Source organism: Lepidochelys olivacea (assembly GCF_965140295.1).
Source record: "Lepidochelys olivacea isolate rLepOli2 genome assembly, chromosome: 4".
Taxonomy (NCBI): domain Eukaryota; kingdom Metazoa; phylum Chordata; order Testudines; family Cheloniidae; genus Lepidochelys; species Lepidochelys olivacea.
This window is the reverse complement of record NC_140414.1, coordinates 140,812,482-140,934,377: the sequence shown is the minus strand read 5'-3', so window position 1 is coordinate 140,934,377 and position 121,896 is coordinate 140,812,482. Positions and strand designations below refer to the sequence as shown.

At 46.6% G+C, this 121,896-nt stretch overlaps 1 protein-coding gene across 1 annotated transcript; it reads right to left on the bottom strand.

The window, feature by feature from the left end:
• Nucleotides 1–3,727: 3,727 nt before the first annotated feature.
• ADRA1D (adrenoceptor alpha 1D) lies at nt 3,728–77,997 on the bottom strand. Its single transcript, XM_084625603.1, has 2 exons — nt 77,026–77,997; nt 3,728–4,349 (listed from the first exon to the last, which is right to left on the bottom strand). The coding sequence occupies exons 1-2, from the start codon at nt 77,987–77,989 to the stop codon at nt 3,781–3,783; spliced, it is 1,533 nt and encodes a 510-aa protein (XP_084481729.1). The 5' UTR covers nt 77,990–77,997; the 3' UTR covers nt 3,728–3,780.
• Between the last annotated feature and the right edge of the window lie 43,899 nt (nt 77,998–121,896).

The following is a 121,896-nucleotide window of genomic DNA, read 5'->3' as shown; positions in this document are numbered from 1 at the left end:
TGTGGGGTTTGTTTGCTTGTTTAAGCCTAGTTTTATCTCCTCTGTTCCCCTGCAGCCCTGAATAGAACCCGGAGGGAGAATCGGTGAAACACCCAGCAATTAGGCATTGCTTTGCTGAATGCTTTCAAGTGATCAGAGGTTATACATTCAGGTATATGAAATCATAAAAATGAAACAGAAGAAGCTAATTTAAAAGGTCAGGCAGAAGTGTTAGCAGCAGCCTCAGCAACTTGGGAGGAATATTTGATAAAATGCTTGCCAGGAACAGCTAGACAGCCCTGGAAAATCTTCAGTTTATGAGAAAATATCTGTGATTTGGGAAATGACAGTATGTTGGTGTATATATATGTGTGTGTGTGTATCTGTATACAGCATATAAATCTACACACACAGAGACACATGGATGGATGTATTCTCATCTCACTGAATGGGAAGTTACCCGCATAAATCCATTAATATTATATGAAATTCCCATTTAAGATCAAATTTCCATCCTGCCCTTAACTAGGCCTCCATTTTGGTGGGTGCAGTTAACATCACTTGTACAACTCACAGCCTGATTGCACCTGGAGGTCAGGTATTTAGATGGTTAAATGTCCGCAAATTACCACAGCTACAAACGTGGGCCCATGATTATAAGCACCTTTTGCCCCCAATGTGCTTTCTTTCCCCTGCAGTCAGCAGATCTGGAATAGCTACCTGTTTCCATACAGCACCTTACCTGTCCAATGGATTAGTTCTATTGTCAGTGCAGATCTCCCCTTAATATCAATGGAATACATGCCCATGTGTCTGGAGTAGGGGGACGAGGGCAGGGTGAATGGACTCTTCTCCTTCCAGAACTCCTGACAAACCACCTGCTCTGGGCTAGATTCCAGCACCAATGACCACACACCGCTCTGGCTTTGCCTACCTGGCGCTGTCTCATAGTGCTATGGGCCCAACAGTGCCTTTAAGCTGCAAGCTCCTCAGCTTGGGGGCTCCCACCTTTGCATGGCTGTACTGTCCCAGGCATGGCTACTCAATGCTTAGAAGGGCCTGCTCCTACTCATCGGAAGTCTTTCCACTAACTTTAATGGCCACAGGATTGGGCTCCAAACAATTAGCAGTAAATAAACAATAACTGCAAATTGAACAGCGCCCATCAACTGCAGTGGGAATTTGGAGGGGGCAGGGTTGGGCCCTGTGTCATGCTTTGTATGTTAACCATTTGCAGGCACTGTTCTTATACCGCTAAAGGGCTATTTGGTTATTCTCAGCTCACCCTTTATTTACGGTCACTGCAGGGCTCCTACAAACCCAAAAAGAAATACGCTTTTCCCACTGAGAAGGCCCAATTGGGTTCCCCTTGGGACTTTTGGCAGGATTGGGCCGACTGGGATTTCTGAGCGCTATTTGGCAAGCCTCTTAGCAATCTCTGAACACACACTGTAATGAACCAGACGTGGTTCACAGCGAGTGCACCATTGGCCAGTGCTGCTTGATATTGTTGGCTTCCTGCAGGGAATAGTTTGACACACACCAGACTTGCTTGTGCAATAATTCATTTTGTTCAGTGTCAGCTTGACAAGGGTATTGCAGAGTTCAGCTACGACCCACTCCATACACTGCATCTCGGTATCCAATATATTAGTCTTTCTTTCTTTCTTTCTTTCTTTCTTTCTTTCTTTCTTTCTTTCTTTCTTTCTTTCTTTCTTTCTACACTTTCTACACTTTCTACACTTTCTGTATTGCGTTTCCATTTAAAAACAAAGAGCAAGGAGGACAAAACATAACACCCAGTTTTTCTAACACTGTGAGCCTGGCAGCTGGGTTTCTCTTCTTGCAAAAGCTTAGTCAGAGAGGCTGGATAAACATACACCAGGCCCCAGTAATGAAAGCCATGTTAGTCTTAATGGGCCAAATTTGCCCCAGGTGGGACTGCACTGACCTGGGTGGGATTACACCTGGGATGAATTTGACAGCATGTCTCCACTATGGAGCATGGTTTCCTATATTTTAATTTGCACCAGAGAATGGACCTGAGATAAGACTTTTAGACTCAGACCCGCGCTCTGCCCAAGTCCCCAGGGCATTTGAATTCAGGGATTGTGGGCTGAGCCTATTTCTAAACTTAACGTAGGTTCTTTGTGGAGCCTCCTGGGCTCATCAGTGGCCCAAAAATGCAACAAAATAGACACATGAAATACGCAGCTCGGTGGAGTGTGACCAACTAATTGGCTGAGTGCAAATATACAACAAAGCATAACACACCACACTGTGCCTGGTCATACTAGGTTGGTGCTATCGATGGTGCCCTTTTTTTTGCGGGGGGGCCACACATCTTCTTTCTCCACATAGTCTAGGGCACTGGAGACCACTACATCCTCTCGGATGAGGGCTCACTCTGGATCTGTGCATGGTGGGCAAAAAAATGATCGCTACCCTTTTTGGCCCTAGCAAGAGCAAACAAAACCGACAATTACTGAGGGCCACTGAACGGTTCAGCTTGGGTAGCTCCGCCGTCTCGGCAAGGAATTGTGTCAGAACGGCACAAGAGCGATGACTATCATCGTGGACTGACTCAGCTCAAGAACCTGGCGCATTACAAGGGGGAACTCCAACCTCTATGGAGAGATGTTTGACTTTAGCTCTGACACACTAACCTCAGAGATGGGCCTACATGGAAACATCCATCCGAAACTATGGAGAAGTTTGAGTCTTGAGCTGAACTTTGCTGCCCACCGTTTCTCTCTTATTGTTTGAGAGGGAGAGCGAGAGAGAGAGAGGAAGAGGTGGGGGCTGAAGAGCCAGACACGTCCAATATCCAAAAGCACTCCTGGCAGTGTTTCCTCGCTGCTGACACAGAGCAACGTGCACTCGCGCTGGTGCTGGCAGTGGGTGCTGTGCAAGGCTCAGGGCGCTTTTCAAACTCAAAGTAAAATGAGAAGTATATCTCAGATTTGGATTAGAAACAAGACCCGCTTCCCTTTGCTTCAGCTTGTAAGGGAGGATGACTGTTCAGCCATAAACCCATCTTACGCATATGTAGTAACCTGTGGCCAGATATACCTGTGGCATGGGAAGGATAGCTCAGTGGTTTGAACATTGGCCTGCTAAGCCCAGGGTTGTGAGTTCAATCCTTGAGGGGGCCATTTAGGGATCTGGGGTGAAAATTGGGGATTGGCCCTGTTTTGAGCAGGGGGTTGGACTAGGTGACCTCCTGAGGTCCCTTCCAACCCTGATATTCTATGATTCTATGATCAGAGACCCCCACAGGCGACAGCAGGAATCAAACCCTGGGACGTTCACCAGAAGCCCTTACCTTGCTGGGAACAGCCTCTGGAAGGAGCTGTGGTCACGTGCACTATGACAGGAGAATTACACCCAGCTTTGGTTCCTTCATGGTGTTGACCTTTCTATTTTTTTTGGAATCTTGAAGGATGCATTCTAGTTTCCCCTGAATTGCACAGCAGCTATGAAACACCATCGCCCGACCAGAAGAACCAGATCATTTCCCCACAGGCCCCACAGGCCCCACAGTCCCACTGCTTCCTTCACTTGGCAATACAGCGGATAAGACTCTGGCATTGCATTAGAGCATTAGTATTTCCCTTATACTAAGCCCTTAGCACCCTGTAACCTTAGTGGGCGGTGATCACAGAACCTTCCGGTGGCTCATTTGACACCTGATCGCTTTTTCCAGTCTGCCTGACAAACATATCGATTGCATCCCATTTTCGTCCCCTCTAACCACATATAATGCACATTTTAAAACAAACAAATAGTTGTCCCGGGGCTTTAAATATCCGTTTCTCTGAGCCCACAGCAGTCTGGTAAATCGTACACTTGGTAGTCAATAGCCTCCGTGAAGTCATTAGGGATCCCTATAGAAACGGACTCCACCTCCATTTTGTAAGCTGCGGTCATGCCCCCTTTGCAGGAGCCACCCCTTATTTTGTTGGAGAGGCTGTTCATCTTTTCTTTCAGCTGGGTGGAGGATGGTTTTTGGAAAGCGGTGACCATTTTCCACCCTTTGAAGCTTAGCGTTCGCCTCTTAGGGGTTCTTTCCTGGGGGATGGAGTTCAATATGAAAGAGCTGTTGAGGGCGGTGATTCTGGGCCCCATGTCCCTGTCGCAATCCCGCTCCGAGCTGCTCATGGAGGTGGCATGCCAGTGGTTGTCATACACCCTCCAGATGGGCCGCCGGTGCCGGTGGCCCTGACACTTGAGCAGCCGGACGAAAGCTCTCCTGAACTCTTTGCTGGAGCAGGGGTAGATGATGGGGTTCACGCAGCTGTTGAAGTACCCCAGCCAGAAGATGATCTTGAAGACCATGTCGGAGGGCTTCAGGGAAGGAAAGAAGGAACCTTGGAGGAAATTGGGACAAACACGGTTAGAGGGAGGCCACGGGGACCTTGAACGGCAGCTCAGAATATACAACTCTGCAAGGAAGGGCGAAACTGATTGTAACCCTGCATAAAATCAACATGCACCATAGACCAAGATTTGAGGGTCTCACTCTCTGTTTCAATGCCCCAGGTTGAGCGGCACCATTTTGCTCAGCGAGGTACTGCTGAGCAGAAGCAAGGCTGGCAGGCCTGGCCCCTAGGTGCTCGTAACAGTGCAGTCAGACTGTGCAGGAGATGGGAACTACAGTACCCCCCGGCCCAGTGGGACAGCCTCAGGGATGAAACAGCTTCACCAGAGCAGTGCTGATGAAGGCACTCAGCATAGGGGAAATATTTCTCTTACCATCCCCCCACATGCCTGCCCAGCGCCCATCCTGGCTGCTTGGGCTGGGCTCTGGGGACAGCCCTGGGGCCTAAACCATTTCCCACGATTCACAGAGAGACAGGCTTAGAAGCCACAAGCCAGACCACAAGGCAATGTTTCCTTTCTTACCTGTAAAGGTATAAAGCCAGCTTCTCATCTGGTGCAAATCAGTACAGTGCAAGTGAAGTCAATGCAGCCATGCCCATTTGTACCAGGGGAGGATCTGGCCCCTGTGATACCGTCTTTGAGTGAACTAGGTGTTTCAGGAAAGTACCTGGTTGATAGGCCTGGAATCCAAGTCTTCTAAACGCAACAGATATGGCAGCACATCAGACCACCCAATTCCTTGATGCCCTCACAGGAAAGAGCCTCCAAAACCTGGCCCAGCTGGAGGCTCCCAGACAGTAGGGTGGGTGGGTTGTGATGAAGGTTTCTATGATAGACACATGTTTACTTGGCAGCAAGCTGAGACCTTCATCACAGCCCAAGCAGGCCACTGGACAGCTGCTTTTTCTCAACGCCGGCACAGGCTGGCACAGGTCTCCTGGGGCTGATCTACCAATCCCTTGAGCCATCCAGTTCCTCATTGCAGAGTCTTTATCTGCATGTCTTAGAGGATATCACTCATTTGGCCCTGGATCCTGAGGTGCAGGTAAACCACGTTAACTGCTGAGCTCTTGTGATCAATGAGAAAAAGGATGCAGGGCTCAGAATGAGTCTTGCAGCACCAGCCTGCTGCGGCGGTGAGTGTGGTATATGAACCCAGACAGACAGACAGCACAGCTGTGTGTGACATTGATGGTTTCCCCAATGCTAGCGCCAGACAAAGAACTAGTCCCCAAGGGACCGCTGATGTCAGTCACTGACAAACACTGCAGTGTGCTTGCAAACTATAGAAGAGAGCAATTGAACAAGCGAGACTGAGGTGCTTGTGGAAGCCACAGAGAAACGAGTGCTGTCAGTTATCAACATGAAGGCAGTTCCTGTTTCAAGGCAGATGAAACACTAATAAATTCTGAGGGAAGACAGTAATCTGTACCCAGGGTGCATGTACAGGATCTCGCTGACTTTTATGGAGAGCTCTGTCCCGAGCTGCCGCTCCTCTCCTGTTTGGAGAGCGGAGGCATGTGGCCAGTTTATACAATCCTCAAGGTCCTTGCAGCTTGGATTCTAGCTAGGGAGAATGGAAAAAACAGTGTAGTGAACTATAAATGTGTATATATGGCAAGGAAGTGGGGGAGGTGTGGTGGGGAGCGGGGGACTCCTGGGTTATTATAGCCGTAGATCTGCTACTGACTCATGAGGCCATTTGGGCACCAGATGAACCATCTGGCTAGTGATGTAAACCTACCTCACAGGGGTTTGATGAGGCTTAGTTCAATAGTGTGTCTAAAGTGCTTTGGGATCCTGAGCTGAATAGTGCTTTACTAGTGCACACTATTTATTACTACTTAAGAAACCTAAAGAAAGACGTAACTAAGTGTCTCGTTCAACTGTACATAGTCAAAGCATGCACATACGCCAAGACCCTTTTTAACTCCCAGGAGAGATTTACAATAGATGGTGTATTGGGATAATAATTTTGTCCTTCTGTGGGGAGCAGCAGAACCCTACCCATAACTCAAGGAGCCAGGGATACATAACTAAATTAGATTTGCCTTCAAAATGTGTATCGGTTCTGTAAACCAAAGAATGGACTGAAAAAGAAGAGGCAGCCCCTACCAGCTTGGACATTTATCAGGGTCTGATATTCAAGGTCATATACATTTTAGAGAATGAAATCTTTTCTATAGAACTTTGAAACCGCCCTGTAGAGCTGAATAGGGAAGAACCTGAAGTGTCTGGTTTCAAAAGTCCACAGAGAGGTAAGTTGTCGCTCTGTTCAATTCTATAGAACTTTTCTGTAATAGGGAGGTGCCAAATGCGACCATTAACCAGGCTATGAGCGGCATTGCATCCTGCAGAACCAAAAGTTACCTTCTGTCTCTGCCCCCCATCACAGGCTGCTGGCTCCCCATTCTGTTGTGGCATCCCAGCATGCACCACACTGGGACATCACTGCTTTTGCATGGAGTTGGCTGTGTGATTAAGTCATTCCCATGATTACCAAGCCCAAAATTTCAAAAATCATGACTCAGGTGCACAAAATCATGAGATTTAAAAAATAAATAAATGTGGGGTTCTTTTCATTTACAATCTGGCCCTGGAGCCTGTAGGGTTCCCTTTTTCAAACTTGTCTCCCCAACCTCGAGGGCTAGAAATGTACTTTTTATTTTAAACGAAAGCTGAGATTTTCACACAATCACGTGACTCCAGAAGCTGGGAGTTAAAGAAAAAAGTGAATAGCATGAGCCCTGGGAACACTGTTTTACTGCTAATTTATACCTTGGATGTGTGTGTCCCCTTCTGGGATAGGAAAAGGAACTGGGGCACAAAGTTACCCTCTAATTATGTCTTCTTTACTTTGCCCATTTTAACAAATGGCTGCTTTTGTAGATATCGTGGGCCTGCTCTTGACAGGGATATACACTGGCTTCTACCCATGTACAGCCTGTATGGTGGCCCTTGAGTGGAGAGTCCACCAAGAGAAGAATGCAATGGCACAGAACAGCCACAACTTCCCTCCCACTGCAGGGACCAAATGAGGGAGTCCAGCCCAGCCTGAAAAGCCTTAGGCGCTGGCTCAGGAGCGGGCAGGACAAGAAGATATGCCGATTCAGCACATGGCAGCAGCAGCCTTGCACAGCACAAACTCTGAGAGAGGGTGAGTGGTGGGATTACAGACCAGGGGTGCAGTCTAAGGGCCAGCATAATTCAGAGAGGTGTAATTCCCTGCAACAGCTGCTGTGATTCTAGGCTTCCATCTTCATAGCACCACTATTGTCTTTTGAACGGGATATTAATTAAACTTATTGGAGTGCTTTTTGGACCTGGAAGCAGAGTGTTCTAATTGATAAGGCACTGGTCCTGGCTTCTATTCTCAGCTCTGGCACTGTCCTTCTGCAACTCAGTTCACCTTTCTGTGCCTCTGTTTCCCCATCTGTCGAAGGGGCAAAATGGTACGGACCTTTCTTTGCAGAGTGTTTGGAGATTTGCAGCTATAAAATTGCAACTTAATCGCTGACTGTTATTCACTCTTGAGCCTTTTAAAAAAAATTTCAAACAAAATATAACCTCTCAAATCTTCCCAGTTATATTTTTGCTTGCTCTTTGCTTTATTAACTTTAGAAGAAACACACAAGCAAAAATACAATGCAGTGAGCAAGAGGCTTAAGGATGGGATTGTCACAAGTACCAAAGGGATTTAGGTACATGAGTCCCAGTGACTTTCAATCCCAATTCAGGTAGGCATTTGTGACAACCCCTCTCTGAATTAATGTTATTAAATCAACCAGGAATTTAAAATTAATGAATTTAACATACCATAATAATTAATTTAGCATGATTAAATTAAACGTTATTCCACTGTCACTGCAAAGGAATGCGAACAGATCATTGCTTTGTGCTTTCCACCTCTGTTTTTCTTGACAGAAAAGAACAGGACCTCCCATCATAGCCAGCAGGTGTCACTGTTGCACCTGCAGAGTCTGCTGCTTATTATTACACAGAAAAGCCTGAAATAACTTTCTGACTCAGCCTTAACTGCTTTTAATTTTAGCTCTGGGTGACAAATCACGACACTGTGTGACTGAGGGTTAATTTGTATTTTAGTAAATATCATTAGCTGGGTATCATTATTATTTTATCTGCACACATAACCCTGGTGTCAAAACAGTCGAAAGGGTGTTGAGAGTCTGGCATGAAGCCACAATGATCCAGAAATTCAGCGTTAAGGAGAAAACCTTCCATGGTCCAGTGAGGAGCTTCCAAAATCAGCTGATAGATGAACATATACTCTATAAAACCCAGGGCCCTAATTCAGCAAAGTACTTGAGCACATGCCTAACTTTAAGCGTGTGCTTAAATCCATCCCTGTTCTGCACAGACCTTAAGTGCATGCTGAAACTATAAGCATGTGCTCAGGGCCTATTGAAGCCCAGGGGAGTTAGGCACATGTTTAAGTGATGTCATAAGGAAGGCTGGACTTAAGCATGTTCTTAAAGTTAAGTATGTGCATAAGACCCCATTCAGGAAAGCACTCAAGCCATGTGTTTAAATTTAAGTATGTTTTTAAGTTCCATTGCCCTCAGTGGGACTTAAGCATGTGCTTAAAGTTAATTATATGCTTAAGCAATAGCCTGAATAGTGAGGCTTTCAACTGGGACCAAAACCCCGTGCTGAACCAGGGCTAAGTGGAGATTTACAGCAGCTAACTCTGAACGTTTAGGCTTTTGTTGATCTTTGAAACAGGCAACGCTATTGTCAATAGAGATGTGCAACACCAAAACCACTTGAGCTGTGATTAAGTGGCTGGGTTTTACCCGGGTACAATGATTAGTGATACTGTGGCACATAGGAGCCTTAGTCAAGCTCAGCACCCCACTGTTCGAAGTGCTGTACAAACACCAAACAAAAAAGAGCGTACAATGTAAATATCAGACAAGAGGCATCAGCTGGATACAGACTGATGGGGGAGTACAAGGAAACAGACACAACGCTGGTCAGCATGCCAGGCCGCTGGTGTGCCAAAGCCACCGACTAATTGTTGTCAAGTGTTTTTGTAGGTATCCTGGCAAAGGAGCGTTTTACGGAGGAATGGAAAGGGGCACAATGAAGCAGCTTTGTGGGTGTTTCTGGGGCATGCCCCCCAAGGATGAGGGGCAGCCTCGGAGAAAGCAAGAAGGCGCTGGTTTGAAAATGTGACAAGTGGGTGCTGTAGGCTGGCATCATGGGCCAATCGGAGCGGGAAGTCGACATCTCAGTAGTGAATGTGAGCGGATTGTGACGGGCCTTGAAAGTGAAGAAAAACAGCTTATGTTGGGTATGACCAGAAGGGGGAGCCAGTGGAGGCATGCAAAGAGAGAGGTGCCCTGGTGAAAGTGACAAGCTGGGAAAAGGATCTTTGCAGCTGTTTTCTGAAGGGATGAGAGCGGGGCAAGACTGCATTTGTCAAGGCCAGAGAGAAGGACGTTGCAGCGATCGAGACATGAGATGATGAGAGCCTGGAACAAAGTTTTAGCTGTGCAGATGGATAGGAAAGGCCATGTCATAGACATAGGTTGCAGAGCCGGGGACACCACCTGGACCATGGTCCAACTACTACCTTTTGGCCGTGCCAAAACTGAGTGGCTGGATATGAGTCAACAGTATACTCTTGTTACCAAGAAGGCCAATGGCATTTTGGGATGTATAAGTAGGGGCATTGCCAGCAGATCGATCGTTCCCCTCTATTCGACATTTGTGAGGCCTCATCTGGAGTACTGTGTCCAGTTTTGGGCTCCACACTACAAGAAGGATGTGGAAAAATTGGAAAATGTCCAGCGGAGGGCAAAAAAAATGATTAGGGGACTGGAACACATGACTTATGAGGAGAGGCTGAGGGAACTGGGATTGTTTAGTCTGCAGAAGAGAAGAATGAGGGGGGATTTGATAGCTGCTTTCAACTACCTGAGAGGTGGTTCCAGAGAGGATGGTTCTAGACTATTCTCAGTGGTAGAAGAGGACAGGACAAGGAGTAATGGTCTCAAGTTGCAGTGGGGGAGGTTTAGGTTGGATATTAGGAAATACTTTTTCACTAGGAGGGTGGTGAAGCACTGGAATGCGTTACCTAGGGAGGTGGTGGAATCTCCTTCCTTTGAAGTTTTTAAGGTCAGGCTTGACAAAGCCCTGGCTGGGATGATTTAGTTGGGGATTGGTCCTGCTTCGAGCAGGGGGTCGGACTAGATGACCTCCTGAGGTCCCTCCCAACCCCGATATTCTATGACTCTATGACCCTATGTGCCCAGTTGCAACACCACTCACTCAAATTTGGCCAAGCAGCAACTCACTCTGATCTGGCCCAGCCACCTGCCCCTCCGTCACAAACTTCCTGACCCATGAGTACCTGCACCCACCCACTAAGTCTGAGTGGCATTGCTATGTGGCATGCTGGGTTGCAATGACACTCACTCAGATTTGGAGAGGGTGGGTATAGGGGCTCATGGACCGGGGGACAGGCTGGTAGGGGTGGTGGGGCACCTGAGAGGGGAAGAGGGGGTCAGGAGGCAAGAGGAGAAATTGTGTTTCCTCCCCCACACTTTAACTGGGGCTCAGCGGCCCTGTTAGACATGTTACACAGACAGACTCTGCAAGATGCTTGGATGTGAGGTCCTAGCGAGAGGCCCGAGTTGAAGATCATGCCCAGGTTAGAGCCCTGAGTAAGAGGGAAGACTGTGGTGTTCTCCACATTGACTGAGAAAAGACGTAGTGGTAAGGGTTTAGGGAGAAGATTAAGAAGATTAAGAGCTCTGTTTTAGCCATGTTGAGCTTGAGCTGGTGGCTCTGAGATGTCACAAAGACAGGCCAAGATTGTAGTTTGGACAGAAGGAGACAGGTCTGGAGTAGTGAGGTAGATCGATCAGGCATGGTAGCTGTATTTGTTCTTGTGGATGAGATTACCCAGAGAGGAGGTGTCGAGGGAGAAGAGAAGGGGATCAAGGATGGAGCCCCAGGGAGCCCTCACAGGAAGCTGGAGGGGGAATGAGGAGGATCCTTTGAAGGGCTCATGGAGAGCGCGATTAGAGGTAGGAGGAGAGCACAGAGTCACCGAAGCCCAGGGAAGACAAGGTCTCAAGAAGAAGAGCATGTTCGATGGTGGGGAGAAGGGGGCTGGCAGGTGAAGGAGGAGGAGGGTGGAGTATTGGTTCTGAGCTTAGGCTAGGAACAGGTCATTGGTGAGAGCAGTTTCAGTGGAGTGCAGGGAGTGGAAGCTGGACTGGAGAGGGTCTAGGGTGGGATTGGAGGAGAAGAACTCCAGACCGATTTTAGACAGCACATTCAATGAGCTTAGAGATGGTAAGGCAGAATGGAGATGGGGGGTAGTTGGAGGGAAGTGGGTCAAGGGTGATTTTTCTCAAGATGGGAGAAACTTATGTTATGCCTCTGTTGTGAGGGGACAGAGCCAGAGGAAAGTGCGTGGTTAAAGAGAAGAGAGAGTCAAGGAGCCAGGAGGGGATGCGAGTGGGCATGAGGGACATCAGGAGACGGGAAGGGGTTAAAAGAGGAGAGCAGACGAGAACCTTCTGCGTCTGTGACTGGGGAGGAGACAGTTGCAAGAGGGGAAGGGAAGACAAGCTTTGGGGACGGGGAAGGTCATGTCACCTGTTGTTAATTTTCTCTTGAAAGACATAAGTGATATCCTGTGCCGAGAGAGCAGCGGAGGCAGGAGGGGAGGGTTTGAGGAATGCGTCGAAGATGGCAAAAAGGCAGCTGGGACTGGCGGTGTGAGATGGCTGAGGTCAGCTACTAGAAATAGGCAGGTTCACCTGCACTTAGCCAGTTTATTTTAAATACATCGGTGCTGGTGCTGGAGACTGGACTCCAAACCCAGATCCTGATCTGAATTTCACAACTGCTTCTCATCATTATTGTGCACTGAAACAAACCCCAGATCTGGGTGCCCCTAACCTCTGGAAGGTTCAAATTCTCGAGCCACACCCATATTTTCCAGCTTAGATCCAGTTCTAATTTGAATGTGGTTCTCTAGGTGTGTGTGTGTCTGTCTCTTAAATACAAAGAGTAGGAGGACAGTCCAGTGGTTGGAGCTCAGGCCTGTGCGCTGGATCTGGTGGGGGTCTACTCCTGACTGTGACATTGACTTCTGTCTGACCGTGGGCAGCTCACGGAATAGCTCCGTGCCTCAGTTTCCCTGCAGGCAAAATGAGGATAACAACCTTTTTCTACTTCCCAGCAGTGTAGTGAGGCTTAATTCAGGACTGTTTGTTGAGTGCAGTGAGTTCTGTAGATGAAAGGAGCAGTAGAAGTCCAAAGTGTTCTTATTTAAAAGGAAAAAAAGAGAGGAAAAGAACACAAAGCTACAACAATAAAGAGAAAAGGAGCGGCTCTTTAAAAATGAATCCTGAACCTATGTCTTGAGTCATGCCAGCTAAGAGATCAATTCGTGCTTACAATAGCACATTTTAGGGAAAAAATACATACCCACACACTTATCACCTGTTGGTGTAATGTGAGTGCTGTAGCTGATCCCTTGTTTCTGTAGTGTCGGAAAAGCTGTGTATTCGAAAAGCAGTAGGAGAGTTCACTGAAGTTTAACACTGGTTGTTTTTCTCCCAGCAGAATTTTGTGTACATACCAAACCTAGGGGCTCATTAGCATCGCTATTAGTATGCAAATATGCATGCCCCTTAAAGAGACACATATTAAGTGCATACATAATTCATCCCACCACTTGCAGTGTGATTATACAGCTCATATTTTATGTCCTTGGCTAGTAACATTATATACATTTAAGCATTCATCAGTCTGGTAGACAGGAATAATGCTGAGCCTTCAATAAGCCAGAAAAATCATTAGTAAGAAAGAACGAGCTCTCTCTCTCTCTCTCACGCACATAGCCACATGGAGGGCTTTCAGGATTGGGTCTACGTTATGTAATAGTTACACTGCAGATGCTATCCAGGCATGGTGTAAGAATACTGCATATTGAACACACTAAGGACCCAGGATCAAATTTTCAAAAGCACTTAAGTGAGTTAGGAGCCATAGTCCCCTTTTCAAAACGGATTGAAGCACGTAAAAGCCAAAATCCCAGCAATTTTCAGTGAGATTTAGGCTCCTAAGCAGCTAAAGAACAACTAACTGTCACTGAAATCAATGGCCTATGGTATTTAGGCATTTTTGAAATTTTTGCCCCAAATCTTGCAATCCTTATACAGTCCTTCACTGGAGTTTTGCGTGAGTAAGACCAGCAGGATGGGGAATCCCATTGTAGTGATGCATCATTATCCCATTCTCCAGTAGGACCTGCCATAAATAAAACCACGGTACAGTTTCCATTAAACCCTCTTGTTTTCATGTGCTCCTGACTGTCCAAACCATTCACCTTTGGGCTACGTTTGGATTCGGCCAGCAGGTGACTTTGGAGCAATAGCCGCGTAAGTGTTTTGGGGTCAGGAGAGGGCGAAAAAGCACATTTCTCTGTGTGTGCGTGGCCCGTCCTGTGTATGTGCTCTGGGCAGTCTGAGAATATGTGGGTGCAGAATCTGAAAGTAGTGCATGTTTGAAAATACACTGCGGTGCATAGGCAGCATTCAGTTATAAGGGCTGATCTTACACAATGGATGTGGTGCCCGTGTGTGGGTCAGCTGCATGGTGAGATGCCCAGAGAAAGGAACTTATTTAAATGTGCAATGGCTTTAAAACCTACCTCGGCAGCAACCTTTCTCTCAAAAGTGACAGCTGACCCCAGCTCTTCCCTGTCTCCCAGGTTTGAGGCCTCAGGCATTGGGGCTGCGTGGTACATAGGACTGTAATGGGACAAATGTGCTCTAGAGCAGGGGTGGCCAACCTGAGCCTGAGAAGGAGCCAGGATTGACCAATGTACATTGCCAAAGAGCCACAGTAATACGTCTCAGAGGGTTAGCTGTGTTAGTCTGGATCTGTAAAAGCGGCAAAGAGTCCTGTGGCACCTTATAGACTAACAGACGTATTGGAGCATAAGCTTTCGTGGGTGAATACCCACTTCATCAGATGCATCTGATGAAATGGGTATTCACTTGCATCTGACGAAGTGGATATTCACCCATGAAAGCTAATGCTCCAACTCTTTGCCAGTAATACATCAGCAGCCCTCCATTAGCTCCCGCCCCTGCTTCCAGCGCCTCCTGCCCATCGGAAGCCCCGCCGATCAGCGCCTCCCCCTCTCTCCCTGCACCTCCCAATCAGCTGTCTTGTGGCATGCAGGAGGCACAGGGGGGAGGGGGAGGAGCGAGGGCACGGCAGGCTCAGAGCAGGGGCTGGAAGGGGTGGAGTGGGGGCAGGGCCTGTGGCAGAGCCAGGGGGTGAGCAGTGAGCCCCCCCTGGCACATTGGAAAGTCGGCGCTTGTAGCTCCAGACCCGGAGTCGGTGCCTAGACAAGGAGCCGCATATTAACGTCTGAAGAGCCGCATGTGGCTCCGGAGCCACCCCTGCTCTAGAGAAATGAAGTCACTTGATGGGAGATGCTGCAGTCTCATGGGCTAAAGGTGGAAATATGAACCACTCCTGGCTGCCAGTTTGGCTCACTTTGTGACCTCGGGTAAGTCACTTTCCCCCTCAGTTCTCTGTCAGGATACCGATGTTTTCCTACATCACAGAGGCTTGGCTGAATTATGTTCACAGAGCATCCAGGAAGCCAGTTAATTTTCCTTTTCACCAGCAGCTTTCCTCCTGGCTCATGGGTGAACACCCTCACCTTCTGCTTATCATGGGGTTTTGAGGACACCTCATTCGGTCATTCCCAGCTGGGGCACCCCCTGGCTGTCTCACAGGATGTCTCGTGGGAAGCTCAGTTAGTTATCAACCACAGTTTCCAAACCCTGTATGGGCAGAGCATCACCCACTGACTCACCATGTAGACACGCATGGAGGTCTCCCACCCACACACTGACCTCTCCTATGCTGCCTCCATCCTGTGGCCTTTGCTCATCCCCCAGGCAGCAACTCAGTTTAAGGTGATACCATCGGATTGTTTTGGGAGTTGCCAGTCGTGAAAATGACAAATGCACAAATGAAACTGGACTGACTCCAATTGAATTCTGGCCTCAGCTCCCTGGATGCAGCCAGAATCTCTGAGCAGCTTCCTTCCTGACGCAGTTGGTGCGGGGGGCTGGTCCTTTCACAAGGACACCCGTTACAGCACGCCCTGAATAACTGCGGAAGAGAAATGCCACAGTGTCTCCAGGCGCAGGCAGGTGACAACTGGTATTCAGAAGTGGGTGTTAGTGTCAAGAGGCTGGGGTTCCCTCTCTGAAGTCTTTAGCATCCCTGGGTTTGGGGCTAAGTCACTGTGTGACCTTGGGCAAATCAGCTCTGTCTATCCATCCAGCCCACCCCCTTCACCATGGTATCGAGATGCTCAGATAACACAACCATGGGCACAGAATCTAGACAGGCAGGGTTGAGGACCGGACCTCTCGCTCCATACCTCAGTTTCCCTAGTGGGGATACTGACACTTCGCCACTGCACAGGTGCTTTGTCCCAGGTGGACAGCACTCTGTACACTGACCCAGTACCAGTCTATGTGACCCTGACAGCAGAAAGGTGAGATAATGGCCTGGAGGGACCTTAAAGGGACTCCCTTACCTTCTGATCTCCCCCACACCCTCCTCACAACAGAACAAGGGGGTTCTTACTCAGTGGCATAGCTAGGACAGGAAAACTGGGTGGGCCCCAGCTTTTGGGTGGGTGGGCACTGATGGGGGACAGGGGGGTGGAGGCAGAAGGGATAGGAGACCCTGGGGAGGGGAGCAGAAGGGATGGGGGGGCCCACCTCCCCTCACTTCCCCTTACTGCTCAGTAGGCACCTGGAGCACACAGGCGGTGGGGCGTGCCCATGGGGCAGATGGGTGCCCTACAGGGGCTGGAGCTCCACCCACCTCTCCCAACCCCAGCTCAGTGTCTGTGAGCTCGGATGTGTCCCCCTCCTGCCAGCACCGGGTGCTGTTGACCCCGTCTCCAACCCCAGTGCTAGCCCTGCCCAGATCCGCCCTCCCTGTGCCCCCCCCCGCAGGGCTACGCCCCTGCTCTCACGTCCTTAGTTCTACTAATCCCCCAAACCCAAGGAGCCCTGGCTTTGCCTCTCACTCTCTATCCACCTGCCCTCCCGTCCTGCTGGTCCCTACCGGATGTGAGCTCCAGACCAACCTGCATCCCACCGCCTTGACATTCACGTCAAGAATTGGGTGCAAGGGCTGGGAATCAGTGAGGGTTTCTGGAGGCGTGGATGGGTCAAGATTCCCGACACTCTGCCTCCTGCCTGCTGGGAGACCCTGACTGACCTGCCACTCCAACCCCTAAAAACCACTTCCTCCCAGCCTCTGTGAGAGTGGCAGGATTGATAGGGGCCAATGTTTCGCTGCCCACAGGCATGGCAGCGTAGACTGGGGCGGTTGTGACGGTCACTCCGCTGTCAGGATGGCAGTAGGGAGATGCCTCGTCTAGGGCAGAGAGGCACACGCGAAGCTGCAGCGGACAGCATTTTTCCAGTGATGAGAGCCGCGGCTTGCTGGAGGTCACGGAGCTAGGATCTCAAGTGGCCCAGCACTGGAACTCCTCAAAGACTGTAAATGTCCCAGATGCAGGCTCAGCCCCATAAACAATCCAACAATAACAAACGGCTTCCCTCATGCCACCAAACACCATGGCATTTTCTAGAGGTTTTCAAGAGCTATGTTCCCTGTATTCAGGGCCGTGGTGAGGAGTGAAAGCATGGATCATGGAAATCTTCCCCAGTGACTCTAAGTCCAGAGCTACGGGTGGCTGCTTGTAAATTACCATCAGCAGCGGTGCTCATCAGTTTTGATCTGGGGATCTCAAAGCACTCCGGCAAGGTATGGAGGTGTCTCTAGCCCCTTTTCACAGATGGCACGGAGAGTTCAAACAAATTGCTTACAGTCACACAGCAAGCCAGTGGTAGAGGCCAGAACAGAACTCCAGTCTCCCGATTCCCTGACCTTGTCCCTAATCACTAACCCACCTTACCCCTGAAGGTGATGCTTTGGGATCTGCAGATTTAGAATATGCCTTGGACCTAGGGGCTCAGATTGCAGTTGGGTCACTGGAAAGCCCTTCATTGCCATATGATTTCCAGGCAGCTTAGCAGGTGTGTTGTTTCCAGATGACACCTTAAAGAAAAGAGGCCACGTCTGCTCTGCGTGAACATTAAAAGTCCTGACTCACTGCATGGTACAAGTAGGGGTTTGTCCCCAGGTCCTCAGCCACAATATTCCCTTGCTCTGTCTGTCTTCCACTGGCTGCCCACACTGCTAGTAGAAGAGCCTTCTCCACTGCAGCTTCTGACAGCCAAAGAGCTGGGTTCAAATCTGCTGCAAGGCACAGATAACAGGGGCAGAGCAGTTTTGTTTAGTTCCCTGCTGCTGCCTGTTCACAGCAGAAAATCACCGGATAATTGTCCGTCTCCTGATTTCAATGGGAATGGAAGGGGCAAAACGTCCCCCCAGGAGGCACTCAGTATCTTGCAGGACTGGGCCTCCAGTTGCTCTGCACCTCAGTGTCCTCATCCAAAAATGGGTCTAATAAGACATACCTGCATCACAGGCGGGAGCTGAGGCTAAACTGATGAATGCTTGTAAAGCCTGCTGAGCTCCTCAGCGGGACAGCATTACAGACGTGCATGTGCTATGGGGCACTAGTCACTCCTCCAGCAGAGCAGGACTGTTCCCCGTCTTCCATTTCCTTACACTTCACCCAGCTCATGGGAGATCCTGTTCTTTAATGTGGCATCAACCCAGAACAGTAGCCACAGATCTCTAGAGTCCTTACTCACTGTATGGGCTATCCGTAAAGCTCAGGAGCTCCAGCAAACGGGACCCCTGTGCAATGGACTGCAGTAAGTAGACCATATAGGCCTCTAAGCTGTGATCGATGCACTATGAATGGTAGCGGGAGAACCATTCTCTGTCGGGGCTGTTCCACCAAGGTCTCCAACCACATTGGCACTGTGCTGGTGGGGGTTGGCTGGGTGGAGGACAACTCAGTGGTTAGCCTTGCTCTGAACCCAGTGTTGTGATGGCCTGTGCACTACTGGGAGCATTTGTGTGTGTGTGTGAGATATTACAGAGGTACTAGGGGGACCAAACAGGGTTCAACATGCCAAATTCCTTTGGCCAGACAAGGCCATTGGGATGGAATAGCGCCACCTAGTGATACATCAATTCCCAGGGCAATAGACGCTGCAAGCCAAAGAAACTGGTCCATGAGAACAACGAGCATGAGAGCTCTTATACGGGGACAAAGATCTGAAAGCAGCAGTTGAAGGGGCCCAGAAAGTTACTGCACTAATACCAGGCACTTCCACAGCACGTGCCAGCTGAGGATCTCAAAGCACCATGCTGGCATAACACATTAAGCTTTGTTACACCCCTGTGCCGTGGGGATGTATCATTGCCCTGATTTTAGCAATGGAAAGCCTAATCCACAGAGAAGATGAATGCCTCAGGCAAGGCAACACAGGAAGGGCCAACTTGACCCGCTGCTGTAATGTCATTGACTCCATGGGAGTTACTTCAGTGACGGATATGGCCCTAGGTCTGTATAAAAGCCAGGAACAGAACCAACATTTCTTCGTTTCCAGCCCTGTGGTGTGACCACAAAACCATCCCTTTTCCTATTACACATGCCATTCAGCTGCAAGCTTCACCATTCACAAGCAGAGACATGACAGTCTTTCTCCACATCTTACGATGGGCTAGCAGAGTGCGGTGAGGAGGGCGCACATTAAAAAGAATTGGTTACTTTTGAAACAGTGATTTACGGGGCCAGCATGAAGAACTGTCAGGAACACTTAAAATGAAATGCTAGCTGTCAAAAGCAATTGATGAAGTGAACTGTAGCTTACGAAAGCTTACGCTCAAATAAATTTGTTAGTTTCTAAGGTGCCACAGGTCCTCCTGTTCTAAAAGCAATTGTGTGATTCCTGGTCCTTGTTCTGATTTGTACATGCAATATAGCTACACAGCCAAAAAAAAAAAAAAAAAAACCCAAACTGAAAACCAACAAAAAACAAAACCAAACCTTGTGGCTGTGAGTCTCAGAGTCCAGGTCAACTGACTGAGGCTCACAGGGCTCGGGCTGCAGGGCTAAAAATAGCAGCTCAGACGTTCGGACTCAGGCTGGAGCCCAGGCTCTGAGATGCTCCCTTCCCCCCGCCCCTGCTGGGTTTCAGACCTCAGGCTCCAAGCTTGAATGTCTACATTGCTATTTTTAGCCTTGCAGTGCATGTCCCGCAAGCTTGACTCAGTTACCCTGGGCTCCAATTTGCTACTGTGGGGTTTTTTTTCTTTTTTTTTATTTTATTGCTAGGGAGCCATACCTGAATTCGGTGATTCACAATGCCACTCACTCACACCAGGGGTAGGCTTTTATACTAATTTGCCATGCACCTTACACAGGTGGAAATGACAATAGGCAGCAGAGAATCAGGCCCACAGAATCGCAGATTGTATGCCCTTCAGGGAAGAGACCGTGCCTTGCTGTGTGCACGGGCAACCCTTAGCACATTGTGGTCTGTATCAGAAGACAAATAACATACAATAACAATAACTTTATGGAAGAGTCACAACTGCGTGTTTAGTTGCCCAGCAGTAGTAATGGCCAAGGCCAACTCCAGTATCGCCGATCCCCAAGTACCAAAAATCATATCAGCCCCTTCCCTGCAAAATGATGAGATTGACTGAAAAAGCATGAGTTTTTTTTTTAAATACGTTCTTTTATTTGAGTTCTGATTTTGGAGCATTTTAAGGGTCATATTTTCAAACTTCTCCTCACAACCAGGAGGATTAGAAACTTTCTTTTTAACTGAAAGCTGAGACTCTCAGGAAACAGCCTGAGTCATGGGTCAGAAAAACCCTTGGGTCACTAGACTTGTGAGAATTGGCCACCCTGGAAATCTGTGGAAAGGCCGCAGGGTGACTGTTATTTGTGTAAAAAAACCGGGGACTCCAAACAAAAGACATAATTTGTCTCTTGAGAACAGGGAATGCTCAGGATCTTCTACTGTTTACATCTTGCTAGAGGTCACAGGGCTAGAAGAATGGAAGTCATTGGATGGAACTAATACAAGGTAAATATGCACTAGAGAGATTATTATAAGATCCTTGTTTGGATGGTTTGTATTTCATCTGCTCAAATGACACTGGGTGACGCCAAAGAGCCTTGAGCTTCAAGCACTCAATGGTCTTCAGAAAAATTCCATCTGCAGCGGGCGCTGAATGAACACAAGTGATGCATGACATTCCCAAGAGCCCTTAAGGATGATTCAGAATAAATGATTTGTGCAGGATCTATGCTGTCACAGGTGATAGATCCCAGAAACAAGGGCTCTTGTTTTTCTGTAATATGAGTTAATTCCCTTTGGCAGGGCAAACAGCTGCAAAATGTCCATAGTTCATGCATTTATTACACTGTGTGCCTCTAGCTGGACATGCATTGTCTCTTGGAATATGACTTTGTCCACACCTTGTGCATATAGGCTGGACTTTGTCCCTCTTGCCTGGGAGTTCTCTTTCCTTTCTTAGGAGTTTTACAATTATGACTTCTAATACTCAAGTATCTGTTCATAGCTTCTAAATTAGCTTCAGGTTTTTCATGTTGCTCCTGTCTTTTATTCTGCTGTTTGACTAATTCTGAATGCTTTCTATCTGTATAGGTGTGGCTAAGGTTAAATTTCTCTTCAACTGTAGCTGCTGTGAAAGATTTTTATTTGGTAACCCGGTAGCCAGCCTGTCTCTGATATTTTCATGTTTTGCATTCCCCAAATCATAATTTTCAGCCAATGTATGCAGAGCTCTTATAAGTTAGTCAACACTTTCCCCCAGTTTTTGAATTCCCTGGTGAAAACATGCTGTTTCATCAACCCACATTTCTCCAGGGTATAAAGTATGGGTCAAATATAGCCAGAACCCTTTCGTAGTCATCTTTGTGACTGTCTTCAGTAAAGTTAAAGTATTTAAAGCTATACTCTGCTTGCTTCCCCATAGCATAAATTAGATACCTACATATCTCCAGTTTCTTTGTGGCATTTGTTTGCAAGGTGAAATCTTGCAAAACACTGCTTCCAGCTTGTCCATTCTGAAAGTTTGTCGAAGCTGAAGTTCTCTGGGGGCATTGGCATGTCGATGAGATCATGCAACTTTTGTTGCTTTGTTCCTTCTGTCTGCACCCTTTGTTGCTGTTCTTAGTTTACTCCTGACACCATATCATGTGTATAGACTGGTCACAGAGCTTGCTTATACACACCAGATGTGTTCATCATAAGATCTTTTAATGCTCCACCCGGTAGGGCCGAGGTTCGTTTAAATAAGGTATTTTACACCCAGTCATGGCTGAACAGTATGATACAGCTTAGCATTCCATTACAATGCCTGCAGATTTCCATGATGTGAGCTCTGGAGTTTTTTAAGCATCGGTGCTTAAAGAACTCGCAGCATGTGATCGCAGAATCTGTACACACAAGACTGCCTGAGTCTTTGCAACCACATCCTGGGATGCTGTAGCCAGCTCTAGTGGGACAGGGAGCATATAGTTCAAAGCTGATTGGCAGCAGTGACAGAGTGCAATGGGTGGGATATGAAATGCACTGTGGGGGGAATTCACTCATATGCAAAGGGCTGGCAGAAGGCTTATGAACCACTCAAGTCCCATTTAAGCTCACATGTGATGCAGGTGGTGCCTAGGCCCTGTTCTGGCTCTCTGCATAGGGGTGTATTTCCCTGCTATGAAATGTCAGAACACTGAATAACTTTACCCCTTGACAACTGGATTGTTTGCTGCCATTCCATATAAAGCAACTTCCATTCCATATGTTGCTCTCAGGATGGGTGTGGGGGAGACAGGAGGGGTTAAATTGTCTGCCGGCTAGAGCAGCGTCTGCAAAAATAGCCTTTTCTGGCTACCTGTATCCTACCCCTGCGCTGGGAGATCCTGATGTTTCTATCAGCTCACAGCAGCTGACCTTCCAGACTGCACCAGACCCAGTTCAGCCAAATCGGACACACAATTGTGCAGTGCACTGGCAGCTCTCCCGCCTTCTGTTGTGATCCCCTCCTATTTCTCAAGCTAAACAGCGCTGAGCCAGGGCCAGCAATTTAATCCCCCAAATCCTTACTACCCGAGTAGTCACAGTCAGCAACACTGGCCTCTTCCAGCTGTTACATGCTTGGGAGAGTAGTGGTTTACCAGCATCGAGCCCTCCTACACATCAAGGTCTTGCTGCCAGTGATCTCTCTGCAGAGATCCCCTACAACTGTACAGGGGAGAAGGCCCGTAACCCCTGCTTACAGTCCCTCTTGTGGGCTGCCAACTTGCTTCCCGCACCAATGCAAGACCTTGGACCTGATCTTCAAGGTTGTCAGCTCAGCAACATCCATGACTGCCTCATCTTCATCCGTGACACCCCCTCAGGCAGCCACATTCCTCGGGAAAAGGCCGTCCGCAAAGCCCAGCGTGACGCGTGTGGAAGGCAGAGATGGAGTGTTCTCAGCTGAGGGGGTTTGGCTGTGGAGGAAACTCCCAGAGGAAGGCAGACTAATCCAGAGCCTAACCAGCATTAGGGCGTTTTGCCAGATCCTCCTCTCTGAGAAAACGTTCCCATCACAACAGGAACTATTCAAATTTTTAAAAATAATTGAACAACCAACAATAAATAAAGACCAGGATGGAAGAAAGTGTGTGTATAGGCTGGTGTATAGGGGAACTAGGCTGAATATATATTTAACCGAGCAGAACCTTCCTTAACCTAGGAAGAGAAAAGAACAGAAGACTCCATGAAGTCCACTAGAGGCACACAATGCCATGTAAATTACTTGAGAAACACTTACACACTATTGACAACAGTTGCAACAGAAAGCCCATAGGTAAGTAGACAGAGCTAGGAGATTTCGGCTATGAGCCTGTTACCAGAAGTCCTATATTGTAACGAAGGGGAAATTAGAAAGCTATCAAAGGTTTTTGGAGAGAAGACCATGGCCAGACCGTGTTATAAGAGTGCTCTGTGCCTACATATACATGGATAAGGTGCCAGTAGGTGACATTCAAGACTCTGGCCCAGAGCTCTTGGGTTTTGTAGGACCAATAAAACTTTGTGCAGTGCCCTGCAAATGGCTTCCTTTGTGCAGGTCCTAACACACTCTTCAACCTCCCTCCCCATTTAACTGTTTCTTTTTCTGAGGAGAAGACCAGAAGAAGTCTGGTTTCAACATACCTCCATGATAAAAGGTAACTTGCAATCAAGCTCTCTCCTCAGCTGCTGCTAGAAATAGGGAGAACATTTTTTTTTTTAAAGAGAGAGCTTGGGAAATCCTGGGGAAAAGGAAATAAAAGATTCTCAAGCAAGTCGCAAGATGCTTGGAAAAACCTCTGTGTTTGCTGGGCCCATCCCAAGACGACTCTTTGTTTTTCTAACTCAGAAGTTCTTGTCTCCTCTCTTGGTTTTCTAAGAATGTGAACTTGGAGGAACGTCCCCTCCCCCTGCACTCCCCACTCCTGTTTAAACACTCATAAATATGCAGTTTAGACTTGGCTGCAGGATCAGCTTTGGAGTATCTGAATCCCACTGGGAACACATGCATGTTTATACGCTCTGGGGCCAGATCCTAGCTTCACAAGAAAAGGGTGAGTTCCACCCCGTCCCCTGCCGGAATACCTCTCCTGGATGAAATTCACTCAGTGTATATGACCCCATGACTCACTTCAGCCCTTAACATGGCCTCAAGCATGCTCTCTGCTCTAGGGTGAATGTTTCCAGAGTCCAAGTATAGGTGGAACTACTGAGGCCAGAGAACTGTACACCTGAAAACGATGACTGCGGTTTTCTGCCTTCCTCAGAATTCAACAGCCAGAACGTCACCAGCTGCTGCTCCCGGTGCAGTTCAACTCCTGCACCTTCACCCTGGCTCTGACTGTAAATGCCACAAAGAGCACATAAATTCTCACCCAGGTGGCTTGAAAGAAGCAAGCCCTGGTTATGGGCAGAGGGAATGGGCATTGTGATGTCACAAAGGAAGGGGGGGGCAGGATCTTTGAGGCTTTGCTAAACCCCTTAGCGGATCCCTACTGAGCGTGCCCAAGAGTGGTTATTTAGAACCAGCCAAGCAATTCCTCATGGCCCTGGGTATTCTCCAAACAAGCCAAGATTAAAAGTTCACCCCTTCCTGAGTTAGTCTGTGTGAAAAAACGTAGATCATTTCCCATCATTTTTTGCAGTGGGAAAAGTGTTGGTGGTTTCATCCCCTCCGTCCACCCCCATGGCCCCCCTCCAAGATGGGACGACTATGTCTCAAACTGCCAAAAGATATTAATCTTTTGGCTGATACCAAGACCTGAAACATATACCCCAAAGAGAGGCAAGGTGGGGGAGATAATCTCTTTTATTGGATGAACTTCTGTTGGTGAGAGAGATTGATGGATTTACGGCTTTTTACAACACCCTGTAACCCATTAACCCCCTCTTTTTGTCCTGTGACTGCTGAGGTGTTACCGGGCCACTCTACCTTGAACAGTCCCTTACAGTATTACTTATGCTAAAAAAATCTGCTCCACCTTGCCTTTTGCGATGATGCTGGGAGTTCCTTTCCCAGACCTGAAGAAGAGCCCTGTGTGGCTCCAAAGCTTGTCCAACAGCTTGACCAACATGGCTGCATAGCCCCAAAACAGACGTTTCCAGAAAATGAGGAGCAGGCAAAACACAGGTCACTATAAATGAAGCTGTTCTCTTTGACATTCTCTACCATGCACAAATAAAACAACCACAGCAACAGCACAACCAGGGCTCCTAGGTGAAAGCAATTAAAATGAAGAAGAAGAATCTCCGACCACTTCCTGAGGCCCTGAATAACTTCCTGCTTTGGTTTATATCATCCTCTTGAAGGTATGGAACACGATTTGTACAGCACCTAGCACAATGGCGCCCTGGTCCAGAACTAGGACTCCTAAATACTATTGTAATACAAATAAATAATAATAATAACAATAATTATTATTTAGGGCCTGATCCAATTCTTACTGAAGTCAGTGGAAAGGCTCCCATGGACTTCAATAGGAACAAGCTGTTCAGGCCCAGCTTTGCCATTGCACCTTGTGCAGACATTTACACGAGTGGCGGTATGTTACCGTTCTGATGGGGCAGTGCTTTACCTCCAGGAAAGGCCTTACGGGTGGGTGATGTGGGTAACTGTCTAGGTCAGGGGGGCGTCATGGTCAAGAGGTAAGGCGCGAGGTGGGCCTGCGGTGTGAGGCCGCAGAAGGGAGCTCAGATCAATGGTGGTGGTGGTGGTGGCGGGTGGGGGGCAGCAGAGGCCAGAGGGGAGGGGTGGGTGGCCTGGGGAGGCAGCAGGGGCCAGGAGCATCAAAATAGAAGTTCGCCCAGAGTGCCATTTTCCCTAAGGCCAGGCCTGTTTACATACAGTTATGTTATTATTGATTATTTGTATTACCATAGCACCTAGGAGCCAGACATGCCAAACCTGCAGAAAAAACGCAGAAAGTGAGCTTGTTTTTGGCTTAATTGGCTTGTAAGTTGCTTTCTGGCTAGTTTTTGGCTTGTAGCTTGTTGTTTCTTTTTTTTTTGATCGGCTCCCGGCAAGTAGGGGGAAGGCGGGGAGAGAGTCAGGGGTGCACAGTGGGCTCACCACAGTCCCAGACTGTGCGCCGGAGGGATCTAGTCACACAGAGTGTTGGGGTTCTTAGGAATTGGCTTGCTTTGGCCTTGTTTTGAAATGGGATTAGCTTGGTTTCTGTCTTATTGTGAAAGTCGGGGTGTTTATTTACCGTGTGAAAGTTGGCAACTGTTCTAGGAGCCACAGTCATGGACCAGGATGCCATTGTGGTAGGTGCATCACAAACACAGAACAAAGAGATGGTCCCTGCCCCAACGGGCTTGCAGAGTATCAGACAAGAGACAACAGATTGATACAGAGACGAGAGAACAAGGAAACAATGAGACAATATGGCACAGCATGATCAGTGGTCTCAGTGCCCCAGCAGCCTCACTGTTGCCAAGTTTTTTGTACAGATTTGAAGGAGGATAATGAGGTAGGCTGGAGCTCTGGTGTAAATGGCTCCATGGGGTACAGGGCAACAGGATGCTGTGACAAGGAGAGTGGTGCTCTGTGGCTGCCAGGTTAATGGTGTAGCTAAGTGCCTTGTTATCACGATGAGGTCAGGCTTGAGCCTTCACTGGCACATTAATTCTCAGTCCATGGCCCACTCCTTTTTTACTCTGCGCTCTTGAGGAGAACAGGGTCAAAACTCCATTAATATTTCTTGGCATGGGCCCATCTCCAATTTACGTGCATCCTGTGTGGTAGCTGCCTTCCTCACCGTTGCCTTTCCAGCTGAATAACCAAGACTTCTTGCCTGCTCTGTTCTTTAATTCACTAGCCTAAGGGTTAGCTAAGGCATCCATGTTACACTTTCATGTCACTATGTGTCCTCAATTGTTAATTACTGTTTGAACACTCAAAAGGAACAGTCCCCAGCCTCTTGAATCATCAATATTAAAAGCCAGACGACTGTGACAATTCTCATATTGCAGGTAACAAATTAAACACAATCTCAGATAACTACTATTGCCCTTTCTTCTGAAATTAGTCGCCTGCTTCTTATACCAAGCTTGCCACCCTGCTGAGTGGCAGCAAATTCTGGGGCCTTACAGGTTGGGGGAAGATCCATGACATGGAGATATGCTTTATTTACACACATACATCAGACTCGGAACAGAGGCAGTCACAAATGGCATGCAGGAAACACCCTCTTTGAGAAATCCCAGCCCACACATCAGTACCTGGTTCCCAGAAAGCTTGTCTGTCCCCAGGAATTGTCTCCAGTTATACAGAAGAAAGAAATGAACAAACTCTCTGCTATCTGCTGCAGCTTCTCTCAACTGCAACACCGGGCAAAATAGCACTTCAGGGGAATGTCTTTTAGTGCTGGTTCTGTTGACTGACTGATGCTATGACTATTGTTAACTACCTCAGGGAAGATAGACACTAGATCAGATTTGGAATTTTCTGACAAAACATTTTTTTGTTGGAAAATGCTGATTTGTCAAAACCAGACCTGTTTGTGGGAAAGGGTGGATTCTGTTAAATCTCCCAAGTCAAAAACAATTTGGGAAGCAAAAAAGAGTTCCAAATTGCTGTAATGTGATGTTCTGACATTTTCAAAATGAAGGGTTTCATTTTTTTTTGCTTTGAAATGACATTTTGTTTTGAAATGTTAGTTAATTTATACTTTTAAAAATGATAAAAATATAAAAGGTCCAAAAAAAAATGTTTCGAAATGTTTTGATTGACCCTATCTGATTTTTTCCCAGCTAATTGGTTCACAAAACTTTTTGACATTTGCCCCATTTGGGGATGGGAAAAAATGTGAAATTTCAAAAACTCTTATGGTACGGGAAAAGCCCTCTCTTGTCCAGCTCTTGTGGTGATGTTTAACTAACTACTGTGTATAAAAGCTCTTTGACATCCACATATAAAAGACAGTACAGATATAAGGCAAATAACAACAACCAAAGCACAGAATAATATGTAACAAGTGAAGAATGGGAACAGATGAACAAGACCAATGAAGAGGACAAAATGGAAACCCCACATCTGGAATAGGTGTCCAATTTCAGAGCCCACACTTCAAAAAGGAGGTTAAACAACTGGAATCGATTCAGAAAAGAGCCCTTAAGATTAAGTCATAGTTTGGAAAACCTGCCTTATAGTGGCAGACTAAAGAAGCTTGATCTATTTAGTTTATCCAAGAGAAGATTAAGAGGTAACTTGATCACAGGGTGCGAGTACCTATACGGACAAGGGATTTCTGATAGTAGATGGCTCTTGAACATAGCAGATTATGGTATATTGAGATCCAGAGGCTGGAAGCTAAAGCTAGACAAATTCAGACTGGAAATAAAGCACATATTTTTAACAGTGAGAGTAATTAACCACTGGAGCAACTTATTAAGAGATGTGGTGGATTCACGATCACTTGAAGTCTTTAAGTCAAGCCTGGGTGGATGTTTTCCTAAAGGATATGAAACAACTCACACAGAAGTTATGGGCTTGGTACAGAAATTATTGTGTGAAGCTCTTTGGCCTGTGTTATGCAGAAGGTCAGACTAGATTGGGAATCATTAAGAAAGGGATAGATAATAAAACAGAAAATATCATATTACCTCTATAAAAATCCATGGTATGCCCACATCTTGAATACTTCATGGAGATGTGGTCACCCCATCTCAAAAAAGATATATTGGAATTGGAAAAGTCTCAGAAAAGGGAAACAAAAATGATTAGGGGTATGGAACAGCTTCCGTGTGAGGAGAGATTAATAAGACTGGGACTTTTCAGTTTGGAAAAGAGGCAACTAAGGGAGGATATGATAGAGGTCTATAAAATCATGATTGGTGTGGAGAAAGTAAAAAAGGAAGTGTTATTTATTCCTTCTCATAACACAAGAACTAAGGGCCACCAAATTACATTAATAGGCAGCAGGTTTAAAACAAACAAAATGAAATATTTTTTCACACAACGCACAGTCAACCTGTGGAACTGTTTGCCAGAGGATGTTGTGAAGGCCAAGACTATAACAGGGTTCAAAAAAGAACTAGATAAGTTCATGGAGGACAGGTCCAACAATGGCTATTAGCCAGGATGAGCAGGGATGGTGTCTCAAGCCTCTGCTTGCCAGAAGCTGGGAATGGGAGACAGGGGATGGATCACTTGACGATTACCTGTTCTGTTCATTCCCTCTGGGGCACCTGGCATTGGCCACTGTCAGAAGACAGGATACTGGGCGAGATGGACCTTTGGTCTGACCCAGTATGGCTGCTCTTATGTTCTTATGTTATGTTCTAGATTATCATAATGGTCCCTTCTGGTCTTAAAATACTTGAATCTATGAATCTGGTTTTGGCGAGAGCACTCCTTCTAGTGGTCAGAATTAACAGAACTAGTACAGATAGGACTTCAAAGTTCAAAGAGCTGTAGAAGGTAGTTGCGGCAAACGGCGTTGTGGTACCAATCACTCTAGATCACCACAACTGATGAATTACTGAAACTGCTCTAATTATATATAGCAACGGAGCCTTATCATCCACCACAAGGTCCTTCGCTGTGTTCTCTTCACAGTGCCCACACTAGGGTGTATTCTGTGTGAGCAAGAAATTACAGTGAATCAAGTGTCCCTGTCAAGAGGTTTAGTTGCATAGAATGAATGCTTTGTTCATTGGGGAATCATGTGAAAACTTAGGGTATGTCTATACTACCCGCCAGATTGGCGGGCAGCAATTGTCTAATCTAGACGCGATAAATCAACCTCTGAGCCTCTCCCTTCAACTTCGGTACTTCACCAGGCCGAGAGGCACAGGCAGAGTCAACGGGGGAGGGGCAGGAGTCGACTTACCACAGTGAAGACACCATGGTAAGTGGATCTAAGTAGGTCGACTTCAGCTACATTTTCATGTGGCTGAAGTTGCGTAACTTAGATCGATCCGCCCCCGCCCCCCCCAGCGTAGACCGGGCCTTAGTTAATTAGAATGAGATTCAATGTTGGCTTTTGAAATCATGAACTCACTCTGCACTCTCATGTCGAGAGCAAATATCCTTTGGTTTGCTAGTAAATACAGAGGCAAATTTACAGTGAAACACAGGGTGCCCTGGCACAGGGCCCCCCAGTGACAGGGGCCCAGGGCCAGGGAGCTGTGGGGGCAGAAGCTTGGTCCTGCCGGCTCCTGGGGCTCCTGCTGCAGACTCCGACCCCACTAGTAGCCAAGCTCCCCCTCCTCCACCTCTTCTCCGCCTCCTCCCGCGAGCATGCCGCGTTCCCCCTTCCCCCCCAGGCGCTTCCCCCGCCGCTGAACAGCTGTTTGCTGGCGCTCAGGTCACTCCAGGAGGGAATGGGGGGAAGCGGGGCCTCAGCACGCTAGGAGGAGGAGGCAGAGCAGAAGCAGGGGTGAGGTGGGGCAGGGGGCTGAGAGCACCTCCATGACCCCAGCCCACACCTCCATCTCCCTGTCCTGACTCCTGCAGCCCCCTCACACACTCCCAGCCCCCTGCCCTCCCTGACTCCTGCACCCCCCCACATCTGCACCCCAACCCTGAGCACCAAATGGGAGCTGCCCCAGGTAAGCGCTCCACACCCCAATCTTCTGCCCCAACCCTGAGCCCCCTCCTGCATCCTAACTCCTGGCCAGCCCCTGCACCCCAACCCCCAGCCCTGACTCCTGCACACCCCTCACACACCTTCAGCCACCTGCCCTCCCTGACTCCTGCACCCCCCTCACACACTCTGAGCCCTGACTCCTGCACCCCTCTCACACACACCCTGCCCTCCCTGACTCCGGAAACCCCCACGCCCCCGTCCCCTGCCAGCCCCCTGCCCTCCCTGACTCCTGCACACCCCCCCCACATCCCCACCTGCACCCCTTGCACCAAACAGGAGCTGCCCCAGGTAAGCTCTCCACACCCCAACCAGCACCATAAATCCTGGCCAGACCCCGCACGCAAATGTTTTTTTACATTTTTTTTATAAAGTGCTCTTATCCAAAGAGCTTTACCCTAGTTAGCTAATGGTACAAACAATATTTGGAAAGATCATTAAGTGGTCCGCCGAGACCCTCAGCGATTTTCAAGTGGTCCGTGGAAAAATAAGTTAGACTACAAAAATAATCAAGGTACCTCACTTTATTTTCATGTACTTCCTATTACTTATAGGAGAGGATGAAGAAAAAAACAATGAAAAACAGGGGTGCAGGGGATATAAGAGAGAATGTTCTTTTTCTTGGCTGGGTCCCAAGGAGGGCCCCCCCAAAATGAAGCTGAGTACTGCGTCCCACTAACTCTAAATCCACCACTGAGTAAATACCAGCAGTAAACAAACCAAATTCCGTGGAAAAATGCTCATGTTCTTCCCCACAAAGCCAACTACTGTATGTGTGTCCTCCCCCATCTTACTTATTCACTCCTGTGAATGCCCATGTGCCCTAGATCAAATGGATTAGTACCTTGCCATTGCACTCTAATAATGATCACCAGGGATGTTTGTCTGTGGTCCTTTAAGTACCAGCAATGGGACACTGACCTTCCTGACCACCTCCCCCTGGCACTATAGACCTGATGCCGAATCCATGTTCAGGTAAAATTCACCATCAAAATCGAAGGGAGTTGTGTCTGAATAAGGAATGCAGGACCAGGCTCAATGCAAGAAGTAGGGAAGGTCCTGGGAACGTTAGCGCTGGGCATGGTAAGGTGCAGACAGTAGTAGTGTCAAGGCTGGGTTACAACTTGATGGGCCCCAGTCAAGAGTAAGGCTCATGCTGCTGGAATGGGGGAAACCAGGCCTTGAGTTGCTTCCTCACTCCTGTACTATTGCCGCAGGGGATTATGGGAGCCCGGCTCAGTTTCCTCTCTGCACACTCCTGCGTTGGAGGTAGAAGGAGAGGGCGAGCGTGTGAGCTGAATGGGTTGCAGTCCCTCCATAAAAATGGCCACCCAACCAGTCACTTATTTTACTTGTGCCTTAGGCCTGCCCTGCATCTCTGGGCACTGCAGCCAGGGCCTAGGCTAATGAAATCAGTGGGAGATTTGCCTGAGTTAGGATTACCGAACAGGGCCGTCATGAGTTATGTCCCTCCAGCCCAAATGCTCCCATCTCCTCCCTCATCTGTTCAGACGTGAGCTCTCCCTGCCTGCCCTTACAAACAATAATGGCAACAAGAATAAACAGCTCATAAATATTTTCCTCTCTCCTTTGGGGCTTTCACAACATTTTCTGGACTCTGCCTCAGAGGGGCTGAGCTTGCTCAGGGCTGTGGAATCTGTGCTTGGATCCTGAGGGGAACAGTCTGTTCCCTGCCCTAGCAGGAGACAGCGAGCTCTCTTCATGTGTCCTTCTCAGGCTGCCTCTTCAGACGCCCATCGAGCCTTTGCTGTCGGTTCATTCCTCACTGCTAGTGCTGCTCGCCCACACTAGGGACATGTGGCAAAGGACACACGCTAGCTCCTGGCCATGGCACAATGAGGGAACTCAATCCCAGGATGGCACTGCTGATGCAAGTAGTTGGAAAACACTGCCCTGTGGTCAGCAGAGCCAGAATCCTGAACAGGATTGGCTTTAGGATTTGCAGGGCTTTTCCCACGCCCCGCCTTGCGATTCTTCTGCTGGAGGTGGGGGAATAGGACCGTGAGTGGCCTCCTCCTCCATTCCCACTTCCAGAGCAGGTCCTTTAAGGTCTTCCCATCTGGTCCTCCTTACCAAACATGGCCTCCTACTTCAGGCCTCCAGCCAGAAGTGTGTGTGTGGTGGAGGGTGTATTGGGCCATGTGCTCCTTCCTTCTTGACTCCAGCAGCTAAGGAAGGCTGTCAGTTGCTGAGGCTATGTAAGGGCCGCAGAGAACAGTCACTTGTGCTGAAAGCCAGCCTAGGAATCATATTAACCAATGGCGGATTAGCCACTGGGCCAACTGGGCCTGTTCCCAGGGTCCCCGGCCAATTGGGGGGCCCTGGAAAAATGGGCACCCCATGCCCCAAATCCACTCCCCCCGTCTGCCCAGAGTTCCTGCCAGGGAGCAGAGATGGGGCAGGAGGGCTTGCCCCGCTCACTTGCCCGGCGCTCCTGCCAGTGAGTAGGACAAGCCCCTGTGCCCTGACTCCGCTCCCCAGCAAGAGCACCTGTACAGGGGGACCACAGGTGGTAGGGGTGGGGAGGAGGCCCCACTTGCTCTGGCCCTGAGCCCCACAATACCCTAATCCACCTCTGATATTAACAAAAAAGGGGATGGAGTAAGACTGTGTGCTGCCATAAATAGCTTGGGACAGGGGAGCGTTGTCGAGATAGGGCACAGCCCTTGGTGGAGAAGGAGGTCCTAGCATCGCTGCTGAGGTGCTAGACTTGCCCCCAAGGAGGTGGGACAAAGGGCACTCCTCTTGATATTGGCTGCCAACTAGACATCAAGCAGTTGATCACTACTCATCGAGCCCGATGATCTAGACAGCTTTCTGGAGTTATGCCAGGGGTGCCTTTGGCCCTGTAGGTCACTCAGCCCGCGAAATAGCTATGGCTGATGAATGCTTTAATAAATGCATTCTTTTCCAGGCATCCTGGGCTCGGTGCTTTCTGTACTGTTGAGCTATACAGTGATGTCACACAAAGTGACCTGCTGGCATTTGCATCCGGAAGAAGAGAGACATTTCCCGCTCTCCAAACACAGCCAGTCAGGTGTGGTATCTCTTGCAGCATCATTTGTGCATCACTGGAAGACAATCAGGTAGTTTGATCCTTTCCCTATTTGTGTTTGAATGATAGAGGGCATGACCCGAGGCAGCAGACACAGTGCAGTAATTACACGCTGCAGTCAGATGGTTCTTCTGACTTTGAAAAAATTGTTTTTCTAACTGAAGAATGACCTTATAAAATAACCCAAAGGTCTGAGGGGCTTCAGAAAAACATTGATTGGCCCAAGCCACAGAGGGCACAGGCAAATCTGGATTTTCCTAAAGTGCTAGAGGATATTTGTTTCAGCCTCTTAGAAGTGCTAGAGGATATTTGTTTCAGCCTCTTAGAATCATAGAATCATAGAAGATTAGGGTTGAAGAGACATCAGGAGGTCATCTAGTCCAAACCCCTGCTCAAAGCAGGACCAACACCAACTAAATTATCCCAGCCAAGGCTTTGTCAAGCTGGGCCTCAAAAACCTGTAAGGATGGAGATTCTACCATCTCCCTAGGTAACCCATTCCAGTGCTTCACTACCTTCCTAGTGAAAAAGTTTTTCCTAACATCCAACCTAGACCTCCCCCTCTGCAACTTGAGACCATTGCTTCTTGTTCTGTCATCTGCCACCACTGAGAACAGCCTAGCTGTATTCTCTTGGAACCCCCTTTCAGGTAGTTGAAGGCTGCTGTCAAATGCCCCGCTCACTCTTCTCTTCTGCAGACTAAATAACCCCAGTTCCCTCAGCCTCCCCTCATAATTCATGTGCCCCAACCTCTTAATCATTTTTGTTGCCCTCCGCTGGACTCTCTCCAATTGGTCCACATCCTTTCTGTAGTGGGGGGCCCAAAACTGGACTCAGTACTCCAGATGTGGCCTCACCAGTGCCGAATAGAGGGGAATAATCACTTTCCTCAATCTGCTGGCCATGCTCCTACTAATGGAGCCCAATATGCTGTTAGTCTTCTTGGCAACAAGAGCACACTGTTGACTCATACCCAGCTTCTTGTCCACTGTAATCCCCAGGTCCTTTTCTGCAGAACTGACGCTCAGCCAGTTGGTTCCCAGCCTGTAGCAGTGCATGGGATTCTTCCATCCTAAGTGCAAGACTGTGCACTTGTCCTTGTTGAACCTCATCAGATTTCTTTTGGCTCAATATTCCAATTTGTCTAGGTCACTCTGGATCCTATCCCTTAGAATGCGAGAGGCCAGGCATAAGGCCCCGACCCAGATGTGAAATTCCCAAAGTCTGGGTGTGTTCAGCTCTGAAGGGTTATTTCAGGCTCATTCTCTCAATTTCTTCTGACTTGTTGGCATGATTTAAATACCACCACCCCATGAGGTTCTCTACAGATAGGGAAACTAAGGATGGATGCAGAGACGTTAAGGAACCCACTCAAGTTGATTGAGGTAGTCAACGTTAAGAATTAGAATAAAAATACAGGGGCTTGTAGTTCCCATCCATAAGCACATATCACTAGACCACATCTACCGCCTAGAAAGACCTCTACACTTGTTTGATCATCCCTTATGGAAACCCCAAATCATCCAGTATCATTGTCAGGGTTCCCTCCCCACTCTGAACTCTGGGGTACAGATGTGGGGACCCGCATGAAAGACCCCCTAAGCATATTTCTACCAGTTTAGGTTAAAAACTTCCCCAAGGCACAAATCCTTCCTTGTCCTTGGACGGTACTGCTGCCACCACCAAGTGAGTTAGACAAAGATTCAGGAAAAGGACCACTTGGAGTGCTTATTTTCCCAAAATATCCCCCCAAGCCTCTTCATCCCCTTTCCTGGGGAGGCTTGAGAATAATATACCAACCAAATAGGTAAACAAGGTGAGCACAGATCAGACCCTTGGGTTTTTAGGACACTAAAAAAACCAATTATGGTTCTTAAAAGCAGAACTTTATTATAAAGAAAAAAAAGTTAAAGAATCACCTCTGTAAAATCAGGATGGAAGGTAATTTTACAGGGTAATAAGATTTAAAACACAGAGGATTCCCCTCTAGGCAAAACTTCAAAGTTACAAAAAACAGGACTAAACCTCCCTCTTAGCATAGGGAAAATTCACAAGCTAAAACAAAAGATATTCTAGTACATTTCCTTGCTATTACTTACAATTTGTAATCTTAGATGCTTATTTCAGGTAGGGTTTTAGGAGATGTATTTTCCTGCCCTGATCTCTCTCTGTCCGAGAGAGAACAACAAAGAGAGCACAAAACCAAAACCTTCCCCCACAGATTTGAAAGGATCTTCTTCCCTTATTGGTCCTTTTGGTCAGGTGCCAACGAGGTTATTTGAGCTTCTTAACCCCTTACAGGTAAAGGAAGGATTTTATGCTTCCCTTAGCTGTATGTTTATGACAGTCATCCTTGGGGCTTCTTATTGCATCCTGTCTACTTTGCCATGCTGAGCTCCTTTGACATTTTGACCACATATTTGGGTGCCCAGATGGGAGATGATCTCTTTGGGAAATAGCCTTCCTTCCTCTCATAGAATCAAAGAATATCAGGGTTGGAAGGGAGCTCAGGAGGTCATCTAGTCAACCCCCTGCTCAAAGCAGGACCAAACCCCAACTAAATCATCCCAGCCAGGGCTTTGTCAAGCCTGACCTTAAAAACTTCTAAGGAAGAAGATTCCACCACCTCCCTAGGTTAATGCATTCCAGTGTTTCACCACCCTCTTAGTGAAAAAGTTTTTCCTAATATCCAACCTAAACCTCCCCCATTGCAACTTGAGACCATTACTCCTTGTTCTGTCATCTGCTACCACTGAGAACAGTCTAGAGCCATCCTCTTTGGAACCCCCTTTCAGGTAGTTGAAAGCAGCTATCAAATCCCCCCTCAATCTTCTCTTCCGCAGACTAAACAATCCCAGTTCCCTCAGCCTCTCCTCATAAGTCATGTATTCCAGTCCCCTAATCATTTTTTTTGCCCTCCGCTGGACGTTTTCCAATTTTTCCACATCCTTCTTGTCGTGTGGGGCCCAAAACTGGACACAGTACTCCACATGAGGCCTCACCAATGTTGAATAGAGGGGAACGATCACATCCCTTGATCAGCTGGCAATGCCCCTACTTATGCATCCCAAAATGCCATTGGCCTTCTTGGCAACAATGGCACACTGTTGACTCATATCCAGCTTCTCGTCCACTGTAACCCCTAGGTCCTTTTCTGCAGAACTGCTGCCTAGCCATTCGGTCCCTAGTCTGTAGCGGTGCATGGGATTCTTCTGTCCTAAGTGCAGAACTCTGCACTTATCCTTGTTGAACCTCATCAGATTTCTTTTGGCCCAATCCTCTAATTTGTCTAGGTCCCTCTGTATCCTATCACTATCCTCGAACACATCTACCTCTCCTCCCAGTTTAGTGTCATCTGCAAACTTGCTGAGGGTGTAATCTACACCATCCTCCAGATCATTAATGAAGATACTGAACAAAACCGGCCCCAGGACCGACCCTTGGGGCACTCCACTTAATACTGGCTGCCAACTAGACATGAAGCCATTGATCACTACCCGTTGAGCCTGACAATCTAGCCAGCTTTCTATCCACCTTATAGTCCATTCATCCAGCCCATACTTCTTTAACTTGCTGGCAAGAATACTGTGGGAGACGGTGTCAAAAGCTTTGCTAAAGTCAAGGAACAACACATCCACTGCTTTCCCCTCATCCACAGAGCCAGTTATCTCATCATAGAAGGCAATTAGATTAGTCAGGCATGACTTGCCCTTGGTGAATCCATGCTGACTGTTCCTGATCACTTTCCTCTCCTCTAAGTGCTTCAGAATTGATTCCTTGAGGACCTGCTTCATGATTTTTCCAGGGACTGAGGTGAGGCTGACTGGCCTGTAGTTCCCAGGATCCTCCTTCTTCCCTTTTTTAAAGATGGGCACTACATTAGCCTTTTTCCAGTCGTCCGGGATCTCCCCCGATCGCCATGAGTTTTCAAAGATAATGGCCAATGGCTCTGCAATCACATCCGCCAACTCCTTTAGCACTCTCGGATGCAGTGCATCCGGCCCCATGGACTTGTGCTCATCCAGCTTTTCTAAATAGTCCCGAACCACTTCTTTCTCCACAGAGGGCTGGTCACCTCCTCCCCATGCTGTTCTGCCCTGTGCAGTAGTCTGGGAGCTGACCTTGTTCGTGAAGACAGAAGCAAAAAAAGCATTGAGTACATTAGCTTTTTCCACATCCTCTGTCACTAGGTTGCTTCCCTCATTCAGTAAGGGGCCCACACTTTCCTTGACTTTCTTCTTGTTGCTAACATACCTGAAGAAACCCTTCTTGTTACTCTTAACATCTCTTGCTAGCTGCAACTCCAGGTGTGATTTGGCCTTCCTGATTTCACTCCTGCATGCCCAAGCAATATTTTTATATTCTTCCTTGGTCATTTGTCCAATCTTCCACTTCTTGTAAGCTTCTTTTTTGTGTTTAAGATCAGCAAGGATTTCACTGTTAAGCCAAGCTGGTCGCCTGCCATATTTACTATTCTTTCTACACATCGGGATGGTTTGTCCCTGTAACCTCACTAAGGATTCTTTAAAATACAGCCAGCTCTCCTGGACTCCTTTCCCCCTCATGTTATTCTCCCAGGGGATCCTGCCCTTCAGTTCCCTGAGGTTGTCAAAGTCTGCTTTCCTGAAGTCCAGGGTCCGTATTCTGCTGCTCTCCTTTCTTCCCTGTGTCAGGATCCTGAACTCGACCATCTCATGGTCACTGCCTCCCAGGTTCCCATCCACTTTTGCTTCCCCTACTAATTCTTCCCAGTTTGTGAGCAGCAGGTCAATAAGAGCTCTGCCCCTCTCACTCTTTAGGGTAGGTCTACACTTACTATGGATCGACGTTGCGGCGATTTAGTGGGTCTAGTGAAGACCCACTAAATCGACCGCAGGTCACTCTCCCATCAACTCCGTTACTCCACCAGAACGAGAAGCATAAGGTAAGTCAATGGGAGAGTTTCTCCCATTGACGCAGCACAGTGTAGACACCGCAATAAGTAGACCTAAGCTACGTCGACTCCAGCTACATTATTCATGTAGCTGGAGTTGTGTAACTTAGGTTGACTTAACCCCGTAGGGTAGACCTGCCCTTTGTCTATCTTGTCTATTTTGACTGTTAGCTCTTCAGATAAACCATCTACACAATGGGTCCCTGATCCCATTTGGATTCTCTTGGTGCCACAATAACACATATAATAATAATAATAATAATAAAATGTGAGGATAGAATATGGCCCTATATTGGAAGGCAAAATGAATTCAATGACCTTAATTATAATGTTCCTACTGCACATATAAGTAGAACTGGTCAGAAAATGGAATTTCTATTCTGCGGGAAATTCTAACTTTTAAAAATTTGGTTTAGCTCTGAACCAGAATGAAAAGGCAACACTTTTCACAGAACAGAAATTCCAAAATGTTTGATTTGGAAATATCCATCGTTTTGTTTTGATCAGGTAAAAGTGTTTTGCTTGTTTTATAATATAGTGTTGACGTGAAACATTAAATACTATATATATATATATAATATTAAATAGATAAATGTAATATATTATTAAGATCAATAATTTAATATAATATAAAATTCAAATCTAAAATGAATTGAAATGATAAAGTTGAAACAAAATGTTTTGACATTACTGAAATGAGCAAGTCAAAACAATTGGTTTAGTCACTTTCTTGTTGAAAATGTAATCAGAATCGACATGATTCCATGAAATATTTTGATTTTGACAAAACTGTATCTTCCGATGGGAAACTGCTCTCTGGAAAATTTTTCAAGCAGCGCTATATCTCACCAATAGCCTGTGTTTGTGTCCACATGTCCCTCTATCACCCACAGCTCACCAGGCTTACAGCAAGCAGCAGACAGAGTCTCAGGCTCTCAGACTTGCTGCCTCAAAGACTCAGGCTCACGCTATGGCACTAAAACTAGCTGTGTTGACATTTCAGCTCAGGTACTGAAGCCCACCCTTCCCCATCCACTCCACCCCAGACTTCAGAGCCTAAGCTCCAGCCTGAGCCTGAATGTCTACCCAGCTGTTTTCATCACCGGAGTGTCAGCCCCTCAAGCCAGAGTCTGTACAACAGCTTTCCAAAGGGAGCAGTGGGGGCAAAAAAACCTAACTGGTTTCAAGACTGAGCTTGATAAGTTTGTGGAGGGGAATGGTATGACGGGGTTGCCTACAAAGGCATGTGGCCCATCTGTGACTGCTAGTAGCAAATATCCCCAATGGCCAGAAAGGGGACACTAGATGGGGCGGCCTCTGAGTTACTACCGAGAATTCTTTCCCAGGTGACGGGCTGGTGGGTCTTGCCCACATGCTTAGGGTCTAACCGATCACCATATTTGGAGGCTGGAAGGAATTTTCCCTGCAGTCAGACGGGCAGAGACCCTGGGTTTGTTTGCCTTCCTCTGCAGCACGGGTCACTTGCTGGTTTGAACTAGAGTGAATGGTGGATTCTCTGTAACTTGAAGTCTTTAAATCATGATTTGAGGACTTCAGTAACTCAGCCAGAGGTTATGGGTCTGTTACAGGAGTGGGTGGGTGAGGTACTGTTGCCTGTGATGTACAGGTTAGACTAGAGGATCACAGTGGTCCCTTCTGGCCTGAACGCCTATGCGTTCTGAGACTCGCTGATGCTTCTGGGAGGACGTAACTTAAGAGGCTCAGGACTAGAAATTCCAAGTCCGGATGGAGGCACCGCTGCAGTGTCTATCCACATCAGCTTCAGTAAGTGCTATTACTGTCACAAATCGAGAAGGCGGTCGTGGTCCAGCCTTTTGCTAATGACTTTTAATTACAGACACAACCAACAGTATTTGAAATGCTGAAGTGCGGCCACGTGTGCTTCATGAACAAGCCCCCAGGTAACCATGCTACTGGCATCACTCCCCCCAACCAGGAGGAAGGGCACGCTAACTGATCCTTTGTCTGAGGGTGGGAAAAAAGGGGTCTGATTCTCTCCTCTCACAGGGGTGGCTGCTCTGACATCAATGGGGTTACAAGGATGACACATCGGTGTGAGGAGAGACCTGGGCCCAAAGTGTCTAAAGGAGGCTGTCCAGCTAGAAATGAAGGGCCAGACTGCGACCCCTTAGTGACACTGTTGAGCAGCTCCTAGTGCAGGTGACTTCAGTGGGTGTGCTCACCAAGGTTAGAGGGGCCTGCTCGCAAAGGGCTTGTGAACTAGCGATATTGTTCACATGGTCTCTGGGAAAGTCTGAGCAACTCTGTTCACAACCTACTTGCTTTTACTCCAGCATGATGGTGAGACCAGAACCGTTGATCCAAACCCTGTTCTGTTGGGGGGGAGGGTTTGTGGGCCACCACAGCAGCCCCGAAGGGCCAGAACACACTGTATTTCGGGCAAGTCCCCTCCCTCTTCCCCCTCCCCCCTCACATTCCTTGTACGCCACTATGCTGCAGGTTGTGTGTGTGGGGGTGTGTGTCAGGCGACCTTGGCTGGCCCCTGGGATGGCTGCTTAATTCAGGTTTTGCTAATCAGGGACAAATCTGCATGAACAGCTCTAAGCCTTCCTGTTGAAAAGCAAAACTACGAGCTGTACAGAAGAGGCTACAGGGAGATGATTTTTGGATGCCAAACCATCACCACCCACTGCTCATAATCCCACTGCTTTCCCGGCTCGTGTTCTAAATGTATTATTTGCCCATCTAGCACACTAGACACTCATTTTATACAAGCATCAGCTGCATCTATAGCTGCAAAATAAGCTCTCCCTAACCCACCAAGAGGCAGATCCTCCCCTGAGGCCCCACATATATCGCTTTGTTCCACCTTCTCAGGGAAAGCCTGAGATAACAGCCGGGCCCTTCAGCATGCTCTGAAGGTCAAATGATCTAGGCTCTGTCTGGCCAAAGAGGTGGTGGTAGGGGGTGGAGGTGTGAGTTCAGAGTTGAGTGTCTTTCCCTGAGAATGTCCTGCCAATTGAGCAAGGGGCTAGCACTTCAACAGATTGCAACTGCGACTGCATCGGCCCAAGAGAGAGAAGTCTTTCAGGTACTCAAAGAGCAGGGACTCAAAACCTGATAGCTAGACAGTATTCAACAGGCACATGCATGGGAGCTGATCAACTGTGTTGCTGGTGGAATAAACTCAGGTCACAATGCAGCAAGGTTAGGAAAAGGCATTTACACAGTCCTAAATTTTGGAAATCCTCATCAAGAGTCTGAGTAAAATTGTTTCAAGCAGAAATGGGGGGCGGGGTGGAGGGATGGGGAGGGGAAGAGAGAGAGAGAGAGAGAGAGATGGGTTCAGGTTCCTAAGTAACTGAGATTCTTGAACTGCAGCTCAATGGTGAAGTAAGAGACTCTTTGCTTGACTGAATGTGTCTGTGTTGAATGAGTATCCACCCAGTACTAGCTCCCTGTTCACTGGGCCAAATGTACGTCTCTAGAAGGATTGCTTGGGCACTTGTCATGCCTTGGATTGTTCCAAAGTCCTGCTCAGGAATCTGGTGACATTCCCAGGACATTGCATCAGGTAATACAAAAGGCATATCCTGGCTACATGATACATGCTCCCATGAGCACCAGAATACTGCTCAGTCTTGAACGGTCCAAAGGGTTTCCAAACAAGAGACCATATTCATTGCTCTGCACCTTGTGAGGTCATGTCAACAGGGCAATGTGTTACCAAACCAGATAATTTCCAGATGGAAGGAGTCCATAAGGAGGAGGACCAATACAAATTAGCCCAGTTTAGATGTAGAGTCATGGAGTTGAAGGCCAGAAGGACCACCAGATTATCTAGTTTGAGCTCCTGAGATCACAAGCCACCAACACCATCCAGCCACCCCCAGACCTAGCCCAACAACCAGAATTAGATCAAAGTATTACAGCCCTCAGGAAATTACACTACCACAGGTAGAGGAAAGGTCCATCAAGGTCCATTCGCTACAGACTAGGGACCGAATGGCTAGGCAGCAGTTCTGCAGAAAAGGACCTAGGGGTTACAGTGGATGAGAAGCTGGATATGAGTTAACAGTGTGCCGTTGTTGCCAAGAAGGCCAATGGCATTTTGGGATGTATAAGTAGGGGCATTGCCAGCAGATCGAGGGACATGATCGTTCTCCTCTATTCAGCATTGGTGAGGCCTCATCTGGAGTACTGTGTCCAGTTTTGGACCCCACACAACAAGAAGGATGTGGAAAAATTGGGAAACGTCCAGCGGAGGGCAACAAAAATGATTAGGGGACTGGAACACATGACTTATGAGGAGAGGCTGAGGGAACTGGGATTGTTTAGTCTGCAGAAGAGAAGAGTGAGGGGGGATTTGATAGCTGCTTTCAACTACCTGAAAGGGGGTTCCAAAGAGGATGGCTCTAGACTGTTCTCAGTGGTAGCAGATGACAGAATGAGGAGTAATGGTCTCAAGTTGCAGTGGGGGAGGTTTAGGTTGGATATTAGGAAAAACTTTTTCACTAGGAGGGTGGTGAAACACTGGAATGCATTAACCTAGGGAGGTGGTGGAATCTCCTTCCTTTGAGGTTTTTAAGGTCAGGCTTGACAAAGCCCTGGCTGGGATGGAGATTGGTCCTGTTCTGAGCAGGGGGTTGGACTAGATGACCTCCTGAGGTTCCTTCCAACCCTGATATTCTATGATTCTATGAATGCCCACGACCCCTGCAATGACCGGTAACTGATTTAGTGAGATATACCCAGATGATGCTAGCATATAATATAATAGTAATATAAATCTTTCTGGCAATGTGTATATTTTGTCTTTAGAGTGTGCCAAGTTGCACAAAATGGCTTGTTGATTGGACCCCACTTAATAGCTAAACAGCGTAGTTGTCACTTTTAAGTTACCACACGGCTCTTTCTAAGCAAGCACTTTTATTCTAAGGTAAAAGCACTACATAGAAAACATTAAAAACAATAAAAGAACTTAACATGCGTGATAATGAGCTAACCAGCGATCAATCCAGCTCCACCAAGGGCTCAGCAGAACAGCCCTTCAAACCCCACTTCAAGCAGCCCTTCCCACCAGTCAGCTTCCCTGCCCCCACCAGCAAGGTCCCTCACCCCCTCTGACCAGCTCCCCCCAGCTTTTCCCATACTCCATCCATCCCCCCGACCCCAGCCCCTTGCCCCACCCCCTCCTCCTCCATCCAGCCTTCCCAAGAAAAATACCATTGAACTGAGCATGGGACCTCTCTTTGCTCAGTCCGTTACCATTATCTTTCGTGCCCTGCAATGTGCTGGCCACTGTCCTCACACATGGAAAGCCATTCCCTGCCCCAAAGAGCTTGCAGGCTCTCTCTCTTTGCCCCAGGCCATCAGCTGACTGAGGATGCAAGTGGTGACAGGTGGATCAGATTGTGTAAAACCCCGAGGGACTGATTTTGCAAGGGGATGAGCATTCTCAATGCCCACCTGAATTTAACGGGCATTGAGCATCTCAGAGCATTCGTCTAACATAAACCGCTGTCCTGGACCACACACTCTCCTCCACAGGGGATAAGTAGTATCATGATTTATAATGTGGAGAAGTAATGGTACAACCATTAAACTGGTGATGCAAAATCCCTTGGCTGGCATACCATAATGACGGCTTATGTCTGAGTGCCCACAACTGAAATGAATTTATAAGGCACAACATTCAATAGGCCCTTTTCATTACAAAAATAAAAACGCCACCTCCCCTCCCACTCCAAACTGTCAGCGTAACATATGGGCCCAGACTTACACATCTCACATTATGATAGATTCAAACTGAATCACTTCCTCCTATTCCTGGAAAGAAAACAGACCTTCTCTGAAAATGGAAAATCGAATGAAAAGAACACCCCCAAACCTTTCTTTTTACAGTATGAATCCGAGATCATGCCTAATGCACAACCTTAGTTTGTGTTACCTTGAATGGAAAATAAAAAGAAAGGCTCTAAAAGAAGAAATTGTTGTGTCTGATTGAGGAAAACAAGGCTCTTCTGTACAAGGAACAACTCAATTGAGATAAAGTGATATGGAGGTGGGGTGTGTGTGTGTCAAAGCTCTCTGTATAATCCATCCATCCATGGCTTCAAGAAGAAGATGAGAGTTGGTCTCACCCCTTTCGAGGCCAGTCCTGTGCAAGGCCTTGAATTGTCTTGCACCACACAGGGTTAGCCTCCAGGAACACCACACCTGCCATGCTCCTTTTCTGAAAGCCTTTCCCCAATATATCATTGAGACCGAGGGCTAAGCAGGATTCAAAAAGAAATTAGACACACTATGGACAACACGAATATCCTGACCCCCCAGCTGTGGCTTGGGAGTGCTTGTTACAGCTGTGCGTGTAGGGGGGACGATGACACAACTGTCCCTTTCCACCTCCCTGATCCTGAGCTGGCTGGTCATTGGCATAAACTAGAGCAGCCTGAGAGCTGCTCTAATTTATGTCAGCTGCTGCTAGAGGATTCCCCAGGGTATTCCAGCAGCTGGGGATTGGCAGTGTGTCCAGACACCCCAGCTATGACCCTTTCCCTTCTTTCCCCTTAACTCAGCCCCCCCTATACCAATGGCTGAAGGGGGAATGGCAAAGGAGCAGCTTTAGTGGCACTATGAAGGGGGAATTGCCAGTGGCCAGCTAAGACAGTCCTAGGGCTGCGTAAATGTATGTACCTCCATTGATTTCAGCCATGAACCCCAAACTGAGGATCTAGCCCCATCTCTCTCCGTCCAGCACATGTGAGGCTGAGGCAGATTGCTTGGAATCCTGTGAGGCCACAGAACGCAGCTCGCCCCGCGCCTTTGCTGTTCCTGCTACAGAGCTTGCTGCTGCTGCTTTTCTTGGCATTTCTCTTGGCTCTTACAGCCAAGACGGCGGATACATCACAGGCCAAGAATGTCCCATTGACCCCCTCCAGACAGGATGGCGCACGGATTTCACTTTAAAAGCCAAGAGACCCTCTCATGATTGCCTACAACCCTCCTTCAGCGCCTAGGCTTGGATTTGCAGCAGAGCATGCAAATGCGAGATGATGCCTGTCTGGCAGCTTTCTGATGTGGCGTCAGGAGGCAAATACAGATAAGGAACCCCCTCCATCATGAAATGCCACGGCCAATCAGCATGGGATAGGCTCAAACCGCCCGTTCCCCCCGTGATTTCAGAGTCTGGAGATCTCATCAACTTGTCCTCTAGCCCTGAGAGATTATGAGCCCCGGGCTGCTCCCCAGACTGGCCAACAGGAGAGAACTTTTAAAATTTCACAACAATACTGCATCACAGGCTGGTTGTTACTAAGAATAACAGGTATTTGCATCGCACCTTTTACTCAGAAGGGAATATACCGAGAGCTTTACAGACTGGTGTGTACAGCGAGATCACCTCTTCACACAGCTTGGCAGGGACAGAGACTACTCCGGATTACCTACACTGCGTCTACACTTAAATCGCTGCAGTGCTTCAGTGTAGCCACTCACGGCAGTGACGGGAAGGGCTCTTCTGTCAGTGTAGTTACTCCATCTCGCCGAGAGGTGGTAGCTATGTCTAGGGAAGAATTCTTCCATTGCCCAAGTGCTGTCTACGCTGGGGGTTAGGTTGGCTTACCTCAGGGGTTCTCAACCTTTTCCTTTCCGAGCCCTTCCCCCCAAAATGCTATAAAAACTCTGCCACAGGGGGCCTCATGAAGCTAAATTGCTCAGGCTTCATCTTCAGTCCAGGGTGGCAGAGCTCGGGGCTCAGGGCTTCAGCCCTGTGTGGCGGGGCTTCGTCTTTCTGCGCTGGGCCCCAGTGAGTCTAATGTCATCCTTGGTTGGAGGACCCCCTGGAGCTTCCTCGTGGCCTTCTGGGGGGCCCCGGACCCCTGATTGAGAACTGCTGGGTTCTCTATCTATCTCACTCAGGGGTGTGGATTTTTCACACCCCTGAGTGATATAGTTGGGTCAATTTAACTTTTTAGTGTAGACCAGGCCTCAGACTGTGAACTCTTTTAGGCAGGAACTATCTTTCTGTTCTGTTTGTACAGCCCCTTGCACGTCAAGGGGGCTGGTCAATGACTGGGACTCCTGGGAACTACTACCACACTACAAGTAAATAATAACAAGAATAATGATCAGCATTTTCACCGTCTCGGTGTTTTAATAATGGATGATCATTGCTAAATTCCTTTTCCTTCTTTCACCTGCTTAGACCTTTTTTACCTTGGTTTTGCCACCATTCTAGTGCTCAGCTCAAAAGTTGGCTAGGACAAATTGTGCTCTCAGTGACATCAGTGCTAAACGGAGTAATGTTAATGGAGGTTCTCCAGATTTACACTGATAGCAGGATCTGGTAAAATGTGCCAAATCCAAATTCTAAGGTCTGTGCAAAAGCTGCAAAGGGACAGCAACTTGTTCCTCACTAGAAATTAAGTTAAAGAGATGAAATTGAATAATTAGGAAGAAAGTCAGGGAAAAACTTCCTAACTGTGAAATTTTCTAAACCGCAGAATAGTCTCCTGAGTGAAGTACTGTAAGCCTCATTGCTTGGGATGTTTAAAACTGGAAGGAGAATGTACGGTTAAGAACAACCTTATGGCGGCCGGATGCAGTGGCCTAATCGTTTTTTTCCGTCACTGTTTCTGTGATTAGGAGTCCAACATTTACCATTATGTTTAAATGAATGAAAAAGAAATGCCAGTGCTATAAATATGGTATCACTTTAAGCTAGAGATGGGCCCAGATGCCTTCAGAATTCACCTCGACCAGTGAACAAAATCACACCGGCAGGTTCAAATGCAGGGATCTGAAATCAAGCCAACAAACCCTATAAAATGGCATTACACATGCAGGGTTATATATCATGTTACAGTACCTAGAGGACAGTCTGTAACTGAGATCAGGCCCCACTGAGCTAGACATTGCACCCCTATAGGAAGAGACAGTCCCTGCCTCGAGGAGCTTAGTCTAACAAGCCAAGACTGCCCTTTCTTCGTTTTACAGGTGCTTTTGTTTTTTATTTATGGGTTTTCCTAAGAGCCTCCTGGTTGAAGTATGTAAATGGAAACCACTGGTGGTTAGAGGTGCCTGATCTGCAGGGGATATGACTTTGTTACAGTCCCATCTACTGAACCTTGGTGCTTTAACGGCTCATGCTTTTCGCTCTCCACATCCCCAGTCTAATCTGCATTGTGTCAGCCAAGATGGCGGCTGTCACATAAGTGCCTCACAGACATTTATAGATTTTGCCTCATCTCATTCCTGTGAGGGATGGGAGTATTCACATCCCCATTTTACATATTGGGAACCTCTACACACAGAGAGATTGAGTGACTTAATCAAGCTCATACAGGAAATCTGTGGCAGAGTGGAGAATTGGCCCTGTCCCTCCTGAATGCCAAGCCAGCGCCTTAGCCACAAGAGCATCCCTTCCACTCTGCTTTTGGCTCATCACTGTTTTGAAGCTGAAAAAGAGGGGTCCTTTTTTATTAAGGTGCCATCAACAATGGCAGGATGCCCATCAATCTTCAGGGTGTCAGTCCTAAAGCTGCAGGCTGCTGTCTCCTCCATGCACACCATTGGACAAATTGTCTTGGTACATTCTGTGAGCGTGTCTGCTTTTCCTTGATACTTCGGAGCTTGGACAGTGGGAGAGGGAGGATAGGAGAGTAGGTGGATCAACCTAGTGTGGCACATCCTATCTGCAACCTGGCAAATGCATCACAAGTGCGTCAGACCTCTGAGGGCAAAGAAGGACAGAATCTGGGGGAGATGATCTCTCCTGCACTCTCAATTCCTCTGCCACTCTGTCCTTAAGAAGCAAATTGCTTATGATGCTCTCTGGAAGGCAACAGGTGTTGAGAACGTGAGCAGCAGAGAGCAGCTAATCAGCGAGTGCATTTCCAAATGGATTAAACGCACCTCAATCCTTGGTGGGACGGGGCGCTCCCAAGAGGAAGAGAAAGAAAAAGAGACGTGAAAGTGACATTAAATAAACAAATCAGGAGAAAAGAAAATTGACTTTCCCAGCTCAGATTTCCAACCCATTTGACCCAGTCGCCATGGTGATTGTACCCATGAGATTTGGAGACAAGATGACGCCCATCTGGCAGCTTTCTCATGCGGCATCAGGAGGCAGTCACAGAGAAGTATTCCCGCCCCCCCCCCCTGCATCCACCTCCCCCTCATGAACTGCACGTCACAGTTGGCTGCTGTGGAGTTGGAAGGCTTTAAAAAGCCCCCGACGTGTTTTCATTTGTGTGATTTGCAGAGCTATTTTAAATATAGCTTTGGAGGGAGGTAGAATGCTGCTGACCAGACAACCCTCCGCTCCACTAAGCAGATAGACTCCAGGATGGAGAGGCAATCATATGAAATAAACAATCTGCAAGCCCTCCACGCATGTATTTTGGGGGTAGGTGGTGGCATGTTTTTGTGGATGGACTCTACCCTGGGATTTGTAAGTGGCTTTGTGGGTGTGCTGATGACACTCTCAGGAGCCAGAAGCTGGTGTTGGCCAAATATCAAGCTTGAAATACCAGAGTGCCCCTTATATTGAATTGTGGGGAATTGTCCATTCCCCACAGCTGGCTCAATGCCATAATTCACTGTCCTCTTCAGGAGGGCAAGTGTAATCCGTTCTCTAATCATAACAACAAGAGCATAACGGATTGTTCTCCCATGTAGCCCCAGGTTTCAGAGGTCATCAAAATACTTTGGCTGAACAGATTCGTAGAATGTAAGGCTGGAAGGGACCATTAAGGACATCTACTCTGACTTCCAACAGAATGCAAGCCTTACAACCCCACCGCATGAACTGGCCGCCCTTCCTACACAAGTGAGCCCCCAGAATGTGTGGTTGACCGACAGCATTCCTTTTACAAAGGCACCGAGTCTCAAATGAAAGATTTCCAGTGGTATCTGTATGCCAGAGCAGCAACGATCTGCCGATTACTATTTGGAGAAGCAAGGATCAGTGAGGGGCTGGTGGGTTAAGAGGCGAGGACCATGAGAGGCTGGCTCGTAGGAAGTGGTGTGCAGAATGAAAATGAGTGACAACCATGGTGTCAGAGTCAAAAACACAGCTGGTGATGTCTCTATCCACTTTGCTCACTAGAAGGAGGAGATCTTGCATGTTCTTTGGGCCTTTCATTCGCAATGATCCCAAAGCACTCACTCTACCAACAAGTTATAAAGGAATCACGTCATGTAGCACTGGAATGCAGCCACCTCTGGGGTGGAAGAAGGCTGTTTTTTACCAGTGCCCAGTGTAATATATTGCTAGTGTCTACATGTCTCCACTTGCTGTCCTCTACTTGGTGGAATATCAGACCTGACCAAGTGTTTGTGGTTATGTTGGCTGCAAGAGGCTGGCCGTAATACTATTCCCATTTAAAGAGCTTCTCCTTTAGATCAAGAGGCAGATGTCGGTGGTTTTGGAGCTGGATGGTTTTATCATCCATGCTCCAGGTGGGTGGTGTAGCTGGTGATCACAAGGTCTTTAAATATGTGGCCTCGCATGCATTACAACAGCAATACCAACCAACAGTGCAGGAGAGAACAGGAGGGAGCAGACCTTTTCCAGTTGAAAATGCAGGATAATTCTTTAAGTAGTGAATAGCATATTAAATATAGTAGAGAGAGAGTTGAATTAACTCCCCTCCCCTGCCCCAGTCCAAACAGCAGCAAACTTTGGGGAAGCTCTGAGCTGAACACAAACTTTGTCTTTCTCCCCTATGACTACAATGGGCTGAACAAAACCCCTGAATTCCAACACCCCTGAGCTTTGGGGATGTTCAGAATGGGACCTCCCTGATCCCATCTCTACGTAGAGAGACACAAAGTAACCAAGCAGTGTGCAATCCGAGTGATTTGCCTTGTGTGTCGGGAATGCAGTGACACTAAAGGAAGCAGAAAAGCCACCCTCGTGCCCCATTTTGCTGCCTCTGGTTCCTGGCCCAGTTTCCACATCTCAGTGCTTCCAGGTGCAGAGCGCAGCGAAGCAGTAAATGGGGTGAGTTAGTCGGGCTCCCTGGAATACAGTCTCGTTTCAGAGGATGCGCACTTGCTAGTGTTGTGCTCCGGGATCATTTCTCAGCAAAGGAAACAATATTGCGAAACACAGAACCGCAGCTGATGTGACTCAACCCAGCCCCACTAGAACGCCACCAGCTGAGGATCTGACCGACAGAATTCAAGCTCCAGGGAAATTATCATGCATGGTTTTCTCTTCCTTTCTTATTCCCCCACACCCCCTCGACACACACCTGTATCTTCAAGCACAGATTAAAGCATACTGGCATTGCATTGGCGGTCATGCTGCTAAGTACATCAAGACGTTAGTCCTAGTTCTTTTTCCTTTCATAGCAGTACCCGTGTAATGATTTAAGCAGTGCCAGTCTGGCAGGAAAGCAGTCGTAATGCCTTCAGGCTGCCATGTTCATGACTCATCTCCAAAATTAACCCGTGGGACTCATTGTCACAGGATATTATTCAGGTACCAAGATCTCATGCTTTAGGGCACAAACAATATGTAACTAATGGAAGATTTGAAAGAAGCTTTTTCTGTGGGAAAGCTATCCCATAAATGCCTCTTGCAGGGTGTCTGGTCTCACGTGTAATTATCTCGTGGATTTACTCCTGATTTATAGGAGTGCCAGTGAGATAAGGCTCAAGCCTTCTGTTTCCATTGCCTGATTTCCAGACCTGTTTCATTAGATCCCTTGGGAACCTTGCATCATGAGTGGAAGTTGGGATGTGGAAGAACCCAGAGAGGAAAGGCACAGGAGGGGCTCTCAAAAGATTTGGGTCCACATGGTTGGCTCTGGTACAGGCTTCCTGTAGGACCTTGGGCAAGTCACCTAATCTCTTTGTGTATCTGTAAAATGGGGCTAACAATAATACTTCTCTACCTCGCGGGAGAGTGTGAGGATGAAACTTTGAAGTGCTCAGATACTGTGGGGTAACCATGTCAGTAGGTAGCTAGAACTCTTTGCTCCACCCTGAAAATGAAAGCCCGCAAATTGTGAACATTTTCAAAACAATGGGGCAATTTTACATTCATAAAGAAATCTCAATATTATTTTAAAATATGTTCCATCTTGTTGCAAATATTTCACACACTTCTGCTGCTCATGTGCTAGATAGATTATCACCTAAATTCTTTGGGGGGCAGGGCCGTCTCTTACTGTGTGTATGTACAGGGCCTAGAGCAATGGGGCCCCACGTTTGGTTGCATCCTTTAGGTGCTATTGTAATACAAAGCATTAGCAATAATAACTATCATAAATAACTTACCCCACAAACTTGTACTCCTATTAATCTCAATGGGAGCTAGCGCTGCTGAGGGGATCAAAGATGGTTCAATGGTTGGCATGGACAAAGGGGAGCTGGATTCAAGGCCCTGATTTGTTACAGATCTCCTAAGTGACCATGGGTAAATCACTCTGTAGCCCGTTTTACACTGGGGAGAATAGCACTGCCCTGCCTCACAGAGGCATTGTGAGGATACATACACTCAAAAGTGTGTGGCGAACAGAGACTTAGGTCATGGGAGTCCTATAAGTACCTGAGACAGATAGATCAGACTCCGAGGCAGGCAAGGCTACTCACGTAAGGGTGTGTAAGATCTGGGGCTAAAGTCGCCCAGTATATCTTGAAATGAGGCCCTGTGTCTGACTGACTTTTGAACATTCTGGCTTTTGCAGTACAGAGCGGTGGCAGAGAGAAGCCAGCAACAAAGCAGATTTTGACATGACTCATGATGAACTCCGTCCCAGAGCCTTGGCATATTCTAGTCTCAGCGACAAGCACATTGAAGGCAAACCCTGTATCTTAACGGATTTCGTTTCCCAAATCCACCGTCTGATCTTGTTAGCGAAGAAGGCAGGCAAGCCCGTGGCTGTGTGCCAGCCCGACTTCACAACACAGCCTCGCAGCCTTCAAGATAATTCTTACAGAAAGGACCCAGGTACAGAAATAGCAGGAGTTCAGAGAACTTTCCTGGTGCATTTTGTAAATGTGTCTCCTAATTAATTTCACTTTAAAAACATAGATTCCTTAGCAGCTGCCTGCTGGGGTTTGAACCCAGGACCTCCACAGCTATGCTCAGATAGGGCCTCAAAACCAAGCAGCTGACCGTCTTCTTTGTTTCTGACGTGTCTTTTTTTTTCTTTTTTGGTGCCTTGAGCATTCCATAGCACCCTGCTATGTTTCTCTAAGCATAAGTGAGGCACGGAGGCCTAGTGAAACCAGGGATTTAGGGGTCAGGTGTCCTAGATTCAAATCCCAGCTCCGCTGCCGAATTATTGTGTGATTTGGACAAGTCACTTAATCTGTCTCAGCCTGAGTCGTCCCCATGGGGTAGCTATGAGAGAGTGGGGACTGAAAGCTGATGAACCTCTGTTCATTGACTTCAGTGGGTTTAGGATCAGGACCCAGAACCCTGGATGTATAGCTGGGGCTTTAGAGTGGAGGACCCACTGAAGTCAATGAACAGATCTCTCTTGACTCTGAAAAGCTACTGATGAAGGCAGCCAGGGATGAATCAGTGCCTATGTCCGGTGCACTGGTCACAAGCCTTCTCCAGACAGCCCCGCCCACTTTTTGGGCTGCACTGGCTGCTTCTCGACCCGCTAGTAGAGTGGGGGCGGCAGGTGCCCTGTGCCATTGCACTCTCCCTTCCAACAGTCGTACTGCCCCGGGACGCTGCCTCAGACAGCATGGAGGGAAGCGCCTGGTGTCTCAGTTTCCCCATCTTTAAAATAGGGATAGCAATGCACCTGCCTCACAGGGGTGTTATGAGACTCCATCTGGGTGTGTCTGAAGGGGCTAGAGCTTATTAACAGACGCAGAGGGAAGACATCACACATGTACAAAGGACTGTCACTCAGAACGGAGCATCAACTGATTTCAGATGCAAGCCTGCGGAAGTTGCATGGATCTGCCATAGCAAGGTCTCTTTTCCTTTACAGGAAAGCTGATGTTGCCTGCAAATATTGGAAGTCCCGCTGACACAGAATCTCATGCCACAGAACCATGCTGCAGCTTTTTGTTTCTAATCAACCCGCACCAATAGGAGAGTCAAGATCACACAGGAAGTATGTCCAAGTGTCTATAACTATCCATCTATCTAAGGTACTTATATAGACTCATAGATAGATATTAAGGTCAGAAGGGACCATTATGATCATCTAGTCTGACCTCCTGCACAATTCAGGCCACAGAATCTCACCCACTCACTCCTGCAATAAACCTCTCACCTATGTCTGAGCTATTGAAGTCCTCAAATCATGGTTTAAAGACTTCAAGGTGCAGAGAATCCTCCAGTAAGTGACCTGTGCCCCATGCTGCAGAGGAAGGCGAAAAACCCCCAGGGCCTGCCCTGGAGGAAAATTCCTTTCCGACCCCAAATATGGCGATCAGCTGAACCCTGAGCATGTGGGCACGATTCACCATCCAGATACCCAGGAAAGAATTCTCTGTAGTAACTCAGATCCCACCCCATCTAACATCCCATCACAGGCAATTGGGCCTATTTACCATGAATAGTTAAAGATCAATTAATTGCCAAAATCATGTTATAGCCCCTGGCCTGCTGCCCCTGTCTGGACAGACACCCATCTGTTGTGAGTGGACTGGATCTCACATGCTTCTAAGTGCCCTGAGTCTGAGCAGTGACTGGTCACTGTTCCTAGCTTTTGGGTCTCTGAGATGTATTCTCAGGTGCAGATCCTGTATCTGACACCCCCCTTGGGCAGCAAGATTCCACAGTCCAGCTGTCTAGATCCCAAAACCAGTGCCACAGTCCTCCTAAGCCCCCTGTCACTCATACACACTTTCCCAGAGTCCATCTGCCTGGGGGAACTCTGGTTTCTCAAGTAACCCCCTCAGTGACAACATGGCAGGAAAGCAAGGGATACAGGCCTAGCAAAGGAGTTTGTTAGCAACAGACTGTTCACTCGTAACAAAGACTGAGATTGCATCAACCAGGAGCAAATTGCCAGAGGGGAAAGTTAGAATGATCTCATCATTTCCGGGTACTCCCCTGTCAATCTGTCTGTCTCCACATGTGGCCTCTTGCCGTATATTTACATTGTAAGTTCTTTGGGGGCAGGGACCATTTTTTGTTCTGTGTTCATACGGGATCGAGCCCAATGGGGACCTGGTCCATGATTGAGGCTCCTAGGCACTATTACAGTACATATAATAATAATAAAAGAAGACACAATTGAATATTTTTGTTAATGACTTAGATCATGGAGTGGAGAGAATGCTTATAAAATGTGTGGCTCACACCAGTCTGAGAGGGGTTGCTAGTAATTTGCAGGACAGGATAAGATTTCAAAACAACCTTGAAAAATTATTGAATTTCATCTTGTATATTTCAGACCAATTCTCCAAAGACAAGTGCAAAGTACTACACTTAGGAAGGAAAAATCAAAGGCACAGCTACAAAATGGGGATTAACTGGCCAGGTGGTTGTACTGGTGTCAAAGTTCCTTCCCCACTCTGAACTCTAGGGTACACATGTGGGGACCTGCACGAAAACCCCCTAAGCTTATTTTTACCAGCTTAGGTTAAAACTTCCCCAAGGTACAAACTATTTTACCTTTTGCCCTTGGACTTTATTGCTGCCACCACCAAGCGTCTCACAGATATATTACTGGGAAAGAGCCCGCTTGGAAACGTCTTTCCCCCCAAAATCCTCCCCAAGCCCTACACCCCCTTTCCTGGGGAAGGCTTGATAAAAATCCTCACCAATTTGCATCGGTGAACACAGACCCAAACCCTTGGATCTTAAGAACAATGAAAAAGCATTCAGATTCTTAAAAGAAGAATTTTAATTGAAGAAAAAAAGTAAAAGAATCACCTCTGTAAAATCAGGATGGTAAATACCTTACAGGGTAATCAGATTCAAAACATAGAGAATCCCTCTAGGCAAAACCTTAAGTTACAAAAACACACAAAAACAGGAATCTACATTCCATTCAGCACAGCTTATTTTCTCAGCCATTTAAACAAAACAGAATCTAATGCACATCTAACTAGATTACTTACTAAGTTCTAAGACTCCATTCCTTTCTGTTCCCGGCAAAAGCATCACACAGACAGAGAGAGCGAGACTTTGTTTGTCCCCCCCTCCAGCTTTGAAAGTATCTTGTCTCCTCATTGGTCATTTTGGTCAGGTGCCAGCGAGGTTATCCTAGCTTCTTAACCCTTTACAGATGAAAGGGTATTTCCTCTGGCCAGGAGGGATTTTAAAGGTGTTTACCCTTCCCTTTGTATTTATGACAACTGGTGAAAAGGATCAGGAGGTTATTGTAGATCACAAATTGAATATGAGTCAATCATGTGACACAGTTGCAAAAAAGGCTAAAGATGTATTAATGGGAAAATTGTATGTAAGACATGAGAGGTAATTGTTCCACTCTAGTCAGGACAACTGAGGCCACTGGAGTATTGTGTCCAGTTTGGGGAGGCCCGCTTTAATAAAGATGTGGACATATTGGAGAGTGTCCAGAGGAGCAACTAAAAGGATAAAAATCTGAGAGAACCTGACCTATGAGGAAACCTGAAAAACCTGGGCCTATTTAGCCTTGAAAAGAAGATTTTAACATTCTTCAAATATGTTAAGGGCTGTTAGAAAGAGAACTGTGATCAGATGTTCTCTATGTTCACTGAAGGTAGGACAAGAAGTAATGGGCTTAATCTGCAGCCAGGAATCTATAGGTTAGATATTAGGAAAGATTTTCTAACTAAAAGTGTAGTTAAACTCTGGAATAGGCTTCCAAGGCAGGTTGTGGAATCATTAGAGGTTTTTAAGAACAGGTTGGACAAACACCTGTCAGGAATGATCTAGGTTTACTTGATCCTGCCTGAGTGCAGGGGGCTGGACTGGACCTCCCGAGGTCCCTTCCAGCTCTACATTTTGATTCTAAGATTTTAGCTAAATTCCTTTACAGAGCTCACTGCATGTCCTGTGCCATAGTCGCATTCATACTTTATACATTTAAACAATATATGAGGGAAAAAACATTTTTTGTATATTAAAATCAGATGAAAAACATCACTCTGGCTTTGTAATTTTTTGTAATATGTTGTATGCAGCCCATAAGGAAAAATGGAAAGACAGCACAAGTGGATTATTAGATATTTATTCTTCTAATCTGGCGACTAGTCAAGTATTTGGAACTACTTACCAAGGGTCAGGGTTGATTACCCATCACTGGACATTTTTAAATCAAGGTTGAATGTTTTTTCTAAATGATCTGCTCTGGGTCAAGCAGTAATTAATTCAGGGAAGTCCTATGGCCTTTATACAGTGGGTCAGACTGGATGATCACAGTGGTCCCTTCTGGCTGTATACTCTGTGAATCTATAATAGGTGGCAGGCTTGTGACATTTGAGGTAGCTCAACCAGTCACCCTTTAACAATAGCAATACTGAATGTAAGAGCTGCTACTCTGAAACCAGAAATTAAAAGGAACAGTCACAAGAGTAAGATGCCTGCAAGCTTCATGGAAACGAATTAAAAACAACATAATAGAGGCTCAAACTATATACATACCACAAATCAAATAAATAGCAAGAGGACCAAAAAGGTTGCCCAGTTCCTAATAAATTGTTAGTACCCTGATTATGGGAACTGTGCTTGGAACTGTACTTGGCCTTTTTGTTATGATGGAGGACTCACCATCAACTGAGTAGCACTCACTAGGCAAGGGACATGGGTTCCAAAACTCTGTGAATTGAGAGAGACTTGAGACAGGTATTAGTGCCTGGTGGTGTAGGCCCCTTTGTGAGGGCCTGAAGCACCAGTTGCACCTCTGTCTCTCTCCACTGTGGAATGTCAGAGCTAATTTTGGGTCTATTAAGAGTATTGTTACAGGTACTGTGCTGAATTCACTTCAGCCTTATAGTGCACCAGCACTAAGGCTACCACTACTATGAGCTGAAATCACTGAGAGCTGAAATCACTGAGCCCCCTGCAGCTAACTTACCCCTATTCTGCACATCTGAGAGTGAGTCTGAGGAGGAAGACACAACCCTGGTGTATCCTGGGATGGAGACAAGATTTCAGTCTCGACCAGCTGAACCAAATGAGAGTTCTCCCTTTTCCACCCTAAACCCTATGGCGGAATTATTTAGGCCCCTTTCTGACACCCCTGTGCCGCTGATGAGACCCCCGTGTGATGACACACACAGGTTATTGGCCAGTGGAGACACTCAGGTAGAGGATGTCCTGGGCACCTTGGACCCTCCCGCGTTAGAACTAGGAGTGCAGGGGCCTATGCCAGTAGCCAAGAGACCCTCAAAGGAAGCCTCTCCATCCATCAATCAAGAGGACGTTCCCCTTACCTCGGCAACAGAGATTCTCAATAGACGAGACAGGGTGATAAGACCAGTAAAACGGTTAACTTATGATGCACCTGGGGTGACTAGTGAGGAGCCAATACATTTAGCACACAGGATTGTGGAAGCCAAAGTGGGCTTTCTGAGGCCCTTTGGAGGAAATCAATGAGTTGGTATAAAGGGAGTATGATTTGTCGGGACGCCAAATTCTCGACTGGGGGGAGGATGTAAGCAGAGACAGGGTGGGCTCCACCCTGACATCTGGTGGTGAGGTGTGGCAAGTTGTGGAAAAGAACTTCAGGGGCTGATCTCATTTGCATAGGCACACCCACCCCGCCTAGAATGAGGCCATAACTGCCCAAATCGTCACTTTGGCTGCTGTGGGATCCCCAGTGTCTCTGTTATTGGGGCGGGAAGAATAAATTGTTAGTACCCTGATTATGGGAACTGTGCTTGGAACTGTACTTGGCCTTTTTGTTATGATGGAGGACTCACCATCAACTGAGTAGCACTCACTAGGCAAGGGACATGGGTTCCAAAACTCTGTGAATTGAGAGAGACTTGAGACAGGTATTAGTGCCTGGTGGTGTAGGCCCCTTTGTGAGGGCCTGAAGCACCAGTTGCACCTCTGTCTCTCTCCACTGTGGAATGTCAGAGCTAATTTTGGGTCTATTAAGAGTATTGTTACAGGTACTGTGCTGAATTCACTTCAGCCTTATAGTGCACCAGCACTAAGGCTACCACTACTATGAGCTGAAATCACTGAGAGCTGAAATCACTGAGCACTGTGTCAAGTAGTGGGGAGCCGGAAGATCTAGTGTGCAGTGGAGCCGGTCGTGAGACAGCGGTGTGTTCGTGAGACGGCGAGCTGAGCGGAGCCGGTCGTGAGACAGCGGTGTGTTCGTGAGACGGCGAGCTGAGCGGAGCCGGTCGTGAGACAGCGGTGTGTTCGTGAGACAGCGAGCTGAGCGGAGCCGGTCGTGAGACAGCAGTGTGTTCGTGAGACGGCGAGCTGAGCGGAGCCGGTCGTGAGACAGCGGTGTGTTCGTGAGACGGCGAGCTGAGCGGAGCCGGTCGTGAGACGGTGAGCTGTGCAGAGCGGAGCCGGTCGTGGTGGAGCGGAGCAGAGCCCTGTGGGGCAGTCAGCTTCAGGACACATAAGGTGCCCCTTACCTCTTTCCCCCCCACACCCAGGCACATTTTAGCCAGATTGGGGAGTAACACTCTGCAGGTGAACTTTTGAACTCCGGGGCTGGACTTTTTTTGGACTTTGGGTGATTTGTGGATTGCTGGACTCAAGAGACGTTTGGGTTCTGGGACTCAAGAGCCTGAGGGAAAGGATGTGGCCCAATTTTTCTGGGGTGGGTCAGTGTTCATGGTTTGGTCAATGAACACTAGTTGTGGTGTTTCCCCAATTTAATGCTGATGTTGTTTGCCTCATGTTATTAAAGATTCTCTACTACACCAAGACTCTGTGCTTGCAAGAGGGGAAGTATTGCCTCCTTGAGGCGCCCAGGGGGTGTGTAAGATTTTCCCAGGTCACTGGGTGGGGGCTCGAGCCAGTTTTGCATTTGCTTTAATGAGAGGGAACCCCTGTGTACTGAACCCGGCCCTTGCTGCTATCAACTTGGCCTGGCAGAAGGGTTACACAAGAGTAAGATGCCTGCAAGCTTCATGGAAACGAATTAAAAACAACATAATAGAGGCTCAAACTATATACATACCACAAATCAAATAAATAGCAAGAGGACCAAAAAGGTTGCCCAGTTCCTAATAAACCATTCTCTGAACACCATTATCTCATCCACCCATTGAAACCCTGAAGATCTACCTGTCTAACTGGCCCTGCACATGGAACTGGAAGCATTTAAGAGAAGGCTATTATGGACGTCTTGGACTTTAATCTCTCACCTAGCAGTCTAAATTTGGCCTCCGTCCTACCTTTCCCTGTATCATGGGTACCTACATGTACCATGACCACAGGTTCCTCCACAGAACTGCACATAAGCCTGTCTAGCTGTCTTGATTGATACTCAGTCTTCACACCCAGCAGGTAACTGACCATGTGGTTCTCCCAGGTCATCACAAACCCAGCTATCTATGTTTACCAAAATGTAATCTCTCGTTACTATTACTGTCTCTTCCTGATAACAGGAATCCCCTCCGCAGAGGGGTATCCTCAATGTGAGAGGATACCATGACTTCTTCTGGAAGGAGGGTCTCAACTATGTGATCGTTTCCCTCCACTCCAGCTTGATGTTCTCCTTCCTTGAGACTTCCATCCTCCTTAACAGCACAAAGAAAAGGAGGACTTGTGGCACCTAAGAGACTAACCAATTTAACCAATGGGACCACTCTGCTGTGTCCTGGAAAGTCTCATCTACATACTTCTCTGTCTCCCTTAGCTCAGCTCTCCAATTCAGCCACTCTGGTCTCTGAGGGCCATGAGCTCCTGACGTCAAATGCACACACATGCCACCTGCCCACAAGGCAGATAATCGTACACGCTGCCATCAGTGCAATAAACGGCCCGGCCCCCACTCTGCTGCTGGACTTCTGTCTGCATTCGTTTTACTCTTGCAGGATTGTGTGTGTATGTGTGTGTTTCTTTCTTCTTTGTGCGTGTGGGCTTTCGTGTGTGTGGGTAGTTTTGGCCTAAGTGTAGAGAATGTTCATTAGGCGTAGCTGGCTCTCATGTTCCCTTGCAACACGCCCCGGTTTGCTGCTCCTGTTTGCTAGCTCCTCTGGTCTCTTAGGAATTGGCTTTGTAAACTCCTGTTCTCTAAGGTGCCACAAGTACTCCTTTTCTTTTTGTTCTCCCTGAGTTAGTCCTGTGCCCTTGTCAAGGGATCCCAAACGGATCAGGGATCAAAGGTTGGCAGGCTAGAGGCCCGTTAGGAAGCTCTCAGTCTTGCCTCGCCAGCTGCTAGGCTCAGCACACAGTCCCCCTAGCCATAGGCGCTGACTTCGTGGGTGCTCCAGGGCTGGAGCAGCCACGGAAAAAAATCAGTGGTGCTTAGCACCCACCAGCAGCCAGCGATCCCCCATCCCCTCCAGCGCCTCCTGCCTGCCGGCGGCCCCGCTGATCAACTCCTCCCACTCCCTCCCAGCACCTTCTGCGATCAGCTGTTCCACAGCATGCAGGAGGCTCTGGGAGGAAGGGGGAGGAGCGGGGACGGGGCATGCTCATGGGATGGGGCGGAACTGAGTGGGAAGAGGCAGGTAAGAGGTGGGGCGGGGGCTTGGGAGAAGGGGTCAGGTGGGGGTGGAGCCTGGGGCAAAGCAGGGGGTTGACCACCCCCCGGGCCTGGAGGAAGCCAGTGTCTATGCCCCTAGCAGACAACATTATATACTTCAATCAAGCAGGCATAGGGCATGCAAAGAAGCACACAACAACAGACAACAAACTCACCACAAGGGTCACATGGTCGCTTCTCCTTCCTCCAGAGAACTGCCTCGCCAAACTCCCTTATTCACTGCTCCTGTTCACTAGCTGAATCCATAGACCTTACAGCGCTTTACAAAGGCAAGTGTCATTACCTGCACTTTATATAGGGGGAAACTGAGGCACAAGGGGCAAAATGACTTGCTCATCATCATGTGAATGGAAGAGCCGGGACTAGAACCCTTGCTTCTTGATGCCCAGTCTTGTATCCTGCCATTGTTGAGGGGTAGATTTTCAAAGGCAGCGGGAATTGGGTCCCTACCTGCTCATTGTGCTTTTGTAAATCTTCCCCTAAAAGGCTCTAAAAGCAGCTGGGATTTTTCTCACAGTGCGAAAAGGATCAGTTCAAGCCTCTAATGCCTCATCTGTGACAGGCAGCCCATTTCGGACATCACAAGCATCAGAAATGACCTCTCTTCTGTGAGCTGGCAGGGAAATTTTTGCTATGGGAGCCTATGGCTTTCTGGCTTCATACCAAATGCATTAGCAAAGGACTCTATCAACAAAAAGCTATCCGTTAGGATTAGCTAAAGAGCCATATTCTCCAGCCACTCCTATAATTCCATTCTTGCACTAACCATGCCAATGAATATTGGACATGATAAAATACAGCATTCTGCGTCAACAAGACAACTGTTATATGGGAATGTGAGGTTGCTGAGCTGTGGACTAGCCCCAGATCTGTTGCTGACTTTGTCAGTGACCTAATAATCTTGCTGTGCCTCAGTTTCCCCCGCTGCAAACTACATATAGTAAAAGCTGTAATGACCTGGTTGGTTCGCATGTGTATCTCTTCCTTGTGCTGCATGCTTTTAATCATAGAACCGATCCCATTAGCAGAAGTTCTTCTTCAATGCAAACCATAAAGCCCCATTCTTTGTGAGCAGGAAGATTTGAATTCTATCACCCTGAAGTTCAGAACAGCCTGGCAACCTCCCTGGAAGAGAGAGAAGGTGGGTGAGGTAATATTTTTTTATTGGACCAACTTCTGTTGGTGAAAGAGACATGCTTTTGAAGAACTCTGTGCAAGCTCAAAAGCATGTCTCTTTCACCAACAGAAATTGGTCCAATAAAAGATATGACCTTACCCACCTTGTCTCTCTAATACCCTGGGACCAACATCCCTGCTACAACAACATCCCTGCAAGGCAGTTAAATGTTGCAACAAATCCATAATCATCTAAAGACTTCAAGTTGCGAAGTGACAATAGTGAAGTTTCTAGGGATGTCTGAGAAGCTTAATAATTGATTAATATCTGGTAAGGGCTTGGAGACATAGGCACTGACTCTGTGGGTGCTCTGGGGCTGGAGCACCCACAGGGAAAAAAGGGTGGGTGCTGAGCACCCACCGGCAGCCCCCCGATCAACTCCTTCCCTCCGCCCAGCATCTCCCACCCTGCTAGAGAGGTGTTTTGGTATCCTCCTCCCTGTTTTACAGATGTGGACCTGGAGACAGAATGTACCTGATTCTCCACTGCCTTTGTACCTCATGTGATCATCTACATCTACTCAGAGTCAACACAAAACACCACCCAGTGAGAATTCTCCACTCACAAAACACCAGCCCTGTCATGCTGTCGGAAGTGGCTTATGACTGTGATGGCCAACCTGAGGGTAGACTGTCAAAAAGCAGGGCAGAAACCCCCAACTGGCTGTATGTTCTACCATTAGATTTCACCAACCCAGTGACAAGCGTGACCTCCTAAAGCGCTATAACTGCCTTGGAATCACAGACAGTCCCCTTGGGCCTTCCAGTCTATCTTGCCACCAGGGCAAGCTGGACTATGGGATAAATGGTCACTTTACACCAAAAATCACAACAATAGTCAGGTTACTCCCAGTCCCAAAGTACCAGGCACTTTGTACTCAGATTTGAAACCAAAGACAACACTTGTAGCCAATCCTGCAATAAACTAATGAAAGATTTATTAACTAAGAAAAGAAATGAGAGTTATTTACATACACACACAAATGAGTTACAGTGTTAGATTTAAAAACGTAATATAAGCTCCTATAATTAGCAGCTCTATATGTCCTTTAGGGCTGACCCATGCCAAGCAGCAGGGGGATCTCTTGCTTACGTTCAGGAATCTTTACCCCTCAGAATCCAGACAGCATAAAGATCTCAGTTTCTCCTTGTCAGGGATTTTAAATCCCCTTCACCGCAAAATCCAAGATGATGGGATGAGTTCATGAGCAGGTCTCCCCTTCCTGGAGGGAGTTCGGAATGCAATCAACAAAGTCTCTGTCCTTTGATGCTACACAATGCCTCGTTTGCCTTCAATGGGCCATCTTTTTTTTTCATAGATATTTAGGTCAGAAGGGACCATTATGATCATCTAGTCTGACCTCCTGCACAATGCAGGCCACAGAATTTCACCCACCCACTCCTGCAAAAAACCTCTCACCCATGTCTGTGCTATTGAAGTCCTCAAATCGTGGTTTAAAGACTTCAAGGAGCAGAGAATCCTCCAGCAAGTGACCCATGCCCCATGCTACAGAGGAAGGCGAAAAACCTCCAGGGCCTCTTCCAATCTGCCCTGGAGAAAAATTCCTTCCCAACCCCAAATATGGCGATCAGCTAAACCCTGAGTATATGGGCAAGATTCATCAGCCAGATACTACAGAAAATTCTTTCCTGGGTAACTCAGATCCCACCCCATCTAACATCGCATCACAGGCCATCTTGTGTGCAGGACGAGCACTTTACCTTAATCAGTGCTTCTTTTCCTGTTTGGTGAGTTACACAGTTACAGAGGTTTACAATGCAAAAGCTCAACATAACTTTATACCCTGTGATACCATAAGTGAGATTCCTATATGCAGCTTCTTACAAGCACTCCATAAAGTCTAACAACTAAACGCGTCCTTGTAGCACTAATATCCATTTTAACCATTCGAACCAACAGGTGAGCCAGATTGGTTTCCAGCTATGCGTTTGTCAGCGGTCAGCGCGGATGGGCCTTGGCATTAGTTGGCACCTGCTGTGCTAGCAGTGAGAATTCTCCACCCGTTTACAGTGATGGGAGCATTTTATAGGCATGCGGCGACACAAGATGCCAGGCAAGGGGAAGTCAAGCCTGCTTATTTTCTCAGCAGTAGAAATCATATTAATCACAACTCACTCCATCTGGGCCCTGGTTCAGCAAAGTAATTAAGTACTTGCCCAACTTTCAGCATGCCAGTAGCCCCACTGAAGTGAAGACAAGGTTACGTGCCTCGCTGAATTGGGGCCTTTGTCAATTGCTGCAGCTCAGCGAGGTAGTAGGTGACTGAACTTTGCGCGAGAGGGGTGGAGAGGGGAATGCTGGGACATGCTGACTAGGGCTGGTCAAAAACTTCACATTGAAACTTGTATTTCACAGAAAGTTGGGTTTCTGTCAAAAGTGAAATTTTGTCTGAAAAGTGTCCCCTTTCTGTGAACATGTCGATATTTTCCCAAATAGCCTCAATGTTTCAGTTTGGAAATTCTGCCATGGTGCCTCATGAGGGTTGTAGTTTGAGTGCCTCATGCGCCTCATTCTCCTCAATAGAATGGGCTGTCCAATTGGACTACACCTCCCATGATGCACCACAGCCAGAGACTTCCATGATGCACCACTTCCCCTTTCCAAGGTTACTTGGGAAACATTAATTCTGACATGTCCTAACTTTTGAGTGCTTGACTTTGCAACCTTAATAAAGTTCTCTTGGTGTAGCTTTTTGTGTGTGTGATTTCCTAGGTGTTTAAAAAAGCAAAGCCATGCCCACGTGGGTCAACAGCAAGGTTGAAACCTTTAGATCTACCTCACAGACACCTGCCACTTGAGCTTAGGGAGTAGCTGACAGAAGTAGTAAGTTGTTATGCTCTACGTGGACCAGCACTAGAGGGGGATGGGACACACACTTCCAGTAGGTTTCACAGATAATTGCTGACCGGAGAGGAATGATGAGACTCTGGAATCTTGGATTCCATTCTAGGCTCCAGAGGGGAATATTCTCTACTAGGCACAACCTCTTCTGCTCCTTCCCCCAAACTTGTCCCCTTTTGTTGTGTACCCTCCAACCTGCCTATGAGAGTCTCGTGTCTTCCCCACCCATTGCTCCTCATCCAACTCCCATTCTCGTCACCTAGCCAGTCCCATTCCGCACTCCTCAAGTTTCTTAACCCAGTCCCAGTCTCCTTGGCAAGCCAGTCCTAGTTTCCCTCTCTGGACAAGTTGTCCAAGGTTCAATTCGCACCCTGCTATCCCAGACTTCCCCCTTCACGCAGCCAGTCCCAGTCTAGTCCCAGGTTCCCATCTCTCAGCTCCTCATCTCATCTGTCTCTCTGCTTTCCCCTGACCCCCAATTGTGCCCTGTCCATACTCCTCAGTCCCACTGGTTCCCAGTCCCAGTCTGCCTCCCTGGCTTCCTTGTCCAGCCTCAGTGTTCTCCCCACTTCCCTCAGTTCCTTGGCTCAATCTATTTCATCTGCCCCATAAGGCTGTCTCTTGTCCACTCTGCAGTCAAATCAGGCAGCTTCCTCCTCCACGCTGCCGGGGCCCAGCAAGGGAGTCATTGAAAGCAAAGGAGAGAAAGACTCTCTGCCTTCAGTTCTGGACCCAGAGCCTGGACCCAGAGCCAGCACAACCCAAAACATTCCAGATGAGGAATTGCTGGGAAAGTCCTACTCACCCGTGGGAGTATGCTCAGAGCGAAAATCTCTGGAGATTCCATGTGCACTAAGAAGTCTTTACTGAACAAGTGCACAGTGCAATTTTTCAAAGGCTTGTAATCTGGCTACAATTGTAAGTGGATTTTCATGTGGATGGCAAAAGGTACCTCCCTGACATAACAGCCACCCCACTGCAAAATTTCGAGTCCTTGAGCCAAAGCATGGTGACACTGGAGGGTTTTTTTTTAATAAAAAGTTACCAGAATTTAACATGGGCAAAACAATGTAATTTTTTCCTAGCCTCATTCTCAAAAATAGCTGAGCCATGCTAGCTGAAATTTTCCAAAATTACAGCCCTATAGGCAGGATCGCTTGATGCCTTTATAACATGGCTTGTTATCACCACAAAATTGTTAGTAGCTGTAGATAATCCTATTTGTTCTGGCAGAATCAATTCAAAACAAGCTGATAAAAGATGATTAAGTAGCTTCACTGTAATATCATCCAAAACTGCATCTGCACCCATGTTTAACTTTGCATCAAGCTTATATCATGTCTCATTAACCACATTACAAGATGTGATCAGCAAATATTTGCCCAAATTTGGGGTAATGGAAAAGGAACAGGTCATTAAATGCTCCGTTCTAGAACTCTGGCATGGGCAGCAGGAATCGTAGGCAGGAGGAGGCTGTGCCTCCCCAAAGAGCCTATTGTGGCCCCGCTTATGCTCTGCCCCCAGGTCAGGCCCGCTCCTTCTTTCCCAACGCTCTGCCCTGGCTGGGCCAGGTGGGCTGGGGCTGTCTGGCCTGCCTCCCACAGGGACTCAAGGTGGCTGGTTCTGGGACCGCGCTGCCCACCCGGCACTCTGGAGCTGGCCACCCAGAGCCCCGGGACTGGCCACCCAGAGTTCTGGGGCTGGGGGTGCTGCAGCCGTGCTGCCTAGGGGCTGGGGGTGCTGAGGCTGCACTGCCCAGCACACCGGGCGGCCTGGTCACTCTGAACTCGGGGGCAAAAGTCTATGCATTTGAATGCAACAAGGCCATGGGGCCAATTTAAAAAAAAATCTGTTTATTATGCAGTCGAGTTCGGTTTTAATTCATCAGTTTTTCCCTCTTATAAGAAATCCAAAATATTGCGGGTGAAAGATCAGGAACAAAGAAATGTTAAGTGTCAATGCAATTCCCCTGCAAAATGTCAAACTAGCTACCCTGGGCAAAAGTCTCTGTTGCTGTAAACTGTCTCAGCGTCACTATCTGTACGTCAACAGAGAGTCTGGCCCAGTAACAGCAGCCCTTATTTTCAAAGCACATCACAGGCATTAATAAAAATATCCACAAAACACGCCTGGGAGGTTAGCTGAGGTGTCCGAGGCAGAATGAGAATTTGTCACTTCCAATCTTGTGTACAGTTCACTCAGCTGTGGGTCTGATTCTCAGGTCTACTCCAGCTCCCCTGCAACACTCTGCCAGCAAAAAGCAGCCAGAAAGCCAGGTTCAGTGAGTCCCTGAGCAGCCCCCTTCTGGCTGTATGCCACCCTCTTCCAGACTCCTGTACATGGGGATTTCCCAGGAGAAAGGCAGCATTGACAGGCTGTCCATATGGCAGCAGGCCATAAGGCAGCTGGACAAAATTTAGAACAGCCTGATACAGGCTTGAGGCTGCTCTAGATTATGAAGGGACCAGACTCTCCTATCTCCTATCTCAAATGGGCCTTTAATATACACAGCTAAGGCTTCAGCCCCATGTCTTGTTCTTACTTCATATTATTTACAAGTTAGTCCTTGCCCTTGGTATTATGACATATGATACTGTTAATCAATACACTCTGCTGAAACAAATATACTACCTATTGAAACTGTGTGTTGCCTGACATCATGGATTCCAGTGCAGAAATGAATTAAATCAATACATGCCCATATAACCCTGTATACTACAAAACCTCTCTATTGCCACTTGTTGAGTCCAGAGTGCTGCATAACACAGGCTTCAGATCGTTTACTTAACACAGTACATTTTTCCATGGTTTCATAGAGTTTGTCTAGAGGTTTATAGGATTTTGCTCACTGAATCACAATCATTTTAAATCTTTCAGGTTCTATATTTTTTCCTGTTTGTATGACATTTCCCATTATAGAAACTGTATTCAGAGTCAGCGACAACCTAAAACAGCCATTTGGCTTTCACTGTCTCTCTTTGGGACAGTCTGGCAATTGGCTGATGTGGTCTGGTGGCAGAGTGACTCGGGGGGTTCTGTGTCCAGCTCTGTCACTGCCTCAGCACCTCACTTAGAGCAAGACAAAGCAGACCCAGTGTTCAACCTTGGATGCCTAAACTGGATATTTGGGAGAGCGAGACAACCATTTTCCCAGCCCTTCTACTGCTGCTCTTCCAGCCGTGGCCTGCAGTGGAGGATGGGACCCCAGGTCATGCCATCTGATGGAGTTTATGATTCCAACTCTTGTGATTTCCTTACAACTCTAGCAATTTTGTGGTGTTTATTTATCTGCCTCATGAAAATATAATGAAAGGTGCCAATTTATGAATTTTCCCAAATTCAGGATGGCCGCCATCTCCTATTACTGTCAATGGGGCTCGAGCCAGCAAGATGGCTGCCATTTCCCTACAGTCTCTCTGCATGTCGAAGTGAAGCTGCCCTTAATAAAGTTGGCTGCTATCTCCCACTGTTTTCAGTTAGATCAAAGCCATGTCCCCAGGCAAAATGGCTACCACCCTATGGTTCCAGGGACTAGACAGGGCACAGGGGCTATAAATAGTTCATAGTCACTGGAGTCTTGTTATCAGGGTCCCCAGCCCGGTTCCAACTAGAGCTGGGCAAAATTATAAATGTCCATTGTAGGCATCTAAATGCCAAGTCCTTTATGCAGAATCAGAGACCATAAAACACAACAGGACCCTTGCTGTAGCTTTGCTCTCTACACAGGTAGCTCTCAACCTGTGGTCCACAGACCCTATGTCAAAGGGGTCCGCGAAAGACTTAGACTGAAAACTGACTGAACAGAATTCAGCTATCTATTCAGTCAATAGATTTCCAAAAGGGCCCACAGCTCCATTCGAAATTTTGTAGCCGGGGTGGGGGGTGGAGGGGGTCCGCAAATGAAAGAAAGGTTGAGAACTACTGCTCTACACAACATTATGTTTAGGAGGAAAGTACACGGATATCGCTGGTGTACAATATACAATTTTTACGAACCGTACGCAAACATACAAAACCTAACTACATACGTTTACACTACCAATCTGTTAGATTCTGATGGCTTAGGTGACAGAAGACAACGGAGGACCACTGGATGGACCCCAAGCTATTTAAAGAGATGATACTCAATTCTTATGCGCTATATACACCTCCCCTCTAAAAGGAAATAAAAAAAATCCCATTTACCAATGCCTCACTATCAGAACTCCTATAATTAAATATATGACAACCCTTTTGTTTTTTTAATACTACCAGGGAGTTTTCACATGGGAAATGTATTCCAGACTGTTCTAACCCCAGCAAGAACATCTGGTGCTCTTTCTTTCCCAACCTTCAGCCAGGAGATGTGAAATAAGTCTGGTGATTTTCAGTGGGATGGTTCTTTATTTGGGAAGGCACAAATGAGTTAGTAAAAGGACAAAGGGCAATTTGCCATTTCAAAAGTGAAGTCTAAGACATACATGCAGGGCCAATCCTCAGCTTCAGCCTAGGAGAACTCAGTGAAACTGAAGGAAAGAGGGGGATTCTGATCCAGATTTCAAACACCCTAAAGTTTGTCAGAGTTTGGGTGTGGAATTAATAGGTCTATTTGCATCATTCAGTTTAGGTTTCAAGCACTGGGTTGGTATGTTCAGATCCAGGCTTTTAGGGTTTAAGTGTATCTCTTTTAGGAACTGATCCCATAAAGTGTTGAGCCCCCCCAATTAGAGCTAGGTAAAATTTTTCGACCTGTACTTTTTTCCTTGCCAAAAACTGACTATTCCAGGTTTGCTTAAACTTTTTGTGACTTTGTGTTGATTTTGCCAATTTGTTTTGGTTGGAAAAAAACCGAACTTTTAAAACGTTCTGAAAAAATAGTTTCATTTTGACATTTTAAAATAAAACATGTTGTTTAAAATGACTTTATGTTTAGAAATTTCCCTCAATTTTACGTAACCCCCCCAAAAAACGTTAAAAAAAACCCTGCTCAAATCAAAACAGAATGTTTTGTGTCGGGTCAAATAAAACATTTCCTTTGACCCAAAACTATTTTTTAAAACTTTTTCATTTTCCAGAAATTTGAAAAAAAAATTATTGTCATGGTCACCCAAAAAAGACTGTTTTTCAATTTTTCTGAATGGCCAGTGAACTGAACAATCAATGGGAAGTCAATGGGAACCAAGGAGGTTCAACACCTTATACCAGTAGGCCCTTATTGTGGGATGAACCTCCAAGAAGACTGCAAGGTCTTGAGGGGGCTGGTTCAAATCAGACTCCAAAGGTCTAGACTTGAGCCGTACTATCCGAGCCTCCTGCTTCTGAAAAATGGAGCAGGAAAACTCAAGAGAAGGGGATTTCTAATGGGCTTCTCAGCATCTCCTCTTACTCTCCCAGGCAGAAATACCCTGAGACTCAATGGCTGTTCTCATGATCACAGAATATCAGGATTGGAAGGGACCTCAGGAAGTTCTAGTCCAATCCCCTGCTCAAAGCAGGACCAACCCCAACTAAATCATCCCAGCCAGGGCTTTGTCAAGCTGGGCCTTAAAAACCTCTAAGGATGGAGATTCCACCACCTCCCTCGGTAACCCATTCCAGTGCTTCGCCACCCTCCTCGTGAAATAGTTTTTTCTAATATCCAACCTAAACCGCCCCTGCTGCAACTTGAGACCATTGCTCCTTGTTCTGTCATCTGCCACCACTGAGATCAGCCGAGCTCCATCCTCTCTGGAACGTCCCTTCAGGAACAAAATACATAAATAGAAGTCCAAGTGATTTGCTGAAACAAACATCATCTCGATCCTCACCAGGGACTCAACCCCGGGCTAAAGTATGAACTTCAACAGTGTGAGCTAAAGGACTGAGGGTACATCTACATTGCAAAAACCAAAATCCTGCAGCAGAGAGTCCCAGCGGCTGGGTCAACTGATGTGCTTTTGGGGACTCACACTTCGGGGCTAAAAATAGCAGTGTAGTCATTCCCACTTGGACTGGAGCCTGGGCTCTGAGACCAGCCCCATCTTGCCTGAGTGGGAACATCTATACCGTTATTTTTAGCCCCATCATGTGAGACTGAATCACTGGACTGAGACTCGTTGCTGGGGGTCTTTTTTTGCAGTATAGATGTACCCTAAGTCCCTCAGCTGGTAACTCTAGCAGAGTTATGTCCTCCATGGATCAGGCATGGAAAAGGTCATATAGCAGACTTGACTGTAAGTTACAATAGTGCCCATAAAATGGTTTGATTCTAATTTAGACAAAGGATCAGTCCAAATTCTTCCCAGGTATCAACCCAATTCAGCCAGTGGAGTTACACCACTGATGTATTTGGCTCAGTTGATTTACACCAGGGTTCAGCTTAGTGCATTGTGTTTTCCATTCCAGTTCTGACATCTCTCGGACTGATGACCACCTTATCTAAAAGGGAATAAAACTGAAGTAATACTTAATGATACTTACAATACATCCTTTCACACCACCTTCCTAAACCCCATTTAAAGCAAGCCTCCATGTATCCAATATGGATTTACATTCCCCCTTCATGACCGAATTGACTGCAGCTCCTTCTCAGATTAGCTGCAAAACAAATACCCTTTCCCTGCTATGTAATTTACAAATGATGTATTCACTGAAGTCAGACTTGAGACCATTGCTTCTTGTTCTGTCATTGAGACCATTGCTTCTTGTTCTGTCAGGGAACTGACCTCTGCCAGACACCTCTTAGGTTTCCTCATGCTCAGGGTAGGTGGTTGCGAGGTGCCACCCCCCAACCAACCCCCGGTGAGCATCACAACTATACAGCACTACACAGGTGGCCTGAGATCAGATACGGATTATGGACTGGAGTTTTAAAGGTATTTAGGGGCCTATCTGAATCTTTAGATGCCTAAACACCGTTAGAAATCCAGTCCCTAGCCTCAAAAGGCATTCAACTGGATCCCTGCTAATGGGAAAGATGCTATGGCATAGGCAGCAGGGAGTAATTTAACTCCAGTTGTCTGCTTCACAGAGTCCATGCATTCTCTTCTCCATTGGAACGTAGAACTCCTATTACTATCAACAGGAGCTGCACATGCCCAGAAAGGGAAGCATACACTCCAGGTGTGATTAGGGTTTCGTCCCTTGCTAAGCAAACAGCTTCCTAAAGTGCCTTATTAGCCAGACAAACATATTCTTATTAATTGCACCAATACTCCTGATGATTGCATCGTATGCTTGGGGATATGTATCACAATACCAGGAAGGGTGTGGTTTACTCAGCTGATAAAAATCCACGGGAGTACTAGGGAATACATTTAGATTTCAAGCAATATTTTTGCAGATCGTTCTAGGACCGAAAAATGAATAACACCACTGCACTTATATGCAGACTTATCAAAGATCTCACAGTGCTTTTAAAATATTAATTAGTTAAGCTCCCCAACCCCAAGAAATTTGGTAACTATTATCCCTGTTTCACTGGTGGGTAAGCAGCGGGGTCAAGTAGTATGTCGAGGGTCAAGCAGGAAGTTAAGAATAGAACTCCAGAGTCCTAATTGCTCGGTTCCTGCTAATCACTAAGGATGCTCTTTTCCACAGAGGACAGATCCTCAGCTGGTGGGAAATGATGTAGTTGTGCTGATTGCAATGGAGGTCTATTAATTTATATCCACGGAGGAGCTGTATTTATGTCTGTAAAGTCACACCGTATATTTGCAAAAGCTCTCCTGCTAAGCACTGTTTAGGCATTCACACATTTGAAAGGGTGCAACGCAATGAAAAGAAGTCAGAGGCCCCGTGGGTTGGTTTTTTTGAAAGTCAACCACATACAGGAACCTGTACAATTTAGAAAAACATATCTAAAAGCCACCGGGAAGCTGACACCGAAGCCGTTTTTACACTGAAATGTTTTTACACAAACGGAGAAAGGAAAATGTACTTAGGAAATACACTCCACGGAGAAGGGCCAGAATCTCAGTGGGTGTCAATTGGCATCACTCTATTGATTTCAATGGAACGACAATGATTTACACCAGCTGAGGATCTAGTCCAACTTTCCAACTGGAAAAAGAAAACCATGTTTATGAAAAAGAGATATTGTTGGACAATCTTTCCCCTCTGTTTCCTATTTGAAGTAACTCTGTAGTAGAGCTTCCAAACTCCCAGGCTCATTAACAGCATGCAAAAGAGTTGGGGTAGGATTTAACGCTGGAGTTTTGACCATCCGTGCCCTTTTAAGGGGCGTGCATAAGAGTGTGCTATGGAAAAGAAAAGTTTGATTATAGAAACACGAGTGGTATAAATTCAAATCTCTTTTGTCAGCTTTGTATTTGACATATGGTCACACCAAGTACAATGATCTCAAATCTCTTTACAAACTATTAAGCCTCACAATACTTCCCAGGAGGTAGGTCAGTAACATTATTTCCATTTAGCGCAATAGAAAACTGAGTCACAGAGAGGGTTAAGTGGCTGATTTAAAGTCGCACAGTGAATGAGAATCCTGGCTCCCAGTCCCATGCTCTGAGCAACATGCAATATGTGACTAAGGGGAGATATGATAGAAATCTGTCAAATCATGAACTATGCAGAGAAAGTGAATCGGGAAGAGCTATTTGCCCCTTCACATAACACAAGAACTGGTGGCCACCCAATGAAATCAATAGGCAGCAGGTTTAAAACAAACCAAAGGAAGTATTTCTTCACACAACGCACAGTCAACCTGTGGAACTCCTTGCCAGGGGACGTTGTGAAGGACAAAAGTATAACTGGGTTCAAAAAAGAATTAACCATTGACAGACCTATCCTCCATGAACTTAACTATTAGCCAAGGTGGTCAGGGACACAACCCCATGCTAAATCTTTGATTGTCAGAACCTGGGACTGGACGATAGGGGATGGATCTCTCAAATTGCCCTTTTCTGTTTATTCCCTCTGAAGCATCTGGCACTGGCCACTGTTGGAAGACAGGATACTGGGCTAGATGGACCATTGATTGATCTGACTCAATATGGCTGTTCTTATATTCTTCCTCTTTTACTCAGGGTGAGAACTGGCTCTTAAATACAGCTAATTAATCCTTACAACATCCTGATTAGGTAGAGAAAATATCATCATCATCATCATGAAAGAGAAACTGAGGCAAAGCAGACAAGTGACTTGGTCAAGGCCATATGGTCAGTGGCAGGATTAGAACATACAAGTTCTTGGCTCCCTGCTATGACCTTAAACCATGATTTTCTCAGCCCACCTTGATTATCATACATATTGTAAGGAGAGTGGTCACTTTAGATAAGCTATTACCAGCAGGAGAGTGGATTTGTATGTGTGTGTGTGGGGGGGGTGGGGTGGGTGGGTGAGAAAACCTGGATTTGTGCTGGAAATGGCACAACTTGATTATCATACACATTGTAAGGAGAGTGATCACTTTAGATAAGCTATTACCAGCAGGAGAGTGGGGTGAGAGGAGGTATTTTTTCATGCTTTGTGTGTATATAAAAAGATCTTCTACACTTTCCACAGTATGCATCCGATGAAGTGAGCTGTAGCTCACAAAAGCTTATGCTCAAATAAATTGGTTAGTCTCTAAGGTGCCACAAGTACTCCTTTTCTTTTTGTGAATACAGACTAACACGGCTGTTACTCTGAAACCTTAGTTTTTTAAAGTGTTTGTAACGGTAAGTCCAGAAATGATTTTTAAAGGGGACAAACCCACCACAACAAATATCTTTTAAAAGTGTTCAGACAGAGCAGCTGTGTTCCTGAGACCCTGCATGCTTTTTGTAATTGATTTTTCCAGCGGACTAAACAAATCTGACTATTATGCTGCCTACAAAAAGCAATAAGGTGTTTCATGTAATCTGAATCTAAGATACATGGCCTTTGATCACGTGACACCTCCCTGTAGGCTCAGATGACAACAGGATGGGAAAAATGCCTGGCTAGTGTCAAGAAGATGCATTCTGACCTCTCTAGCACCCCCTCAACAATAACTAAGGGCATGAGAAAATCCCATGCAGAATGGCTCTAAGATTTCCTGGACCATAGAACTTCCCGAAAGCTGTTTATTTATTGAGTTGTCTGTGACTGGAGAGGGATGGTTGACAATGCGGCATCAGATCTCAGCTGTTGTAGATGGTCTACACTGACTTCTAGGAGCTATTTTGATTTCTGTCAGCTGAGGATCTGTCCCACTAACTATATTTGGGGGGGTCTGAAAGGGAATGAGGGGTATTTAAACTCCTTTTTCCTTATGAACTAGCTATGCTACTTCAAGGGGAAGATCTGCTGGTATGGGCCTAGACGACTCTGTCCTACCCTGTGAACTAGTACTTGTGTTTCTAACCAAGGGAATGAAACCTGGCTTTGGAAATGGGGGTTGCCAGCTCTTCTTCCCAAAACTACAGAGGCTGCCCTCATGCCAGAGCAATATTGGCTCAACGATTTTAACCCTTAGAATATTGGCTGGGGAAATGCACTCAGCGGGAGAGTGTTCTAATGGCACGGGAAAGATAATCTTAACAGTGCTTTGCATTTATAGCACCTTTCATTGGAGGATCGCAAAGTGCTCCCCAGACACTCAGAACTAAGCCTCACATCTTCCGTGTAAGGTAGGTGGGTCTATACTGTATTCATTTTACAGATGGGCAAACGGAGGCACAGAAAGGTGAAATCGTTTGCCAAATGCACCAGAACCAGCCAGAATCAGACTCAGGAATAGAATCTAGTTCCTACCACTAGGCTAGAGAATGAGGAAATCAATAGCCCCTGATAAATAGTATGGCACATCACAAGGTCTCAGCGAAATGCAGAGAAAACAAGATTTTCATTTCTCAGCAATTAGCAAAGAGACTGGTAGCAGCCACAGGAAATCACCCAGAAAGGTGTTACCATTCTAGAGAAGACTTTGGCTCATGGTCCAAAATACATCCCTGGCATCACATTCCATTGAAGGCAATGGAGTTACACCAGACACAGGTTTAGCCCAAAATTTTTGCAGCCACAGACAAGAGGATGCCTTCTGTTCTGCCCATGTCTGCCCTCTTCATTTGCAAATGTGGTGCCCAATCCAAAGCCCAGCAAAGTGCAGGAGAAGCTTCCCATTGACCTGTGCGGACACTGGTTCAGGGCCTCTAGTCTTTGGCAACTTATTGTGATGAGGGTCAAGGCTGCCAATCAGGAGCCTGACTCATGGGGAACTGAGAAAGGACCAGTATAACCCACACACCTCCTGGGTATGGGGTTCTGTCCCAGCTCCTGGCACCCAGACCACTTAGAGTTAAACGCCTCTGCTCTCCAGCCCTAGCTCAGGGCCATGTGGCTTTTAGCGCACGCAGTAGCGGCTCATGCCTTTAACCTCAGAGGTCCCAGGTTTGATCCCGCCTGCCAACGGGTCTGTAGGCGTTACACCAGGACAACCCAATCCAAGAGCACAGAACCTGGGAGAAATAGACCAAAGTAACCGCTGAGGCTCCTGACCGATCATGTTAAAGAACTTGATTTTTTCCCCAGTGTCTCTTTGCCAGAATGATCCCGGGCTCTGAGGGCAGTTTGGGCAGTTTCAGAGCGGTCACAGCATAAAACGCGTGGTATTCCCCCACCCCACCCCAACCTTGAGTCAATTTCTGACCCAGGCTGCTGATGGACATTCCACCGCGGTGCGGACCAGGGCGCGCAGATCTTGCGAAGTTCTTTGGAGAGAATCATTATTATTCCGCCCTTGAGAAGGACCCCGCCCCCCTTTAATTGCAACCAGCGCTTGAAATGAAGCCTGGAAGTTCACCCATGGCGGAGAGCAACCACCGGGAGCGAGAGGGGTCGCGCTCCTTCACCTAGCTGGGGAGGACAGGACAGCGCAGGGGGTGGTTCACTTACCGAAAGGCAGGACGAAGAAGAAAGGGAACCAGCAGAGAATGAAAACCCCCACGACGATGGCCAGGGTCTTGGCCGCTTTCTTCTCCCGGGAGAACTTCAGGAGGCGCACGGAAAGCGAGCTCCTGAAGGTGTGCCCTTTGCCCCGGGAGCTGGAGAGCGAGTCCTCCGCCACGCTGCGACAGTGGATCCTCAGCACCACTTCCATGGACTTGCCCCTCTCCTTCTTGACCCCCGCCTCCAGGCTCTTGGTGGTCCGCCGGGCCACCACGTAGACCCTGAAGTACATCACCAGGATGACCATGAGAGGCAGGTAGAAGGAGAAGAGGGAGGAGAAGAGGGCATAGCCCGGCTCCTCGGTGATGCTGCAGATGCTCTCGTCCGGGGGAGGCGGCTCCTTCCATCCCAGCAGGGGCCCGATGGAGATGATCATGGAGGAGAGCCAGACCACCCCGAGGATCACCAGCGCCTTCTTCTCGGTCATGATGGCGGGGTACTTGAGGGAGTACTTGACCCCGATGTACCTGTCCACCGAGATGATGCACAGGCTCATGATGGAGGCGGAGCAGCACAAGACATCCACCGCCGCCCAGATGTCGCAGAAGATGCGCCCGAAAGCCCAGGAGCCCAGCACCTCCAGGGTGGCCGAGAAGGGCAGGACGGTGGTGCTGAGCAGCAGGTCCGCGATGGCCAGGTTGACGATGAAGTAGTTGGTGACCGTCTGCAGGTGCCGGTTGCAGGCCACCGAGAGGATCACCAGGATGTTGCCCACGATGGCCGAAAGGATGAAGAGGGCCAGGAAGACCCCTACGCCCACCGCCTGGAGATCCAGGGCCAAAGGCAGGGAGGTGCCATTGGTCTCCGCTTCCTCCCCCGGCAGCCCCCACTCCCTCCAGGACCGGTTCGCGCTGCCCTGTCCCGTCCGGTTCCCATTCAAGCTGGCATTGATCAGATCAGGGAAAGTCATTTTAGAAGGGTCCGGTCTCCATGGAGGATGGCTCCGCCGTGAAAGGGACGCCGGGCATGCTCCCCGCTCCGCCCTCCCTTGCACCGCAAAGAGTTTCTTCCTCCCCCACTCACTGCCCCGCACCCCCAGTCAAGTCCCCAGCCAGGAGGCTGAAGCTCAGCCACCCCCTTTCCAGCCCACCCCACACGGGCAAGCGATGGGTGTGTGTGTGGGGGGGTGGGGGGTGGGGGGAGCAAAAGGAAACGAAGAGCGTGGGGGACCCCTGTGCTCGCCTTCATCCAAGAAGATGCATCGCTTGAGGATGCAGGAGTTGGCCGGACGGATGCAACGAGAGCCCGCTTGTAAATTTCACGCCCATCCTCCCCTCCCTTCCCAGTCCAGGAGGCAGGAAGGAAAATCCAGATCTAAGCGGGAGGGAGGGGCGGAAAGTACCAGCTCCTCGGATGCTCAAACTTTGCATTCAAAGGGTGGCAGGGCTGAGCCAGAGAGAGAGAGAGAGAGCGCGAGGAAGCGGGGACTGTGCCTCGCTTCCCGGGGGTGGTGGCAAGAAGCAGCTCAGTTCTCCAAACCCCTCCTGACGCTCCTGTTGCGTCCCCTTGCTGATCGGGGCGGGGGCGGGATGCTGAAGGAGCAGGAGGAAGAGGAGGGAGTTGTTACTTTGGAAAGAAAAAGGATCCCGGAGCTTGGCGTCAAGAGGATCCGTTCCAGCGCCACGCCAGGAGGATGCAAACGGCGCCTTCTCTGCCGGGCAAGCGCTGGGGCAAGGAGCCACGCCGGGGCACTTTTAAAGAAAGAGGCAACCGCACCGCTAGATATAGCCCGCTACCCCCTGCGGCAGCCGCTCCGAGCCGGCGCTCCGCGAGGCGGCACACAGACCCCCTGTCCGACGCTAGGGGGCAGCAAATGGCTGGAATCCTCTCCCGCCAGAGCCACTGGGCTCAGACTCCAGGGGAGGGAGTCGCAGGATCGAGCCCAGCGCCAGGCTCCTGCCGCGGGTTGGCTCCCGGGGCCTGACCCAGCCTCCTTAGGCAGAGCGGTCCCGAGCCCCTCTGGGGGAACAGCCCCCCCCCCGGGGGGGGGAGAAGGGGGCTGATGACAGGCTGGGAGACGGACCCTGGGCTTGCCAGGCTCCCGCTAGCGGCCCCTGCCCATTAGCCTGCACCCAGGAGCCCCCTCCCTCCGCCCCTTAGCCCCCTGCGCCCGGCAGCCCTCTTTCCTCCCTAACCCCCCTACCTGGCGCTGCCAGCATGGCCACCTCCCCAAACAGCCCCCTGCTTCTCTCAGCTCCTCCCCGTTCTGCCGGGAGCTCCCAGCCCTGCTGCCTCCCATCCACCCCTCCCCTTCTCCCTGTACCCCCAGTTATCGTCCTGCCTTCCTTTTTAGCCAGCTCCCCCCTCCCTCTGCAGCCAGGTGCTGGAGCTCAAGCCTAGGTAGGCAGCACTGCCTTCCAAGATCCAGCCCCCCAAAAGTATAGGGCAGGAGAAAGGCACTTGGGCAGGGCTACTGCGCGACTAGGAAATCACCCCCTATGCTATAAGCTTTTTTGCAAGACTTAGAAACAGCAGTTTGTGGTTAAAATGTCGCGGCATCGCTTGGGGGCTTGTTTATACAGTCGCTTCCCCCACTGATAAACCCAAGTCTCGTTTCCAGTCATAGAATACCAGGGTTGGAAGGGACCTCAAGAGGTCATGTAGACCAACCCCCTGCTCAAAGCAGGACCCATCCCCAATTTTTGCCCCAGATCCCAAATGGCCCCCTCAAGGATTGAACTCACAATCCTGGGTTTAGCAGGCCAATGCTCAAACCACAGAGCTATCCCCCCTAATTTGTTTCTAATGAGTGATTTGTTTCTAATGAGCCTTCCCCTCCTGCCTCCATACGTTATGGTAGGGCAGTGACCTGGAATGGTTCCGAAGCTAGTTCCTACTGTACACAGGAAATATTTGCTTTCCATTATGTTTATCTTGCATTTTAACAACTATTCCCCCCCCCCCCCAAACATTTGCAGCAAAGTGAATTAACTGCAGCCTGAGCAGTGGCTGCTGATTCATGTTTTGAGCAGCAACTGCTCAAAAAAATTGTGTATTTCTCTGAAGGAAATGAAAAAAAAATCCCTTCCATTTGAATTTTGCTTGTGTGTGTAAGTTTTATGTTTGAAATGGAGATTTTCATCCTCCTTCCTCTACATTCCAGCTTTTTTCCCCCAATGGAAAAGAAGGGGGCAAGGGCAAACACACACACACAAACCCTCAAACATGCCCAAACGGATCTTTATTTATTTATTTGGCAAGAACAAAACATTTAAATCAAAATGACAATTTTCTCTTCTTGTCAAAAAGCCATTTTCATTAAAAGAAAATGCTTTGATGAAAACATTTCAACCTGCCCTGTTTATTTTTGTTTCTTCCTGGGAAGCCAACTTCATCTTGCCATCCTCTTAGCCCAGCAAATTTTGTAGCTATATCTGTACAGCTTTAGATAGATCTCACTGTCTATTGCTCTAGATAAATATATCTCATCTAATCTATGTGCACACAGAGAGAGGGAAACCTACATTTCCCCAGAGTTAAGGATGAGTTGACTTTTTATGTAAAGCAGTATTTACATTTCCTTTTTAATGTGTAGACAGATTGCTTAATGCACTACTGGACAGCACTCTGTTATTATGGTAGTGGGTGTGGTATAAAAACCTACATAGAACAGAATAGAATGTTACTCACAATCAAAATTACACTAAATCTTTAGCCTAAAAGTATTTAATTTTCTGGATTTTGGGGCCCTGATCTACAAAGGTATGGATGTTAGGAACCTAAATACCTTTGTGGCTCTGGGCCTTGTTGTCATACAGAGTTGCAATGGTTGAACTGAATGCTTGGTTTAAAACTAATTTAGTTAAACTGGGGCAAATGGCTGTGTGGCCACTTATTTCAATTTCAACCAGGATTATTTGGTTACATTTAAATTGATTAGCAAACAGGTTTGAGTTGAAAGCAAATAAACCACTCTTTGACAGGGAAAAGAGTGTCCACACTGGGTTTTGCACTGGTTAAACTCAATTGGTTTAGCCAAAGAGGTGCCACTTTGTGTGTAGATAAGATTGCAAGTCAATCTGCTCAGTTTAAGAATTCAAAGAAGTTGCAACTACAGCTGGTTGGAAACTTTTTGTTGAAACAGTTGTCTGTCAGGAAATGCCGTATCAATGAAAATGATTTTTTTCTGCAACATCATACAGATATGATAAAATGTCCCGCACCAAAATATTTTGAAATGTAAGTAATATATGTGTTACATTCTAGAGGAGCAGCTGTTTTTATTAGCTTAGGAAAAAAAATGATTCCAGGCTAACACAAGGACCTTGAAAACAGCAGCTTAGCTAATTAATACATTGAGTGCTTCCTGGAAGTGTCAAATTGTTTCGCTATAACACAAACTATGTTTTCATTTTGATTGCAGATGGATGAAATTAATGAAAACAAATTCTGAAATGTTAGAATATCCCGTGAAACAGAAATTCTGAGTTTTGACCAGTTCTAATGACAAATGCTTCCCCCTTTGACATTTAAGGCTGTTGTCTCACGTTTCCTCAGCCTCCTCTAGCTTTCTATTGACTTTGTTGATAACATTTGGAATTTTATGCAGATATAGTGCTAAATGCACTCTTGAGCACAGGGTCACTTTTAAAATTAAGAAATTTAAAACCACCAAGTGATTGGTATTATTTGCTATTAACATTAGTATTGTAGTTACACCACAAGAGGGAACAAAGCAGACATATTTTAAAAAGGGAATACAATTTTTTCTATGTACAATACTAGGGCTGAACATGTATTGTATTGTATCCAGTTCTGGGCACCACATTTCAGGAAAGATGTGGACAAATTGGAGAAAGTCAAGAGAAGAGCAACAAAAATGATTAAAGGTTTAGAAAACATGATCTATGAGGGAAGATTGAAAAAAATTGGGTTTGTTTAGTCCAGAGAAGAGAAGACTGAGAGGGGACATAATAACAGTTTTCAAGTACATAAAAGGTTGTTATAAGGAGGAAGGAGAAAAATTGTTTTTCTTAATCTCTGAGGATAGGACAAGAAGCAATGGGCTTAAATTGCAGCAAGGGCAGTTTAGGTTGGACATTAGGAAAAACTTCCTAACTGTCAGGGTGGTTAAGCACTGGAACAAATTGCCAAGGGAGGTTGTGGACTCTCCATGACTGGAGATTTTTGAGAGCCAATCAATTACCAGACACCTGTCAGGAATGGTCTAGATCAGTGCTTCTCAAACTATCTGATGTGGCGGACTGGCAATTTTTTTCCCCAATGTGCCAGGGACTGGGACCATATCTGCCAGGGACCAGGACCATATTTGTCAGGGACTGGTACCATATGTGTGCCATATTATTGTTTTCACATAGGCACGTAGCATATCAGATCAGAAAAACTAACACTCTTCACTGTATTAATTGGAATGGGAGTGTGTCGTACATGCAGAGATGTTCCCATTTAAATACATTGAAGACTGACTGAAAGGCTGTGCGTCTGTGTGGATAGCATGAAATGACTATTATTCATTTACGATCTAAGAAAATATTAATTGAACATTTGTAGCAATATTAATTTATATCAGAAACAATATAATGAATAAAATAAAAGTTGGCAGACATTTTTTATTTTATGTTTATTTTGTAAACAAATAATACAATATTACAATAAAAATAAAAAAAATATTAAAAAATCAAACCAGCAAAGTCTCCTAACAAAGATATTATAAAAGAATTTATTAACACAATAATAGGCATGTTAAAACCTTAACCTTTACTAATGTGAAAGGTGAGCCTGTTTCTTCTTTGTCAGTTTATCCAGTCGTGGTTTGATTGAGGACAGTGCCACACGTAATGGAGAATGACTATCCATACTATTCCTGTACTTTGTCTTAATGACACTCATGGTTAAGAAGCCAGACTTGCAGAGGTATGTTGAAGGAAATGGGAGAAGAGTTTTCAGAGCAATTTCAGTAAGCTCAGGATATTCTGCTTTCACTTTTATCCAAAAGGAAGCAAGTGATGTTGTAGTTTCAAAACTCATCTTCAATCTTTCGTCAGCAGCCAGCTTCAACCGTTTATCCTCCATAGTGACAGTTAAGTCATCTTTCAATGGAATAAATGGATTTCGGATCCATCCAGTCCCTTTTCGTGGATATTCTTCTACTGGAAAGTAAAACTCAAAACGTTCTGCCAAATTTGTCAAATGTTCACTGATGACATTTTGTAGAGGTGTAACATCAAGGTCTTCACCTGCATCGGCGATGATAGTCGCTAAGTTGTGAAACATGTCATCACAATCTCTTGACACTCGACTCTTCCATGCTTTTAGCTTTTGTTTCTGTCCGTCGATCTTGTCTGCTATTGTAAGATACGAAGCTATCCTTCTCTGCATGGAGGTGTTGAGATAATTAAAGATGGCAAAGATATCAGCCAAATAAACCAGCTTGACTATCCAATCCACATCTCAGAACAATTGTGACCAATTTGATTTTTTGTCCTGAAGAAACTCAGCAAGCTTGTTTCGGAGCTCAAATACTCTTGAATGGACTTTTCCCTCGATAACCGACGTACATCGGTATGCAATAGGAGCTGTTTATGATCAGCTCCCATATCATCACATAAGGCAGTGAGTAGTCTCGAATTTAAAGCATTCGCCTTTACATGGTTCACAATTTTTACAACACTGTTTAGTTCCGCTGACATTTTTTCTGTTGCAAGACTTTCTCGGTGAAGGAAGCAGTGCGTCGACGTGCATTCGGGTGCAAGCGCCTTAATCTGGGTAACCACTCCAGAATGCCGTCCTGTCATTGCGGCAGCACCATGAGAACATACGCCTACGCAAAACGTGAAATCCAACCCCCCTTTGTTAGCGGTGTAGTCGCTCACAGTCTTGAGCACTTTAGAACTAGTTGTTTTTGTTGGTAGTGAAGCAGAAAACAAAAACTCTTCCTTCAAATCAGCCTCACGTTCAAAGCGCACATACACCATCAGAATTGCCGTATTAGCAACGTCTGTACATTCCTCAAGCTGCAAAGAAAAGTGCTTTGATCATTTAATCTGTCCTATGAGCTGATCTTCCCTATTGTGAGCCAGATCGTGAATTCATTGAGCTATAGTGTCATTTGAAAGTGGCACCTGATGTGATCAGAAAAGACAGCCCCTGTTGTGTTGTTAACCACAACCTCCTCCCCAAAACAGCCCCCCCGAGCAGCATTAACGCCCCTGCCTGAAGTGAACCCATTGCCTTGGCCACAGCCATGCTGACTAGGGGCAAAGCCTGCTTTCTTTGGTCACAAAGGGCCAGATGGTGTCCCTCTCACTCTTTCTTGGAAAGTAGCTGCACTGATTTCAATGGGACACTCATGGAGTAAGGCAGTATGCCCTGTGAATAGGGATCTGACCCAAAGTGAGAACTGTCTTGCATTAATAGCACTATTCACCACTTTTGTTACTATCTTCCCACTTCATCTCTGTCATTTCCATTTAACGTCATACCCATTAAAAATGATGTGGGTCAAATATTGCCCTGGTGCAAGTTACAGTGGAGTTACCTGGATCTCTAGTGGTGTCTGAAAAGCAATGCCATGATAAAGCATCCTATATTACTCTTGCTGCTAATAATACCAACAATAAGTGGCTATCCTCAATGAAAATCCCAGTAGCCTCCACTTGAATCCTTCAGACGGTTTCTACTGGCCTCTCTTGGGATCAGATTTAGCTACCCTTACTCCTGTTGAAATCAGTGGAGCTATGTTAATTAGACCTGCTTAGGATCTGTTTCTTGTACCACATGCTGGGAAGTGATATAAAGGATTCCGTGCTTGTAAAACTAAACTGGCTCTTTATTAAGAGAACTGTTTACAGGGATGCTGCAACTGTAAGTAGCATTCTAGCCATGTGCCCACAGGCTGACTTCCCAGCACCTCCTAGAAATTCTTCCCTCCTGCAACCTGTGCTCCACTCTCCAAGTTCCATGCAGGTTGCTGCACTAACAGCGTTTGTCTTTTACAAATCTAAAAGAGCCCTAAGTTTATCAGTTATTCTTACCGCTAATGACAACCCATAAACACAAGCCAGTCTTCATTCCTGGTTCACCAAGCTGCTTCTAATCCATGCTACGGATATTTCAGAACAATGGCAATGTTTTGCATTTCTGTGGCTCTTGCTCTATTGAAGTCAGTGGATACAGGCTTCGGCACGTCAGGCCTTCTGGTTCAAAATCTCAAAGGGCTTTTCAGATGTTAATGAAAAACCTCCCTCACAAGTGTGTTGGTTAGGCATGAGTAGTATCCATTATTGTCCATTTTTACTGATGGGAACACTGAGGCACTGAATGGTGATATTGAGGCCGCAGAAGACATTTGGTAGAAGTGAGAATTATACTCACATCTCCTCATTCCCTCTTCAATGTCTTAGCCAAGACAGGAACTTTTTTTCCCTTTCAAATAGACAATGTGTTTCTATTTTCCTCTCTAGGAGTCCTCTGCTCGCTTAATTTAACCTGTCAGTTCTCCCTGTGGTTAACACAGATGTGTCCAGTGGCTGATGTTAGCACGTACGTCTCCCAACACTGCTCCTGGTGTTTCCACTAAAATCTCGATGAGCTTTTGCCTTTCAGTGTGACTGCAGGTTAACTAATTATCCTCACTTTTCTAAAGCCAAAAAAAAAAAAAAAGCGTAAAAAAGCAGTTATAAAAAGAAGAACTGAGTCATATACAAACATACGGGGCCAGATATCCCTGGGGTAATCCTACTGAAGTTACACCGGTAATTAATTTAGCAGACCGTGTTATAGATTCACAGATTCCAAGGCCAGAGGGACCATTGTGATCATCTAGTCTGACCTCCTGTATAACACAGGCCAGAGAGCTTCCCCAAGATAATCCCTAGAGCAGAGCTTTTAGAAAAACATCCTATCCTCATTTAAAAATTGCCAGTGATGGAGAATTCCCCACAACCCTCAGTAAATTGTTCTGTAAGCAGGGTCTGAGTGAGCTCTCCCTTGACATCTAGGAATGCACTGGGCGGGGGAAAAAGATTTCAGGAACAGACCATATTTGCGTAAACACACCTACTCAGCCTAGTCACGCAGCATGATGGAACTCCTTTGCCAAAGTAATGAATTTTAGCTGGTGCTGAGTTACAAATACTTTAGTATTGAGTGCAGAGTTAATGAAATGTTGTTATCCTTACTGAATAAGTAAAGGGCAGCAGAACTGTATGTAGCCTACCCTGGTTGAGGGGGTCACCCTACACTGTACCTCATTTGCTAAGCAGCGAGTAGGCCTGCCAAATCCCAGGGAAGGGAAAAAGGGGTGGGGGTTGGGTGTTCCTGCACGGTGGTGTGGCCTCTGCCTAAGAATCCCTAGACATCATTTGACCCTTCCCTGTCCATTATTTAGAGACCGGGCTGATGAGACTCATTTGAGAGTCCTAGTTTTGTTCAGTGATCGCTAGGGCTGAAATCACTGATAACCAGGTGCTGACCCTTATACCCGCTGTGGGACAGTCTTGCGGCGAAAGAGCCTGCACCAGCAGCGAGGTTCCCCACTGTCTGCTGAAATCCCCAAGATTTCATCTGGGTTAGTGGTGGGACCTCAGAGCGTGACGTCGCAGCCGAGAGAGCCGTAGCAGAGAGTGGGGGCAGTGTCAGCCGGCAGCGACGCAGAATGAAAGGCAGCAACTGTGAGCCAGTTCAGCAGTGGCCACAGCACGGAGGCATTGCTTGATGTCTTCTGCCCCCACCACCCCTTTGCCCCCAGGGTGGGAGGTGATCTCATGTGAACGCACTTGTGAACTCCGGGTCTTCACTGGCCAAGGACAGCAACTGTGAGTGGGGTGCAGTGGAGGGAGGGGGGAGTGGCGTGTTAAAGGAACATCTGGTGGTCAGACTTTCACACTGCAAAGTCACTGCTCAATGTACGCTGGGTTTTTGCTCATGGTGATATGCTTTTGAATTGGGGTTGTGGTGTTTTCCCAAATTAATACCAGGTTCCTTTTCCCTTTTTGTTAAAAGTTTTCTTTGCTATTCACAGGCAGTGCTTTTGAGAAGGGATGTATTGCCTCTTAGAGGCACCCAATGATTGTGTTTAATTTTCCCAGATTACTGGATGGGGGCTCGAGCTGGTTCTGTTTTGTAGTGTTAAGAGGAGCCCCCAGATATTGAACTTGGCCGTTGTTGCTGCCGACTCCACACGGCAGAAAGATGACATTTCCAATGGTTAATTACCCTCACTGTTAAAATTTTACACCTTACTTCCAATCTGAATTTCCCTGGCTTCAACTTCCATCCATTGAATCTGCTTTTCTCAGCTTGATAGAAGAGCCCATTATCAAATATTTGTTCTCCATGGAGATACTTGTGACACTGGCAGATCAGCCAACCTGTGTATGACCCATAACAACTTAACAAGAGGCATTACAATTGTAATCAAGACAATCCACTTATGCATGGGTATCAAAGACATGTTAATTAGGCTGGCAATCCCCAACTCATTCACTTTGTATTGATAAGAATAAGAGAATAGGTACTAAGTGCATAAGTCGGTGTTTACCTATATCCTGTTAAAAGTCTAACAATTTCACTGTGTAAATGGCTAACTTTTTAATAAGCTGGTTTTTCTGGGGCTCTCACCTCATCAGATGGATATTCTGTCCCTTTTCTAACACACCTTTTCCTTTAAAGACGTTTGGGATCAGACGGTCTGTACAACAGCGGCACTAAAAATTGGCGAAAATGGGGCTGCTTGTCAAAATGCCAAACAGGTATCAATTGTAGCAATAAGAGCATCAGCACACCTGCTCTGAGAATGGAGGCAGCTGGGCTGAACTCTAGAGGGTCCCTGTGCACCACTATCTGTCCAGAGAAAATGAGAGCTGACATGCCCTGAAAGGCATTATCTGACTCTATCTTTCTCATTTTGGCTAATGAGGCTCTCAAAAGCTAATGAGTCAATCAGACACAAGCTCTCCTTCCAAATGACTCATGGAAACCATTTCTGAGAAGACAATTAATATCATCCCTGCATTGGCAGGAAAAACAGCTGGTTTGGACCAAGCAGAGCTCAGTTATTTATGACTATTATGTTTAGTGGCATCAAGAAGCCCTAATGTGATAGGCACTGTACACACTCCCACACACGCACACATAGTTAAGATATGCATGCCCTGCCCAGAAGAGCTTACAGTGTAAACAGACAGCAGGAGAAAGAGCTACAGCCTGAAGAGGATTAGAAAGTGAGGATTTGCCGAAGATGACAGAGTTTATGACAGAGGTAAGAACTGATCTGACTTCCCAAGTCCTAGGCCAGTGGTGGGGTGATAGTCCTTATCCCCAGGAAGAACTTGGATTTACTCTATGTTGTGTAGGGTTTGGAAGAGGATGCATTAATAAAATCTTGAGTTCTGGATAGGAAGTTTGTAGGAGGCCTTCTAGACTGAGAAGCTATGGGATCTTCTGAAGTTGGCATCTGCACACTACCCAACTCCTAGTTTAGTGTTGTGTTGATCACAGTTTGTATTGGCGTAGCAATCCAAGAATTACCATAATCCAGGACAGGTGTTTTAGCAGCCAGTGAATCCCACATTTTGACAACAGCTTTTCAGTGTCCTGGAAATTATTGTGGTTAGAGAGTACTTTCTACTGCTGCTTTGCTGCGGAATGAAAACGTGGATTTCACAAACATCAATAATGTAATTTAAAAAATCAGTTAAAGTTCAAGGATTCTTTTGATTGGATGGGAATGGCGGAGAAAGATGAGAGAAATAAATGCTGTTTTGTATTATTGGGAATACACTCATTTCTCAGCATATAATTATCAAAGTGGTGGGGAAACAAGGAACCCTAAAGAGCACCTAGTCACTGACACAACTTTGTATGGTAGTTGTTGTCTCCATAGTGGCACAAGATAAATAAATCTAGATTCTCAATCCAGGGCACAGTTAGCCTTGTAAATCCAGACAATTCCACTGGCTGAGAAAGCTCAATGGGAGAACCTAAGCACAAGAAAGAAAGGCAGGAGAGTGGGATGAACGCTAACAAAGCTGGGATGTATGATAGTAAATACTTGCAGAACTATTAGTCAAGGGCTATGGGTCACCTTCCATATAAGGAGAAATTAAAAAGACTGGGACTGTTCAGGTTAGAAATGAGATGACTAAGGGCTTGTCTACACCACGCAGCTTTTAGCGACAAGGCTGTGTCAACACAGCGTTAGCTTTGTTGGCAGGAGAGCGCTGCGGCTAACAGAGCCATGTTCACACTGCGTCGGCAAAACTTCTGTCTTTCGTGCCGGGGGCTTTTTTAAGTACCCATGAAAGACAAAAGTTTTGTCGACAACTTCGCAGTGTAGACATATCCTAAGAGGGGATAGGATAAAGGTTTATAAAATCATGAGCGGTGTGGAGAAAATGAATAGGGAAGTGTTATGTACCCTTTCATATATCACAAGAACTAAGGGTCATCCAATGCAGTTAATAGGCAGTAGGTTTACAACAAACAAAATGAAATATTTCTTCACACATCGCAAGGTCAACCTGTGGAACTCATTGCCAGGGGTATTGTGAAGGCCAAAAGTATAACTGGGTTCCAAAAAGAATTAGAGAAATTCATGGAGGATAGGTCTCTCAATGGCTGTGAGCCAAGATGATCAGGGATGCAACCCCATCTTTTGGATGTCCCTAAGCCTCTGATTGCCAGAAGCTGTGATTGGATGACCGGGGATGGATTACTTGATAATTGCCCTGTTCTGTTCATACCTTCTGAAGCATCTGGTAACAGCCACTGTTGGAAAAAAGGATACCGGGCTAAATGGATCACTAGTCTGCCCAAGTACAGCAATTCTTATATTCTTAAGAAGATGGTTTAGGACCTGATCCCATTGACTTCAATGGGCTTTGGATCAGGCCCTTCTTGAACAGAGAGGAGAGAACAAATGGCTCAAGTTCAGAGATCAAATTGTCGACAGCTCAAACAAAGAGGAGGTTGACCATGGAGTGTTTGTTTATAAAAGTCAATGTTGACACAAAACTTTACTAGTTTAATAAATAATGACCAGAAATTGTAAGGAAATATAGGAAAACAGAGGGCAGACAGGGAATCCCCTGGGCCTGGAACTCCTCCCTGATCTAGTCCACCAGGCCTCAATGCTCTCTTCTTTCAATTGTTTCCTCCTCTTCCAAAAGTCCTATGAACCCCCTGTAAGTACAGCTAAAAGTATTGAGGCCTCTGGAGATGAGTGTGTGCCTATTCAGACTGCAAGCTAAGGACTTCATTATTTATTTTTATTTACAACACCAAGCATGCAAGGTGCTTGCCGCTCTGTAGAACAAAGTCCCTGCCCTGACAGCTTACTTATTTTTGTAACCTCTCAGCCAGGTATTGTTGGCAGCAAAAAGGGCTGGGTTCAATTTCTGAGGGGGTTCCTTCTGAAAACTTAAACACTGGCGGAGCTCCCACCTAGAAGCCTGGGAAACTGTACGTAGCATCCTGGGCAGCTTTGATGGGCTAACAATAAATTAATATTTATTAGGTAAGGCTATCGCCCCCATGGGTGTCTCAAAAATAGTCCTAACCTCAGACATCATCTTAGAGTTGTGAGTGGCTGATGCCTTCTACCCACTTCCCTCCTCATAAGAATGGCCCTACTGGGTCAGATCAAAGGTCCATCTAGCCCACTGTTTGCTGACAGTGGCCAATGCCAGGTGCTTCAGAGGGAATGAACAGAACAGGTAATCATCAAGTGATCCATCCCGTCACCCTCTCCCAGCTTCTGGCAAACAGAGGCTAGGACACCATCCCTGCCCATCCTGGCTAATAGCCATTAATGGACCTATCCTCCCTGAATGTATCTACTTCTTTTTTGAACCTTGTTATAGTCCTCCCCAGCTCTCCACCCATACTTTGTTGTTCAGGGGCTGGTGGAGTCCAAGATTCAGGCAGATCAGTCTGCAGCCACTAAGGGAATTGGTGTGTGGGCTCTACCACTTAACTCAGCCAAAGTGATTTCAGCTTTGATTGCTGCATAAGGAAGCCCACACCAGAGTCCCTCAGGTTGATTCTCACTCTCTGTGGCTTCAGCACAAGCTATCTCAGCTCAGTCTGCTGCCTTGATGCTGCCTCTGTACCAAGTGTCTGGAGAAATTGGTAGCATATAGGATGACTTAAGGCAATGTTTCCTCCCCCCAAAAGATAAGAACCTCTTCCTCCTTTTCTCTAGCCCTGTCCAGACTCCCCTACCCAATTGTGCCTGACTGCAGTTTCAGACAGGGTGACCCCTTCACTCCAAACATATCTGGTGCAGTTTTTAACCCTTTCATTTTCTCAACAGAGACAATAAAATGTTATTGCCCCCAAACTCAAAATTTAACTGTATTTTAACCTGCGTCCCAGACTGTCACATAACTGAAATGCAAATGAGGCCAGGTCCATTCAGTCATTTCTTTTTGCTCACCACCAGGTGCCAACAGAGAGCTCCCTCTCCGACTGAGCCCTGGTCGATCTGGAGTTCTCAAGTAGTTCTGGGCTACTCTTCTCCTTATTCACCAATAGATGTCAATAGTGAGTCTTCTTTCCAGGGCTTTGGACCATCGGGCTTACATTATTATTAGAGTGCAAAGAGAAGCTGCAACAGAAATTAAGACCCCGTTGAGGTAGGCATTGCATCATAGTGAGATAGAGTCCTCAAAGAGCTAACAATCTAAACAGACAAGACAAATGGTGTGAAGGGAAACAGAGGTAAAGTGACTTGCCCAAGGTCCCACAGCAGGTCAGTGACAGAACTAGGATTAACACTCAGGTCTCCAGACCCCCAATCAAATGCCTACTCTACTACATCACCTTACCTCGTTTACAAGTTACAGTAATAAACAAAAAAAAAGGGGGGGGATGGACAAAGGTTACAATAAATCAACCCTCAGTGAAATTCCTGGGTCACATCTTCGTGGTTGTGTTACTGTGTGTGTATTGACTTTCTTTAGAACAGTGGTTCTCACCCTTTCTAGACTACTGTATCCCTTTCAGGCGTCTGATTTGTCTTGCGTACCCCTCAAGTTTCACCTCACTTAAAAATTTCTTCCTTACAACAACAGACATAAAAACACAAAAGTGTCACAGCACGCTAGTACTGAAAAATTGCTGACTTTCTCATTTTTACCATACAATTATAAAATAAATCAATTGGAATATAAACATGGTACGTACATTTCAGTGTACAGTATATAGAGCAGTATAAATAAGTCACTGTCTCTATGAAATTTTAGTTTATACTGACTTCACTTGTGCATTTTATGTAGCCTGTTGTAAAACTAGGCTAATATCCAGGTGAGTTGATGTACCCCCTGGAAGACCTCTGTGTACCCCCAGGGATACGTGTACCCCGGTTGAGAACCACTGCTTTAGAGGGCCAAACGAACTGCCATTAACATCAGCTGAAAGACTTCAGTGGGAATTGGATTAAGCCATATATCTGTCTTTATACCTTATCTTTATCCTTGTCTGGAAAAGTGAGGCTGATGTGGTTTGAGGCTGATGTGGTTTGAATGTCATGGTATACCTTGCTCAAATCCTACTTTAAGTATTGTGACAGGGTCGGGCCAGATGGCTATAGGAGAGTAATTTTTTTTTGAAGCAAAAGATGTTTTAATTTGCATAACACACTTACAAAGTAAAAACAGCAGCATATGCAATGTGTAATACAGCAACCAATCACAATTGTTTTCTCATTAGCTTCAGGGGAGGGAAGTGTTCAAGCTTGCCTGGGCCCAGAGCGGGGGGCTTCCTCGACTCTCATGGTCTTTCACCCTTCCGAGTTACCTGGTGGTCCAGAGCGAGTGGGCTTCATCGACTCTCAAGGTTTGCCACCCTCTCGAGTTACCTGGTGCCACGCCCAAATGTCACCAACAATTCCCTCCTCTGAAAGCATCCAACAAAAGGGGCAGCCTGTGGGGTGGACAACCTGGGGGGGGGCACGTGAACCCACGTGTGAAAGGACCCCTCTAAGGTGGTGGTGTCCGCAGCAGCAATTGCTGGGGCTGGGGTCCCTTACTCTCTCCCCCAATCAAAGGGTCAAAACAAAGGGAGCCGGACGGGGACACCGAGCAGAGAGCCTTGGACAGCACCCACCGCTCCTCAAAAGCATCAAGGGAGTTGGTGGATGCCGCCCAGAGGAACTCCGCCTGGATAATGAATGGACCGAGGATCGGAAAACGGCCCCACAGTCATAGGAAACTCCATCGGCCAACCTCCTCTCTCTGGTTTTATAGATGGCCGTTTTAGCCAGGGTCAGGAGGAGGTTAACTAGGAGATCCCGCGACTTTGTGAGGCCACAGATGGGGAGTGCATAAATAAAAAGGTGAGGGGAAAAATGCAACCAAAATGTAATAAAAGATTTGTGAGGAGCCGGAACAGGGGCTGCAGCCTGGTGCACTCCAAATATACGTGCACCAGGGTTTCCCTCACACTGCAAAAGGGACAAGTATCTGGGATGGGGTTGAACTGCACCAAGTATGTGCCCGTGCTCACAGCTCCGTGAAGGAGCCGCCAACTGATGTCCCCGACGGGCCTCGGAACAAAGGTGGAATATAGGCTGGCCACCGGGGCTGCTCGCCCTCCAAATGTGGCAGAAGGTCTCGCCACTTTATGTCAGCATGGGACACTACGGTGAGGGCGTGAAGGCTGTGGAGCACGAGCATGTATAGATGTTTCCTTGGCGCGGTTTGGAAGCATACCAGCTGCAGTTCATGCAGCCGGCTCGCCGTAAAGGGGTAAAGGGGTCGATTGGGTCTACGGGGCAGGGGTCCAATTAAAAGGTCCGGCGGGCCTAGGGTAGAGGGTGGGCAGGGCATGCCCTCGAGCAGGACCTGATCGAGGTAAGCTCTAGCAGCAGGCGGCAAAGCGGCCTTCACCTCCTGAAGTACGCGCGGGGGGGTACGAGGTCTGGAGAGCCCCATGTGCCGAGCGAGCATCAGGGGATCCAGCCAGTCTCCCTGGTCATAGTCCAGGAGGTCTCCAACTCTCGTGACTTCTGCCAGGATCAAGTTCTGGCACACCGAGCGGGACTCCGCCACCTGCACACGGAGCTGGGGGTTGTGTAGCAGGGGCTCTGCGAGGAGATCTGCCCCCTCGGTGGCCGCCATGGACCTGGTCGTTAAAAACTGTTTCCAAGTCTGGAGGAGGTCCTGGTAGAAGAACAGCAGCCCGGAGAGGTCTCGCGGAAGACCTCCCGGACAGAGATAAAAGAGCTGCTGGTCATATCGGAGCTCTCGGATGCGGTGCAGGATGGCGTGCAGCAGTATGCTCCATGCCGAACTGCCTGCACTATAAAGGAGCCTCTGCAGGGCCTGGAGGTGGAAGATGCAGACTTGAGTGTGCAGACAGTTCAGGCCCTGTCCTCCTTCCTTCAGGGGTAGATGAAGAACCCCTACAGGGGCCCAGTGCATTCCTGACCAAAAAAGGTAAACGCCGAGGTAGAGCAGCGGACCCGCGCTCCACCGGATGGTCTGAAGCATGGGTGGGAAGGAGCTCGTCTGTCGCCAGTCTCCTACCGCCAAGCTAGAGCTCTTGACCCAGTTGACCAGGGCAGAGGAGGCTGCCGAATAGATGGCCTAGCAAGCCTCCACCCGCGCGAAGTCACCTGAGTCCTGGACCACATGAAGCACTTCATGAGCGTACGCCGACAAGACCAGCCGCAGCTCCGGCTCCCGCAGCACCAACCCTGTCAACCTCCTGCGGAGGAGGCAGAGGAAGGGCTCAATCGCCAGAGTGTACAGCTGGCCCGAGAGGGGGCACCCCTGCCGTACTCCTCGCCCGAAGCTGAGCAGTTTGGTCAGGGTCCAGTTGAGCTTAACCAGACACTCTGCGGAGGCGTACAGCACCCGGAGAAAACCCACAAACTGGGGTCCGAAGCCAAACACTCGCAGAGCTTTCAGGAGGTACCCATAGTCAAACAAAAGTATTCTTGTCAGCAAGTTAAAGAAGTATGGGCTGGATGAATGCACTATAAGGTGGGTAGAAAGTTGGCTAGATTGTCGGGCTCAGCGGGTAGTGATCAAGGGCTCCATGTCTAGTTGGCAGCCGGTGTCAAGTGGAGTGCCCCAGGGGTCGATCCTGGGGCCGGTTTTGTTCAATATCTTCATAAATGATCTGGAGGATGGTGTGGATTGCACTCTCAGCAAATTTGCGGATGATACTAAACTAGGAGGAGTGGTAGATACGCTGGAGGGCAGGGATAGGATACAGAGGGACCTAGACAAATTGGAGGATTGGGCCAAAAGAAATCTGATGAGGTTCAATAAGGATAAGTGCAGGGTCCTGCACTTATGATGGAAGAACCCAATGCACAGCTACAGACTAGGGACCGAATGGCTAGGCAGCAGTTCTGCGGAAAAGGACCTAGGGGTGACAATGGACGAGAAGCTGGATATGAGTCAGCAGTGTGCCCTTGTTGCCAAGAAGGCCAATGGCATTTTGGGATGTATAAGTAGGGGCATAGCGAGCAGATTGAGGGACGTGATCATTCCCCTCTATTCGACATTGGTGAGGCCTCATCTGGAGTACCGTGTCCAATTGTGGGCCCCACACTACAAGAAGGATGTGGATAAATTGGAGAGAGTCCACCGAAGGGCAACAAAAATGATTAGGGGTCTGGAACACATGACTTATGAGGAGAGGCTAAGGGAACTGGGATTGTTTAGTCTGCGGAAGAGAAGAATGAGGGGGGATTTGATAGCTGCTTTCAACTTCCTGAGAGGTGGTTCCAGAGAGGATGGTTCTAGACTATTCTCAGTGGTAGAAGAGGACAGGACAAGGAGTAATGGTCTCAAGTTGCAGTGGGGGAGGTTTAGGTTGGAGATTAGAAAAAACTTTTTCACTAAGAGGGTGGTGAAACACTGGAATGCGTTACCTAGGGAGGTGGTAGAATCTCCTTCCTTAGAAGTTTTTAAGGTCAGGCTTGACAAAGCCCTGGCTGGGATGATTTAATTGGGGATTGGTCCTGCTTTGAGCAGGGGGTTGTACTAGATGACCTCCTGAGGTCCCTTCCAACCCTGATATTCTATGATTCTATGATAGTCCACCCTATCGAACGCCTTCTCCTGATCTAGGGACAGGAGGGCGAACGACAGACTGTCTCTACGCCCGAGTTCCAAAAGGTCCCGAACCAGAAATAGGTTATCAAAGATACTGCGGTCCGGGATGGTGTAGGTCTGGTCTGGGTGGATTACATCCGCCAGCACAGACCCTAGCTGCAGCAAGATTGCTTTCGCTACGATTTTGTAGTCCGTGCTGAGGAGCGAGACGGGACGCCAATTTCGTAAATCGCAGAGGTCCCCCTTCTTCGGCAGTAAGGTGAGCACAGCTCACTTGCACGAAAGAGGGAGGACCACGCTCTGCAGAGACTCGGCCCAGACGGTGACTAGGTCTGGGCCGAGGACGTCCCAAAACACGCGGTAGAACTCCACGGTCAGCCCATCCATGCCTGGAGATTTATTAGTGGGCACACGACGGAGGGCTTCCAAGAACTCGGCCAGAGTGAGTATTTCTGCCACACCCTCCTCCATAGGCCCCGCTAGATTGTCAGCAGCAAGGGCGGGGCTCTCCTGCTCATGTGGGTGTTGTAGGGGAGGTGCCCCTTGGGCCTAAGCAGGAGAGCTGGTGGTCCGAAGATGGGGGAGTGGGTTCGGGTACCGGGCGGCCAGAGGCGTCGGAAATGACAGGGCCGATGTCCTGCCGGGTCTCGGGGATCCCAGGTGCCCCTCCTTGCCGGGCTAAGGGGCAGTCCCTCCGGACATGCCCCGACACCCGGCAGAGGTAGCACCGGGCTTCCCCTGTGGAAAAGTACACCCGGTAATGGGCCCCCTGGTGGGGGACTAGGAAGGACCCTTCGAGCACCACTCCGTCACGCGCTGCTGACGGCAGTAAAAGTTGCACTTGCTAGTGGAAGGAAAAAATGTGACGGAGGGTGGGGTCCTTGCAACCCAATGGGAGAGGGCTGATAACAGAAACAGGTTTCCCCAGGGTGGAACGGGCGGGTAGCTGGGCAGCATTAGGGAGAAAAGGAGGGACAGAGGTCAGGACAAGGTGGACGCCCAGGTCCTCTAGCAGCTCTAGGGGGAAAAACACCCCCCCCACCGCCAGGCCCCTCTCCACCGCTTCTGGGCAGCAGTCTCCGATGCTAAGAAGAAAATGACCTTCCCATACATTTTGGAGGCTGTCACAATGGCCGAGGGCCCCACCACCCTCGCCAATGCCCGCACGTAGGTCTTCACGTGGGGCGAGGTGGGCACTAGGAGGCATCGGACACCATGCTTCCTTGTCATGGTGGGAAAGGGGCCCCGGCCGCTATTGACGGTGGTGGAGGCGGTGGGAGGGAGAGATGATGAGGCGGCAGGCAGGGGGGCTGCCACCACCCGGGCATATATCCGGGGGGCTGAGGGAGGGACATCTGTAGAGCTGGTGGAGAGGGCAGTGGGGGAGGACGCCGTGGTCAGTGGTGGGGCTGCAGCAGTGGGGGTGGCCCCTGCCATGGAGGGTCTGGTGGTTTTAATGGGCCCTTCCCCTTCTTCTTGCCCTGGCCTTTCCCGCTGGCTGGGGGGGGGTTCCCTAGAGTCTGGGGAGGCAATGGGCATGGCAGCGGCGGAAGTCACCCCGGTGCCCTCCATTGCCGATGCCCCTGCGGGGGCGGTGGCAGGTGATTAACAGGAGTTGGGGTCAGGTAGAAAGGGACAAGCTGTGGGGTGGACAATTTGGGGGGGGGCACATGAACCACCGTACGCTTGTCCAGAGAGTCCTGTTTGGTTGGCTGGTGCTTCTGGCCCACGCGGTGGAATCAGGGCGAGCAGCTGAGTCCAGAGGCAGATGTTAGAGAGCCAGCAAAGATGGTAGAGTGTGTGGGGGGGTGAAGATCGTAGTGTGGGGGTTGGGAGGACACAGATGGATCGGGGGGCAGTTCCGTGCCATACCCCCTGGGTCCCTACAAACACAGTTGAGACACAGTCAAGGCCTCCCCCCACACGAGAGCACAGTTCGAAAGTTACTCAGTTTTAGGCCCCCTCCATGGAGATTTGTAGATTCCCCGGGCGGTGTTCCTCCGGTGGACTGCTTTTTCTCTGTCTGTTCTGGGCTCTCTTTTTTGCATTCCAGAAATGCTGGAGCAAGTGATAAGAGTCCTCTCGACTGGGGACGGGTCCGCAGACAAACAGCAAGCGGCTGGGTCTGGGGGCTGGGTCCTTCCACTCCCCCCCTCTGGGGAAGCGGGCCGGCAGGCCTCCCCTCTCTTGGGGGGCGGTTCAGCTGGAGCGGCAGCAGCGTCTGAGGACGGGGGGGGAGGCTAACAGCTGGCCGGCAGCCAGCCAGCACTCTAGCAACAGCAGAGAAAGAAAAAAAAACAACAAAAAGAAAAGAAAGGGGGGAGAGCGTCTGGCCCGTTCGGCGGGGGGGGGGGCGGGAAGCAAAAAGCAGGGGCAAAAAGCAAGGAAAGCCCAGGCCGGAGGGCAGCAGCAGGAGAGTAGGCTAAGTAGGTCCCTTTTCCCTTGGTAAGGTAACAGGGAAGGTTTCAGAACAATCAGGAACCTTCTCGAGACAATTAAGACAGGCTGATTAGAACCCAATCAAGCCAATCAAGAAGCTGCTAGAATCAATTAAGGCAGACTAATCAGGGCACCTGGGTTTTAAAAAGGAGCTCATTTCAGTTTGTGGTGTGTGTGTGAGGAGCTGGGAGCAAGAGGTACTAGGAGCTGAGAGTGAGAACGCGGACTGTTGGAGGACTGAGGTGTACAAACATTATCAGCCACCAGGAGGGAGGTCCTGTGGTGAGGATAAAGAAGGCGTTGGGAGGAGGCCATGGGAAGTAGCCCAGGGAGTCATAGCTGTCACACAGCTGTTCCAGGAGGCACTCTAGACAGCTGCATTCCACAGGGCCCTGGGCTGGAACCCGGAGTAGAGGGCGGGCCCGGGTTCCCCCCCAAATCCTCCCAACTCCTGGTCAGACACAGGAGGAGTCAACCTGGACTGTGGGTTCAGGAAAAAAGGCCAAGCTGAGAGCTGCCGTGAAGCTCCAAGGCGAGCGAATCTGCGAATAAGCACAAGACCCACCAAGGTAGAGCAGGAACTTTGTCACAGTATCCTAGCTGGAGTGATAAGACAGAGTGAATTCACCAGTAGAAACAAGTGTGAAGGGGTTTAAAATCAGCTCTGATGTTAGTAAAATTCTCAGGAAATAAAATACTAAGAGATACTGATCTACAGGCAGCTGGCCAAGAGGGAAGGTTGGACAAGGAGTGATTTAGTGCTCGCATGATTCACTCATTTTACCAAAAGTTTAATGAATCACACAGGCTCGGAGGGAGGATTCCCCTTGCTGAACCATTTACTAAACAAGGCTCATGTCCTTCCAAGTTATGTTGTCAATACAGCAGGCTTTGGTTAACTAGAATACACTCAGTTCGGAAATTCACTCAGTGGGAACATCTCCCCAGGAACAAGTGAAACCTAATGATAGCGAATGGCATTGCTGGCTGCTTGGTCAGGACAGCATGAGCCAAAGTTTTGCTTCCTGGGGCACATTTGGCTGGTGCTGAGGGTACTTCACCAGGTGTGACAAATGCTGAGATGTTTATCCAGACGATCCTGTATCTGCCAGTCCTTCCTGGCTTGCTCATCTTTGATGTCTATATTGATTTGTATTAGGTTATGGTATGCATCTTGTGGCAGCAAGCAGAGTCCTGCTCATTGATCAAGACCCCACTGCTCTTGATGGTGAAGAAACACAAAACAAAAAAGTCCATGCTTGTCCCGAAGACAGATTGGGGTAAACAATGAGACAATATGAGCCAGCTTAATGGGCTGTGGTCTCAGCTGCCTTACTGTTGTCGAGTTATATATATGTTATAATGTTCTTCCTTCCTCTAGCCTGACTTACAACATGCGTCTCAGAGACAGTCCGGTCTAAATGAAAGAGATGTTCATATGCAAGCTGAAGAGGGAAAATTGGCTCAAGAGGAGGTGTAAGGGGAGAGATCCAGATCCAGTAGCTGGGGCAGCACTTCTGAAAGAGCACTTAGGTGCCTTTACATGAACGCAAGAAGCCTGTGAAACAAGCAGAAAGAATTGGAAGTCCTGGCACAGTCAAGGAACTATGATGTGATTGGATTAGCAGAGACTAGGTGGGGTAACTCACATGACTGAAGCACTGTCATGGATGGGTATAAACTGTTCAGGAAGGACAGGCTGGGGAGAAAAGGTGGAGGAGTTGCACTGTATGTATGAGAGCGATATGATTGTTCAGAGCTCCAGTATGAAACTGGAGAAAAGCCTGTTGAGAGTATTTGGGTTCATTTTAGAGGCAAGAGCAACAAGGGTGATGTTGTGGTGGGCATCTGCTATAGACCACCAGACCAGGAGGATGAGGTAGACGAGGCTTTCTTTGGACAACTAACAGAAGTTTCCAGATCACAGGCCCTGTTTCTCATGGGGGACTTCAATAACTCTGACATCTGCTGGGAGAGTAATACAGTAGTGCACAGACAGTCCAGGAAGTTTTTGGAGAGTGTTGTGCACAACTTCCTGGTGCAAGTGCTGGAGGAACCAACTAGGGGCCATACTCTGCTTGACCTGCTGCTCACAAACAGGGAAGAATTGGTAGGGGAAGTAGCAGTGGGTAGCAACCTGGGCAGCAGTGACCATGAGATAGTTGGGTTCAGGATCATGACAAAAGGAAGAAAGGAGAGCAGCAGAATACGGATCTGGACTTGAGAAAAGCAGACTTTGACTCCCTCAGGGAACTGATGGGCAGGATCCCCTGGGAGGCTAATATGAGGGGGAAAGGAGTCCAGGAGAGCTGGCTGTATTTTAAAGAAGCCTTATTGAGGGTGCAGGAACAAACCATCCTGATGTGCAGAAAGAATAGCAAATATGGCAGGTGACCAGCTTGGCTTAACAGAGAAATCTTCCGTGAGCTTGAACAGAAAAAGGAATCTTAGAAGAAGTGGAAACTTGGACAGATGACTAGGGAGGAGTATAAAAATATTGCTTGAGCATGCAGGGGTGTAATCTGGAAGGCCAAAGCACAATTGGAGTTGCAGCTAGCAAGGGATGTTAAGAGTAACAAGAAGGGTTTCTACAGGTATGTTAGCAACAAGAAGATGGTCAGGGAAAGTGTGGGACCCTTATTGAATGGGGGAGGCAACGTAGTGACAGATGATGTGGAAAAAGCTGAAGTACTCAATGCTTTTTTTGCCTCAGTCTTCACAGACAAGGTCAGCTCCCAGAGTGCTGCACTGGGCAGCACAGTATGGAGAGGAGGTGAGCAGCCCTGAGTGGTGAAAGAACAGGCTAAGGACTATTTAGAAAAGATGGACATGCACAAGTCCATGGGGCTGGATGCAATGCATACAAGGGTGCTGAGGGAGTTGGCTGATGTGACTGCAGCGCCATTGGCCATTATCTTTGAAAACTCATGGCGTTTGGGGGAGGTCCCAGACAATTGGGAAAAAAGGCAAACAGTGCCCATCTTTAAAAAATGCAAGAAGGAGAATCCTGGGAACTATAGACTGGTCAGCCTCACTTCAGTCCCCGGAAAAATCATGGAGCAGGTTTTGGGAATTCATTTTGAAGCACTTGGAGGAGAGGACAGTAATCAGGAACAGTCAACATGGATTCATCAAGGGCAAGTAATGCCTGACCAACCTGATTGCCTTCTATGATGAGATAAATGGCTCTGTGGATATGGGGAAAGTGGTGGACGTGACATACCTTGACTTTATGGCAAAGCTTTTGATATGGTCTCCCACAGTATTCTTGCCAGCACGTTAAAGAAGTATGGATTGGATGAATGGACTATAAGGTGGATAGAAAGCTAGCTAGATCGCTGGGCTCAACGGGTAGTGATCAACGGCTCAGTGTCTAGTGGGCAGCCCCAGGGGCCGGTTTTGTTTAACATCTTCATTAATCTGGAAGATGGGATGGAATGCACCTTTCATGCAGGTTCGCGGATGACACTAAGCTGGGGGGAGAGGTAGATACACTGGAGGGTAGGGATAGGTTCCAAAGAGACCGAGAAAAATTGGAGGATTGGGCCAAAAATGTTTGCTGAGGTTCAACAAGGACAAGTAAAGAGTTCTGCATTTAGGATGGAAAAATCCTGTGCATGGTTACAGGCTGGGGACCAACTGGCTAAATGGCAGTTCTGCAGAAAAGGACCTAGGGATTACAGTGGATGAGAAGCTGGATATGAGTCCCTTGTTGCCAAGAAGGCTAATGGCATATTGGGCTGCATTAGTAGGAGCATTACCAGCAGATTGAGGGAAGTGATTATTCCCCTCTATTTGGCACTGGTGAGGCCACATCTGGAGTAGTGTGTCCAGTTTTGGGCCCCCCACTACAGAAAGGATGTGGACAAATTGGAGAGAGTCCAGCGGAGGGAAAAGTAAATGATTAGGGGGTTGGGGCATATGAATTATGAGGGGAGGCTGAGGGAATTGGGCTTATTTAGTCTGCAGAAGAGAAGAGTGAGGGGGCATTTGATAGCAGCCTTCAACTACCTGAAGCGGGGTTCCAAAGAGGATGGAGCTAGGCTGTTCTCAGTGGTGGCAGATGACAGAACAAGGAGAAATGGTCTGAAGTTGCAGTGGGGGAGTTCTAGGTTGGATATTAGGAAAAAACTATTTCACCAGGAGGGTGGTGAAGCACTGGAATGGGTTACCAAGAGTGGTGCTGGAATCTCCATCTTTAGAGGTTTTTAAGGCCTGGCTTGACAAAGCCCTGGCTGGGATGATTTAGTTGGTGTTGGTCCTGCTTTGAGCAGGGGGTTGGACTAGATGACCTCCTGAGGTCTCTTCCAACCCTAAGCTTCTATGATTCTATGATTAACATCATGGTTGACAGACCCCACTCCTCTGGCATAATGGAATGCTCTACAGTAAGGATAAAGCTTGTCTGTTGGGGGCATAGAACTTTCTTGGAGGCCCGTTTAAGCCTGTTGATTGAACTCCTCCAGGAACTTAGGACCATCACAGACCTTACCACCTTCTGCTCCAAGTGCAAGGTGAATTCCTGTAATCTTGCCTTCTCTAAGAAACACAGAGCAACAGATATATTTAATAATTATTATAATAAATATTATTAGTGTTCTACTGCACATGCTTCTCTCCCTTGGGAGGTAACAAGAGAACTACACAGAGATGTTTGTTATGTTGCTTAATGAGCTGGTGGCAGGCTCTCAGATACTACTGTGATGAGCGCTTGATGAGACCTTTGGGGTACAGATGTGGGGACCCCCATGAAAGACCCACTAAGCTTATTTTTACCAGTTTAGGTTAAAACTTCCCACAGATTCCTTTCTTGCCTTGGGATCACTGCCACCACCAAGTGATTTAACAAACAATCAGGGAAAGGACCACTTGGGGTCCTATTCCCCCAAACCTACACCCCCTTTCCTTGGGAAGACTTGAGCATATATCCTCACCAATTGGTTAGAAAGGGACTACAGACCCAAACCCCTGGGTCTTAGAACAATGGAAAAATCAGTCAGGTTCTTAAAAAGAAGGATTTTATTTAAAGAGAAAAAGGTAAAAGAATCACCTCCGTACTTAGGCTGGTAGTTAACCTTACAGGGTAGCAGAAAATTCAAAGAGCACAGAGGGACCCCCTCTAGCCTTAGTTTCAAAGTTACAACAAAACAGGGATTAAATCTCCCTCTAGCAAAGGGAAAATTCACAAGTTGAGAAAACAAAGATAAACTAATACGCGTTGCCTGGCTGTTACTTACAAGTCTGAAATAAGAGCGACTTGTTCAGAAATATTTGGAGAACATGGATTGACGTCCGGTCCCTCTTAGTCCCAAGAGCAAACGGTCACAGGAAACAAAGAAGCCAAAACAAAACCTCTCCCCCCCCACCAGATTTGAAAGTATCGTTTGTCCCCATTGGTTCCTTTGGTCAGGTGCCAACCAGGTTACTTGAGCTTCTTAACCCCTTACAGGTAAGGAGGAATTTAGGCTATGGTTATAACAGCACTGCAGGAACCTTTATAGGATAGAATAGAAAAAAGAAGCCAAATGCAAGAAATAATGTTCACATATTAAACAATAACAGGAATATAACTTTATGGGTTTCTTTATCTATTGAACAAGTTGCCCAGAGGATATTAAAAACACCCATAATCAGCAGCTAGAGGAAATATTATGCAGAGTGACTCAGGCACCAACTAGGCAAAGTTAAAACAAACACCATGAAAACTATAAACAACCCAGCCAATAAAGTGGGGGAAAAGCTGCTTTTCATGCTCCTTGATCACTGTGTAGTTATACAGATGTCTCTCCTTCAGAACTTTTAGGTTGATGTATCACAGCTGAGGAGCTGAAGTGAAACAAGCTCTGTTTTTCCACTAGGCTAGGATGTGAACTATCCCACCAAACTCTCCAGTGACAGACCAGAAATTTGTTACTTTGCCATTTTTGCCCTTTGCACCAGGTGGTTTTATTTGAGTAGCAACAGTTCCCTCCTTCCCAACTGCTTCCTGCTTGGTTATGTGCCTCTACCATTTTCTAGTATTCAGGGTGAAAGGTTCAGCTGGCATGCCTATTAAGTCCTTGGCCTTTTTTCTGAGACCATCAGCAAAGGCTCCAGTTACTGATGAAGAGCTATTTGAACTGTTTGTTGGAAACAATTTATTCAATTAATTTGGCCCCTTTTCCTGATGGTGATTAGTCTGCAAATTATTTAAAAATTGTTCAACATATATTCCAGCTATTGTTTGCAAAATGTTTTCCCTGATCAGTTAGTTGGTTGCTTGATATCTAAAATTCACTAGCTGACCTTCGCAACTGATTATCCGAGCTACATGGTAATACTCCTGTTCCAAAGCATACTGGCCATGATCATTTGTAAAAACATCACTTCAGTATTAGGAATGTAGATGAATAGTGAATAATGAAGGGGCACAAAACTGCTCAAGAGAAAGTTGGTTTTTAATTCTGCTCACTGTTAGAGAAGAGGCTTTTACACGATTCAGCCAATAACCGATACACTAGTAGTTTTTGTTTAGGAGACTGGAAGAGCTTGGCTTGTTTAGCCTAGAAAAATGAAGTCTGAGAGGAGATATGATTGCCCTCTAGAAATATATTGGGGGTAAACACAATGGAGAGATAAGATCTATTTAAGCTAATGGGCAATGTTGGCACAAGAACAAATGGATATCAATTGTCTGTGAATCTATTTAGGCTGGAAAGTAGAGGGTTTCTAACCATCAGAGGAGTGAGGTTCTGGAACAGCCTTCCAATAAGGATAGTTGGGGACAAACAACCTAATTAGTTTAGCTTGATAAGTTTATGAAGAGGATGATACCATGAGATTGCCTGCAGATAGCTGGAGACTAGACTGGATGACCCAGGAGTTCTCTTCCAGTACTATGTTCCTATATTAAATTAGGCTGCCACCCTTCTTGGAGATTTCCGGTCTTGTCTTGTTTGTTGTTGGGGCACTCTTATTTCCTGCAAAACTATCCTGTATGGGTGCAACAGGTCCCAAAACCAATGTCACATTTATGTATCTTAAACTGAAAGCTATTTCAGGTAAGGACTATAGCTTGCTCTATGCCCGTAAAACTTATGGCACTATATAAATGAGTAAAAACTGAGCAAGCTATTAGGACTCCCTTCTCTCACTTAAACCAGTGTAATTTATCAGGATCATCTTAAAGCAGGTGGAATGACAGAGAGCAGTTTCAGTCTTACTACTATCATGGTAATGTAAGATACACTCATGATATGCCAACAGGCCACAGTGAGTTGCAGAGTTAAATAAGAGCGCCAAAGATTTTAGCATCAGCAAAGAACCCAACACAGAAAAAGGTTAATTTTGGGACATCTGATCTCTTTTCTATTCTGTAACGATTACAGTATGTTTGGAAAATAAGAGAACAGACGTGCTAATGTCCCAAGTCCTGTATTATTTTGACTGGCATGAACAAAATAAGAAAATCAGAATCAGTTACAGCTTCTCACATGCATCTAGACAGCTCTGTGCAAAATTAAACAACCAAAAAAAAATGGAAGGAACCAAGGGTGTGATTCTGCCAACGCTTACTTGTGCATGTAAACTCACCGAGTCCAACACAGCTACTCATGTGAGTAAGTGTTTGCAGGCTCAAGCAGCAGGCTTATCCTTTAAACAGATTAGTCTGTGATTCTTGGTCAATGATAATTTTTAAAGCATATTCCATTCCCAGGCCCTTTGGCAACCTAAACCTGGCATTAGGTTTGTTTATATTTACAAGTACTATAAATTATAGATGTCACATGAGCAGATATCTATAGCAAAAGCTGTTATTTTCAGAGCCTATGGTTAATAATGGCAAGTCCCAAAAAGGATACACATGATTTCCCATTTGGAGGCATTTAAAGAATGATTTTTTGGCAAGGCAAATTACAGAGAAATGCAATTTTCTTGCCTTCTTAAATTCTCAATTAAACCAGCTTACTTTATATACACACATCGTATGTATTGATGTGGAGCCTGAAGAGAGAACTGCATACAGTTAAATAAATAGACTTATGGAGAGAGGCTACAACTAGAGTTGGCTGACATTTTTCCTTTTCATTTGTGAAAAATTTCAAAAATGTTTCTATTTTGAAGTTTTTGAAATGTATATATTTTTATTTTACATTTTTTCCATGGTTACCTAAAATTTTCCAAACCACAGTATGACCAGGTGGCTCTCTACAGGAGGCCCCTGGGTCCTATTACACTCCACCTCAGAAAACAACCAGCTAGGGGGAAAATAGCAGCAAAGGTAGGTCCTCCAAGATTGCGTAGAGAGAACTCTCCAGAGCAGCCATTTTGTAAATTACAGAGACCTGGTCCTCCAAGGGGGCTAGCTGGGCCCTGTTGGCCAAGATAAAAAGAGCTGGCTGACCTTAACTGTTCAGCTTCTGACTGGGACCAGAGGAGTGAAGAAAGATCTTCTCTCTGGCCAAAGGAGCTCAACAATCAGACAGAATTTATGGCTGACTGAACTTACATAGCTAGGATTGCAGAGAAAGAAGAACCTGATGACACTGACTCTGAGACGGGGTGGATGTAAAAGGACCCTGTAGTAAGAGGACCAGGGAAATAGCAGCAAAGGATTGAAGCTGAGCACTATGTGGCTACTGTGTATAGGATCCCTGGGCTGGAATCTGGAGCAGTGGGTAGGCTTGGTTCCCCCCACACCACAGGTAAAGTGGTATAAATCCCAAGAAGGGGCCTGGGTTTATTTGAGAGCCTGAACAAAGGGCTGAATTTAAAGGGCCCAGAGCCAGGAAGACCCTAATGAGGGCAAAGACTGTTTATTTTATGGTCTCTAATATCCTGAAAGGGGTACATTCAGACTTTGTGACTTGGCTGGAGGGCCAAACCACTGAAGATCTACAAAGGTTGGCTGGAAACCAACAGAGGTGCCAGGAGTGGAAAAAGATCCAAAATACCACACCCAGCTGCAAGGAGGCACTCAAGAGGTAAGTGTCCTCTTTTAAAAACAGGGACCCTGATGTGGGACTGAACTGGAGTGGGTGTATCAAGTATTTATGTACACTCATCCCATCAAAGAGTCAGGAAATCACAACAACACCCGTACCCAGTCAAAAGCTACACAGTGGAAAACGAAAAATATTCATTTAAAAAATCCCTGCATTTTTGCAAAAACACCACACACAGAAAATTTAATACGTTTTTGTACAACCAAAAGATGTCATCAGAACCTGTCAGCAGTGACACAGACTGCCTTGTGCAAAGTCCCAATTCAAGTGCCCTAGGTCAGTCCTGGATCCTGGCAGCAGTGGCTCAGATCAGATCAACAGAAAAGGAAAAGTCCATAAACATAACATAAATGAGTCAAAAAGCCTTTGATCCTCAGGGCTCCTGTCTCCAGTTACCCCCTTGTACTTTCAGGTTATAAGTCTCTCAGAGCCAATGTGGTGCTACTTACCTGGGATAGAGTAGTTGCTCCTTTGAGTTCTCAAATTCTTTTGCCCCCCTCTCATCGTGTTCCTCTCTCTTTATATATGGGTTTGCCCTCATTAGCGACAGCAGCTGTGAGTGTGTATCTCCATAACTGACATTTATTCACCCCTTCCTGCCTGTGTTTTGTGGGGTGACTGTAGACTCCATCACAGAACCAAAACATTTTTGCAAATATTTGTTTTCAAATATGCTATTTTTCAATGAAAGCAAATTTTGTTTGAAAACATTTGACCTTCTCTAAGTATAACTTTCACCTCATATGTTTAATAAGAGGGAATCTGTTGTGAAGAAGAGACAATATACAAGAAAATGAATATTTATTGACATTTCTGATCTAGTCGACCACATCAAATTTAGCCTGGCTTTGCATCACTTACCCATCTCTGTGGTATCCTAGCTCTAATAAAGTACCATGGGCAGGCAAACCATTCAAAAGAATACATTCTCCATTTCTTTCTCATGGACACCATTGGCAGCATGCTACAATTCATCCCCCCACAACACACACAATTCTCTCCTTGGAAGAAAGGACTTTTGCTGGCTTGTTGAGAGAAATCTTGTGCAAAGAGAGAGGAGCTGTACATGTTAGCCAGCACATGGTGGGATCCATGGTCCTTTTATGCCTAGTGGGAGGAAGCTCCACAACTGTGGGCCAGCCAATGAGAGTGATCATCTTAGGTCAGAGTCATGGAGATGGTCTGAGTAGCTAGGGCCTAGTCCCTTGAAGATCTGGATCAGAGACAAATTGAATCTTGTGGATAGGGATCCAATCTACTGTGCAAAGCCTTGGACTGGTGCGTTCTTAGCACCCTGTTTTACACTGTAGATGGGCTGCCATTTTTGGTGCAACTGTAGCTTTTTCCATGACTACTTCCCACCTTGGGTGCAGTGTGTTGCAGTAGTTGAGCATGGAAGTGATGAGCACCTGGACCACTGTGGCCAAGTCCTCATCTGAAAAGAAGTGGCACATCTTCCTAGCCAGCTAGCTGCTGATATCTTTAGGGTATCCAGGGGCAAAATGGAGTCTGGAAGGATCCTGAGACTGCATATCACCTTCACAAGTCTGTGACATCAAGGACTCTGGGTTTATTTCAGCCTAGATTGGCAGAGAAAGAGTCATTGCTATCCATATAAACATGGACATATTGCCAAGGATGAATTAAAAAAATAGTGCAAGCATGAAGGGACAAAATCAGGCTAAGGCATATGAAGGGACATAAAAAGCAATGAGAGCAATTATTTAAATACATTAGGAACAAGAGAAAATGAAGGGAAGTGTAGGCCCATTACTTGGTGGGGAAGGAGGGCTAATAAAGGATGACACCAAGAAGGGTGAGGTGTTTAGTTCCTATTTTGCTTCAGTGCAAAAAAAAAAGAGTTAATTTTGACCAGATACTTAACACAATTAATATTAACAAGGAGGGGGAAGGCGGTGGGAAAGAACACAAGCCAGATTAAGGATAGAACAGGTTAAAGATTTTTAGATAAATTAGATGTATTCAAGTTGGCAAGGCCTAATGAAATTTACCACAGGGTACTTAAGGAAGTAGCTGACCCAGTCTTGGAACCATTAGCGATTATCTCTGAGAACTCATGGAGGACAAGTGAGGTCCTGGAGAGTGGCAAACTTACTATCTTTAAAAAGGAAAACAAATTGGCCCTGGGGAATTATAGACCAATAAGCCTAACTTCAATTCCTGGAATGATACTAGAACAAATTATTAAACAATCAATTTGAAAGCACCTAGATGATAATAGAGTGATAAGTAATAGCCAGAATGGATTTGTCAAGAAGAAATCATGCCAAAATAGACTAATTTCATTCTCTGACAGACTTACTTGCTTAGTGGATAGGGTGAAGCAGTAGACATGATACCTTGATTTTTAGCAAGGCTTTTGACAGCGTCACACATGAAATTCCTTTAAGCAAACTAGAGAAATGTGGTCTTGTTGAAATTTCTATAAGCTGGGTCCACAACTGGTTAAAAAACTGTACTCAGAGAGTAGTTATCAATGGTTCACTGTCAATCTAGGAGGGTGTGTCTAGTGGTGACGTGCAGGGGTCTGTTCTGGGTCCAGTTCTATTCAATATTTTCATTAGTGACTGGATAATGGAGTCAAGAATATGCTTATAAAGGTTTAGGATGATACCAAACTGGGAGGGGTTGCAAGCACTTTGGAAGACAGGATTAGAATTCAAAACAACTTTGATGCATTGGAGAACTGGTCTGAAAGCAAGAAGATGACATTCAGTGAAGACAAGTGCACAATACTACACTTAGGATGGAAGAAACCAAATGCACAACTACAAAATGGGCCATAACTGGATTGATGGTAGTACCACCGAAAAGGAGCGGAGGCTGATAGTGGATCACAAATCAAACACAAGCCAACAGTGGGATGCAGTTGTGAAAAAGGCTAATATTCTGTGGTGTATTAACAAGAGAGTATTGTATGTAAGGTGGTAGTTATCTGACTCTACGTGGCTCTGGTGTGCCCTGTGTCAAGCTGTCTGGAGTGGCTCACAACTGTGAGTGCCTACCTCAGGGCTGACTGTTAGAAAAGCAGGGCAGTCACCCCGGCTGGTGGGGTGTTCTATAATTAGATTTCACCAAGCCAGTAACAAATGTGAACTCCTGGATCACTATACCAGTCTTACCACAGAATCACAGACAGTCTTCTTATACTCGCCATCTCCAGTCTGTTTTACCACCCAGACAAACTGAACTGTAATAAAAGATTATTCAAACCCCCCAAAAAATCACACCACATCAGGTTGCTCCCAATCCCAAGAGACCAGTCACTTACCCCAGATCAGATCTCACACCAAAGACAACACTGGAAGACAATTCTATAGAAAACTAACTATATAGGTTTAGTAGCTAAGAAAAGGAGATGAGTTATTGAGAGGTTAAAGCAGGTAAAATACATTACCAGGTGAGTCACGGTTTGTAAGTCCAAATGGCGGCTGTGACGTTGCACTCCATATGTTTTATGGAAATATGCTAATGAGTATGAATATAATGTAACTGGAATATGCTTCATTCAAAAGGTCTCTTGTAAGGTATCATTACAAAGCTTATAATCTACTGTGTGTGTTTAACCTATTCGTAAGTATGTATCATTCTTGTATCTAAAACTAGAAATATGAAGTATAACTCCGAAGTCCTGTTGTAATTATGCAAAGTGTGGGCCATTAATGGTGGTTTAGAATCTTGATGGCTCCCATTAACTAGGACAATTGGTTGTAAATGGCTCTGCTTACTTGCAAGCCTTCCTGCATTCGTGTGAGTCAGGCTGGGAAGAATGGAGGCTTGGGGTCTCACAGGACATGTGACCATGTTACCTGGTACTGGAATCCATCTTAAACCTGGTGCTTTTCCATTTAGAAGGAGGGGTGGGGACCCAGAGAGACAAAAAATTCCCGCCTTGTGCCAAAGCTATAAAAGGGGGTGGAACAGAACAAAAGGGGGCTGCCACTTGTGAGAAATCCCCTAGTTACCACCTGAGCTGGAACTAACAAGGACTGTACCAGGGGAAAGGATTTGGCCCTGACTAGGAAGGAGTCTAGTCTGTGAAAGAAGCTTTTTGGAACATCTCTGAGGGTGAGATTTACCTGTATTCAGTTTATTAATGTATTAGGCTTAGACTTGCGTGTTTTGTTTTATTTTGCCTGGTAACTTTCTTTGTTCTGTCTGTTATTACTTGAAACCACTTAAATCCTCCTTTTTATACTTAATAAAATCACTTTTGTTTATTAATTAACCCAGAGTAAGAGATGAATACCTGGGGGAGCAAACAGCTGTGCATATCTCTCTATCAGTGTTATAGAGGGCAGACATGGTTAGCATGTCTGGCTCAACAAGGCAGGGTTCTGGAATCCCAAACTGGCAGAGAAAACGGGCTCAGAGGTAGTTTCAGCACATCAGGTGACAGTCCCAAAGGGGTCGCTGTGGCTGAACCCGTCACAGTGGCAGTGATGTAATAAACTGCCACTTTTCCAAAAGCTTTTCAGGGTACCCAGATTGTCTCTGGGGGTCTCAGCTTTGCATCTGGTATCCTTCCCCATAGGTGCCAACTTACCAAATTGCCAGGGGTGCTCGACTCCCCACTCTGCCCCGTGCTCCACCCCTTCCTCCAAGCCCTAGCCCCGCCTCTTCCTGCCCCTGCCCTCACCCTCCCAGTGGCCCCTGCATACTGAGGAACAGCTGATCCATGGTGGGTGGGAGGTGCTGGTAAGGAGGGGGAGGTGCTGACCTATGGGGATTCCAGTGGGTGCAGAGCACCCACTGTTTTTCCCCCACCATTGGTACGCCAGCTCTGGAGCATCCACAGAGTCAGTCCCTATGCCCTTCCTTGTAAGTGACCAAACAGTGCAGAAATAAAGGATCTTTATAGCTTCTGACAGAAAACAAGCTGACAGTATCTCTACCCAGGTGGGTTTTTCTTTCGAAGATGGTGGGGAGTGAGGAAGGCACTTTGAGTCATTGACCTCCGATGGTCACCATTTATGGCCACTTGCTTTGAAATTAGCATTTCACAAGGCTGCTTTGATAGGTTAATTACAGGGTATAACCCAAAGTAAAATGTCAGGTTTCAGAGTAACAGCCGTGTTAGTCTGTATTTGCAAAAAGAAAAGGAGTACTTGTGGCACCTTAGAGACTAACCAATTTATTTGAGCATGAGCTTTCGTGAGCTACAGCTCACCTCATCGGATGAAGTGAGCTGTAGCTCACGAAAGCTCATGCTCAAATAAATTGGTTAGTCTCTAAGGTGCCACAAGTACTCCTTTTCTTTTTCCAAAGTAAAATGTTTGCTATTACATTATAACAGGATAAATACAAGTGAAAACAATGCAAGTAACGTCCCATTAGTGTTCATGAAGTTGAAACACCAAATACATACTTCTACATTCCACAATCACTTTGATCTATATTACCACACAAGTGAATTGACCTGAATACACTCTAGCATGACCCGGTTTGCCAGCGTCACCACCTCAGTTGGAGTATTCTGTCCAATTTCAGGGTTGAACTTTAGAAAAGAGGTGGACAAACTGGAGAAAGTCCAGAGGAGAGCAACAAAGTGTAAGAGGTTTAGAAACCTGAACTAGAAGAAAGATTTTAAAAAAACTGGGTATGTTTATGCTTGGGAAAAGACAACGGGGTGTGGGGAGCTGATAAACTTCAAATGTGTTCAGGACTGTTTTAAAGAGAACAGTGATGAGTTATTCTCCACATCTACTGAAGGTAGAACAGGTAGTAATGGGCTTAATATGCAGTAAGAGAGAGTTAGGTTAGATATTAGGAAACTAACTGTAAGGGTAGCTAAATTCTGGAATAAGTTACCAACAAAGGTAATGGAATCCCCATCACTGGAGGTTTTTAAGAACATGTTAGACAAACACCTGTCAGGGATGGTCAAGGTATACTTGATCCTGCTTTAGCACAGGGGTATGAACCAGATGACCTCTGGATGTCCCTGCCAGTCCTACACTTGTGGTTATCCTCATTTTAGAGATGGGGAAGTTGAGGAACAAAGCAGTGAAGTGATTTCCCCTAAGGGCACCCAGAACTTCATGGGCAGAGCCAGGAATAGAACCCAGCTTTCCCAAATCTCAGGGTAATCCACTAAACTACACTGCCTCCAAGAAAACACTAGCAAACATTTTAACTCACTCTGCAATTGCTCTGTCAAATATGGGACAGGCTACAAGATAGTTCAGTGTGCTAGTAAGATCTTACTGGCACTTATTTGTGATGAACACTGAGCAGTCAGTCCCATAAACATGTCAATAAAACATTTATGCCACTCTAACCACCTTATAATCTCTGCTGCATTCTGCATGGGAGCGGGGAGGGAATGGGAATTCCAGCTATATAAATGAATAACATTTTGGCAACTAATCTAATGTAATCTAATTTCTCTCTCTCTCTCTTTCACACACACACACACACACACACACACACACACACACACACACACACACACACACACACACACACAGAAAGGAACCAGTCTTGATTTCAAGACTTCACAAGATGGTGTATCCAACACTTCTTGGTAGTCCGTGCAATGGTTAATCTTACTGTTAAAAACTGTGCCTTATTTCTAATTTGAATTTGCTGGATTTAATGTCCAGCCATTGGTTCTACCTTTCTCTGCTTGGCTGAAGAACCTCTTTATTCCTGGCACCTACTCCCCACTAAGATACTTATACACCATGATAAAGTCACCTCTTGCTCTCATTTTTGATTGGTAAGACCGACTGACAGACTCCCTTAGACTTATGAGGCTGAATTCTCTATTGCCTTGCACCTTATATGATTGTTTACACCACTGCAAAGGACTTATATCTCCTTAGAATAATCTGCTAGCTGCTTTCTCTGCTACGCTCCTCTCTTTAGAGTTACATTAATTCAGACTCCCTTGGCTGCAGTGGTCCAAAGTAATAGGTGATATGTTGGGGAAAGAGGGTGGATGCCCATGTAAGTGCCTGATCCTGCTTCCTGTGGGGCTGATTTTTCGTGGCCTGGCACCTTGTGTAGTCACCTGCACGTGGGCAAAGTGGGCCAGATTCTGATCTCATTTACACTGGTGCAAAGACAGGGTAATACCAGTGACTTTGATGGAATTACGCTAGACTTACAGCAGAGTAACTGAGATCGGAACCTGGCCCAGGATAATTTAATAGCATTTCACCTTCACTCGCTTTGCACAGGTACAGATGACAGCCCATGGGGCTGGAGAATCAGCCCTCCTGAGTCCGGCTTCTAGAAGCTCGGACTTCACAGAGAGCAGTTAGCACTGCGTGCGGCACTCAGTGGCAAACTGCAGGGCAGGCAGGGCACAGAACACTAGTGTAATGTGTGGGTGTCGGTTTGCTTCACATGAAAGGCATTTTCATTGTTATCAAAGGACGCTTGAAGCTGTAACTCCTGAATACTCATCAGGGCCAGCCCCTGGTAGACCCTTGCATGGGCTGAAAGCAACAGGACTCCACCTGTGGATAAAGATTACTCTTGTGGGTAAGCACTGCAAGATGGGTTGCCTGGCCCCATATGCTGCATTGGGATCCACTAATGGGGGTTTGTGCCAGGGGATCTTAGTAATAGGATGGTGTCTCAGACTGTAAACGCCTAAGAAGGGCCTGGACCATATGTGTTTGTTATGTGCTGTGCACACCTCTGGCACTATCTAAATCCTAAATAGAGGCAATGGATGCAAACAGTCTCAAATGTTATGGATTTCATACGTATCTTATTGCAGATGCATGTTCAAAAGAAGACAACTTCAGGGACTGGCTGTCCTTGTAATGATATTTCAGGTTGTGTTAATCAGTAAGCCTTTTTGCCTGTGAAATAGGATGCAATTTCTTCTCTCAGTGTCTCTCTTTCCTTCACTGGGAGGACTAAAGGGATGAGGTTTTTCTTCTGCTGACACAGGAACGGATCCTGGAAAATGGACTACTGAGAGCAATTTTGCAGCAGCAGGGGAATGGATTAAAGAAGTTAATATGGTAGCTCTTTTCAATCTGTATATTCTGTTTTTCTACATTATACATTAGATTTTCAAAGTTCAGAGTCATGTTTCCAAGTGTTGACACAATCAATATGTCCATATAGGTCATTGTTGCAACCACTATTATATATTTGCAACCAATCTTGTACAAAGGTTGTCAGGTAAGGTGTCTGTGGAAAGGGAATGATTTGCTCGTTATGATTATGCTATCTGTATGCAGGTATCATTTTTGTATGTGAAGCTATGAGTATTGGCTCTATACCTGGATTTCAAATGTTTGCTCCTGAGGCAATGCCCACTAGGTAGTTAGCCTGCACATCTTGAAGGGACTATTCAAATTAATTGGCTCATCAAGGAGCATTTAATTCAGAATGAAAGTTAAGCCCATCTACCCTGAATGGACTTTCCTGTCAAAGTGCTGTTTGAGGTTTAGGTAATGGCTTCTACTGTGTCTAAGCAGAATCATGCATGGACATGTGATTTGCCCTTGTGGTTCCAAACACTATCTTGTCACCTGTGATTTTCCATTAGCTGTGCTGAGGGCTTTGTTTGAAACAGTGGGTTTCCCTCCACATGGCAGAAGCCATAAAAGGCCCTGGAAACCCCTCCATTTTGCCTCTATCCTGCTCACACCTCTGGACTATGAACATGTACTAATGGGAGCATTCTAAGCAAGGGACTGAGGACCTTCCAATGATTTGGAAGCAACCAGAGACTTGAATTAAGCCAGCAGTTTATTCCATCACTGCTACAAGCCTTAACCAAGAACTTTGCAATTGTTGTATGTTTTTGATTCCTTTAACCAATTTTGACTCTCACCTTTCTTTCTTTTTATAAATAAACTAGGGCTGCTGATAAATCACATTTAATTCACGTGATTAACTCAAAAAATGTAATTGCAATTAAAAAAATTAATTGCAATTAATTGCAGTTTTAATCACACTGTTAAAAATAGGATATCAATTGAAATGTATTAAATATTTTTGGAAGTTTTTCTACATTTTCAAATATATTGATTTCAATTACAAGACAAAATACAAAGTGTACAGTGCTCACTTTATATTATTATTTTTGATTACAAAAATTTGCACTGTAAAATTATAAACAAAAGAAATAGTATTTTTCAATTCACCTCATTTCAATCCACCTGTAGCGCAATCACTTAATCATGAAAGTGCAACTTAAAAATGTAGATTTTTTTTGTTACATAACTGCACTCAAAAACACAACAATGTAAAACTTTAGAGCCTCCAAAGTCCACTCAGTCCTACTTGTTGTTCAGGCAATTGCTTAGAGAAACAAGTTTGTTTACATTTATGGGATATTATATTATGACCGTTTCTTGATTACAATGTCACCTGAAAGTGAGAATAGGCATTTGCATGGCACTTTTGTAGCTGGCATTGCAAGGTATTTATGTGCCAGATATGCAAAACATTCATATGCCCTTTCATGCTTCGGCTACCATTCCAGAAGACATATTTCAATGCTGACGACGCTCGTTAAAAAATAATGTGTTAATTAAATTTATGACTGTACTCCTTGGGGGAGAATTGTATGCCCCCTGCTCTGTTTTATCTGCATTCTGCGATATATTTCATATTGTAGCAGTCTCGGATGATGACCCAGCACATGTTCGTTTTAAGAACACTTCACTGCAGATTTGACAAAATCGAAAGAAGGTACCAATGTGAGATTTCTAAAGATAGCTACAGCATTCCACCCAAAGTTTAAGAATCTGATGTGCCTTCCAAAATCTTAGAGGGCGGAGTTTTGGAGCATTCTTTCAGAAGTCTTAAAAGAGCAACACTCCGATGCGGAAACTACAGAACCCAACCCCCCAGAGAAGAAAATCTACCTTCTGCTGTTGGCATCTGACTAAGATGATGAAAATGAACATGTGTTGGTCCGCACTGCTTTGGACCGTTATCCAGCAAAACCCATCATCAGCATGGATGCATGTCCTCTGGAATGGTGGTTGAAGCATAAAGGGACATATGAATCCTTATCCCATCTGGCACGTAGATATCTTGCGACACAGGCTACAACAGTGCCATGCGAATGTCTGTTCTCACTTGCAGGTGACACTGTAAATAAGAAGTGGGCAGCATTATTTCCTGCATATGTAAACAAACTTGTTTCTCTGAGCGATTGACTGAACAAGAACTAGGATTGAGTGGACTTGTAGGCTCTAAAGTTTTACATTATTTTATTTTTGAATGCAGGTTTTTTGGTACATAATACTACATGTGTAAGTTCATCTTTCATGATAAAGAGGTTGTGCTACAGTACTTCTAACGGGGGAATTGAAAAATACTATTTATTTTGTTTTTTACAGTGCAAATATTTGTAATAAAAATAAAGTGAGCCCTGTACACTTTGTATTCTGTGTTGTAACTGAAATCAATATATTTGAAAATGTAGAAAACATCAAAAATATTTAAATAAATGGTATTCTGTTATTGTTTAACACTGAGATTAATCACACGATTAATATTTTTAATCACACGATTCATCATGATTGATTTTTTAATCACTTGACATCCCTAAAATAAACCTTTAGACTTTAGATACTAAGGGATTGGCAACAGTGTGATTTTTGGGTAAGATCTGAGTTGTATATTGGTGTGTGTCTGTCCTTTGGGATCAGAAGAACCTTTTGTTTGATGAGACTGGTTTTAAAGAACCACTCATCTTTAAATCCAGTGTTTTTGGTGGTGATACAAGGACTGGAATGCCTAAGGAAACTGTTTTTCTGACTTCTTGTTAGTCAGTATGGGGAAACAAAAGTTTACTTTTGTTGCTGGTTTGGTATATCTTAAGGGAGAATAACAGTCAGTTTTGGGATGTATCTGCCTTATTTCTCAGCAGTTTTTCCTGAATTTGGTATTCTCAGTTGTGACCCACAAAGGCATGGTGACACTGTATATTCTGTTTTTCTACATTATGGACTAGATTTTCAAAGTTCAGAGTCATATTTCCAAGTGTTAACACCCTCAACGGGGGTAAAATTTTCAAAAGAGCTCTGCTCCCATTTACGCACCTCAGTAAGTGACCATATTTTTCCAAATGGCACAGCATGTCTCAGTTTCCGCGATGACATTCATGGCCATCTTTTCAAAAGAGCTCGCTACCCAGGGAGCCGAGCCCTTTTGAAAATCTAGCCACTGATTTGGATGCCCAAATGGGAGCTGAAATCTTCTGAAAAATCTGACTTAGATGATATGAAAATCTGGTCCTGTATGTTTAACCCTTCCAAGCGATGGCTGAAATCTGAAGCAGTGTATACTCCGTATGGCATATCTACACTATGAGCTGGAGGTGTGATTCCCAGCTCACATACACATAGTCATGCTCTCTGAATGAGAGCTAGCGTGAGTATAAATAGTGTAGCCATGACTATATGGGTTGCAGCAGCATGACTTACCCATGCCAAGGATAAACCCACCTGAAGCCCATGGATACAAACCTGGCACAGCGTAGCCATATGCCCAGGGTTCAGGCGGGTTTGTACTGGGCCCTGGTAAACCAGGCTGCGTTACCCATGCTACCGTGGCTACACTGCATGTTAGCTCTCATCAAGCTAGCATGAGTATGGGCATGTCTACAGTGCAGTAAAAGACCCACAGCATGGCCGCTGCTGGCTTGGGCTGTGGGGCTATAAATTAACAATGCAGATGTTGGGGCTTGGGCTGGAGTCTGGGCTCTGAGACCCTGTGAGGAGGGAGAGTCTCAGAGCCCGGGCTCCAGCCTGAGCATGAATGTCTACACTGCTATTTTTAGCCCCAGTGCCATATGCCCAAGTCAGCTGACCCAGGGTTTTTTATCGCAGTGTAAACATATCCTATGCACACAAGATGGGACTCACACCCCTAGGTTGTAGTGTAAACGTAGCCTACACAAGTCTGTTTAGATCCAAGACTGGGTGTAACATTTGGAATATCTGGTCCCAAGCATAGACAAACCTGTCTCAAGCTTGTGAATCTCAATCTCAATCAGCCTTGAGTAGGACGGGAATATCTTTGCAGCTTTCTTGTCTGTTGAGTGGTTCAAAAGACTTTTAAGATAAATCAAAACATTCCTCTGTTTTTTTTATCAGACATCTAATAATGATATTCAATTTTTATTATTTCTAAACAGAGAATAGATTCACGCTGGCCCCAGCTAATGAAGAACAAGAGTCTGACTTCAGTTTGTAGGAGGTGACTCAGTGGGCAAGTATCGTCCCACTGAGGATTTTGAAATTTCACATCTGTTTGCAGTTAATGGTTCCTGAAATACACCAGGTTAACAGAAAGCAACATGCACCACAAACGAATGTGTGCAAAAGTGGAGGTGCACCCTATCCTCTCCTCCGCCAGGCTGCGTCATCTACTTCCCCAGGTGAGATCATCTGCAATAAAAACATCTCCCTCCTCACTAGATCCAAGTGGAGCGTGTGCTGGGAACATGCAGCATTTCATTCTGCCAATGGAAAGGCAGACTCTGGGGGAAGGGAGGCCATACATTCTCTATTGTTCACTATCCCATTCTGGGCAGCCTGACAAAGAACACGCAGGTTCCGGAATGAGATCAGGATTACGTTTTAGGGGCTAGCTTTGACGCTATACCTGAGATGAAATAGGTCCAGAGGTGACCTTTGCCCTATCACTTGCCCTTGCTGGAGGACTCAGTGCAGAGAAATCATTGTAAGCATGTCAACACACTCCAGTGTTTCCAATTTGTAGAGGAAAAATCCTTAATCGTGCCTGGACAGTGCCGCCCAGAGGATTCAGGGGGCTGGGGCAAAGCAATTTTGGGGGCCCCTTCCATAAAAAAAAGTTGCAATATTATAGTATTCTGTGGGGCTCGGGAGCCTAGGGCAAATTGCCCCACTTCCCCCCCCCCCCCCCCCCCGGGGTGGCCCTGCGCCTGGAGAGCTGAATTTGGCATGGACTCTGAACTCTTAACATTATTTTTCAAGGAGAGTGAGCAGAGGTTTATATATTTCAAAGGAAAGGCCCGTGACCAGCCTTAGATTGCTGCCACTCGCCTGGCTCTCCCATCATCTGCTTATTCCATTTGAGTCACTTCCTTTAGGTTTTTTCTGTAGCACAGGTCAGAGGTCGTGCAGCTTTCCTTCAAATTGTCCTCAAATGACCTCAGCTCAGCAACTGCTTCTATTAATTGCTTTGCTTGTCTCTGTTGAGTAAAATCCTGCTGACAACAGGGCTCAGAACAGTGTCAAAAACAACTTTCACATTCAGTTACAGCCAAGCACGGTCTGCAACCCTGTTTGCCTTCACACTGGGTTACAGACCATGGGCCTGATCTACTCACAAGACAAGCCCTTGTGTGTATGCATTGATTTCAATGGGACTATGTAGCATAATAGTAATGTAGGGCGGGAAGGGACCTTGAGAGATCATCTAGTCCAATTCCCTGTGCTGAGGCAAGATTAAATATACCTACCTACATGAGTAAGGTTTATTGTGGTGAGTAAAGGGTAGGAGGAGCAGGATCTATGTTAAAGAGCCATACTAAACATTTGTTAGGGGGATTGATTATACAGCATGAGTCCTGTCCCCACTGGAAACTTAAATCATATCTGGCAACAGTTTTAGGTTGCGTGGCTCAGTTCTGAGGGCGGATGGATGTAAGAGAGTGCCCTCAGGCATTTAGAAGACGTGGCAGGTTGGGATTTGTCTGTCAATCCTTTTTGTTGGAAAATGCAGTTTTTGCAAAAATCAAAATTTTCTGTGGGAAGATTTTGATTTTGCCAAAAAATTTTGTTGGGAGAATCAGAAAGAAACATTTTGTTTTTGTTTGGGTCACCCCGGATCAAAATATTTTGGTTTGTGTGAACAAAATTGAAACATGACATTTTGATCAGTTCACCATTAATCTGTGTCTGTCTGAGCTGCCGTGGTGCTTCATGGGAGCTGTAGTTTGGGCACCTCATGCCCCATTCTCCGTGCGCCAGGCTGCAGGGCCAGACTATATCCGGCATGAGGCACTGCAGCCAGGAGACTGCAAAAATTCATCACCTCCCCTCATCAAAAGGGGAGACTGGTGCACCATGGGAGGTGTAATCTTATCAAGGAGCCCCGCCTACAGGGGAGAATGGGAACATGAGGAATGTGAATGACAACTCCCACAAGGCACTACAGTGGCATTTCAGAATCAAAATATTTTGATTTTTGGCTGAAATATTTTGGATTTTGATTTTTTTGCCAAAAACTTAAAAACCACAAAACAAAATATTTTCTGACCAGCTCTACTTAGTAGGAAGCAGTGGACCAAAAGCTGAGTAGTGACCGTAAGTACTGCAGTGTGGGATTTCCATAGTTGTGCATGTACCAGTATAGGCTCACAAGTA

Excerpts from the sequence above, each read along its gene's own strand:
- ADRA1D (XM_084625603.1), bottom strand. The coding sequence starts at position 77,989 with ATGACTTTCCCTGATCTGATCAATGCCAGCTTGAATGGGAACCGGACG. Across the intron at positions 4,350-77,025 it reads CTTCTTCGTCCTGCCTTTCG|GTTCCTTCTTTCCTTCCCTG; the intron begins GTAAGTGAACCA and ends ATTTCCTCCAAG.